The sequence below is a fragment of the Oreochromis aureus genome, linkage group 23 (assembly GCF_013358895.1).
Source record: "Oreochromis aureus strain Israel breed Guangdong linkage group 23, ZZ_aureus, whole genome shotgun sequence".
NCBI classification, from domain to species: Eukaryota; Metazoa; Chordata; class Actinopteri; order Cichliformes; family Cichlidae; genus Oreochromis; species Oreochromis aureus.
The window spans coordinates 45,781,844-45,892,710 of record NC_052963.1 but is presented as its reverse complement, the minus strand read 5'-3'; the positions used below and the strand labels follow the sequence as shown (position 1 = coordinate 45,892,710).

At 41.7% G+C, this 110,867-nt stretch overlaps 7 protein-coding genes and 1 long non-coding RNA gene across 12 annotated transcripts; 3 read left to right on the top strand and 5 right to left on the bottom strand.

Annotated features, from left to right (window-relative positions):
• Positions 1 to 40,441: 40,441 nt before the first annotated feature.
• LOC116324638 (leucine-rich repeat-containing protein 15) lies at positions 40,442 to 47,744 on the bottom strand. Its single transcript, XM_039607084.1, has 3 exons — positions 47,732 to 47,744; positions 46,602 to 46,817; positions 40,442 to 42,680 (listed from the first exon to the last, which is right to left on the bottom strand). The coding sequence occupies exons 1-3, from the start codon at positions 47,742 to 47,744 to the stop codon at positions 41,620 to 41,622; spliced, it is 1,290 nt and encodes a 429-aa protein (XP_039463018.1). The 3' UTR covers positions 40,442 to 41,619.
• A 7,233-nt stretch (positions 47,745 to 54,977) lies between these two features.
• On the bottom strand, positions 54,978 to 59,661 carry lrrc15 (leucine rich repeat containing 15). Its single transcript, XM_039607474.1, has 2 exons — positions 59,400 to 59,661; positions 54,978 to 57,353 (listed from the first exon to the last, which is right to left on the bottom strand). Exon 2 carries the CDS (start codon positions 57,344 to 57,346, stop codon positions 55,646 to 55,648), a length of 1,701 nt encoding a protein of 566 aa, XP_039463408.1. The 5' UTR covers positions 57,347 to 57,353; positions 59,400 to 59,661; the 3' UTR covers positions 54,978 to 55,645.
• Positions 59,662 to 63,334: 3,673 nt separating this feature from the next.
• LOC116324970 (platelet glycoprotein V) lies at positions 63,335 to 67,478 on the bottom strand. 2 transcript variants are annotated; one of them, XM_031745772.2, is made up of 2 exons: positions 66,913 to 67,478; positions 63,335 to 66,445 (listed from the first exon to the last, which is right to left on the bottom strand). In XM_031745772.2, exons 1-2 carry the CDS (start codon positions 66,932 to 66,934, stop codon positions 64,497 to 64,499), a joined length of 1,971 nt encoding a protein of 656 aa, XP_031601632.2. In that variant the 5' UTR covers positions 66,935 to 67,478; the 3' UTR covers positions 63,335 to 64,496. The 2 variants fall into 2 exon arrangements, with proteins under 2 accessions (XP_031601632.2, XP_039462597.1); XM_039606663.1 differs by having other exon boundaries at positions 63,335 to 66,406.
• Positions 67,479 to 69,129: 1,651 nt separating this feature from the next.
• On the bottom strand, positions 69,130 to 71,791 carry uts2d (urotensin 2 domain containing). 2 transcript variants are annotated; one of them, XM_039606665.1, is made up of 6 exons: positions 70,650 to 71,791; positions 70,185 to 70,549; positions 69,922 to 70,026; positions 69,805 to 69,842; positions 69,535 to 69,625; positions 69,130 to 69,440 (listed from the first exon to the last, which is right to left on the bottom strand). In XM_039606665.1, exons 2-6 carry the CDS (start codon positions 70,282 to 70,284, stop codon positions 69,415 to 69,417), a joined length of 360 nt encoding a protein of 119 aa, XP_039462599.1. In that variant the 5' UTR covers positions 70,285 to 70,549; positions 70,650 to 71,791; the 3' UTR covers positions 69,130 to 69,414. The 2 variants fall into 2 exon arrangements, with proteins under 2 accessions (XP_039462599.1, XP_039462598.1); XM_039606664.1 differs by having other exon boundaries at positions 70,185 to 71,791.
• A 1,805-nt stretch (positions 71,792 to 73,596) lies between these two features.
• On the top strand, positions 73,597 to 92,798 carry ccdc50a (coiled-coil domain containing 50a). Of its 3 annotated transcripts, none has more exons than XM_039606660.1 (12): positions 73,597 to 73,924; positions 76,691 to 76,753; positions 79,260 to 79,389; positions 81,223 to 81,313; positions 81,799 to 81,901; positions 85,025 to 85,951; positions 86,668 to 86,819; positions 87,257 to 87,301; positions 87,570 to 87,713; positions 87,859 to 87,938; positions 88,020 to 88,129; positions 92,640 to 92,798. In XM_039606660.1, exons 1-12 carry the CDS (start codon positions 73,870 to 73,872, stop codon positions 92,780 to 92,782), a joined length of 2,043 nt encoding a protein of 680 aa, XP_039462594.1. In that variant the 5' UTR covers positions 73,597 to 73,869; the 3' UTR covers positions 92,783 to 92,798. The 3 variants fall into 3 exon arrangements, with proteins under 3 accessions (XP_039462594.1, XP_039462595.1, XP_039462596.1); XM_039606661.1 differs by lacking the exon at positions 92,640 to 92,798 and adding an exon at positions 88,793 to 89,026; XM_039606662.1 differs by lacking the exon at positions 85,025 to 85,951 and having other exon boundaries at positions 73,601 to 73,924; positions 92,640 to 92,797.
• On the bottom strand, positions 89,033 to 92,630 carry LOC120436189. The gene is made up of 3 exons (XR_005610224.1): positions 92,528 to 92,630; positions 92,295 to 92,405; positions 89,033 to 91,897 (listed from the first exon to the last, which is right to left on the bottom strand). It is a non-coding gene; the product is annotated as an uncharacterized LOC120436189 (long non-coding RNA).
• A 7,890-nt stretch (positions 92,799 to 100,688) lies between the features above and the next one.
• LOC116324500 (claudin-19-like) lies at positions 100,689 to 102,357 on the top strand. The gene is made up of 4 exons (XM_031745109.2): positions 100,689 to 101,030; positions 101,245 to 101,409; positions 101,559 to 101,631; positions 101,742 to 102,357. Exons 1-4 carry the CDS (start codon positions 100,829 to 100,831, stop codon positions 101,905 to 101,907), a joined length of 606 nt encoding a protein of 201 aa, XP_031600969.2. The 5' UTR covers positions 100,689 to 100,828; the 3' UTR covers positions 101,908 to 102,357.
• A 5,309-nt stretch (positions 102,358 to 107,666) lies between these two features.
• LOC116324510 (claudin-7-like) lies at positions 107,667 to 110,003 on the top strand. Its single transcript, XM_031745121.2, has 4 exons — positions 107,667 to 108,017; positions 108,223 to 108,387; positions 108,524 to 108,602; positions 108,689 to 110,003. Exons 1-4 carry the CDS (start codon positions 107,816 to 107,818, stop codon positions 108,849 to 108,851), a joined length of 609 nt encoding a protein of 202 aa, XP_031600981.1. The 5' UTR covers positions 107,667 to 107,815; the 3' UTR covers positions 108,852 to 110,003.
• Positions 110,004 to 110,867: the final 864 nt, after the last annotated feature.

The following is a 110,867-nucleotide window of genomic DNA, read 5'->3' as shown; positions in this document are numbered from 1 at the left end:
CACTTGATTGAAAACAGTAAATAGTAAAAACAGTAAAAAAAACAGTAAAAAACAGTAAAAAAAAAAAAAACAAAAAAAAACAGTAAATAGCTTCAGAGTTAAAAACCTGCAAAAATGGCAAAGATGTCGAGACAGTCTTCCCTCAACGTCTTTTAGTAATCAAGCACATCCAGTCGTGTCACATAAGCTTGGTCAGCTTTGAAATTGACCTTGACTGAATACCTGCACAGAAGATTCCTGTTCCAGCTGGAAGTCTGAGCACGTCGCTGCTGCTCCCATTAGAGCTTCTCAGAAAGATGCAAAGAGCCTTCATTCACATGGAGGGATAACAACTCTGAAATGAACTAAAGAGGATGCTGAGAAATAGTATAGTGAGATTTTGACAGGATGGTAGTATCACAGATACTGCACAGGTAAGATGTCAGGTGACATCATTTGTAAATATTAGACTGAACATGTTTTTAGAGGATTGAGCACTGAGATGTTATTGGTGCTTCCTTTGTATAAAGTCTCCTCTCATGACTCATGAATATTGATTAATAACACATTAAAAAGTATATTGCTTTAAAACAGTGCACGACATCTGTAGAATTTTCAACTGTAATATGAGCCCTGAGTGCAAAACACCAGCCACTCAAGCCACACAGGTAGATTTGGTTGGAAGTAGAGATAATTTACTTTGCTTAATCTGGAGCCAATCAGTGACCTCGTTCAGGAAGAGGAAGCTGCAGCTGAAAGCGATTGGACAGCTGGGTGAACATTACTGGTGACAACACTGGAAGCAGATGTTGAAGCAGCTGTAGTGGGTTTTTTTTGGATGGTTAACAAAATACTGCGTATTTCAGAAGTGATCCAATAGCTGGCACACTAACCAAAAACAGCAGAGCTCCTGTTGTTAAATCTGAGTTACGTATGTATCTATTCTCATCTCAGCACTCCATCCATCCACAGCGGACACCGACTGTCTACTGGGAATTTCACATTTTCTCAAGGGCATCTTAACACTGCCGTGACTGATGGAGAGCATAACCCGACAGTATTATTATGTGTTTCACTCTCTGGCAGCTGTGTGGTATCAGACTCAGCACAATCCAGTGCTGACCCATCACACCACAACAGCTGGCTCATTTCTGTGCTACAAATGGCTCTGGGGATTTGGACATGTGCACATCTGGCACGGTGGTAAATTCAGCTTTTTTCTAGACCCATTCATGTAGTCTTACAGGCGGTTTAAATTAGTGTGTTGGTTTGCTTGCCTGTCCAGCCATTTATTCTATTTACCAAGATTTCCTGATTAAATTAAATTCCCCAATGATTCCTTCTAATTCTCTGACTTTTTTCTGTAGCTCTACCGTGAGACTGATAGACTAATATAAGACTAATATGAAGTCTGGTACGCACACTTAGTTCTAATGAATCATAAATACTAGATCTTTTCATTTGTCACTGGCAGGTCGCCAGATTACCTACACAGATACTGGCTGGACCCTGGACCAGTCCTGGGGCAGGATCAGGTGCATCTCTCGGGTCCTGTGTCAGGTTTTGATTTCTTAAGGACATGACTCTCAGAGACTGTTCCTCTGCTGCAGGATGGGTTGTTTTTTCAGGTCTGCCTCTTCTTTTGTCTTTCACTTGTTCTTTTTTTTTTTTTTGAAGTATAGACTGCACACTAAGTCTGCAGCTTTTAGGGAATCACCTTGTTGGTGCAAAACTTATATTTGATGCCTGTCAAACTGTGTTATCATTGGCATTTTCCATAGATAAATAAATAACTGGGACCAGAGTATGTGCTTTTGTGACAGGTTGCTTGTAACAAAGTTCCCAGTGATAAATGTCATTTTAATTGATATTCTTTACTAAGATGTTAAGTGCAGACAAACACTGGTTCATCCCTTGTGTTGGAAACAAACAACTCTGACTGCTTTGAAGCAAAATACTAAGAAATAAGTGTTGGCTAAAGACTTTTGGAAAGTATTTATAATTAAATACTTTCCCCCCCTAGTATTTAAACCTGTAATACTTCTCATCACGCCATCAGGATAATGCTGTTTCATAATCATCTATATTTTTGTCACTGGTGCAGATCTTCTGTAAAACGTGTGGCTTTGAGTCATGAGAATTAAAAACTGAGCTAGACATGTTGCCAAACCCAACGTGATAAAGCAGATAATGGTGCAGATCTGAAACAACACCGAATGCCTCATTTTAGCAGCAAATGAACCCTCACCATACAAACAAAAAAAAGTTTTATTGCTCTTAGTGTTGCTGAAAATGTCATGTGATCCCAGAGACAGGGACTGACTGACAAGGTGAGCATAATCACTGCCAAGGTTGGGTGATTCCACCAGGCTGCATCTGATAAATTAAATGAGATGGAGAAATGATGGAGTGCAAAACCCAGCAATGCAGCAAAAACACCCCCTCCCCTTCCCCACCAAGCCTATTACTCTCACTCTCTCTGCAGGTTTGTCTTTTTCACTGAGCTCAATCTTGTCACTAATGTGACAGATGAGCAGAAGGAAAAGCAGAAGGTGCACAAGTTTACATAGTTGTTGATTTTACTTCTTTTGGGAACCATGAGAGAGCAGTCAGGAGGAAGAGCGACACATTTTGTTTACTTCCATTCTCAAACCCTCTGCTGCAGATACAAACTGGCTGGATTCATTTTCATGTTTAGAATTAAAAAAACCCCAAAAGCTGTTGAAAGATATTGAAAAACACTCAGAAACAAATCAAATGAATCTTAGCTGTATTATCTGCTTACCTGATGATGACTCAGCAGTGCAGGTGCTGTTTCTGTGCCTCTCAAGTCAGGAGCATCATCCACTGCACTGCTCTCTGTGTCTCTAACACACACACACACACACACACACACACACACACACACACACACACACACACACACACACAGAGATCAGCTGCCACTATCTGTAGTTGCTAATTCATCAGTGATTGGTGAACTTAAGCATCTCTGAACTAAACAGAGAAAGTCATGTGCAGGTTGTCCTTTGACTCATGCGATGAACCAAAGTTAGTCGTTATAACTGGCGATTTTCACATTAGCTTCACATTTGTTGAACCAACTACTTAATTTAATAGCTTAAAGCAGTCATTCTTGCACTGCGTCGGGGTGAAGAACATGATCTTTTTTTTTTGCTATGCTAATTTTCCATCTTTTTAGCAAATTGTAATTGGCTTAATTTCTCCTTTGATTTAAACTGACCATGCTCCATGAACAAAGCTGCAGAGCAAAGTAATGCAGACAGCTGCAATAGTAAAGGTCATTGCTCGTGTGTTTTGTTTCTTAGCGAGTCGGAAACCTTCAGCGATGAAACATAATTCCAAGTTCAAAGGATCAAAAACTGAAGTTCATCATCGTTGCCAGCAGAGGTTCCAAAAAAAAAGCCAGTTCCCATGTTTCACGTTAAAACTTCTGATGTTAAGGACGTTAAAACACCAAGCTTTGCAAACAGATTTCTACAAGTGGATCTCAGTAGAAAACTCATATATTCTATATTCATCCCATGTAATGCAAAAGTACTTCAAGCCTTTTTCTGGTTTACTTTTGATGATTGAAACCTGAATTTGGGTCCAATCTCCCTACTCTTGACACAGTCAAACATTTATTTGTCCATATGATGCTCACTGACACCTTCCACATGGATGGTGTGCACAGAAAGCTGGCTGCTACATTCAAGCAAAATAATTGAAAATTAGAAGGAAAAGGTGCACAAACATGCATTCCTAATATCGAACCACTCCAGAACCAGACACAGCATCAGAAGCAACTTTCCTGGGCTAACGAGAAAATGAACTGGACTGCTGCCCAGTCCTCTTTTGAGATCAAAATAGAGTCGTCATCTGAATCACAGGTGTCTGAAGTCCACTGTGGAGTTCCCACAGTCTCTGATGATTTCAGGTGCTGTTTCACCTGCTGGTGTGGTGCTGGTGGACCAACTATGATGGAGTATTTTATCAAGTCGACACGGTTTCTGCCAGGAGACTTTGGAGCCACTTCATGCTTCCATCTGCAGACAACCTTTGTGAACATGCTGATTTCCTTTTCCAGCAGTACATAGCAGTTGCTCACGGGGCCAAAACTACTACCGGATGGTTTTCTGATCATAATATTACTAACTCTAACTGTAACTTCATCTCCGGGATGTTTTCCGAGAAAAATGAGAAACACCTGAGCCAAAAATAAAGATAAAGGAAAAGCTACTATGAAAGTAGCCTGGGCTTCAGCAGCACCTCAGCAGACCTGCGAGCTGATGTTTAAGGAACTGCAGCCAAATACTAAATGAACAAGTTGGACATCTCTGTTTTTGTCGATCTCAAGAAATAATCAGGAACTAATCTGTTGGCCTTTTTTAAAAAAATATAATTTGAACTTAATTAGTAGTTGTATTCTTGGGTGAAGGACAGCTGTGTGATGATTTTTCTTTGCAAAGTTCATAACCTTGTCAAATTTGTGTCTGTAGAGATTATAATCCATGTCACGGGGGGGTTAAGCTTCTTACAGATTAAGGCAAATGTCCTTTTTTCCTACAAAGACTGAGGGGAAACACAGTGATACATTTCAACCACTCATGTTATAGTTTCATAGTAGTTCGAATGAGAGCCACACTACCAACATTTCAGCATTTGTTAGTATTCAAAAAGTGAGCGTGGAATTGAGAAAAGCACAGAGGTGCCAGTGTCTGTGAAAGGAGCAATCACTGCCTTATGTAACACTGCCAAGCATGCTCTATTGCCTCCAAGGGAGTTCACAGTTCCTTTCTCTTTATTTTCAACAACTCTCTTGTGTGTAAGCAACAGCAAGCATTTCACAAACACACACACACAAACAATGCAGATATGTGCTTTACATGAGTGCAGTCACTGAGATTTATATATCAGCTGTTTATAGAAGCTAGACTTTATGTTTGGTTTTTATGAAATGGACCGTACCCAGTGTTTAAGTGGAAATGCTCTAATTGTTTTTGCATAATGCAGACAAAATCTGTCATAGTCAGACACACACAGAGACTCAAAGATAAAAACCAGACCTGACTTCTTGTTGCGAATGGCAAACATAGCCAGCATCATCATAGCACATTGCTTGTTTCAGTGTCTAATAGGAGGCCGATGCAAACCTATAAAGGATAAAACATTGTGCTTTGTGCTCTCAACTGGATTCCCTGGCTGGTTTTGCAGCATACGACTCCAAAAAGAGCCGGATAGCACGCTGTTGTGTTGGCTTCATGAAATTCCACCGGGCCACTTGAAGCTTTGACCTTGCCTGACAAGGCTTGAAGATGTTGCTGATGATCTGAATAAAAAGAACACTTATGACGATTGCTAGTTGCTCTCGTGCAGGCGCCTCAATCAAAGACAGTAAAAACACGTCACAACTAAATGACTTGAAGTGTGAAACTCGCTGTTCTGTATGAGTTTGAAGCAGGGTTCTCATGCCTAATGTGGGGATGGATCACAGTGCTCGAGCTGCAGGCTGATGGTGGACACTGAGTTTAACTGTCGAGGAGGCCAAACTGAATTTTAATGCAATCAGACTGTTTGTGCTGTAGTGTTCAGCATCAGCACAGATCAACTTTGAGTTGCGCCCCATCTCCCCCAAAAAAGTAAGAGTGCTCTGTCACATTACTCACTCGCCTGCCAAATCTGAGCAACTCATCATCACTGAGCTGACAGCAGCCCATAGTTTCTACTAATCATGCAGGGTAATTAGTCTCGCTGGGGGATTTTTAATGCAAAAAAAAGTACAAGCAGGATGAAGTGTGAAGTACTGGCACGTGTCTGCAACCTAAAATCCTCTCCATACATGATTCTTTTTGCTTTACATTAAAGAGGAGAGGGTGCAGGACCTCGTAGGCTACTGAGTAAATATGTCATTGTTGAAGATGACGTGATGTGACGGGTGTCTTGGAAAAAAAGCACATCTTGAATTAAAAGTGACTTTCTCCCCCTTAATCCTTGTATATTTATGAGTTTCTGCATCAGGGATCGTGAGCAGATGTCATTTCACCGACATCATTTTCTCCACACCTACAGAAATCAGCCCACAGCCAGGCCACCTGCAGAAGGCTTCAAATGACTCGAGTATTGTCATCACTGAAAGTGGCAGGAGGGAAAAACGGGAGTGTTGCAGAGAGGTTTATTCACTGATGTGGATCCTAATTGAGCACGGCAGCACAGAAATATGTCACTGTAATGGAGATGAATTAGACTTACAAGTCTATCAACAACTAACAAAAAGGCACAGCACAGTGACGAGCCCAGACTCTGCACTGGGCAGACGCGACTGTAGCTAATGTGCCACCTCCTCAATCATTATCACATTCAGTGGGGTTTAGTGCTGGACAGTATGCAGATCTGTATCCCTTCAAAATCATGTTTTTTAAACTTTTTTCTTCTTCTTCTGGTGTCAACATTTGTTGGGGATGTCTTTTCCGTCCCAGTCTTCTTTATTTCTATCTAAATCTCTCTGTGTGTCAGCCCCTTTGTTTTATTTATGCGCATCTGTTTTCCCTTTCTTTGCTTTCAGGTCTCGCAGTGATAATATTTGCACAATTCTTCGAGCAGCATTTGCATGAATCATTTTGCTCAACTGCAAACCCACTGCTTAAAGTATTTTGTCACAAAATATACAAGTTAGTATTTTGATTGAAGAGAAGGAGCCGTCTGACCCCAGCGTGATAAATAGACATCAGATGAAATGTGGCAGGTCTGGGAGCGCTGCGAGGTGAGATTGTTCTGTGATGTTTGAGAGCGCTGAGGAAAAAAGGTCGCTCTAACCTGGCGGTCCTGGCCTCAGTGGTTGACCGCTGCGTCATGCTCCCTCTTGGCACAAACAACAGCAAACATCCATCCATCCATTTTCTGTTCCTGCTTATCTGCTGGAATATCTGTGAGAGCTCAGCAGCCTGGAGGAACGAATATTTACACCCACAGGAAATGTAAAGACTTTTTATCAGAAATAATAAGTATTTGTTTCCAAGTGCACGGATAAGTTTGTATTTATTTTAAAATGTACACTCACCAGCCACTTTATTAGGTACACTTCAGGTTCAGTTACTCATTACCAAGGAATATAATATAATTATATATAGAATATCTATAATAAGCCAATCACATCGAAGCAATTCAGTGCATTTAGGCATGTATGTCTAATTCAGGATTGATGCTCCAGAAAAAGTGAGCAGAAACGTTAGTTCTCATGGTGCATTCCTGAGTTCCCAGTGGGAAATTATTTGTAGAACAGCCACTCAGCTTGGACTTCCCACTAAAAAAGTCAAAGAAGCCCCACATGCCTAACACCAGCCACTGTTGTGTATTTGTGACTCGCTGTTTGAGCCAAACGCACAGTACTGACCACGAATGTGCTGCAGCTGTGTTTTTAAGCACAACACAATCTGATAAAGTGGCTGCTGGGTGTATAAAACTATAGCAAAGCTAGTTCCTGTAGTTCATTGCTCCACACATTATTTCAATATTTCTGGTTAAGCCAACTTAAATCTGTGTTGGGACACAGATGTCTGGAATGTCTTCGATCCTTAAAAACCACACAGAAACAACATATGACAAACTAACACAGCAGCTACAATGGATAACAATAAAGAAATACTGATACTGATGCATATTTTAAAGATCCTGCGACAGACTGCCAACCTGTCCGGGTTGTGTGCCGTGCCTTTCGCCCTGTGACAGCTGGGAAAAATTCCAGCCTTCATCCCCGTGAGTCTGAATCGGATTAAATGGTTATTAAATGGTTAGTTAGCTGCTGTAAAATGACAGAATTGAATATTTGTGTGTAATGTTTGCCTGTGTGAAATCACCGTTGTTTATGATGGAAACACGATAGCGCTCATGTGATGAGGCTAGCAGCAGCAGGAGTGAGGGTGGCTTTGGCTCTTGTTTGCTACTTCTGTCAGAGCAGATGATGGCTACACGTTTTTCAGCTTGCTGCTGTGACCCGGTGTGATCGCTATCTCGAAGCCCTGAAGGCACGGCTTAAAAAAGCCCCACGCAGACAAGAATCCTCAGTCACCCACCCACCCAGACATCAGGGCCCGTATCCCTAAAGAATCTTTGTGCAAAAAGTGGCTCCTAGCGGCCAAATTCTAAGAAAATTCTCAGAGTCATGACGTTTTCTTAGAATTTCCCCTAAAAGTGACACGATAATCCCAGTTAATATAAAAGCTATTCCTCAAGATTCCTAGCGCTTAAAAGGGCTCCTAAGGCGAGATCTGCTAAGAGCAGGGAAGAGAACTTTTAGTGGCTTAAGAGTTCCCCTAAGCCAGGGGTGCCCAATCCCAGTCCTCGAGAGCTACTGCCCTGCAGCTTTTAGATGCGTCCTTGTTCCAGCACACCTGAATCAAATGAATGGCTCGTTATCAGGCCTTTGCCAGACTTGATGGCATGCCGAATTGGTAATCCAACTATTTGATTCAGCTGTGTTGGAGTAGGGATGCATCTAAAAGCTGCAGGACAGTAGCTCTCGAGGACTGGGATTGGGCACCCCTGCCCTAAGCAGCTGCACAAAATGGCCAACAGAAGAGGCAGGAGAGATACCTTTATGTTCGTTTCACCAACTGGGCCAGCAACAAACCTTGCTCCTCAGTCCAGTTCGGCTTATGAGTCCTTTTTTCTCCATTTTCTGTGTTTGTAGGATATTTGTTAACAAGCCTTTACAAATAGACCAGCCAGCAATCACAGACATTGATAAAAGCTGAGCCGTGTTACCCTCGTTAAGACCACACTGGACTTGTAACGTTGTGATTTCTACTTCATTAGGGACAGCCCCTTGAGATAGGCCATGTTGTTTTCAATGGGGTCCATATGGGAGTGAAAGTACAAAACATGCCAGCTAGGATATTGATATGAGCAAATAAGACACGAATCATTATTTGAACAGGGTGTAATGAGTTTAAGTTTTCACATATTTTAGATTCTAATGTTAGGCTATAACCCCTACAGCTTACTATTCATTTTCCAGATATTTTCTTGAATGTGAAATATTTACAATTACAGTCAGCATAAGATTAGAGTGTATAATTATGTTTATTGATTTGAGGGTACATCCTTTGCTCATTCTCACCAAAAGCTCATTTCCATCAAACTTGTAGGATCAACCAATCACGGCTTTTGAAATGATGACTCATACCTAGCAACGGGGTCAACCACACCTCCTCACTAAGATAGGATTTTCCATCCATTCCTTGCTCAGAGTTCACTGAAAATGTTCTGGAATCACTTCTAAGCTAAAACTCCTGGCAAGGAATTTTTAGGTTAAGTTAGGAGCTCTCTGAGAGGATTCTCAGAATCTTTAGGGATACGGGCCCAGGGCTTTATTAATATAACTGAGAAGGTGAAAGCTCATTCCGTAAGTTTTCCTGAACATGTCTCTGAAACATTTGGATCCTGACAGATTCCTGCCAGCTGGAACATGAGCGTCAAACATCCACAGTGAAAGTCACTGAGCTCGTGTTTGGTTTCTGCCGTTTGAACAAACCATTTTTTCAGGCACGATTAAAGAAGCAGTGATGTGGGAAGGGGTTTAATGTGGTATATTTAGCTAGTGTTGTTTAAACTTGGCCTTGAAATTGTTTTAGAAGCCAATGTGTAGTACCAGGAGTTCACAAAGTAAGACTCCCCCTGTGTTCAAGTTTTTAGCATCTCCACTAAAATAGTTATCATGGTGCTCAGTATTGGTGGAGCAAAAAAAAGTATATATATTGTTACTTATCTGGGAACATATATTGTTTCCTTGCACTTCATTTTCTCTTCATTGGAAGGTCTAATTTCCATTTATATTGCTACTTAATGCTCACAGCGGCCCGCGGTGAGGTTAACTCGGAGAGCATCCTGACACAGCAGACGGGGCCCTCTGTGAGACATCACTGCTGACATGACTGACTGAATGTCAGCAGGCAGAGTAGAAGGTGAGTGTCTTTAAACACGAGTGTGCGTTCGAAGAGAAGGCAGATGCCAGTGTTTGCTATTCCACGTTTGCATTTGTAGTTAAGTGACGCGTGTTTGGATCAAAGGACCGAGAAGACATAAAGTTTTAATTTGAATTTGCTCATCGCTGCGCTGAGGTGAGAATTCGTCACAATACCCCCACTCAGTTGGAGGAGGACCAAAATATTGGTATGACAGGATAATACAAGTTTGTTTCCTTTGTTTTTGTTGATTCACTGTAAATAAAAACAATACAAATCATTTGTGAATGCTCTGAATTGGATAAATGGAAGAAACTTGGTGGATGGAAACACAAACTGTGTGTGAAACAAACTGATCTGGCCGCCATAATACGGGTACTGTACTAATATTTTCATATGATACTGAATGAATGTAAGCGGTCCAAGCAAGTGCGAGTGCATGTGAACATACAGTGGCTTGGAAAACTATTCAGCCCCCCTTGAACTTTTCCACATTTTGTCACATTACAGCCACAAACATGAATCAATGTTATTGGAATTCCAGGTGAAAGACCAATACAAAGTGGTGTACATGTGAGAAGTGGAACGAAAATCATACATGATTCCAAACATTTTTTACAAATAAATAACTGCAAAGTGGGGTGTGCGTAATTATTCAGCCCCCTGAGTCAATACTTTGTAGAACCACCTTTTGCTGCAGTTACAGCTGCCAGTCTTTTAGGGTCTGTCTCTACCAGCTTTGCACATCTACAGACTGAAATCTTTGCCCATTCTTCTTTGCAAAACAGCTCCAGCTCAGTCAGATTAGATGGACAGCGTTTGTGAACAGCAGTTTTCAGATCTTGCCACAGATTCTGGATTGGATTTAGATCTGGACTTTGACTGGGCCATTCTAACACATGGATATGTTTTGTTTTAAACCGTTCCATTGTTGCCCTGGCTTTATGTTTAGGGTGGTTGTCCTGCTGGAAGGTGAACCTCCGCCCCAGTCTCAAGTCTTTTGCAGACTCCAAGAGGTTTCCTTCCAAGATTGCCCTGTATTTGGCTCCATCCATCTTCCCATCAACTCTGACCAGCTTCCTTGTCCCTGCTGAAGAGAGGCACCCCCAGAGCATGATGCTGCCACCACCATATGTGACAGTGGGGATGGTGTGTTCAGAGTGATGTGCAGTGTTAGTTTTCCACCACACATAGCGTTTTGCATTTTGGTCTCATCTGACCAAAGCACCTTCTTCCACATGTTTGCTGTGTCCCCCACATGGCTTGTGGCAAACTGCAAACGGGACTTCTTATGGTTTCCTGTTAACAATGGCTTTCTTCTTGCCACTCTTCCATAAAGGCCAACTTTGTGCAGTGCACGACTAATAGTTGTCCTATGGACAGATTCCCCCACCTGAGCTGTAGATCTCTGCAGCTCGTCCAGAGTCACCATGGGCCTCTTGGCTGCATTTCTGATCAGCGCTCTCCTTGTTCGGCCTGTGAGTTTAGGTGGACGGCCTTGTCTCGGTAGGTTTACAGTTGTGCCATATTCCTTCCATTTCTGAATGATGGCTTGAACAGTGCTCCGTGGGATGTTCAAGGCTTGGGAAATCTTTTTGTAGCCTAAGCCTGCTTTAAATTTCTCAATAACTTTATCCCTGACCTGTCTGGTGTGTTCTTTGGACTTCATGGTGTTGTTGCTCCCAATATTCTCTTAGACAACCTCTGAGGCCGTCACAGAGCAGCTGTATTTGTACTGACATTAGATTACACACAGGTGCACTCTATTTAGTCATTAGCACTCATCAGGCAATGTCTATGGGCAACTGACTGCACTCAGACCAAAGGGGGCTGAATAATTACGCACACCCCACTTTGCAGTTATTTATTTGTAAAAAATGTTTGGAATCATGTATGATTTTCGTTCCACTTCTCACGTGTACACCACTTTGTATTGGTCTTTCACCTGGAATTCCAATAACATTGATTCATGTTTGTGGCTGTAATGTGACAAAATGTGGGAAAGTTCAAGGGGGCCGAATACTTTTGCAAGCCACTGTAAGTAACCCTGAACAGCAGACTCTTTGTGTTCATGTTCTGAAGTTCAGGGAAACAAGTAATCAGAGTAACTGTGTAGAGGATGTTACATCAGCGCTGACACTTATTATCAGACATCTTCACAGTTTCCTCAGGAGCTGACATTTGGCAGTAGAAGTCACTGAGGCACAAAACGTTTGTCAGTTTGTTGGGAGGTTAGGCAAATGTTGGTGTGAACTAAACCCAAGACAGAAAGTTTAGCATTGCTCCTGTGGCGTGACTGCAGTTAAACAGGTACAACACACTGAATTACCAAAGGGTATCCTGCACAGAGCTCTTAATGACCTTCACCAGGACTAATGCAATATCCTGCTACTACACCCGGGTAAACATCAATCTCTATATAACTCAGGAGCATATCCAAAAATATCACACCATCAAAGCTTTAACTTTACACACACATACAGCATTTGTTGCATCCGGTTACATCAGTGCTAATGTTGAGCATTTAAACAAAGGCACAGATCTTCTTCTGAAATGTTTCTCAGCCAACATCAGTGACAGTTTGTTGTAATTGTTGAGCTGAAAGAGTTTGGAACTGGAACATTCCTCATGTGGATGTTTTAAGTCTTCAGAAAAAGCTCCGGCAGTTTGACAGTTACGTTTGATTTATTGGGACCTTGACAGAGAATTTTGTGTCAAAATAAATGGTGTACAGACTGTTATTGTGTAAATCTGCTTGCTGACACATGTTGGGGCACCAAATCACCTGCTGTGTCGTCTCACCCTGCGATAACACCTGCCTGTGACCGAGATACAGACTGGCACTCAGAGGTCTACATGCTGCTGTGTGAGACATACAATACTCAGCCCGTCATCTGTTTATCATTTACTCAGCCAACTCTTGTTATTCTTATCATTACTGTCTGACAGTGAGCTTCTAAAGATTCAGTTTTCCATCAGCTTCCAGAGGGAAGTTTAGGAAGTGTCAGGTATCATCCTCAGTACTGCCCAAGCAGAGCGGGATGCTGGCTGGAAGAACATCCAGTTCCTGGGAGACAAAGGGGAGATTGCAATTGATTTCAGGCTTAGGTGACATTTTACCTCAGACTGAAACTGGTCCATTCTCAATCAGGGCTGCTGTGTCATCAGAGTCTATGCTGCTGCTCACTTTATGACCAAGATTGTGCTTGCTCTTAGCCGTCCATGTAGGAGTGAAGAGTTATCCTGAAAAATCAGCTATGTATAAATATAATGACTATATGAGCACATTGCTGAAACTACAGTACTGCACACTAGAACATTTAACCCGTAAATTAAAAAAAATCAATGGATGAAAATATAGTTTCAAAACTGAGATGAATTCACTCACAAACAGTAGAAGCTTTCAAATACGAGTCTTTACTGTTTATCATTCACAAGAAGATAAATTGAGTGATACACATAACTTGTTAATGGCCTGCATTTGTATGGCGCTTTTACTTAGTCCCTAAGGACCCCAAAGCACTTTACACTACATTCAGACATTCACACACTGGCGATGGCAAGCTACATTGTAACCACAGCTGCCCTGGGGCACACTGACAGAGGCGAGGCCGCTGGACACTGGCGCCACCGGGCCCTCTGACCACCACCAGGTGGTAAACATGGGGTGAGTATCTTGCCCAAGAATATTTGGCATGCAGCCAGGAGGCAGCCTGGGATCGAACCAGCGACCTTCTGATTAGTGGCTGACCTGCTCTGCCACCTGAGCTACAGCCACCCTCAACCCTTGTGAATGTTGCAGTGAATGTTGTCGTCGGTCAGTCAGGTTAGGATTAATCTAATCTTTTTACCGAGGCGTGTGACTGCTCTCTATCCTCCCATTGGTTTGTGGAGCCAAAAAGCTCTCCATACAGCTGAGATTTTTTTCCTTTAATTTGTCATTTGTCAGAACAACCTCACATCTGGCAAAACAAACAAAAAAGTAGTAGTTTGTGTTGAACTGCCTTATGGTTGGATATTTGTCGGTCAAGATGCAAACTGCAGTATGAGAAACTTTCTTCGTCTTTCTTCTCAGTGTTTTTCACCCTGACTGTAGCTCTGCCGGCTTCATGAACAAAGGAGAGAGTCTGGCTAATTGCACAGGCCAATTATGAGCAAAGTGCTTTGCCTGGAAATGTTAAAGTTGAACAGCAAAAGTGTACTCTGGTGTCCTGTACACTTAGCTAATGCCTCATCATCTACTGGGGGTATAGTGAAGGTGAAACAGCTCATTAAGTCAATGACACCAACATCTGCAGTGACTTTTAGAATGATGTCAGAGTCAAAAAGCTCCCAAAATACCCAAAGCTTTTCTCTAATCGGATGACTCCCACTGACCTCTCCATGAATAAACCTTGACTCTGAGAACTATGAATATTTGTGTGCTTGTGTGAATCAAGGTGTTTAAAGTTAAAAGAAATGTGCACTCCTTCCTGTAATATCTTCTGCACCCTTGTGCAGATGATGAGACCCCTGCTCAGGCAGCCAGCGAGACTAATTCTAGACTAAAATTAGACAAAAGGCGAAGAGGACAGAGTAAAAATAGAGTCACTTTCTTCTTCCTTTTTTTTTAATTCAAGCAGAGCTATTTCTGTCTCATTTCTTCATACAAAGGCTGACAAGTCATTACTTGAAGCCATTATTTCTTCCTGTTTTGGCAGCTGGGCCGCTGGCATCGTGTTCAACGTATCGTCCAAGATTCATCTTCTCGTCAGCTCAGGCCCTTCAACATTTTTCACTTTCTTTTTATGAAGTTTCACCGTTAACATCTAGGGTTCCTATTACAACTGGCATCACTGTAGGGTGGAATTAAAATATCCTCATTTTCTTAATAGTTTCTAAACTATGAATTTACATCCCACACTATTATTCATTAACATTCCTGCTTAAATTCTTAAGGCTCCTTCTATTATGTAACTGCTTGTTTTTCTGAGGCAGGCTGAGATGCTACACTTTACCGTCTCTCTTTATTGAGAATTCTACTCAAAATCTTTAAAATATTGATTTTGCTTTGTTAACTGCAATGTCAATCCCTTTTACAAGACAGACCTGGCACCATCATTGATTTACAACAAACAGGAGCTGAGGGAGCATATTGAAAGCCCATTCATGACTGCATAACTCTAATTTGTCCTGAGATGCTTGACTGAACAAAATCGTGGCATAATGCTCAATGGTCACATTTGCACAGTTACAGACTTGTTTCAGGGTTGTTGTTTAAGGTTTTATTTCAGTAACTGATCATTATATACTACCACATAATATCGCTGTATGGATGTACGTCCCGGATAGAGGCCTGGGCAGGCTTAAGCATTCATATATCAGTCACAGGATACTTAGTGGGATGACACTGAATATTAGTAATACTTAACAGTACATGGAGTAATAGCTAATCTGTGCACTCTATGGGCAGCTTCTCTATAGGCTCCCTGGCTGATTCCATTTTAAGGAGCAGATGAGAAGGTGTCATGGTGACCTAAGCTCCTAAGCTGGAGGTGCAGCTGGCATGCAGAGATTGGGCTCAGCTGGCACTGCTGGATGCTCCTCGGGTGGGAGGCGCAAGACACCAGCGCCAAGGTGGCTGTGCTTTCAAGTGCCCGAGGCCAGGCTGCCCTCACTGCATACGTGACTACTCATGGACATGTGACGGCTACTGCGTAGAACAAACTAAGCAACAGCGTGTTGGTCCGCACTCATTTAAAGGTACAGTCATTTATGTTTAGTTTATTTAATAGAACAACAGAATGCTTTACTCGTAAAAATACATTCAATTGTGTCTTCTAACAAATTGATGCATTCTCATAAATTTAGAGTTAATTGATTAAAAAAAAAAGAAAAGTGGCAGCTGCCATGTTTCCCCACCAGCTTGAGCTCAGGAGCTGAGATGGGCACCGGACACATTAAAGGTACGTTTAAAGGCAGAGGAAAGGACAGAACTTGTAGGTATTTGTGTGCCACGGGGACAAATTTTAATTTGTGTTTGCACCTTCAGACTCAACATATAAAGGCTCACACCTCTGTTTTATCCTCTGAGAGGGGGTGGAAGAAGGAAAAACTCAACATGCAAGACACATAAATGTTCACATACATGCTTAGTTATTCCCAAAATTGTTGCAATTACTTGTTATCAGCAGACAATAGACATACATTCAAAGACAGTTGCACTAATGCTGGCTAACAGAAAAACAGCAGCGCTTACTGACATAAAAGAAATCCTCAAAGCTTCCTCAGTGTCGCTGTCAATGGACAGAAGTGAGCTTCGCTGACTCGTCGGCTCATATTGGACAAAGTTTACAGCCTCATCTGCAGTAACTAGACACTTGACATATTGACAGCCGAGGCAAACACTGGACTCACCGCCTACACTCACTACAGTCCTTTTTCCTACTGTAGATTATGCACTTGAATTGGGAGGGGTAAGGAAACAGTCCTCAGTTAACTGCAATCTACAGTCTACTGACATCTAGTGATGAGATTTTACACTTACCGCCTCTAAAGACTTCAGGTAAGTGTTCAATTCAGGATTAGCAGATTTTTTTTTTTTTTACCTTGTTTAAGGTATAAAGTATGAGGTACAACCATAACTATGGTTAAGAAAACACACCACATGTAGGCTGCAAATTACTTTTGAAATACTACAAATTACAGTTTCCAGGTTTTGTCTTTTTTAGGTTGTGACATATGTTAATTTTTTAAATTGAAAAGAAAAATCACCCAAATTGATTTTTTTAAGTGTCAGATATTTCATGTTGTGGGATTAAGAGAAATGTGCATTTGCGCAGAAATATAATCCTTAGAGAAACCTTAATGCTGTCAGTATCAGGAAGGTAGTATTGTCATGATGCGACAGTTTGTGCTCTTAATTCCTGCTGTGTACAGAAACATTCATCTGTGTTTGTAGGCATTCATGTAATACACTAACCTTAAAAAAATAAAATGAGTATATAGCATCTGTGTGTCTGTTGAACTTGCTCCTGACAGCAGGTTTCAGCACTGCTGGAGTCTGTGAGCCTGTCTAAAGGCAGCTGTGAAACTGACCCCGCTGAGCCAAGAGAAGATGTCTGTTGTTCTGGGAAGATTTAAATAATTCATCTGCAGAAATATCCAGTAACAGTAAATAGAATAAGTTTTGAACTGGTAATCGACATGCCCACGTGCGTAGCAGTTAAGGAATCCTGATGTTTGTCCTGCAGTTACACAAAAACATTTGCACTTGGTTGTATTTTATCAAACAAAAAGAAATCTGCTACATTTGTTTTCCCCCCAAATATCTGTCAAAAAATAAAAAATGTTGCCATGCTCGATTTTTTTTTTCATCAACAAACAAAGGTTTTGAGCGTGACAGGCATTTTGTGCACTTCTGCACCTCTGTAGCGCTCCCTCGTTTGAATTTGGTGCATTCAGTGTATGTGGAGAAAATCTGTAAATTTTCTGTTTAGTTTTGAGTCTTTGCAGTTTTTGCATCAAATAATACTGAAACTGCTGTCACTGAAGTTTTTTCTGTTTTCTGTAACAACTTTTGATCAAGAACTTTCCCTCAGCTTCTCTCATGGCACCATAAAACAAGTAGATTCACTGAAGAATGAAAGTTAGTTTGCCCCAAAACCAGCCATCCACATCTCTATCATATGTTCTCTATAATAGGAGCCTGCTGGTCATTAACCCCAGGTAATCAGCTGTACCATTCCAGCTGAAACTCCGCCTGCTTGCTTTAAACTGTTTTCCAGTTGAAATCTCTTATTTTGGCTGTAATGGGTTCCTCCTTATTTTATAGCCTCTTATGTTCTTCAGCACATTGCCCTTTTCACACACAATTACCTCCTCAGCTCCATTTCAGGCTCGTTAGAAGAACTTCCCTAAAAGCAGAGTCTTCAAGGGATATGACAACTTTGTCTGCTTCTGGATGATAATCGTTTAGCTCAGCTAAAACTGTTGAAATGTAAAGCCATTGAAAGTCAAAATATGATCTTAAAGCCAGCTGATTACAGTTCATTTATTTTCATGGTAAGCCTGTGCGGTAATAGAAAGGGTCACTAAACAAAGAATAATGTGAGCTCTGTTTGGTTTAATCTGTTTGGCTACTTTAAGGACTTTAAGAAAATTTTTCCATTTTCATTCAAAATCACTTGGGACGATATTGAATGGTAAGTGTTGTGTCAGGAAGAGTCTGCGTCACAAAACCTTTGCCAAATCAAACTTCAGGTCATCAATAAGATTTCCACATCTGTGTTGTTGGCCAGAAAGGTGTCAGTGGAAACTGTCCAACCACTGTCCAAAGACAGTGGAAGAGGAAAGAGAAGGCATGTATATGCAGCATGTATGAGAATAGGGATTTTAAATCTAGAGACAATGGTAGGAGGAAAAGAGGGATGGGACATGCAGAGTGTTGGTGTGACAGGAGAGGATGTAGCGATGGGGTAAGATGACCTGCTGTGGTGACAGCTAAAAGCAGAACACTTAGCATCGATGATATTTTGTTTCCCCTGGACACCAATCAACTTTCACACTTTGAAAAGAATCAAATCCTCTTCCCTTTGCCTCGCTGTCTGTTAATTATCACATTGCAGATTAGCAGAGGTTAAAGTTCACTGTTTTATAAACAGTTTAAACTAAGAAAATATTGCGATATTTTTGTAGATCTAAGTAATTTTTGTATGTGAGCTCTCTTTTGTGATGTACTGGTAAAGTGCATTGTTTTCATGTCTGTGTGTATGAAAAGGACCACTGTGCAAATGAAAGTAAATGAAAGTCCCATATCTTTGTTTTTAGTTAAAGTGAAAAATTCTGTTTTTCTAAAGATTGATTGAAAAGTCAGAGTTTTTATTGAACAACGGTGACACTAAAGCCATCTTAATGAGGAGCGGTTTATTAGAGGAACTGAATGATATTTACTGACTGAGAAAAATGTCAGCATTTTAACTAGATCGGTGTGACACGATGTCATCTTGACTCAGAGACATCAAGTTTGGTCCCATGTGATGATAGGCAGTGTAACATAAATGCAGGTGTTTCTTATTCATCAATCCTCAACATCTTAAAAGTTACTTTACACAAAGGTTTCTTTGTTTCTCTTAAACAGCAGGAAGCTGCTAATCATACGACCCCGAGTTCGAGGTAACCAAAGAACAGAGGTGGTGGCGTGTTTGAATCCACTGGTTGTGGTCTTTCCTGTGCCTGCGTGAGTGCTCTTCTCTATGCCAGCTTCCTCCCACAGTCCAAAGACATGCATGTTAGGCTAACTGGTCATTCCAAGCTGCTGTAGCTTTCAAACCCTGGCTCTGACAAGCAGTTCTAAAGAAAGATGGATGGATCTATTAAGCAAGAGGAAAAAGTCCAGAGGATGAGGCTGGAAAGATGGACCACAAGCTCCTGTGCTCAGACGAGAGGTGCTAAAAGAAAGGCTTTCACTTTCCTCTGTATCCTTTTTGTGACTCTGGCCACATTAGCAATCTAACTGGTATTTACACATTCAAAGAAAGAAATAACAATGTGGCTGATAATATTTTTCTTTATTTGTTTCCACTTTTAAGATAACAGACAAATAAATAAATACATTTTCAGCATTCCCTTGTAAACTGTGTCCCCAGCAGTGTGATGGAAACGACAATTTCAACTCTGTGTTTGTTGGCTCTTTCAGCCAACTAGAAAGTCTGAAAACTGTGGCTACTTATCTGTAAATTACAGAGAGATAGGGAAGCAAGAGCAGATTGGACTAAAACGCACCAGTTATCCAAGCCTGGGTAAATAATGACGCTTTCCTTTCTACAAGTGGAAATGAGACTGGGTTTGAGATTGAAGATCTCAGGAGGTGACTTAACAAAAGAAAACTGTGCATTACTCTTAGCAGGGGTTAGGGTTAGGTATAAAGAGAGTGGTTTTTCTGTAGCCATAGATTATGGGACCAGTGCACTGGCATACAGGAGTCTGAGTGCTGTTGCCTACTTTCCATCCTATACTTGGTTCAGTGGCCCTCATCTCAGGTCCTGCTATTTCTCCTTCAGGTAAGTTCTTTAATCTTGTCCCATATTTATGATCATGAATCCCTTTTGGTTTTCATTTATCTAAGAAAAGGGAAAAGAGATCTGATGTCCTGTAATCAGATACCTCCCAATAAAGTCCCCTTCATACTGTGATTAGTTTTCATATACAATAATGTTGATAATATTAATAAGATTCCTGCAAAACCCAAAAGAAGGGGAGTATTTGTGAATTAGAAAGCTGTACCAACATCGCTATCATAAACAAATATTTTTTTCTAAAATTCATTTCATTTATTTATTTATTTCACACTTGGCTCAACAGTTTCAACAGTTTTATCCTTTAATACACAAAAACCATGCTTTCCCTCAATATACCTGTTACTGGTGATCCAGGTCTCTGAAACTAGAAAAAGGGGCCACAAAACATGATATTTAGACCTTAGGACCCACAAAGAAAGTCACCCACTCAAAAATGTTCAGTAACCAAAAGTTCAAAATATTTTCATAACTCATGTAACATAGATCACTTTTATTCATATGTGTGAGGCAAGGCATAAATAGCAACTCTTTATATCTTTTACATTTAACCCAAGGGGAGTTCTGGTGTTCAACTTTCCGATCCACAAACTCTCGTGTCTCCTCCTTTGGCCCTCCGTCCGTGCCCACATGACTGGACCCTGTGGTGGAGAAATAACTTGGTGAGTGTATTTGGAGATGTTGGACCAAAGGGGTGCTCAGTCTGCCTTCCCCAATGCTATACAGTTGTTGCCTCAGTCTGACAGAGTTTGTCCTGTTTCCCCCACATATATGAGAGAACATTTCTCACAGACAATGCAAAACACCGACTTTCTACTATTAAGTGTAATTCTTTCCAGAATTGGAGCTCCGGCTCCCCCATGTGGATTGAACATGTATCGCCTTTGTCTCAGGACCCATTGGTTCGTCCCTCGGTTTCTGTACTCACTCATGATCCCAGAGCTTCATTTTAACTAACACATCCTTTAGATTTTCTGTGAGCTGCTATCACCCTACAATCTTGGAAGTGGCTCACACTGATTAGAAGCTTCTCAAAGTTGCATCTGAAAGCCCGCTGTAGAGGCAAATGATACAAAGTGGTAATCAGAGGTAAAATACCCCCAGGGCCTCCCGCTCTCCCCTGTCCCTGGGCTAGTGGTCCCGGGTGAGCCCAGTTCTAAAAGAGTTTTTTCTTATTGGCCCTGAGGAACCTCTTTGAATATCCCCTCCGTCTAAGACTGAGGAAGAGGACAGCGATGGACTCCTGGAGGTCTTCTTCACGGGATGCTATTTTATGAAATCTGATGATCTGCGACTTAACAATGCCTTTAAATGTATGTTTGGGATGGTAGCTGGTCTTATGGAGGAGGGCGTGAGTGTCTGTCGATTTGAAGTATACTTGGGTGAGTATTCTTTTGTGCTGCTCATCTACAGGCTCAAAAAAACCTGTTGTATCCAAAAAATTCACCTGTTGTGGATCTAACATATTCTTAACTTTAATTGAAGCATGATGATCATTCAACACCTTTATAAACTCAAATTCCTCCGTGTGCATAACCAGGCCCCTATAACGTCATCGAAGCGGAGGTAGAAGAAAGGTTTGCGGGGACATTTCGCTAAAGCACCCTTTTCCCATTCACTTATGTAGAGGTTGGCATAAGATGGGGCATATCTGTCTCCCACTGCAGTTCCCGCCACTTGGAGGTACTGTTTGGCATTAAATTCAAAATCATTGCATCTCAAGCAGAGCTCCAGGAGCTGCAGCACCTCCTCATCTGGTCTATTTGTGTCCGGATATCTTCTAGAAATGTTTCGTATTGTTTTTAAGCCTAAATCTGTGTTAATATTTGTATACAGACTCTCAATGTCAATTGTAGACAAGCATCAACTGGTCTATTATAAGTATGAGGGTACAAAATATGGGTCTATTATGGGCAATGTTCCCTCTAATTTTTCATGTGTCTGAGCAAGCACACAAACTCCCTGAGCGTCCCTTGGACCACTGTGAGCGACATCAGACGTGTGCACTGTGGTCACGCCAGCATCTAATCCATCCAAGTTACATGGTTTATTAAAATAATCAAATTACAGCATTTACATTTATGTTCGACTACTTTTAATTAAGTGCTTTAGCCCACTTATATTGAAAATTTAAAAAAAATCTAGTCATTGACCTGTGTAGTATGTTAACACTATTGGAAGTAAAAATAACTTGAACTCCAATTTCGAAAACACAACTTTCTTTTTTAAATTTTTTTTTATAAAGCTCTGACTTGTATTATGAGTCTGTGGTCTGCAAAATATAGTATATAATGACCAATGCTGGGCAATTAATTATATAGTTACTTCTTCAAAAAAGTACAATCAGCTGTTCTGCATCAAATCTGATGCCACACAAATTATTTGTGCCACTCCAAAAAATCATTTCTGTCCACTATGAGATAAAGGAGAACAACAGCCTGATACCTGCAGGCCTGACAACAGGAGATGTATCACTGCTGTAACACCTGCAACATTCAGCAGCCGCCTCATTGTTCTGACACACACAACAAAACTATTGAATACACTACACACTAACTACACACTAACTACACACTAACTACACAAGATTTGCGCTAAACGTCGCAAATCTCTCACATCTCAGAACACCGCCGTCACTCAATTCAATTCAATTCAATTTTATTTACACAGCGCCAAATCACAACAAAAGTCGCCTCAAGGCGCTTTATATTGTACAGTAGATCGCACAATAATAAATACAGAGAAAAACCCAACAATCATATGACCCCCTATGAGCAAGCACTTTGGCGACAGTGGGAAGGAAAAACTCCCTTTTAACAGGAAGAAACCTCTGGCAGAACCAGGCTCAGGGAGGGGCGGGGCCATCTGCTGCGACCGGTTGGGGTGAAAGAAGGAAAACAGGATAAAGACATGCTGTGGAAGAGAAACAGAGATTAATAACAGATATGATTCGATGCAGAGAGGTCTATTAACACATAGTGAGTGAGAAAGGTGACTGGAAAGGAAAAACTCAATGCATCATGGGAATCCCGGCAGCCTACGTCTATTGCAGCATAACTAAGGGAGGATTCAGGGTCACCTGGTCCAGCCCTAACTATATGCTTTAGCAAAAAGGACAGTTTGAAGCCTAATCTTGAAAGTAGAGATAGTGTCTGTCTCCTGAATCCAAACTGGAAGCTGGTTCCACAGAAGAGGGGCCTGAAAACTGAAGGCTCTGCCTCCCATTCTACTTTTAAATACTCTAGGAACAACAAGTAGGCCTGCAGAGCGAGAGCGAAGTGCTCTAATAGGGTGATATGGTACTACAAGGTCATTAAGATAAGATGGGGCCTGATTATTTAAGACCTTGTATGTGAGGAGCAGGATTTGAATTCTGGATTTAACAGGGAGCCAATGAAGGAAGCCAAAACAGGAGAAATCTGCTCTCTTTCTAGTCCCTGTCAGGACTCTTGCTGCAGCATTTTGGATTAACTGAAGGCTTTTCAGCGAGTTTTTAGGACATCCTGATAATAAAGAATTACAGTAGTCCAGCCTGGAAGTAATAAATGCATGAACTAGTTTTTCAGCGTCACTCTGAGACAGGATATTTCTAACTTTAGAGATGTTGCACAAATGGAAGAAAGCAGTCTTACATATTTGTTTAATATGTGCATTGAAGGACATGTCCTGGTCAAATATGACTCCAAGGTTCCTCACAGTGTTACTGGAGGCCAAGGTAATGCCATCCAGAGTAAGAATCTGGTTAGATACCATATTTCTAAGATTTTCAGGGCCGAGTACAATAACCTCAGTTTGATCTGAATTAAGAAGCAGAAAGTTAGCGGCCATCCAGGTCTTCATGTCTTTAAGACATTCCTGCAGTTTAACTAATTGGTGTGTGATACCTGGCTTCATGGATAGATAGAGCTGCGTGTCATCTGCATAGCAGTGAAAATGTATGCTATGTCTTCTAATGATGCTGCCTAAGGAAGCATGTATAATGTAAACAGAATTGGTCCTAGCACTGAACCCTGTGGAACTCCATAATTGACCTTAGTGTGTGAAGAGGACTCTCCATTTACATGTACAAATTGGAGTCTATTAGATAGATATGATACAAACCACTGCAGTGCAGTACCTGTAATACCTACAGCATGTTCTAATCGCTCTAATAGGATATTATGGTCGACAGTATCGAATGCAGCACTGAGGTCTAGCAGGACAAGCACAGAGATGAGTCCACTGTCAGAGGCCATAAGAAGATCATTTGTAACCTTCACTAAAGCTGTTTCTGTGCTGTGATGAGCTCTGAAACCTGACTGAAACTCTTCAAATAAGCCATTCCTCTGCAGATGATCAGTTAGCTGTTTGACAACTACTCTTTTAAGGATGTTTGATATGAAAGGAAGGTTGGAGATTGGCCTATAATTAGCTAAGACTGCTGGGTCTAGAGATGCTTTTTAAGTAAAGGTTTAACTACAGCCAGCTCGAAGGCCTGTGGTACATAGCTGATTATTAGAGATAGGTTGATCATATTTAAGATCGAAGAATTAATTAATGGCAGGACTTCTTTGAGCAGTTTTGTAGGAATGGGGTCTAAAAGACACGTTGATGGTTTGGAGGAATTAATTATTGAAGTTAACTCAGAAAGATCAATTGTAGAAAAAGAGTCTAACTTAACATCGATGGTACTAAAAGTAGCTGTAGATAATATTACATCTGTGGGATGATTATTGGTAATTTTTTCTCTAATGATAAAAATTCTAAAACTTCCCCCCGTTTCTTAACAACTAGATGCCACGTTGCCATATTATTTTTTGATTGGTCGACATGGTACTTTTTTTGGACGAATGGGAAAGGCAGAGGGGGGTGGGGGGGTTTTTTTGCTCACAGGCGAAGAGTGCTTTCGAGCCTTTTTTCTTATAAAACGCCGTTTTTACCGTTTCTTCCCGCAGTAAATATAAACAACGACAGTATTGAGAAAGAAAAACAAACATTAAATATTTTTATCATAACTCTGGTTTTACGTGGCCGATCAACACAATTTAAAAACTGGTATAAAGTCCACACTTTTTCCGTCAATTGTTCCATCTGTCCTGCTCACATCTCCAATGGTTGGACACGTTGTCATTAACGTGGCTTCACTCCACATCAGCCACGCCGCTTTGCTCGCTAAAACACCGGTGTCGGCACATAAGGACGCTGTCATAGCCTGTCAGCGACGTTGATTGGCTGCATATATATGCATTATTGGCTGAACTATGGGATAAGGTGGCCTCGTTCTAATCTCATATGGGAGCAGCCAGTCACTCACTGACTAACACTGCAAAACAGAATTGTTAAAGTATTAATTTTAATTTCAATTCAGGTTAGATTTTTTTTTGTGCGCAACACAGATTTTCTGTGCGCAGAGACCGTGCCAGCAGTGCGCAATTACGCACGTGCGCAGCTTAGAGGGAACATTGATTATGGGTATGTTACAATTTACACGGTATGAAGGTATGTTATGAATATGCTATAACTATAAGTATGTACAGGCTATGAACAGGATAGAAATATGAAAACTATACAGAAATATGAAACATGAATTATACAAGTTATAAACAGTGGTAGAACTATAATTATTGTATTGTACAGAATGATTGTCTATACAGCATTTACAGTAGTGCAGTTTAGATCAGTGAGATATGTGGATAATTTCTACAGTGGTTATATAAAGTGCTAGTGGTTGTGAATGGTGGTTTAGTCCATGTTATTTAATGTGGATGGGTGGATGTGGGTCAGCATTCCTCCTGTAGTCCACGATGAGCTCCTTGGTCTTCTCGGTGTTAAGCAGCAGGTTGTTGGTGTCGCACCACTCAGCCAGACGATCCACCTCCTCCCTGTAGGCGGCCTCATCATTGTCATTGATGAAGCCAATCACCGTGGTGTCATCTGCAAACTTAATGATGGTGTTGGAACCATCAGCAGGTCTGCTGTCATGGGTGAAGAGGGAGTAGAGGAAAGGGCTCATCACACAGCCTTGTGGTACATCGGTGTTCATTATAATGGTAGATGAGCAGCGGTTATGCAGCCAGACATGTTGGGGCTGGTTGGTCAGGAAGTCCAGTAACCATTTGCCCAGGAACTGATGCCCAGGTCTGTCAGTTTCCTAATGAGTTGTGAGGGGAGCATTGAATTGAACACTGAACTGAAGTCTATAAACAGCATTCTGGCGTCGGTGTTTTTATTGTCCAGGTGTGAGAGGACAGAGTGCAGTGCGATGGAGACTGCATCCTCTGTGCTCCTGTTCTGACGGTATGCGAATTGGTGAGGGTCCAGGGTGGGGGCGAGACAGGATTCGAAGTGTGCTAAGTAGGGCTGCCACAAACGATTATTTTGATAGTCGACTAGTCACCGATTATTTTTGCGATTAGTCGACTAATCAGATCATGCATCGATTGGACGTAAAACTTACAGCTTGAAAATATGTTAAACGTTTATTTTGTGACCCAGAAAGAATAATAATAGTAATATTAAAACTAACTAGCTGCCGCCATTGTTGACAACTGCGCTGGGCATGCACTATGAATTCTGGGACACAGCTTCTTCTTCTTGAGGGTTTAACGGCAGCTGGCATCCTTTACATGCACTGCTGCCATCTTCTGTTTCAGTCCGTTATTACACTTTTAAATCCTACTACTTATTCCTGCGTCTTTTGTGATCTTACAAAGCTTCAAACGACGCGTCGACTATTAAATCAGTCGTCGACGATTTTGATAGTCGACGTAATCGTGACTAGTCGACTAATCGTGGCAGCTCTAGTGCTAAGACCAGCTGCTTTAAGCACTTTGTAATGATGGGGTGAGGGCTACTGGGCGGTAGTCGTTGAGGCTTGATGGTTTGGAGTTTTTGGGTATCGGGATGATGGAGGTGGATTTGAAGCAGGGCAGTGCCACAGCGTTGAATATGTCTGTCAGCACTCCTGCAAGCTCCCCAGAACACGTTCTGAGAACACGCGGGGGATAACATCAGGACCTGCAGCCTTGTGGACATTAATCCTGCACAGCACCGCTCCTACATCGGTGGGGGAGAGAGTCAGTGGTTGGTGGTCCGGAGTCACCTCTGCTTTAGTCACAGTAGTTGGGTTCCCTCGCTCAAAACGAGCATATAAGTTGTTGAGCTTGTTGAGGAAGGAGACATCAGAGGATGCAGGGGAGGGTTTGGTGGTCCTGTAGTCTGTAATGGTCTGGAGTCCTTGTCACATACGTCGGAGGTTGGAGTTGGAGAAGTGTTCTACTATCTTTGTTTTGTAGTGGTGTTTGGCATTTTTGATCAGAATCAGAATCAGAAAGACTTTATATATAGCCGTTGGTGGCACGTCCTGAGAATCTCCTCTGTGTTGGCAGAGAATTTCAGGAGGTTGTTAAAAATGGTTGCCAGGTATTTGTACTCCTCAACTACCTCCACTGGCTTCCCATGGATGGTGGTGGTGACTGAAGCAGCCAGGTCCTTCTGCCTACTGGAGAAGGTCACCTCCATCTCTTGGTTTTGCTCACGTTCAGTTCAAGTTTGGAGCTGTCACACCACTCTACAAACTCCTGCAGAGCGGGCCCGTGGTGTTGTGAGGGGCCTGACAGCAGTGACAGGAGAACTGTGTCGTCAGCATATTTAACCAGGTGACAGTTGGGCTGTGTGGATCTGCAGTCATTGGTGTAGAGGATGAAGAGCAGGGGGGAGAGCACACAGCCCTGGGGGGAGCCAGTGGAGGTGGAACGGAGACCGGAAAGAGAGTTGTTGACCCGAACTTTCTGAGTCCTGTTGGTCAAAAAATCCAATATCCACAGGATTATTCAATTCAATTCAATTCAATTCAATTTTATATAGCACCAAATCACAACAACAGTCGCCTCAAGGCGCTTTATATTGTATTATGTGAAAGGTTTTTGCAGTTTTTTTATCAGTAAGGATAAAACAGCTTTGATCTATGATCGCCCTGCCTTCACATGACCTTTCCAAGATATTCACCTGCTCTGCTGTTTTTTGATCAGTTTGAGCTTGTGTGTTCTGATCAGGTGGAGAAACTATAGGGCTTTGGAATTGATGTAACGCCGCAATGCATTGTGGGAGCTCTGCGCCATACTTCTGGGCTACGAATCAAAACAAACACACTGTGTTGGAAGGACGGTTGCAAGAAACATGCTTAAAAGCAGCTCAAAAGACAAAGGGCGGTATAGAGACCGATTCAGATCAAACTGAGGTTATTGTACTCGGCCCTGAAAATCTTAGAAATATGGTATCTAACCAGATTCTTACTCTGGATGGCATTACCTTGGCCTCCAGTAACACTGTGAGGAACCTTGGAGTCATATTTGACCAGGACATGTCCTTTAACGCACATATTAAACAAATATGTAAGACTGCTTTCTTCCATTTGTGCAACATCTCTAAAATTAGAAATATCCTGTCTCAGAGTGATGCTGAAAAACTAGTTCATGCATTTATTACTTCCAGGCTGGACTACTGTAATTCATTATTATCAGGATGTCCTAAAAACTCACTGAAAAGCCTTCAGCTGATCCAAAATGCTGCAGCAAGAGTCCTGACAGGGACTAGAAAGAGAGAGCAGATTTCTCCTGTTTTGGCTTCCCTTCATTGGCTTCCTGTTAAATCCAGAATTGAATTCAAAATCCTGCTCCTCACATACAAGGTCTTAAATAATCAGGCCCCATCTTATCTTAATGACCTTGTAGTACCATATCACCCTATTAGAGCACTTAAGCTCTCACACACTGCAGGCCTACTTGTTGTTCCTAGAGTATTTAAAAGTAGAATGGGAGGCAGAGCCTTCAGTTTTCAGGCCCCTCTTCTGTGGAACCAGCTTCCAGTTTGGATTCAGGAGACAGACACTATCTCTACTTTCAAGATTAGGCTTCAAACTTTCCTTTTTGCTAAAGCATATAGTTAGGGCTGGACCAGGTGACCCTGAATCCTCCCTTAGTTATGCTGCAATAGACGTAGGCTGCCGGGGATTCCCATGATGCATTGAGTTTTTCCCTTCCAGTCACCTTTCTCACTCACTATGTGTTAATCTGTCACGGTCTGGCAGACAGACCGTGGGGAATGGTGGAGATAGGACCCAAACGCTGGACTTAGTGGAATGAGCAGTGCATTTATTTACAGTGAGTTAAATGTACACCACACAATAAATCTCCAGAGTGCTCCCTTGACTCCCGTGACGTGTCTTCCCCTAAGTGCTGATATCCCGTGCTCTCTGCCCCTGTGCCTACGCACACCCCGTGCGTCCTGCAGTCCTGTGTTCCGCTCTCCTCCTGAGGAAAAACAACAGATGCAGCCGTTATGGCACCAACTCCAGCAGGCATACACTAAACAGCTCTTTAAACACTGACATGGAGTCTAACTCAACGATCCTGCGCCGGAGGAAGCCCCATCGCTCTGTTATGTAGCTCCCCCGACGAGCCTGATCAGAAGCAGGTGTGTGAGAACCTGGGCGTGACCGGCAGCTGGCAGGGCCACACCCATCAGGCCTGCAGGTGGCTGTCCTTCATCCTCCAGCCACACCCGCAGACACACCCACACACATATACACCCACCAGCATGGAACACAAGAGCACAGTGCAGAAAACATACAACCAATACAATAATAATAATAATAATAATAATAATAATAATAATGATAATAAAGATCCACACTGTTCACGGACCCCGAGTCCCCGGAACCGGGTCCGTGACATAATCAGTGTTGGGCAAGTTACTTTGAAAAAGTAATTCAATTATAGTTACTAGTTACTTCTTCAAAAAAGTAACTGAGTTAGTAACTGTGTTACAATATTCTAAAAGTAATTAATTACTTGAAAAGTAACTATTGGGTTACTTTAAAAAAAAAAAAAAAACGTTTAACCCTCTGGGGTCCAGGGTATAATTGGCCATTTTTTTACTACTTTTGATTTTCCCTCCACATTTTACCTTTAAAAACTATTTACTTTGCCTTGTTTGGCATCATTGTTTTCAGCACAACCTCACGTGTCTGAATTTACAGTTATGTTTTCATTTTGACATACTGTATTATAACAATTGATCTAAAATCAGACAAAAAACATAAAATCAGAGTAGAAAAAGTTATATTTTTACTGTAACAACCACAAACATGTTTAATGAATCATATTTCATAACTTTAAATGCAAATATAAATTGTCAATTTTAAAATCCTATGCACAAGTTTTGCAAACAACAAAGTTACTCCTTGTTTATTACTCATCACCACACAACTGAATACTTTTCCCTCCAAAACACAGCAACAACACTTCCTGAGAACTGGGTGTGAGTGGAGCCCTCCAGTGGTCCACCACAACGTCGTCATTCAAACAAAGGTAAGTCAGCTTGAGTGCGTTGAGTGCAATGCGATTGCTCCCCTCCCCCCAAAACATTAATATTATACATTTATCAGTGAACTGCAGAATCTTGTTATCATATTGCGTGTCCATAATTGTAACTTAAAGTCAAACTTTTAAATTGATAAATGGATTAGATTGTAGATAAAACCCATTTGTGTCCTCCTTGGCTCATTTCAGTTATTGTCTTCAATCAACTTTGTCTTTGTATGTTTCAGGTACTGCACTCTCAAAGATTGAATGAACCTGCATTGCAGCCATAGGTCATTGTGAGCATCACGGGGAAGGTCGAAGCCGCCCACTGCACCTGTATGGCCGGAGTCGTGGAGACTTGCACCCATGTCGCTGTGCTTCTGTTTAAAGTGGAGGCAACATTGTGGATCCGTGGCACAAGGACTGTCACAGATGAACCATCCTACTGGGTTTTGCCGGGGAATACGACCAAGCTACAGCCAGAGGTTGGCCATAACATTGATTTTTCTTCTTCAGCAGTAGTGAAAGGCAAAAGAAGCCATCCTCCAAAAAGAGATTCCAACTGCTACTCTGGAGGAGTGTCACCGCTATTAGATACACTACAGGAACACAGTAAAGCTGTGGGTTTGTCAGGAATGGAGAAATATTACACTGAATACACTGTACAGTCACCTACCCCAGTCACTGGCGTGTTTGCACAACAAAAGTGCACAGTCCCTTGGCCCTACCAGTCTACAGCTGCACTGTGTAAAGTATATAAAAGCTGCAACAGTTACTGAAGTGCAGGCAGAAGCTATTGAAGGACACACAAGACTTCAGCACAAGAGCCCTGATTGGTTTAGATGGCGTGTAGGGAGAATCACAGCTTCGGTGATGCACGCTGTATTTGCCACAAGTTTAGAAACACCCGCCCAAAGTGTTGTTAATCGTGTGTGCTACCCTGAAAACTCTGTGTCTATTGAGCAAACAGAATGGGGACTGGAGCATGAGGAGGACGCACGAAAGGCCTACACCTAAAAAATTGCAGCACTTCACCACAAACTGCAGGTTCGTTTGTGCAGTTTTGTTGTGAACACAATTTATCTTGAACTTGGAGCATCTCCGACAGACTCATTGTGTGTGAATGTTGTGGGAAGGGAAGCCTGGAGATGAAGTGTCCTTTTAAATACAAAATGGACCGCATTAAGCAGGCATTGGATGCGCAGGATAAAGACTTCTGCCTGGAGTTAGCTGCAAATGGACTTCACTTAAAGAGGACGCACCCCTACTATTCACAAGTGCAAACACAAATCTTTGTGACCAGCGCCAAGCACTGTGACCTTGTGGTATGGACCCAAAGAGACATGGCTGTGGTATGCATCTTCCCTGATGTGGACTTCTGGGAACGCTCTCTGAGGACAGAGGAATCGAGATTATTCTTTTTTTTCCCTTTTCTTTTCTTTTTTTTTAAGTTAGGCTGGTCAACAGCATGTTTCAAACAGGCTGGCACAACGCCTGAACTAAGACTGCTGTTAAAAATCCTTAAGATGTCGGAACTGACAACCTGAAAAATCCTTTTTTTCCTTTTTTAAGAAAATGTGTTGGAACAACATCATTTGGACAAGATAATTCCTCTGTCCTCTCAGATTTCAGGCCTACTTTAAAGCTTCCTATCAAAAATCTTGGAAAAGATTGTGTTTGTGCAGGTGCGATCTTTTGTAAATGTTCTTGAGAGGTTTCAGTCTGGTTTTAAAGCTCTTCACAGCACTGAAACTGCACTTTTAAAAGTTCTTAATGATCTTTTATTAACCACTGATTCGGGAGACTCAGCTGTGCTTTTGGTTCTGACTGCTGCCTTTGATACTGTTGACCGCAGACACTTGATCTCACGATTGGAGCATTGCGGCATCAAGGGTTATCCATTAGAGTGGTTCAGGTTATATCTGTACGACAGGACCTTTTCTGTGAGCTTTGGAGATTTAATGTCTTCCTCAGCTCCCCTTACTTGGGGCATTCCTCAGGGATCTATACTGGGGCCAATTTTATTCTCCATTTATATGCTGTCTCTAGGTCTAATTATTAGAAAATATAACATTTGCTTCCAATTATGCGCTAATGACACTCAGATATACCTTCAACTGAAGAGAAGCTGTCCTCCCCTACTAAAACCCTTACTTCAGTGTCTCGGTGAAGTTAAAGCCTCTGGATGGCCTCTAATCTTATTAACTTTAATGAGAACAAAACCGAAGTGATAATTTTTGAACCAAGTGGCAATCCCAGCACCTCTCATTTTAACCTGCACAGTCTTGAAACTTTTATTAAATCGTATGCCAAAAATTTGGGGATTATATTTGATAGCAATTTCCCCAGATTAGCTAAATTGTACAGCTGCCTTTTTTTTTTTTTTACAAACTGAGTCTTTTATCTAAGGTGGGATAATTTTTATCTTTTAGAAACTTTGATCGGGCGATCCAATATGTTGGAGTTAACCAGACCTGCTTTGCAAACCTGCAGTTGGTCCAAAATGCTGCAGCTCGTCTTTTGACACAAACTAAAACACGTGAACATATTTCCCCGGTGTTTGCTTCTCTTCACGGGCTCCCTGTTTGCTTCAGAATTGATTTTATTTGATTGACTGGTGGGGCAGGGTGATGTGGTGCAGCTGATAGCTCAGTAGGTAAAGCGGTTGCCCCATGATCAGAAGGTCGGGGGTTCAAATCCCCTCAACGGCTACCCTGAGCTATCCCTGAGCAAGGTACCGTCCCCACACACTGCTCCCCGGGCGCCGCACTGGTGGCTGCCCACTGTTTCACTGAGTGAATGGGTTAAATGCAGAGAAGAATTTCCCCACGGGGATCAATAAATTGTACATTATTTTAAAATTTTATTGCTGAGTTAGAAAGCCCTGAATGGACAGGCTCCTGAGTATTTGTCTGACCTCTTGCAGCCTTATGCGTACTCTAGATCTCTTAGATGAAATGGAAAGCTGAAGAATTGTCTGAAAGGCTCGTCCATTGATGAGAGGGCCCTTGTGAAGGTGAGGGGCGGGGTTAATGATTACAGAGTTATTGGTTTATCTGTCTGCTGGAAGCAGGCAAATTCCAACCACCACCTCCTCGTGGTGCCGGCTGGAAACAAGGATCTTTGGTCTTTGACGACAGATGGAGCGACGGTTAAAGTATTTCTTCGTCACATATGGACATGGCGAAAGTCTACAAGTCGATCCGGCACCCAGTGGCACTCTACGGGTCAGAGTGCCACTGGGTGGCAACAGGCCACGAGGACCACAGGCCACAAAAAAGAGCTGGACGGACCGAAACAAAGATGATATGAAGGCTGCGAACGTCACACCGGAAGACGCTCTGGATAGGAAGAAGTGGAGGAAGGCATGCAAAACAGCGGACCCTGCATCAAGCGGGACATGAACCACTAGGAACGAGAGGGGTCTGCCGGAAACAGCTGAACTATTCCTTGCTCTCCGGCTGCGTACCATCAGCCTTTAAACATGCTATAATTCAACCTGTTCTTAAAAAAAGGAACCTCGATTATAATGATTATGCGAACTATAGGCCGATCTCCAAGCTTCCGTTCCTGGCCAAAATTCTTGAGAAGATAGTTTTGCTTCAACTCCAGGCGTACCTGGATGAGAACAACATTAATGATAAATTCCAATCAGCCTTCAAACCACATCATAGCACCGAGACAGCGCTGCTCCGAGTCCTTAATGACCTTCTACTAATGGCTGATAATGGACGCTCCGCGGTCCTAGTGCTATTGGATTTATCCTCGGCATTCGACATGGTTGATCATAACATCCTATTGGCGAGACTTGAGCATACTGTAGGCATCAAGGGTGTTGCCCTGGATTGGTTTAAATCATACCTCTCCAATCGGCTCTCCTCGGTTCACCTGGGCACTTGCTCTTCCTCTGCTGTACCTGTCTGCTGTGGTGTCCCACAGGGATCTGTGTTAGGCCCTACTCTGTTCTCATTGTACATGCTTCCTTTAAGCGCTATCTTTGAGAAATATCACATCGCTTTTCATTGTTATGCTGATGACATTCAGATCTACTTTGAGTTAAATGATGACCTAGCTTTGTCCTTGAATTGTTTTCGAGAGTGCATGTGTGAGGTCAAGCAATGGCTCCTGGCAAATACTCTTATCCTTAATGATAAGAAAACTGAAATTGTGGTCTTTGGCAGTAACGTTCTTCGTGCCCAACTTCGTGATGCTTTTGGTTTTCTCACTAGTTCCTTTTCTGACACTGCTAGGAATCTGGGCGTGTTACTTGACAGCTCGTTTAAATTTGATAAACAAGTGTCTGCTGTTGTTAGATCCAGTTTTTACCAACTCCGCCTTATTTCTAAGGCCAGGCAGTATATCCCGCATAAAGACCTGGAAAAGCTCATCCATGCCTTTGTGACTTCGAGGCTGGATTACTGCAATTCACTCTATTTTGGTCTCCACTTTGCCCTCCTTCATAGATTGCAGACAGTCCAAAATGCTGCAGCACGCATTCTAACCAAAACTAGGAAGTCTGCCCACATCACTCCCATCCTAGCTGATTTGCACTGGCTGCCTGTGAAATACCGTATCCAATTTAAAATTCTGCTGATTACTTTTAAAATCACTAATAACACAGCACCAAGCTATCTTAAGGAACTCCTTAACTCATATGTTCCTGCTAGGGCTCTAAGATCATCTTCACAGTTACTGTTGGTGCAGCCTAGATCTCGGCTGAAGTCTAGAGGTGACCGAGCGTTTGCCCTGGCTGCACCAGAGTTGTGGAACAACCTTCTGATTGGCATCCGGGCGTCTGATTCTATCCAATCTTTTAAATCACGGCTTAAAACGTATTTGTTTCATCTTGCCTTTTCTACCGGTTAATGCTGGCCTTGTTTGTATAGATTTATTCTATTAATTTTCCTATTATGCTTTTATTTGTGCTGTGTATGTCATATCGCCATTGCGTATTGGTGGCATTTTCCTGTGAACATAATTTTACATTTTTACATTTTTATGACCCTGATTATACTTGTGTTATTTCCTGTTTTATGTTAAGCACTTTGGCATACCGTTGGTTTTTAAATGTGCTCTATAAATAAAGATTGTTGTTGTTGTTGAAATGAACCAGTCTCAATCTGAGCCGCTGGTTCAGATGGATCCGTTGGGCTCGTTCTTTGCCAACAGCTGCTCTGATAAACACATCATCTTCAACTGTAAGTGAGGAGACTGCGTTGCCACCCTGTTCGGACATTCAGGTGAGTGAATCCATCCATCCCTGGGCTTCACACTTTTGTCTTTGAGGAGTTTTAAACTGTCAGAGTTCAGGCAGCTAAACGTGTCTCTGCTGCGTTGTCTCCCCAGAGCTCGTCACTTGTATGAGGTTCAGTCAGCACTGCTGACATCTGATCACGGTGTCAGGAGACAGGGGAGCTCAGCTGGATTTCCTTGAACTTTAGTATTTCGAAGGTAAAGCTCAAAGGCTGAACAAAGGCAGTCAGTAATGTTTACAGTTGAAAACTTTCTTTAGGCCTCTCTAAAAGCAAGAGAGGCCTAAAGAAACATCAGAACAAACTGTAGCTCCACAAGAAGATCCCCATCCAGCAGTTTAAAGAAGTCGCCCGCCCAGACAAGAGCACACAAGTCTCAGGAGAAAATGCTGTCAGGTGGCAAATACAGGACTGAAGACATCAGGCCAAGCTGCTAACAGGAGTGGAAAGTCTCCTGGAGTGACAGTCAGCGCTTGCAAGGTAAACGTACACAGACTACTTGTGGCGTGGGTGTGGTCTCTGGCTGGCTGCAGAGGAGGGGTGGTGCAGTGAGCTCCCGGGGCGGTGCAGAGGCGGGGTGAACAGGTGTGATGGGGAAGAGTGATTGATGGTGACTCTTTTTACGTTCACAGTGACAGTCGGGGCGGAAGTGTCTGTGTCCCATGCGGTGTGCTGAAACCACAGTGTGATTAAATAAAAGTGCTGTCACCACATCAGTGGACTTGTTGTGTACGTGTGTTGGGTCCGACTTCACACTACTATATTAGAGTTTTACTGGGCACAGTTTAATAAGTAGTCTGTTAAGTTCTCGCATCTTATATTTTTTATTTATCCATGCCAGGTTAGTTGGTTTCACCACTCTGATGAGTTCTGACTTTAGTATTTTATAGTTCTTCTTCTCATTTAATGACACAAACTAGTGGACTCTTAATGCCCGCCCCACGCCTGGTTAAACATGGAGGGTTGTTTCAGGAAACGCACCTGACATTATAAGCTTTGCCAAATCAAATAATCATCAAGAATTAGATTTTTGAGATTAATTGAGGCATGTCCACCGCTGGTGCTGTTGCCTACAGCATGTTGGTGGACACTGTTAGTTGAAGACTGATGAAAGGGATGGGGAGAGATGGACAAGCCTTAAAGGGAGTATCTCAAGACTTTTATCTGTAGGTCACAGAACTCTAATATACAGTATGGTGCAACTAAACATGGCACAAACAACTAGAGTCTGGACTAAACCAACAGCTCTCTTGTAAAAATACAATATGTATGAGTATTTATTTTGTTACAATATTTTATTAAAATGTAAAATTACAGACTTGCCAGTTAATCACGTACACTTGTAACTTTGGATAATGGTCTAATCTGGTAGAGATGGATATGATTGGTTTACATTGTTCAGTGTTTACATTTTAGTAATTGCTGCTTTGAAACTGTTTTCAGAACCACGTGTCCATAAAAGAAAACCTCACTTGAAGTGTGAAAAGGTCCATTTACAGTAACCTTAATTTATTTTGTGGTGCTTTATTTCTCCACTAGCTGGTTGTGGCTCTCACAGTGTGACAGAACAACTCATGGTGTGTTTCTTACATAAATAACCATACTTCTCACACACTAATAACACTTTTAATAAAATTTTAATTCTTAATTTTGTGTTGTTTTAAAGAAATGCTTTTTTGTAATCAGATCTTTTACTGTCATCTTTAAAAATTGTTTGTTTTATTTATAAATGTTTGTTAATAAAAACTTTTAAATAATCTTGTTTTTTGCTATGAGATGGAACTACATATGAATTTGTTTATCACCTAACAGCTTCAATTTAATATATTTAATATATTTATGATGGCTCTTATGACCCTGCCCTCTTCTTTCTACAGTCCTCCTGGGAAATCACAGAGGCAGCCCTTAGTACATTCACAGGTTGTGGCAGACTTGCACTGACTACAGACAGTTTTTGCTGGGAGGTCACATAATGATCCAGCATCAACAGAAGCTCAGGCACTCTCCTATGAAGCTCTCCAGACGAGGCTGATCAGCTGCAAGTGTGTGTGATTACCTCCAGGTGTGGCAGGTCCCCACAGTGGGAATAACCCTCCTGGCCTGGTGTCCCAGGAAAACCAGGACACCAACACACACACACACACACACACACACACACACACACACACACACACACACCAGTAAAAGGGAAAACAAGGGACAGCAGCACAATTTATACAACTTGCCTCATTCCCACAAACACCATTTTCTATGTATGTTCTTTCTATCTAACATGCACACACATTCATGGTCCGATGGACGCATCGAAGAGAAACTTTGGTCAGTATCTTGACCAAGAATATTTGGCATGCTCCTGAGCTAGAGTTACTCCCACATTCTGCCATGTCAGCCATTCCCAAAGTCGAGAGTGCTGCGATTCATTTGAAAACCAGAAAATACCATCAGACCCACCCATCATTAAACCTTCACTCTAATCAAAATACAAGAGAAAATGATGCATTTCCTTGTGAATCATACAAAGAACATAAAGCTCTCAGGCTGTTGTCTATAAATTGCTAATGCTACCCAACGCAAACTTTAATAAATCTAGATCAATTGTGAGTAATATCACAAACTAACCACCTCGAATATTCACTTTTTATATCAATTAATACATTTATATTAATATGTGATTGAAATTACTCACAAAAGTGTACAAACTGAATTCCTGTTATTACTGCAGCCCACCTGCAGTATTTTTGTGATCCACCAGGGGGCCCTGGTAAGACACCATGATTTTATATACTGTATATCTTGTATTAAAACATTCACATAGCAATTTCTTTTATTGTTTAAAGTGCATATTTGTAAAACATTGTTTTGCAAATTGTTGAATGGATTAGCATTTCAGATTTTTAGTCTTCATTGACTTGTTTAAACAGATTTAATTACATTTTTACCAATGGCAGGGGCTTGATCACAGTAGGTTTTCTTCTACTAAAGTTATTTCAACCTTGGCAATCCATGTTACTCAGAAACACCAGACTAAAACTGGATTTGTGATACAAATGTTCATAGTGGTGTTATTTTAAGGCTCTGTTCATCATGTAATATTTATGCATCTTAATGTATTGTCATTTTAAGCAAAAGTCTTGTTTAAAATAAACACTTCTATTGGGTTACTTTCTGGTAGGTGTGGATATCCATATGTCCCATCAACACAAAATCATGGGCACAGACTGTCGAGGTCACTGTGAGCAGAAAATACAACATAGTTCATGTGTGTTACTCAGTTTTCTTGGTTAAAGAAAAGTCATTAAAAGGTATTTATCAATGCACCGATCTACTGAAACAATACAACATAAACAGCCTCACAAACATGTTTGTCATTGTTTTTCCCAATTGACTCTTTGAATCATTTAAGTACATTTTCCAGGTATGCAATGTTATTTGTATTAGCATTTTGGCACAGATTAATGTAACAGAATTTCCTCTGGTTAAGAAATTATCAGTAAATCCTTGGAATATGATTTGGGGTTTTTGTTTTTTAGAAGGGTTTTAGAGAACTGCCCATATTTACTGCAAATTTATGGAATTGTCTGTATTGTGGGTTGAAAGAAATGACCATAAAGTCCGTAGAAAAACAGAAAATGTACTGGCAGAACATTACCAGGACATTTCCTGTTTTTTTAATGGAGGTGTTTTTTAACAGTGTGTACGTCTCCTGGTGGTCTACAGGATATTATGGCTGCACTTAAACAGCTGGATCAGCAAGCAGTGCATCCTGTATACATCATAGTTTGGGACAATGTGAACGTTCACTGTACTGTCCCGATACGTGAGTGGTTCACAAACAACCAGGGCTTCATAAACATTTTCCCTCCACCTTACAGTCCCTTCCTGAATCCAATAGAGGGGTTTTTCTCTGCATGGAGGTGGAAGGTCTATGACCGGCAGCCCTACACCAGGGAAGTTTTATTGGAGGCAATGGAACACGCCAGCAATGACATAACTGTGGATTCTTGTCAAGGTGGGGTTTGGCACACAAGTTGGTTTTTCCCACATTGCTTGACAAGGGAGATTATTGCCTGTAATGTGGATGAAGTCCACATGCACAGAACCTGCACAAAGACATGAAGATTTCGAGTAAATCTGTGAATTCCAGTAATGTGCTTTTGGTGGGGCGTGGTCTGCGGTGCCGCTGCAGGGGAGGTGGACGCACCTGAGCGGCATCCGCAATAACGCCTCCCCGCATAAAATGGGAGATGGGTCCTCATTGTAATCTCTGGTTAAATATACAATAAAATTTCCTGTTAACTACACGCCCTAAATGCTGTGTCTTCAGCTAGTTGATGTAATGTGTCATGAATGTTCTGGGGTGAATATATTTTTACTTGCTGCATTTATTTATTTTTATTTTTTAATAATATTTTATTAGTTTTGTCATTTTCACGAACAATCCACAATGACTTGCTGTATTTATGATGTGAACACATTGTTTGGTTTTGAACACAGGATAACTGATTTTGAGGGGATAGTTTGATTTTGACAGAAAAGTCCTCTTTTCAAGAGGATGCAAAGAAGCGAGATGGTGAACTTAGACAGTCCCAGTGTGCAGGAAATCTTCACCACCAGAACTCCAATGTAAATCTTCATGTGAGTTTCTTACTCTTAAACTTTGCTTTTGCTCTCTTGATGCACAAAGGAAGGTTGCTGCTTCATCTGGGCTGTCGCAGTTTGACAGTCAGGTCACCTGAGTTGTTGCTCAAGTTTGTGTAGACCTGGGTACAGTTGTCGTTGGAGTTTGTTGGGTTCAAAATATTGGGAAGAAAATACAGGAGGAATGCAAGTAACTACACTGGTCCAGAAGATGAATTCAAGCGATGATTTTAATGAAAAGCACACGTGTGGGAGTCACACCCTGCAGAACATCAAAGGTGTATCTTTCTGACAATGAACAAACCAAAGGTTTTTATAGGGTCGGGTCAATACATCACCCCTCCATGCATTAAGCAGATACAATACTTGCATACGTCAAATCAAAACGACAGACCCCCGGTTAACTTTTTGACCCATTTTAAAAGAACATTAGCTTCCATCTTCCTCCAGGTGCAGTGCCCGCAACCACCGCCCCAACATACCTGTTAGACATCCTGTACTTTCATCAAACCATCACATACACCCACAGAAAAACTGCAACCCTAGCAAAACATGCTTAAACTTTCACCTACAAAAATAAACTCACTACTATCTCTGTGTGCATGTGGGTGCGTGTATGTCTGTGCATGTGTTCCTCTCGCCTTGCACCTTATTTGACCTCTCTGCTTATGCAACCAGGCTGAGGCCCTCCTGTGTATGATGATCTTAACTTGTATGTAAAATGTATAAAAATGTATTAAACCAATGTTTCAATCTAATACCACTACTTAGAACTTAATAAAAGGTATACATAGATAAAAATAATAAAAGAACAGAATACAAATGTATTGTAAGCGTGTGCAATCCTTCAATAACTCATGTCATCCTCACAGTAGAGTGGCTAATCATAGCGCTAACCAAAAGCTTGTAACCCTCAAGAGACGACTTCTTGAGTCACAACTCCTTTAAAGACACAAAAATGCAATATGTGTAGACTAATCATAGGTGCACTTACAATGACAAATCCTCATTTAATTATACCGGCACCTGTAAATAAAGTAAATAAAGTAAATAAAAGTTAACCTGAAATTAATGCAAACTTTAAGGTAATACCAATAAATGCATCAATGCACATGCTTGTTACTTGATTATGGTGCAATAGCAATAACAAAATAATGAAACTGGAAATAGTAAAATGAACTGATAAAAAATGAATATAAATGAAAAATAACACCCCAATTCCTCACAAGTTGTTGTGGGTTAGTGTATTTCCATCTCTTTTAGATTTTTTCTATACTGGGTTGTTGTAGGTGCAGTAATGGTTGGAATACTTATAGGTAGAAGTGTTGGGCAAATAAGTTGATCCTCTGTTAATGAGTGTATTTCCGTCCCTTTCAAATCTTCTGGATACTCACAGAGTGGAGGAGGCGTGAGCTTTGCAGCATGTCGTGGGTGTAGTAGTTGGTGTAGTTGTGGGTGTAGTTGTTGGTGTAGTTGTGGTTGGGGTGGTCGTGGGTGTAGTTGTGGTTGGGGTGGTCGTGGGTGTAGTTGTTGGGCAAATAAGTTGATCCTCTGTTAATGAGTGTATTTCCATCCCTTTCAAATCTTCTGGATACTCACAGAGTGGAGGAGGCGTGAGCTTTGCAGCATTTCCAGTTATCCAGCTGTGAAAGTTTTTCAGATTACAGTCGCAGAGCCAAGGGTTGTTACTGAGGTCAAGCTTCCTAAGTTTTCCTAATGGCTCAAAAATATCTCCAGGAAGTGTCTGGAGGTTGTTGTGAGCAAGCTTGAGAGTGGCTAGTGATTGTAGCTTTTCAAACAGATCTTCATTCAGCGACTCTATCATGTTGTTCTGTAGATTCAGTTCTGTGAGCTTTTCTGGGCCTTCAAAGTATTCAGGGAACAAGGTGATGAATTTATTCTTCGACAGGTCCAGCTTCCTGATTTTCTTCAGAGGCCTAAAAATTTCTTTAGGGAGACTGGAGAGATTGTTTTGCTGGAGGCTTAATTCAGTCAATTTGGGCATTTCTCCAAACAGCACTGGTGGCAAACTTTTCAGCCTGTTATTCTTCAATGTCAGTGTTTTAAGCTGAGGGAAGCCAACAAAATACCCCTCAGGAAACGTAGTTAGGAGATTATTGTCCAAAAACAGTTTAGTCAGTTTGTTTTTATGAGGAAACAGACTGGGAGGTAATTCTTCTATCTGGTTTCCATGCAAGCCAATTTCCTTAAGGTTTGGTAAATTCTGAAATAAGTCTTCAGGAATGGTGGTCAGCTGATTCTCATAAAGTCGGAATGTCTCCAGTTTGTTTAGGTTGGAGAACCAGTGAGTTGACACAGCAGAGAGATTGTTTTTACCCAAATGGAGCATTAAAAGGTTGTCAAGACCGTCAAATGTCTCCTCTTCAATCAACTTAATCTCATTCAAATGTAACAGGAGATGTCTTAATTTTTTAAGGCCTTCAAACAAACCTTTATCAAGTCTTTGAAGCTTGTTAGACTTGAGTACGAGTTCCTCCATGTTGCTGAGGTCGTTAAAGACACCTACTGGGAGTGAAGTTAATTCGCTGCCGGAGACCTCAATATTTTTCAGGTTTTTCAGTCCCTCGAACGCTCCCAGCTCGATGGATGATATGTTACTGTTTATGAACTCCACCTTTTCAAGCTGTGGGTTTTCAGCAAAGGCTCCTTTTGGTATTGTTGTAATGTCGCTATCCAAAAAAAAGACTTCTGTCACTCTAGGTCTGAGAGAGCGTGGGATTTCTGTAGCTGAGCTAAATACTGCCTGGTTCTCTTTGGGACAGTCAGTCGCCATTTCACATGGTTGGGTTTCAGCCAGTGAAAAGTCAGGCATGAAAAATAGAAAGAAAACGATGATCTCGCCTCTGGACATTTTTATTCACTAGAAAAAGAAAAAAATATTTTTACCCTCATGCAAAATTTTCAAAAATTAGATTTTGGTTTGTGATTTAGCATGATTTGTTTTTAATGCATCAAATTCAGACCTGCAGTTTCTCTGGAAAATCTTTTTATATCTAGTCAAATATCAAAGAAAAAGGTACCTACCAGGTTATTTCTTTTCCCAGGATGAAGCTCCAGCAACGAGACACATGCGAGTTAGAGCCTCAGTAATAATTACCTATGTCAACATCAGCCAGCAGGCTGTAAGTCTGTTGCATCACATCTGAGGCGTGGCGCAGCACACTTCTGCAGCCCGAGATAAGAGCAAGGCATCAGTCTTTTAGCTACTGCACACGTCTACAGAGTGCATCCAAGATTGTGGAGTTTTTCTTTAACGTCATACATAGCTGTGTGATTAATGTTTAACACATGCTTAACACAATATAACATATATTATATATATATATAACATATTTTCCGCACTATAAGGTGCACTTAAAATCCTTTTATTTTCTCAAAAATCAACAGTGCGCCTTATGTATGAATTCTGGTTGTGCTTACTGACCTCGAACCGATTTCATGTGGTACACGGCGCTCAAAAATCTGTAAAAACTGTTTTAGTACGACTTTGGTAAGCTACGAAGCCGCACTGCTTGATGGATTGTTGTAGCATTACGGCTACCGTAGTCAGGAGCCTCGCGGAGTGATCTGGGTCCTAAACTCTGTCTTCTTCAGGTCCCAAAGTTAGGGTCCTAAACTCTGTCTTCTTCAGGTCCCAAAGTTAAACGAACACTGCAGCATCACTGAGAGTTAAAAACTGTCTAAATTCTTTCATCTTTAATAAAATGATCAGCGATGCTGCTTTACCAGGTGTAGCAATTAAGTTTAACATTCAGGCATCCATGAGAACCGAATTTATTACATTTAACAGAGTTAGAAGTTAGCAGGAAGTTAGCTCGCTAGTTTCGCTAGTTACCTAAGCATGATATAGCATGTTCTGACTGAGAGATTCCTGAAAGAATTCAAATATACAGCTCTGCTATCACTTCCAACATAAATGAAGACAGAAAACTAAACAGCAGTGACGTTTGTAGGGTTACTGAAGTTGGGCTAGCTGGTATATAATGATGTGCTACGTGATCGCTAGCAACACAGCTATGTTAGCATAACATAAACACAGTGAAGCTGGAGGATGAACGCTAACTTTTTTCCACTCGATAAAAGTTAACGTGAGGGTTCCCGATGGTTAGAGACAAATGCAATCTCATGGCAGGATGCTGTAAACGGACCAAACTTCAGTCAGGAGAACAACTGAGATAATCCATCCACAACACGAGGTTAGTCATTAATATACTGCAACAACATGGGAATAGAGCAGCTGCCAGAGAATTCAACATTAATGAATCAATGGTACGGAAGTGGAGGAAGCAAGAAGAAAGAGCTGAATAAAGTTTGACGTATCTGACTGGTTTTTTTTCACTTAATGGGCCTTATAATCCGGTGCGCCTTATGGTCCGAAAAATACGGTATGTTTATTTGCTAAGTCATTTATTTTTTTACTTCCTCACTGGAACAGCAGATAAAAATATGACATGCACGTTTGTAATCATAGGCAAACTTCCAGTGGAACATTTGGATTCCAGCTAAAGTATTTCAGACTTTGTCGTGACTGTTTTCCATTAGATGGCAGTGTAATGGAAGGTACTGTAGATGTAGAATTGATTTTACCTAGAGGATAGTAGCTGTAACTGGGTCTTTGAGTTTTGGACTTCTTAGTTTAGTTTAAGTTATCTTAACCTGATCTTTTCCATCTCCCAAATTACCTGGTGTGTTTTTATTTCCTTTACACAACTCCAGCCGTATTTGGATACGAATGCCATCTATGATAAATTTCAGTCTGCTTACAAACCCTGTTATAGTACTGAAACGGCCTTGCTCAGAGTCCTCAATGATCTCCTTCTGATTGCTGACTCCGGACGCTCTTCAGTCGGTCTTTGATATGGTAGATCACAACATCCTATTAGCGAGGCTTGAACACACAGTTGGCATTGGAGGTGCCGCCCTAGACTGGTTTAAGTCATACCTTTCTAATAGGTCCTTCTCGATCAATTTTGGCCCTTATTTCTCCTCTGCTGCACCCGTCTCCTGCGGCATGCCTCAAGGATCTGTCCTTGGCCCCCTGCTCTTCTCACTGTATATGCTCCCCTTAGGCGCAATCATCGCACATCATTGTTATGCCGACGACATACAGATGTATTTCGAGCTAACTGATGATCCCTCTATGTCTTTGTACGGCTTTCGCGAGTGCATGTGTGAGGTCAAAAATTGACTCGCAGGTAACTTTCTTATTCTAAACGACAGGAAAACGGAAATTATCATGTTTGACAGTAGAGTCCCTCGTGGCCAACTCCGTGACGCCCTCGGTTCCTTTAATAGTTTCCTCACCGACACTGTTAGTGACCTGGGTGTATTTTTGGATAGCTCTTTTAAGTTCGATAAACAAGTGTCTTCTGTTGTTAAATCTTGTTTCCATCAATTGCGTCTTATTAGCAAGGCCAGACATTATGTTCCACATAGGGACCTTGGAAAGCTTATCCACGCCTTTGTGACATCTAGGTTGGATTATTGCAACTCACTTTACTTCGGTCTTAAGTCTACTCTCCTCCATAGACTCCAAATTGTTCAGAATGCAGCTGCTCGTCTCCTTACTGGTAGTGGGCGGCGTGTCTCTCTCTACCCCCTGTCCTTGCTGATCTGCATTGGCTTCCCGTTAAGTACCGCATTCAATTCAAAATCTTGCTGCTTACCTTCCGAATTATTAACAATATAGCGCCAAGCTACCTCATTGAGCTACTTAGATCATACACCCCTACTAGAGCATTAAGATCATCTTCCCAGTCACTCTTGGTGCTGCCGAGATCTCGGCTGAAGACTAGAGGTGACCGCGCGTTTGCCTTGGCTGCACCCGATTTATGGAATAACCTCCCCATCGCTATACGCGAGTCTGATTCCATCCATTCCTTCAAATCGCGGTTAAAAACCCACTTATTTAGCCTCGCCTTTTCTACCAGTTAACGCTTGCTTGATACTTAGCTTAACGCTTATTCTTATCTTTGGCTTATTCTTAATTACTTTTAATTCATTTTTAATTTTTTGACTGTTTTATCCTCTACACTTAGCTTTCTTTTATGCTTTTATATGCAATTCTTTTGCCTTCGTGTGTTTTAATGCCATTCAACCTGCTAGCACGTTTTGGTACCTTGCCATAGCCCTGATCCTTCCCTGTTACGTCATCTTACCCTCTTGCATGTTAAGCACTTTGGTACACCACTGGTTTTTAAATGTGCTATATAAATAAAGTTTGTTGTTGTTGTTAAGTTTGGTAAATTCTGAAATAAGTCTTCGGGAATGGTGGTCAGCTGATTCTCATAAAGTCGGAATGTCTCCAGTTTGTTTAGGTTGGAGACCCTAAACAAAGGCCTTCAAACAAACCTTTATCAAGTCTTTGAAGCTTGTTAGACTTGAGTACGAGTTCCTCCATGTTGCTGAGGTCGTTAAAGACACCTACTGGGAGTGAAGTTAATTCGCTGCCGGAGACCTCAATATTTTTCAGGTTTTTCAGTCCCTCGAACGCTCCCAGCTCGATGGATGATATGTTACTGTTTATGAACTCCACCTTTTCAAGCTGTGGGTTTTCAGCAAAGGCTCCTTTGATATTGTTGTAATGTGTCCAAAAAAGTGTGTTGCATCAAATTTGAGGCGTGGCGTCGCACACATCTGCAGCTCAAGATAACAGCGTGTTTTTTAGTTGCTGCACTACAGTATGTATCCAAGACTATAGCCTTGTGTTGTATTTGTACATTGCAAATGTATTTTTCTTTAAAATACATAAATTCCTTTCAGATCCACTTTTAATTTAGTTTTTTAACCAGAATTTAAAATATGATGATGGTAGATATTTTTGTTTTTTCTCTCTGTTGTGTAAAGAACAGAAAACTTGATTATCCATCATGCACATATCCCACATGTTTTCATACTCTGTGGTGTGCAGATATGTGCTCATTTAAAAAAGTTTGCACTTGTCTCAGGTCAGGTTAAGGAAAAATACAGACTGACATTAAAAAGCTGTTTCCACTCAGTCGTATTCACAAATGTTTTCTTTGGGGGTTTTATTTAGTCTTACTTCCTTACTGGAACAACAGGAAACAATGTGACATACATTACAAAATGTTTTCGAACATGTGATGGCAGTCAAATGGAAAGGAGCTCAAATTGTGGTTGTTGTTTACAGCTGTTCTAATTTAATAAATACTTGTAGGTTCACTGGATTCATTCACATTTACTTAATTAATTATTAATTACTTCAGATGCAGAGAGCGGATCGGCCATGACGTAGCCGACCGCTGAATCACAATACCACTGAGTAAAAGAGATGCAGTTAAATCATTCATCACACAGGTTTAGGACACCTGAGTCACGTACAGCTGACAGATGTATCTCATTATACAACTGTATAGTGACAATAAAGGCATTCTATTCTTCTATTCTATTCTATGTTGCAAATACATTTATCTTTTACTCTTAGTAAGTGTGGTCCATTTACACTAATGTGACCCGCTGACCTCTGTTGGGCATCACAGCTAACTCGGGCTCTGGTGGAGGCCTTCCTGCATGTTTCTAGTTCCACATGCTGGTGTCCACTGCTGCTTGGTCCTCGCTGAAGGTTGCAGCCACTTGGGATTTCTGGCTTCGTACGGACTTCTGTGACCACTGTGTGTGGATGTTCGGCTCTGGTGATTCGGGTGGCTTTGATGGGAGTGAAAGTGTCCTCACTGTTTCTGCTTCTACATTTCCTTGTGGTGCATTTTGCCCTCTCTGATAGTAAATCGTCGCGGGGAGTGTTGGGATTGGGATGTTGGTCAGGAACTCGTGCAAATGTTCACAAGGTAAGAAAAAGGGGTGGGGGTGCTAACATCTGTCAAAATCTTCCTTAACCCCCCCTCAAAGAAAACTTCTTCTTTCTGCCACTCTTCCTTTCCTTTTCTTCCTGGCTTAAAAAATTCATACATACTAATGTCTGTGCTGTATTTGTAAATGCACCTGTTTTCACTATGTCGAGTCTACAGAACTTTATACATAATTAGTGTTGGGAAGGTTACTTTTAAAATGTATTCTACTACAGATTACAGATTACATGCCCCAAATTGTATTTTGTAACGTATTCTGTTACGTTACTCAATGAGAGTAACGTATTTTGAATACTTTGGATTACTTAATATATTATCGTGCTTTGTACAACTACATGAATGTACTATTGCTGTGCAATTTATTACTATTACTGAAGGATACTCGCCAAACCAATACCAACTAGATGTTTAAATCTTAATATAAATGAGTAACAGTAGGTGGACATTAGGTAAGGCTGCACTTTTTGCAGTGATTTTGTATAGAAAACTGTTCTGCGCGTATATAAAACAGGTCCGCGGCTCCGAACCGTAGTAAAGGGACCTCTGTCATGTCGGGCTCGTAGCTGAAAACTAGCTTTACTTTGTTGTCTGGGTCAACTTTGTTAGTGAGAGACAGAGAGAGGCATTGAAAGGCTGCTCCAACAGAACTTATTGTTTTGGAGGAAAACACGAACACAGTGTACAGTCGAGCTTACTTACAACTGGGCTCGTCAGGCACTCTGTTTGGCTGCAGTGGTTATTATTCTATTTACATGCTTCCAGCTCCCGTTTCTGCTCGGTGACAACTCGTACTTTTCCTTTTCTCCCTCCCTCGCTCACAGACACATCACGGGTATGGCAGTCCATTCTCCCTGCAGCACGGACTACACTGCCCATCAGGCTGCATTCTTTAGGCCCATGCCTGTAACACTCTGCCTATTGCCTTCATATTAAATCAGTTTTTGAACAGTAATTTTTAAAAATACTTCGTCACGTCATTATGCGGGCCTCCAGATTGAGACCCAGGCATTAGAGCCTCTTAATGCATGTTTTGTTTGGGTTTCCACTGGCGTGGAATTACCAAAAATAGAGAGGGCATAACCTAACATAACAACAGGAAACAGGAAAAGACCCCCGTGTAATCCATATATTTCAACAAAGTAACTGTATTCTGAATTGTATTTTAAATGGTAACTGTAGCAGAATACAGTTACTCATATTTTGTATTTTAAATACGAAACGCTTGTACATGTATTCTGTTACTCCCCAACACTGAACATAATACACTTCAATATTAAAGCTTCTTCTCATTACACAAAAAAATGGTACAGAGGTTAGATAAATTCACTTTCTCACTCACTCACACACTCACTCACACACACACACACACACACACACACACACACACACCCTTGCAGGCCGGGTTTATGAATCTGCCCTACTGCTCTGTCCTCCTGTTACTGTCTGATTCAAAACCAATTGATGTCTTTATCTTTTGCTAAGAAGCAGACAAGCTCACTAAACACAAATCTAGTTCCATGCTCCTGCTCAGTTCGCAACACGTTTCCTATGTTTATGAAATTATTTAAACTTTCATACAGCAAACTTGCTTTGCTGTAAAAGTCGTTTTGGACATTGTTGGAAATATGCACTATCTGTTTTAGCAGAACCAAAAGACCCAAGAGAATAGCACAGCTTTTGTGCATGCAGACGATACAAGCCATAACATTTAGAATAGAATAGAATAGAATAGAATAGAATAGAATTCAACTTTATTGTCATTGCACATGTCACAGGTACAGGGCAACGAAATGCAGTTTGCATCCATCCAGAAGTGCTTTAGCCATGATATAGATATATTACAATATATATTAGCAATAATATAGATATGTAAGTATATTACAGAAATGGGTCTATTATGGTATGTTATAATGTACACGGTATGAAGTATGTTATGAATATTCTATAACTATAAGTATGTACAGGCTGTAGTGAGTACAAGCTATGTACAGGCTATGAACAGGATATAAATATGAAATAAAAAAAACTATACAGAAATATGAGATATACAGTTATACAGAAATGTGAACTATGCAAGTTATAAACAGTTGTAGGATTAAAAATTATTGTATGTACAGAATGATTATTTACACAGAACTATACAGTAGTGCAGTTAAGATAAGTGAGATATGTGGATAATTTCTACAGAGGCTATATAAAGTGCTAGTGGTTGTGAGTGGTGGTTCAGTCCATGTTGTTATTGTGTGTTTGAGGGTACGGTTGTCCATTGTGTGTGTAAGTGGTTGTGGGCGTGTGTATGTTCAGTCCATGAGTTTAACGTGGGTCAGATGTCAGGAGGCAGAGTTCAGGAGTCTGACAGCTGTGGGGAAGAAGCTGTTCCGGTACCTGGTGGTCTTAGTCCGGAGGCTCCTGTAGCGCCTCCCAGAGGGCAGGAGGGTGAAGAGTCCATGTGATGGGTGACTGGGGTCTTTGATGATTTTCCCAGCCCTTTTCAGACACCACTTCCTGTAGATGTCCTTTATGGCAGGAAGTGGTGCTCCAGCGATGCGCTGGGCAGTTTTCACGACCCTCTGCAACGCCTTCCGGTCCGAGGCGGAGCAGTTCCCATACCAGACTGTTATACAGTTGGTCAGGATGCTCTCGATGGTGCAGCGATAGAAGTTCACCAGGATGTCTGAGGACAGGTGGTTCTTCCTCAGAGTCCTCAAGAAGAAGAGGCGCTGGTGAGCCTTCTTGACCAGCTTGGAGCAGTTGGTCGTCCAGATGAGATCCTCGGAGATGTGGACACCCAGGAACTTGAAGCTGCTCACACACTCCACTTACCATCTACCTGCTCCAGTGTCTCTAATTTGCAGAACTGTTCCTAAGCTTAGCACCTCTTGTCTTTTGTTTTCAGTGAATGTGAGTGAGGAGGTCTTATGGATCTCTGCCACCCCCTTGCTGTAAGAATGTGTTAAATGAAATATCAGTAAGACTAGTCTGAGTTCCAGAAACACCTTTTTTTAAACATTTACATTTTATTATGTTTGTCATACAAAAACAAAAAACTAATATCTTTTATGTATATTTTTAAGCAAAACAGAGAAAACATCCAGAAACATGACATTTGAGCGAGGGATCTAAAACCTTATGCAGGTGTGTGCATCATTTTTATTTCTTATTCTTTCTTCATCTTATCGGTCCACTGCCCCCAAATCATTTAAGATGAATTATTACAGCTTTAAGGATGTTGTGATAAGTTGTATGATTGCTACTGGCCTATTTGTCATCCTGGTGATCTTTCCGATGATTAAACTCTGATCTCTAGCAGCAGCTCAGAAAATTCAAAGTCCTCGGGTCTCTGCCTCTCGCAGAGGCCGTAGGATGACTTCCCTCTTGTAGGAGAAGCGGGTGAGTTTCACTTTGTGGTACAGCCTCTCGCTGCGCTGGAGTAGGTGATAAAGTGATATAGTGAACTTAGCCAGTGCCAATGTGCAGATAATCTCTACCACCAGAATCACAATGTAAACCTTCAGATGAGTTTTGCACTGCTCAACTTTTTTGCTGTCTTGAGGAACAAAGTAAGCTTGCTGCTGCTCTGAGGTTGTCACATTGAGACAGGAGAAGATCACTGGAGTGGCTGGAGGAGATGCAGTTGTTGTAGTAGTTGTGGTTGTAGATGTGGTTGGGGTGGTTGTGGGTGTAGATGTTGTTGTGGGTGCAGTCGTGGTCAGAGTAGTGGTGGTTGCAATTGTAGTCGGGGTGGTTGTGGGTGTAGTTGTGGTTGGGATGGTTGTAGTTGTTGTGGTAGACGTGGGTGCAGTTGTGGGTTCAGTTGTGGCTAGGGTGGTTGTGGGTGTAGTTGTTGTGGTAGTCAGGGATGTAGTGGAGGTTGTGGGTGTAGTGGTCGTTGGGGTGGTCGTAGGTGTAGTTGTGGTTGTAGTTGTGGTTGGGGTGGTTGTGGGTGTAGTTGTGGTCGTGGGTGTAGTTGTGGTTTGGGTGGTTGTGGGTGTAGTAGTTGTTGGGGTGGTTGTGGTTGTAGTTGTGGTTGGGGTGGTTGTGGGTGTAGTTGTGGTCGTGGGTGTAGTTGTGGTTTGGGTGGTTGTGGGTGTAGTAGTCGTTGGGGTGGTCGTGGGTGTAGTTGTGGTTGGGGTGGTCGTGGGTGTAGCAGTTGTTGGGGTGGTCGTGGGTGTAGTAGTCGTTGGGGTAGTTGTGGGTGTAGTTGTGGTTGGGGTGGTCGTGGGTGTAGTAGTTGGTGTAGTTGTTGGTGTAGTTGTGGTTGGGGTGGTCGTGGGTGTAGTTGTGGTTGGGGTGGTCGTGGGTGTAGTAGTTGGTGTAGTTGTTGGTGTAGTTGTGGTTGGGGTGGTCGTGGGTGTAGTTGTGGTTGGGGTGGTCGTGGGTGTAGTTGTTGGGCAAATAAGTTGATCCTCTGTTAATGACTGTATTTTCGTCCCTTTCAAATCTTCTGGATACTCACAGAGTGGAGGAGGCGTGAGCTTTGCAGCATTTCCAGTTATCCAGCTGTGAAAGTTTTTCAGATTACAGTCGCAGAGCCAAGGGTTGTTACTGAGGTCAAGCTTCCTAAGTTTTCCTAATGGCTCAAAAATATCTCCAGGAAGTGTCTGGAGGTTGTTGTGAGCAAGCTTGAGAGTGGCTAGTGATTGTAGCTTTTCAAACAGATCTTCATTCAGCGACTCTATCATGTTGTTCTGTAGATTCAGTTCTGTGAGCTTTTCTGGGCCTTCAAAGTATTCAGGGAACAAGGTGATGAATTTATTCTTCGACAGGTCCAGCTTCCTGATTTTCTTCAGAGGCCTAAAAATTTCTTTAGGGAGACTGGAGAGATTGTTTTGCTGGAGGCTTAATTCAGTCAATTTGGGCATTTCTCCAAACAGCACTGGTGGCAAACTTTTCAGCCTGTTATTCTTCAATGTCAGTGTTTTAAGCTGAGGGAAGCCAACAAAATACCCTCAGGAAACGTAGTTAGGAGATTATTGTCCAAAAACAGTTTAGTCAGTTTGTTTTATGAGGAAACAGACTGGGAGGTAATTCTTCTATCTGGTTTCCATGCAAGCCAATTTCCTTAAGGTTTGGTAAATTCTGAAATAAGTCTTCAGGAATGGTGGTCAGCTGATTCTCATAAAGTCGGAATGTCTCCAGTTTGTTTAGGTTGGAGAACCAGTGAGTTGACACAGCAGAGAGATTGTTTTACCCAAATGGAGCATTAAAGGTTGTCAAGACCGTCAAATGTCTCCTCTTCAATCAACTTAATCTCATTCAAATGTAACAGGAGATGTCTTAATTTTTAAGGCCTTCAAACAAACCTTTATCAAGTCTTTGAAGCTTGTTAGACTTGAGTACGAGTTCCTCCATGTTGCTGAGGTCGTTAAAGACACCTACTGGGAGTGAAGTTAATTCGCTGCCGGAGACCTCAATATTTTTCAGGTTTTTCAGTCCCTCGAACGCTCCCAGCTCGATGGATGATATGTTACTGTTTATGAACTCCACCTTTTCAAGCTGTGGGTTTTCAGCAAAGGCTCCTTTTGGTATTGTTGTAATGTCGCTATCCAAAAAAAAAGACTTCTGTCACTCTAGGTCTGAGAGAGCGTGGGATTTCTGTAGCTGAGCTAAATACTGCCTGGTTCTCTTTGGGACAGTCAGTCGCCTTTTCACATGGTTGGGTTTCAGCCAGTGAAAAGTCAGGCATGAAAAAATAGAAAGAAAACGATGATCTCGCCTCTGGACATTTTTATTCACTAGAAAAAAAAAAAATATTTTTACCCTCATGCAAAATTTTCAAAAAATTAGATTTTGGTTTGTGATTTAGCATGATTTGTTTTAATGCATCAAATTCAGACCTGCAGTTTCTCTGGAAAATCTTTTTATATCTAGTCAAATATCAAAGAAAAAGGTACCTACCAGGTTATTTCTTTTCCCAGGATGAAGCTCCAGCAACGAGACACATGCGAGTTAGAGCCTCAGTAATAATTACCTATGTCAACATCAGCCAGCAGGCTGTAAGTCTGTTGCATCACATCTGAGGCGTGGCGCAGCACACTTCTGCAGCCCGAGATAAGAGCAAGGCATCAGTCTTTTAGCTACTGCACACGTCTACAGAGTGCATCCAAGATTGTGGAGTTTTTCTTTAACGTCATACATAGCTGTGTGATTAATGTTTAACACATGCTTAACACAATATTTCCAGCAAGTTAAAATGCACATGTGTTTATTTGCTAATTAGTTTTTTCACTTCCTCACTGGAACAGCAGGAAAAAATATGACATGCACGACATCATTTCTGATTAATTTGTTGTTTCCAGTTTGTAATCATAGGCAAGCTTCCGGTGGAACTTTTGTATTCCAGCTAAAGTATTTCAGACTTTATCGTGACTGTTTTCCATTAGATGGCAGTGTAATGGAAGGTACTGTAGATGTAGAATTGATTTTACCAAGAGGATAGTAGCTGTAACTGGGTCTTTGACCCGGGGTTTTGTGTTTTGGACTTCTTGGTTTAATTTAAGATGTTTTCCATCTCTTACATTACTTATTAGGTGTGTTTTTATTGTCTTCCCTCTGTTCTTGGCTGTGTCCTCCCTCGTAGCAGCGTGTCTCCCCTGACCCATGTTGTCCTTATATACCTGTACTGTGATTTTCATTTCCTGCCCTGCAGAAGTTTTTGGTCTTTTGTTGTTTCTGTGGATAGTCAGCATTACAGTTGGATTTTAAGTTTACTTATTGTCTTCTAAGTCCTGCATTTGGGTCCACATCCTGCCTCCCACACAGCCGGACCTTGCTACTCATGCTGACACTCTGTACTTGGCTATTATGGATGGATTTATGTGAATGAAGCATCAGGCTTGCCTTGTTTCTTTTAATGTTCCTATATTAAAATAAATGCATTTAAAAAAATGAGTACTCCTGGTTCTTTTTTTTAAAATATTTTATTAAATGTACAACCCACTATGTCAGTGTCATGCTGAAAACTTTCATATGTGTTTAAAGTCATTATAACAAGAATTCAAACATGAAACAATGTAATGCCATATACTTATATAAATAATGTCAGACCTGTCAAACATAGGATGACTAGTGAAGCTCAGTAAATAAGAGACACAGTGTGCACATGCTCTCACTAGAAGTGTTGCATTTATTCCGGCTGTTGAAGCGTGATGTGTAGTATAGTAAACTCCATATTACATCTTTTGTATGTCTATTGTAGCCCTTTTGCAAAGAAGTTCAACTGTTTGCTAAATGTTGGGTTGTTAGCACAAAATCAGCTGTCAAGCTGCAACAATTGTTAATGAAAAAAAAGTCGGTGGGGAGGTTAACACAACAAACGAAGCATGTTTCAGTTTATGTTCACAAATATGTCCAGGTTGGCCAAAAGTCGTTAAGGCGTTTGTTGTTACAGTTAGTATTTAAGATGGCATCTCTTTTTTCAAAGAAGCACAGTCAGGAAGACACACTGAGGGGTAAATCTGAAGAATAAAACTGAAAGCTAATGAACTTTCTGGTGTCTTTGAGGCTCGATTACCAACTTTTCAAAGTCGCCCTTTAAAAGTTCTTAGTGTGCTTTGTCTGAATTGCAGTCTACAGCACAGAGTTTTTACTCCTGCGGCCTATATTCCCTTTGCCACTCTTATTTCTCCTCCAGCAAATACAGCTGATAATTACAGTGCTGATGATGACAGTGCACACTACTGCGATGACAATTAGGGTGATTGAAATATCACGAGAAATGGTTCCATTATTCCCTTGTCCACTGCTGGTTACCTCTTCATACTCTGAGGTGGGGGTCGTCTTGACAGCAGGTGAGGGAGTGCTTCTTTTGGCTGGAGGTGTGTGTGGCCTCCTCCTTTTCTCTGTTGAGGTCAGCACGGGCTCCTGAGTAGAGCTGAGAGATACCAGGTTCTCATCTGCCAGCAAAGCAATCATCTCGCCATTCAGACTGGAAGGAGTGTCACAGAGCACAAGGCTTTGGTTGGTCTTTGATGGGTGCTGCTTCAACCAGTCCCTAAGTGGCAGAATATCCTTGTCACACCTCCAGGGATTTTGCTGAAGGAGTACTTCCTTTGATGCAGTGAGGGCGTCTAAACTCTCCTGTGGTAGGTTAGGGAGGGAATTGTTTCGCAGGTCTATCTGTCCCAGGTGGGTCAGACCCTGAAGGAAACCATGTGGGAGGAACTTGATGAAGTTATGTTCCAGAGAAATGTTGACCAGTTTAGGTAGCACCTGGAAAGTCCCAGCTTGCAGGGTCGTGATCAGATTGGTGTGCAGGGATACCTCTCCCAGCTGTTCCAATCCTCTAAATGCACTGGTGGATACATAACTAATCCGGTTACGACTGAGGACCAGGAGGCGTAACTGAGTCAGGTTCCTGAACGTGTCATCTTCCACACGACTCAGCTTGTTGTCATACAGCCACAACTCTTGAAGGGCCATGGGCCCAAACACCCTTGGACCCAGAGTCTCCAGCTGGTTTTCATACAGGGAGATCTGGGAAAGATTTGGCAAGTTTAGGAAGATCCCTTCTGGGAGAGATGTGAGCTTGTTGTTGGAGAGAAACAGCTTCTGGAGTTTTGGAGTCTTGGAGAACAGGTCACGGTGGAGGTGAGTGATTTGATTGTCTTGTAGTGACAGCTCTCCCAGGTTTACAAGGTCATCCAAAGTACCAACTTGAAGCTCATGTAGCATGTTTTTATTAAGGCGTAAAGTTATAATCTGAGAAAGACCCTTAAAGGTTTCTCTAGATAGCTGACTAATTTTGTTACCAGAAAGGGAAAGGTAGCTCAACTGTTTCAGTGGATGAAAAGTTTCCACAGGTACTGCAGTGAAAATATTCTTACTAAGGTCAAGTCTTCTAAGCTCGGTCAACAGGGAAAACCACTGAGGGCGAAGTACTAAGAGCTTGTTGATACTTAGTGTCAGAGTCTCAAGTTTCTGCAGATTTTTCAACAAGGCTTCTGGCAGATCCTGCAGTTGGGTACCAGTTAACACTAAGGACCCGATATGTGGTGTTGAATCAAATGTGCCAGGGCGCACTTCCCTCAAAAGAGAATTTTTAATCAGCAACACATCCAACGAATTCGTCATGTGTTCTGGCTCCAGAGAGTTAAAACGGCATGTTGTGAAATAGAGTTTGGTGGCAGATGACGGCAGCGGCATGGGGAAGTCTGACAGGCCAAAACATTGGACCGTGCTTTCTTTACATTGGCATCCATCCGGACATGCCCAGACAACACTGAGGGACATGAGAAGTAGGAATACAGGAAGTGTCATTGGCAGCTCCATTATTGCCCTAAAATAGAAGAAACATATATGTTGATTGGTTACATGCCAAAGTCACTAAACATATCAATGTGAGCCTTATTATTTTGACATATTTAAGAAAAAGAAGTCTGGATACATTAAGAAAGCGTACAAAATGTGGGGATTTTGCTTTAAGTGGAAGGCCAGCAAACACTCATTAAAAGGAGTTGTTACACAAACGTTGTTATTTTTGCTTACCAAAGTAAATGAACTGCTCCACTTTGGATATTCATGAGGGAAAATGGATCATTGTTGCATTTCTTGTGTGTTAACGCCACTGGACTTACTCTGAAATTTGATTTATTTGTGCAGACCTTTCTCGCTTACAGGGCAGTAACGAAAGAAACGGATTTATTTATCTCCTCTCCATGTCAGATTGGAATTCTCTGCTCCCAGAATCATCACAGTAATAGGAAAGTTCTACTGAATGTGGCTCTAATTAGTAACAATGTCTACATGTTGTAGCCTCTGAGTTTGTGTTTCATCCAAGAAGGCGACATTTGCATAAATTAATCCAATGTTGCTCGTAGCTAGGAGCACTGCCCACCAACAGGACTGACTGCTAAATGCTTGGCAGGCCTCTGGCAGCAAAACCGTGTATGCAGCATTTGTGTTAAGCAGTAGTTTTGAACCACTCATGCCTGAATAATTTGTTTCCCAATTATTTTCAGAAGTGAACACTGAATATTTTGTTAGCAAATGAAATTCAGTGTTTTGTCTGCTTCTCAACATGCCAGACTGCCTGCACATGTTTGGAAGCTGAGCTGTTCTCACTGTTTGTAGAGGCACAGACAGCTCCAGGAACAAAACCTTGCCAGCATCATGACCTGCTTCTCCACACAAATTCACCAGATTCACAGTCTTGCAACTGAGGGCTGGCAAGCCTGAGTTTTTTTCTCAGTAGATGAGATGTATTAGTTTGCAACAAGAGTTTCTCTCAGGAAGGAACTTTGTAAAGACAAAATAAAAATATCCTTCAAATGAACTCAAAGGCATCAGATTTCTTAACTTCCTTTTTTTTTTTTTTTTGACATCAAAAGCAGAAGGTCATAAAATCCATGTCTGCTTTCATTAAAAGGGTGCAGAGGTTGTACTAGATTCCTGCTATGAAGGTGAAGTCATTGTTTCCACTGCTATTACAATTTTATAACGTTTACATGATTTCTAGCCATACTAACATAATACCTCATTTAATTCATCATAATTATTATTTCTTCTAACTTTCCTATAATAGACACTGAACTTATTATTTCCTTTTTCTTTCCTGCTGTGAATGTGCCAGGTCAGAGTTCAGACTGTAGTCATGGATGGGTTTCAGTTACCAAACAACCAGAAAATAAAAAGTTAGGTATCCATGGAATACCCTGGGATCATTTTCGCCGTATTAAAACGCAGAGGAGCCAGCAGGAAGGAGAAGAAAAAGCAAATTAACACCTAAACTATGTCTCATCTCTGGCAGACTTTATCCTCTCCAACCCAAAACCACTGTCATTTTGTCCCTGGGACAGCCTGAAATGATCTGCATTGTAATATAATGGTTAAACCATTTCCAGTTCACCAGTAATTCCTTAGATGTTTTCTCCCTTCGATAATTAAAGGCTCAGAACATTATGTTCTGTGAAAAGAGCGTAGGAGCAGAGCTGCGGAAGGTCATTCATCTTTATTTAACATGCTTTGATGAACACCGTAGCTGACATGGTATAAAAAATAAAACCATAAAAAATAAACTTTGTCATGTAATTCAAAATGTAACTCATTGATGAAATTAAAAAAGCTATTTGTTTCACACATGAAAACACATGACTGATTATATGCAATGTATTATAAATTTTAAAAAATAACAAGAAGAAAAAGTAACAGACTTTATATCTTATTCCACATTATTGTCACAGACTTCTTTATCTTGTTTGTTTCCTGTTAAATTTACCTCAGAAATATATTGGACACATCTTGAGTAATAAGTAAATAAAAGTTTTCAAAAAAGAAAAGAAAAAGTCAAATAAAGGAACAAAGTAGGCCAACGTGCTGAACTTACCTCTCGTGCTGCGATCCCTGAACAGAGACAGTGAGTCGGTGTGGTCGTCCTTTATGTGCGTCCTCCCTTCCTCTTCAGTTTTACTAATCCTCTGAAAGTTTCCAGCACTGCCTGAACTTTCACACCATCACATTTTCCTGCTCTTCGTCATTTGTCAAATCTTTTTATAAGTCAGCTTTTTTTTCTCTCTGTGTTACACAAAAAAATTGTAGATCCTCTTGCTGAGCTTCCTGGCTGTCCCCCTGCCCCCTCGGTGTCTTGCACACACTCACATTTTTTTCTAAATGTGGTGGAGGGGGATCAGACCAGCACAAGCCCCACCCTCTGGTACCAGTCTGGGACTGAACTGATTTTGTGTTTTTGTGGGTATTTGGGAAGAATGGTCTCTGTTTCATCTTAGCAAAGACACATTTTCTTTTTTTATGTCTCGAGCTTCTTTTTTTAATGGACAAGGAAAAATGTATATGTGTGCTAGAGGTTACAGGAAGGGTGACAAGTGGCTTTGGACAAAACAATGGAGATTGTTTTGTGTCTTTGGTTTGTGGCATTTGTGTGTCTGCTTGGGTGCGCAAAGTATGGTCTGCACATATCTTTGGAGTGACATTCATGGTATGCTTGTAAATGGATGGGTTTGGTTTCCCAAATCCACTTTTAGGGACAGACTGTAACACAATCCACCCACAAACAAGCTGAATGAGTGGCATGCTTGTGTTCACTCTCGCTGCTGTAACAAAAATGATACATTTATGATTCATTTTCTTTCATATCATAATGAAAGCCTTGTGCAGGTAAGTTCAGGAACAGCTTTCAGCATTTAGTACATCTGGACAGAATTAAGCAACGAGGCTTTCCTTGCCTACACAGCTTTTGCTCATGTTGTGTGCATATTCCTCATGTGACGCCATTAGACTGAGTCAAACAAATATCCCTGATGAATCCCACGCTATTACAAAACACAGTGGAACGGTTTCTTTTATATCAAAAGTGTAAAGGGAATTATTATGTGATTTAGCTTTAGTGCTAAATTTGGCTTGTTTTCAGCTTTTTGGGTGAAAAAGATGGCGTTGATCTGCCAGTGATATGCAGCTTATAGCTTTTAAACTCTATCACACAGGAAACCACTGGAAACAGATAATGAGGGTGGAGCTAATCTAAAGGCAGATGTTGCTGCAGTGCACAAAACTGTCCTAGAAACTTGGTATTTGCAGAATATTGCAATATTGAAACATATAAAAATCAATAATTGTGTTTTATGACTGATTTGACTTACATACCTCCAACACGAGAGCTATTGTATGTTTTTAGTTTTGCATATTTTACTATAAAGCAAATCTGTCACACATTCTGTGTACAACAGCTTATAAATTAGTGTCTCAAAAGACTGCATGACAAGATAGCAATTTCTGTTCTTCTGTTCAATTTTATACAGCACCAAATCACCACAACAGTCACCTCAAGGAGTCTTGCAATTGTTGCAAGACCCCGAGTTTAATAATCAATCAATAACTAATGATTAAATGCAAAATGGTCTGAGTTTATTATCCTGTTAATTCATAAGGATAAAGAGAATTATCTGCTGGAAACCCATGGCACATGTTTATTATTGACATTTAATTAGTGCTAGTATTAGCATTAGCTGCTCTGCACAGGTATGGGCGTGGCTGCCCTAGTAGCCAGTGGCATGTCTGATTCAACTTACACTCACCTGCACTACAGCCTTGTTTCTCCTCTATATTCCTCACTGGATTGTTGAACTCAAATTGTCGCGTTGCAGTGAGACTGAACTCTCCTGATAGGTGAAGCATGTTTTCTTGTTCCTGAGTAAGATTACCCACTCGCCGTGTTTTTGCACCTCCCTGTCTTACCTGTGGAGAAAGCTGCGTGATCCACTCGCATCCACAAAGAAACACTCATCTGGATTCAAGCCTGTGAAAGCTGGGGACACCCAGTTCATGGAGAAACAGTAAATCCCTCCATGCATTGTTACCCAGGAGAGGCTGTGAGAACTTCTCAAACAGGAAAACCAGCGCACCCAACTTCATTCCAGATAAACCAGCTTAATGGTGCTGAACCATAGAAATGTCAACTTATGAGTGAGGACATGTATAAAGTATTTAATATTACAGAGCAGTTAGAAAAGCTTCAGCACTTCCCTTTCCTCAGCATTCAGTTCAATTCAATTTATGTATACAGTCTCAAATCACAACAACAGTATCCTCAGGGCGCTTTATATTGTAAGGTAGACCCTACAATAATATATAGAGAGAAAAAACCAACAATCATATGACCCCCTATGAGTGATTGCTTTGGCTACATTGAGAAGGAAAAACTCCCTTTTAACAGGAAGAAACCTCCGGCAGAACCAGGCTCAGGGAGGGGCGGGGCCATCTGCTGCGACCGGTTGAGGTGAGAGCATTTAAAAAATCCTTTAAATACACTATAAAAACTTGTAACTGTGAGTGCTGAAGTTCTCAGTCATAAGACTGTAAGCACTTACCTGAGACTGCATCAATTAAAATCAGTGTCAGCTGACCAGAGCATGCAATCTGTGAAAACTGAAAACACTTAGCTGTGAGTTACAGAGCCATTTATAGACTGATCTAATGTTCACCTGTTATTTAAGTGAACTTGTTCAGTGAAATCTTTGAAAGTTTCTAGAAAATCTAGAAATGCAATTGAGTCCTGAAAAAACACAGTATATAAAAAAAAGAAGCCGAATTCAGCAGAGTTACAGTTTGCTGCTCTTCTTTGTGAGGTAATGAGTGCATGTTTTCTAGGGAGGATTTAGAAAGGAATATTAGGACATGTACATTCAGCATGACTCAACTTACAACCTGTTTTTTGTGTTTTTGAGAAGACATCGCAAATGAATTTGGAACCAAGCAGAAACTAAGGACCAATGTATTTGAGCATTTGTGTTGTTATTCTAGTTGTCTTTAACAAAGTTTGGCTGAAAAATAAAATAAACAGCTTATTATTGGGCTTAATTAAGAGCATTATAATTCCACCCCGCAGCCAAGACTCTGGGAATTCCACATTTGCTCGTGTTTTGGGAACTCCCCCTCAGCAGGCATTATGGTCAAAGTTAGAAAGTTATCATAGACAAACGAAACATTCCTCCAGAGGTTTATTTCTCTTCCTAAAGTCTTGTTTTCCACATTGGTCCAATATTTCTTGTGCCCCTGCAGTTTTCCTCTCCCCATGCTGACCCTGTGTATGTGCCCACTGTTGTGTGAGCTCAGCCTGCTGGAAAGTCCTAATCACCTGTTGTCATAGCAATGAACTTGGGCGCTGCTCACCAATTCATCCTCTTTTGTTTGCTGCTTGGTTTAGCATCCAATCACCTCTCGTGGAATTTGTGGCATCTGCCGTCATTCTTAGGGTTTAAAAGACTTGAAAAATTATTGTCAGGCAGGCAAATATGGCCTGTTGTTTAGTCTCTACAGAACAGTGTGTAATGTCCAACTGTGAGTAATAGCTGGTCACAAACGAAACTTTACATGTACGAACTTCACAATTTGGACAGTTATAAAAAGGGAACTGGGCTGGATGTACGTTCACATATTTGAGGTTATAACGGAGACTTGTGAAATTACAGGGCGTCGTTTCATAAATGGATTTGTCATCTCAAAAGCTACTTACACATGCTGACCTTGTGACATCATGGATAGATGTGTTTCCTGTTTTGAACATTGTTACAAAGATGATTGCACAATCTTCCCATTAAAGATATGTGATTCCTTCTGGGAAAGCACGTTTCTGTAACATTCCTGAAAAGGAAGTGAAATCCAGATAAGGAATAATGGTTGTTTACAGTAGCTGTTCGAATAACAGGTGCTGTGGGATTAAACAAGATACTCCAAAATCTAGACCACAATCTGCTTAATCGGCCAAATATTTAGCAGTTTGATCACAGAAGTGGACAGGGTTAAGATAGAAAAAACTTTAATCATAATTTTCATGGCATAAAATTAAAAAAAATGACAGCATCACAGCTTACATGCAGTTTTAAAAAAGTCCATTAGATTGCCATACAAGGAGAAATACACAGCAGGCACTTGGTGTATAAAGTGTAGCTGCAGTCATTTGGAAACAAATTCACAATAACAGAGGTGATGGTCAAACAGATGACACACACATCTTTAACATTTTGAAATAAAGATTTGTACGTCGCACAAATATAAAAGTAGACACTGTCCAGTCGTGCGCTTCTCTTTCTTCTTGCAGTTTCAAGTATCCACCACCGGAGGGAAACAAATCACCTGAGACGCAGCTTGAATACTGACGTGTGTTATCTATAAGCTGCTGAAGCACTGTAGTCTTGGCATAGTAAATAAAACGTACATTTATAAATACAGCACAGGCATCAGTGTGTATGACTGAAGACATGGTGAAAGCAAAAGACGAGTGGCAGAAACCAGGTTTTCACTTTATATGCTTGAAAAACTAACAGTGGAAAACAGGTGGACTTGAAACTGTGGTTCTTTACCTGTATGTGGCTTTAACAGAAACTGTACCACTATAGAATAAACAATGATATATGTATACAGACATTATACAATGCTCTTATTTTATCATTATTATCATTATTACACATACATATTTTTTTAAAGAGTTTGAATATGTGTATCATAGCATGCATCTGCTATTGCTGCTGGCTTTTACACTGATATGTGGCTGCAACGTCAAGTACGAGTTATTAGGCTGGTGTGTGTTATATTTGTTACCAGTGTTGGGTACTTTTAATTTGAATAATTTGGACATGAACAGATGCTAGGACTTTAGCAGTCTGCATAGCTACCCGGTTTCAAAATAGGCCTAAAATCTTCCCATTTGAATGATGAGCATTCAAATATTTGCTTCGTATCCTATTGACAGACATTAGTTTAGCTTTCATATAAAATTAAATGTAACACCATTTAAATGTACTTTTTTCTGAAAAAAATCCCACAGGGTTCAATCATATTATTTTGAAAGTCACTTTCAAAGTCTGATGTTCCTAAGGAAGGGTGCTCAGAGAAAACAAACACAGTAATTGTCATCTGTTGCTAGAAGAGGATCGTTTATCTAGTTGTGCACCAGCCTGATAAGCCAGCGCTACGCCTCATTACGAGCACACTCAGACTTTAGCTTATACATGGCCTTGTGGAGGCGATACATGCCATACATGGTAGCAAGGATGAGCGACAACCCTGCAGCTACTAGAAGGATGTGAAAGAACATAAGGAACCCAGCCAAAGCCGTGTTTGAGGGCAGAAACCACACATACACCCAGCCTTTCTGATGGTTATGGTGGACAAACTCAGGCCCCGGTTCAATCACCAATATGCCATGAAAAGGAGGTGACATGTTCTGAGCAAATTTACCAATAAGTTCAGTGGAAAGTGATGCTGAGAGTGTTATATCATCTGATGTGGTTGCTTTTACAGTCTGGGTGGTTATTTTGTCGGTGACTTTTTGGGTAGCTCCTTGTGTGGTTTGGAAAGCCGCTTGCTTGGATTGAGTAGCCGTTGTGGGGGGTGTGGTTATGGAAGTTAAACCTGATGTTTGTCCAGAGGTTGACAAACTGTGGAGTGGTTGTGTTGGTGACCAGCTCAAATCTTGTAGAGGAAAACTCTTGGCTCTTGTAGCACTGCAAAAGCTGAACTCTTCATCACGCAGTGAGCCAACGGTACGCAGCAGCTGGTAGACTGGATTATGACACATCACGTCATCTCTGTCCCAAAGCACATGCTCATTGTGTCTTATCCATCTTGCAATGCCTCTGATAGCACAATTACAACCCCAGGGGTTTCCACTCAGAGTCAGATTCATCAAAGCTGGAAGGGACACGAAAATATCTCCTGGAAGACTGCTAAGGTTGTTATTCGTTAATAAAATTTCAAGAATCTCTCCAAGACCCTTAAAGATATTTTCTGGTAGGCCATACAACTTATTGTCATTGAGGTGAAGTTTCTTCAGGTTGGTTAGTTTGGAGAATAGCTGGGGATGAAGATAATGGAGGTTGTTGGATTTCAGCGAGAGCTTCTGAAGGTTTGGAAGACAGCAGAAAACATCTGGTGGAAGGTCCCTCAGATTGTCATTTAAATGGAAGTTCAGCATCAGCAGCCCAGACATGTTAGCAAACAAATTTCCAGGAACCGTGATGAGGTTGGTGGCATATAGATAAAACTCTGTCATGTCAGGCATGTGACCCATCAGCTCATCTGGTAGAGATAATAGTGGATTCTTGTAAATGGTGAGTTTGATCAACTTTGGCATGTTGTAGAAGCTTTTTTCTGGGACGGTCTGAAGTTGGTTGGAGGATAAGGTCAGGGTTTTCAGGTTCCCCAGAGGCCAGAAGACTTTAGGTGGAAGGCTGGCAATCTGGTTATGATGGAGTTTTAGCTCCACGAGGTTGATGAGTTTGTCAAAGATGTCAGCTTCTAGAAATTCTAGTTCGTTGTAATAGAGTATAAGCTGCTGAAGTTTAGTCAAGGAGTGAAAGATGGTAGGAGGAAGCTTCTTTATGAAGTTCCTTCCAAGATTCAGAAAGGTGAGGTTGGACAGGCCTTCAAATATGTCTGAATCAAGACTCCTGAGTTTGTTGCGGCTTAGGTCCAGGTCCTGCAACCCGCCGAGTCCTTCAAACATATCTGGATGAATGTTCTCAAACTGGTTCCCATCTAGATGCAGCTGCTCAAGAGTAGCAAGTGGACTGAACACTCGAGAAGGAAGGGTCGAGAGATCGTTAGATGACAGCTTGACAGACTTGAGCTGGGGAGCTACGAGGAAAGCCCGAGGATGGACGGTGTGTAGATGACTCTTTATGAGACCGAAACGCAGCAGGAGGTCCAGATTTGCTAAACTTTGCTCATTTATGACATTCATGTTTGTACCACTAAGCTGCAGCAGGTACGTGTGGACAGGCAGAGGCGGTATATCCGTGATGGTGGAGCCAATACAGATGGCAGCGCCTTGAGGGCTGCATCGGCAGCTGCTGGGGCAAGAACTGCTGTGGGTAAGGTCTGGAATCATAAAGAGCATGAGTATTATCCACGTGGTGCCTGGGAAGTAAAAATAAAGACATATGAGAGTCCATATTTTTCTTTTATTTCGATTTTAATAGCTCATTTTGCTCATTTTATCTGTATAAAAGAAAACTTGACCCCCTAAAGCCTGAGCCATCATAATGTTTGTAACATGGAGCATTTATTGAACCTTCTGATATTTAAATTAAATATTTATTTTCGTATATGTTTTATATTTTTGCAATTTATTGCTTAAAATAAATTGTGCACTTGGGTTTTTCAGTGAGAAAAAACTGATGACTGAAGTCTCAAAAGCTTTCATGTATCAAATATGAGACGCTTAAACTGAATGAATGATGTAGCCAAATAATTATAAATACAGTAGCAATAATGATGAAAAAGCAACAAAAAATATTTTAAAAAATTAAAGATGTTATTTCTTACGTTTCAGAAGGACTGAACGTGGAGTGGAAAACCAAAAACAACACAAACATTCGACTAACCTCTGACATAAAGATCCATCATGGTTTGTTTGCTCCCGTGCTGCGTGCTGCTCCTCTCTCTAGTGCTGTGTTTAAAAGATGCGCACTCTCTATCTGTCACGCTATCCAACCCTTTGCTTCACCAAGACGTCGGCTCCAAAGACATTATCTCATCCTTCATGCTGCTCAGGCCTTGAGATTAATTCTAGAGTTCAGCTTTAAAAGGCTAGCAAGAAAACGTCAGCTTTATGACTTTTAATTTATTTACGATGTGCTGGACTTACTTTTCTGGATACTTTGATGCTGGAAATTAATGTAAAACTGATGTGATCTTATTCTTCAGAGCACTTTGTTCAATTTGACTTTCCCAATGTGCAACATTTGGTTGGCTATTTGTTGACACATTCAGGCCTGTTTTCTATGATATTTTCCATTTAAAACCTGCCATCACAAATGTTGATTGACACAGAGGGTGCTGTTTCATTTCCTGTGGGCTGTAGAAACAGATAACGGCCATATCTGCTGCAGGAAAGTTTGGCCGTTTTGTGCATGTACTAAGTTTATTGTTACTAAACTAATAAAAGCGAGTAAAGCATACTTGTGGTTGCATTGGTAGATTAGTGAGTGAACTCTAATTGTGTTTTAATGTGCACTTTACGTTACTTTACTTTATTGATCCCCGTGGAGAAATTCCTCTCTGCATTTAACCCACTCACTCGGTGAAGCAGTGGGCAGCCATTGGGCGCCCGGGGAACAGTGTGTAGGGACGGTCCCTCAGGGAAGCCGTTCAAGTACAAGCATTTTCAGATTAGAGCTCATACTCTAAGACTCTGTCCTTCTGCACAACATCTCTGTAAAGTGTAAGGTTAACAGTCAGAATCACAATCCTCTTAAGCAGAGAGTAAATCTTCTAGTACCAGTTAAAAGGCGTGCCGCTGCATTTTGGACAAGTTGCAGTCTATGAAGAAGGGCCCAGGTAAAGGGAGTTGCAGTAGTCTAATCTTAAAGTAACAAAGGCATGGATAAGTTTTTCAAGATCCATTCGCGGTATGTAATGCTTAACCTTAAAGATTTGTCGTAGTTGGTAAAAGCTAGACTGTACTAGAGAGGACACTTGTTTATCAAGTTTAAAGGAACTGTCCAGAAGAACACCCAGGATACGTACTGTATCAGAGAGGGAGGTAGCAAGGGGCCCAAACATATCGGCTAATTGTCCCCGAGGGATGTGGCTATCAAAGACAATAATTTGGCAGTCTCCAAAATGTGATGAGAGCCAGTTATGACTGGGACAGAGCTGCAACCATGCCATTATGTCAGATGAATTTAAGCAAAACTATTTACATTTTAGATCATTTTTCACTGATATATTGCTGATGGATTTATTGCAAGCTTTTTTGTAATCGTTGATTATGATATGGGCCACATATTGGTACATCCCCTACAGCAAGACACAAATACTAAGCAAAAAATAAAAACTCAATATTGTATCTACGGTTGTATGAACTGAGCCACCACAAAGAGCTTGTTGTAGTGTAAAGGTACATTTTAATCACTCGGTGCGATATCACAGCTGTGTCACCTCTTACAGCAACACACAGGGTCAGCCTGCACGAGTAGAAATTTGTAGGCGTGAACAGTTTGGCCTGAGATGGCGTCAAAGCTCTGACCTGTTGTTTCAGTCCACCCCCGATGCTGTGTCTGTGCAATATTGTGCAAAGCACGCCTGATTTTATAGCAGTCATCACTGCATTTGCTGTTTTAGCGAATCCAGCTCAGCGTCAGTCTGGTTTCCCTGAAACTCAGTTCATCGTGTGCCGTATGATTAACCTTTTCACTGCACCGCTGTTTGGACTGTGCTTGTGACTCGCCTCCGAACAATCCAGTCAAATGTGCTTCAATGTGGAACAAAAAGCCTGTCACTGCCCACCACCCACTTCCTGTTTCCACAGTTTAAACTAGCTGACAAATGTGCATCACATTAGTAGAATAAATATATAATTAGAAATGATTTAGTCTTCAGTAGTGTTTACAACGCCTTTTTCTATTTCCTCTTTTGATGCTAAATTAATCCTAAATTCATCTCTAAACATTTAAACTTTTAAAGGAAAAAAGAAAACAAGAAGTATTCACATTATGATTTTATTTACACAGTAAAATTAACAGCAGTGCACTTCTATAAGCAGTGAAGAGAACTTGTAGGTAATGGTGTAAAAAACCAAAAAAAATGTAATTCCCAATTCTACCACAGGAGGGCGACAAAAACACAAGTGTCATGCAAAGAAAACTCAAGTAAAGTAATGTGTAATGTTTCGTCATATGTAATCCTCAAGTATTATTATTATTTACAGATTCTAGATGTAAAGCCACGGTGAAATGAAACCTTTATTAATGAAACAACTATGTTACAACTCTATATTGCTGGGATAAATACAGTATGATTATATTACTGCTAGTCTGAGTTTTAAGGCTATGTTGGGCTTTGCAGCAAGATTTCACAGTGGTCGTCCTCCTCTTGCATCCGTCTCAGACGCAGTACTTCCAGAAGCAGGCTACAGGCAAAAACACAGGATTTTGTACTTTGAGCTCATATTAAGTATATTTATAGTGTAATGATTGTAAATGTTTGATTCGTATTTAGCTTACGTTCTCCGCGTTTCCTTGTTATGGATTTGCCTTCTACCATATTAGCTGCAATCTTCCTCTCCAGCTCCAGGTCCTCCTTCAGCGCTCTCAGCTACAAATACAGATCAAAGTGATTATAACACACCGAGAAAGGTTTTGCAATGTTTTTGTGAATTACTGTAACAACTTTTGAGAATTTGAAACAAGAAACGAGTCTTCCATTTATACACAAGCAGTTTGTTCACATTATAATAACATCTAAATCACAGTGCCAGTTAAAATAAGCCTTACCTCCTCGATCTCAGCTAATTTATTAGCCAGCTCAACACCTGCAGAAAGGAGACCCAGTTAACCAAAGCAGAAATGTATCTGTGCATGTTATAACAGGCATGTGTTTCTAGGTCTCACCCAGAGGATCATCCTTTTCCACTGGGACTAAGCTTTTGTGCAGTAATAGTGCCAGAATTTTGCTCTGGGAATCTGTGTCTTCTTTCTGACTAAAAGCAGGGTTCCCTGGATGTACCAAATCAAACACACAGTGGGTTATATGCTTATTATCTATCAATATGTTGAAATTTGATAAAACTGTACCAATAGACAAAATCATTTAATCAGCAGTTGCATGCATTTGGCATTTTAATTAAATTAAATGTGCTGTTTTGCACACTCACCTGGATTAAATATGCTCCTCCCGTCCACATTGAGCACGCCTTGCAGTAGAAACAAACTCAGGAGTCCTAAACAGTAGCTCACAGCTGTAACCCTGTCCATGGCATTCAATGTAATGTCAAGCGAATTTCGCACTGTGAGCACTCCTTCGAGCAAGGCTAGATGTCCACTCCCTTAAAACCAACCCATCAATATATTTATACTTCTACGAGCTGGGAGGAGGGGCCCGTCGGCCCCTTGATTACTAAATTCACCTCTCGTCACTGTGGACTTCGTCACTGGGCCACCTTCTCACAGGGCCTGTGAATCGTCTGAATGAAATACAGCGGTCTGACACGGACGTGCGGCCAAGAAACCCTACATCACTCTGACACGGGTAAATCAAAAAGAGAGGATGCTATCAATCAACCTGTTGGTTATGAACCAGAATCAGATGTTCTTGGCACTTGCAAGTCTTTTTCTTTTACTTTAATTGCTTCCTAAAATAGGTACGCAGGAGTGGGTTGGCCTAGGGAAAGAGTGGCAAGTAAATGGATTCGGTCCTTAAGTGCACCATAACCAGAGACGGGCTCTTCAATCTTGGCTTCAGGACTGATCTGGAGACGAAGGAGCATCCATCACTGAGGCAACGCCAAACATCCAACACCTCCCATTTTACCGTATCCTATTCTATGAATCAAGGAAATCACATTTCATACGTCAGCCAGCGGAGCGCACATAGTGTTTGTGCGGGCTAAGGGAAATGAGCTGCCTTGAACCTGCTAAATTTGGCTGTTATTATAAGAGTCCTTTGGGATGAGACTTGCACACAAGGGGTTTTCATAAGCTCACTACTTTAGCCACTCATCTTTTGAATAGACAAATAAAGAGACTACAAACACGAAAGCTAAAGAATCAGGAAAGACTGTGCTGAGGGGATCTTCAGGGTCTGTCGTGTAAATGAAAACCAAATGTACTGATAAAGAACTGAAACTAGGCTACTGAGTCTGCAGGAGGCAGTCACTGTTCACACCAACTAAATATCATAGGGATGCACCTAAAGATTAATCCTGAAATGATGCATTCGTAACTCTGTAACAGCAGTTTAAGCACCTCGGAGCCCCACAGCCTTCAGCCCAGCTTCTGTTCTATTTCATCTTTAACGGCAGAGGTCAGGCCTTCGTTGACCTCATTGTATTTCACTAAAAAAATAAACAGTAAAACTGCTTTACTTAAGCATCACTGTCGCGGTCTGTGATGCTTAAGTACTACTAACAATCCCATTGATTTATCTGCAAATGGACCGCTCGACTTGTTTTAGGGATGTTATGTCAATTGGAAGCGGCTGAAAGGCTACCCGACAGCTGAACACCAGAGGGAGCAATTAGATTACCATAATCAAAAGACCAGCTGCAGTGAGCGTGTATTTTATAGAAAGTATGACACGTGTAAATGCGGATCCATTCGCTTAGTCTGCCTTGACGGTTCCCACACATGCATCGTTACTCGCGTGGACCGTACTGTTGACCCACGGTTGCTTCGTGGTGAAGACTTTCCACAGCTGCACATGCAGCACACGTCTACAGCCACTGCACCTCGAGACTCTTCTCGAGGCTGCGTCAATTCAAAGCCTCTAGTAAGTCAGCCGCAAGTAGTTAGAAACTAACCGGAAGTGTGCTCACTCACTTTTCAGCTTAAAGCAAACGTTAATACCAGCACTGCATTCTTGTGTCCCTGAATTTATAAATAAAGCAGTTGTGTCATATGCTGCTGGCTTGTAATGATCACAACGAAAATATACACTTAAAACTGCAGCACTTTCGTGTACTAAGCATGCCAAGTTTAGAAAAATTCACCGTTATTACTAGCCTATGTTGGTGATGCATTTCAGCAATTTACATTGTAAGGTTTTAAATTCAAATAGGCTCAGTTTCCGAAACACAAGTGTATTCTTAGACTTTTTCCCCCAATGGAGAGCTTCGCTAAACTTTTCTTTTAGTTCAATAATATATTTAACAAATGTTTGGGAAGCTGGCTGATAAAGGTACACTTAAAAAAAAACCCGAAGTATAAAGCTAAATGTAAATGTTGGCTTTTGCACAGTCAAAGGTTAAAGTTATACTTGCTGGGCTAAGTTCGTAAGCATGAAGGTCTGGTGTAGTCAGTACTACTGTTCAGTTGTATTTGTTATATATATATATATATATATATATATATATATATATATATATATATATATATATATATATATATATATATATATAGAGAGAGAGAGACATATAGACATATAGACATATAGACATCCTGTATAAGAAGGGCCAGAGTCGACTCCACCTGCTGAGGAGACTGAGGTCCTTCGGAGTCTGCAGGACTCTGTTAAGGACATTCTATGACACTGTGGTAGCATCTGCCCTTTTCTGTGCAGTGGCCTGCTGGGGAGTGGATGCACGGACAGGGACAGGAGCAGGATTGACAAACTGGTGCGGAGGTCTAGCTCCGTGCTGGGATGTCCCCTGGAGTCTGTGGGGTGGTTGGCGAGAGGAGGATGTTAGTAAAGCTGACATCCATCATGAACAACCCACATCACCCACTGCATGAGTATGTGAGTGGGCTGAGCAGCTCCTTTAGTCAGAGACTGAAACACCTTCGGTGCAGGAAGGAGCGCTTTTCAGCAGATCATTCATCCCAACAGCAGTTAGACTCTATAACTCCTCAATCACAATGTCATAAGTCACTGGACACTGTGAACATCCACGGTCACCACTTCATGCATAATGGACCTTCCATGTGTATGGACATGTGCAGGTATATATGTATGTATATGTATACATATGTATATTTAGTGTTTACATGTGTGTGTGTACATGTCTATAAATAGGAATAGTAGTGGTACAATAGCTATATCAAGCGATATAGTTTATGTCTTCCATATTTCCAACCATATCCATAATCACATACTGTGTATGCTACCATTGTATATAGTGTATTATACTGTGTGTGCTACCATTGTATATAGTGTTTATACTGTGTGTGCTACCATTGTATATAGTGTATTATCTTACTTTTTTCATTGATTGTACTTATTTGTATTTTTTTTGTATTTCCTTCTGATATCTGTACCTGAGCTGAGGTGACGCAAAAATTTCCCCGTCGTGGGATCAATAAAGTCTTATCTTATCTTATCTTATATATATATATATTATAAATAAATAAATAAGGGAACTCTTGAACAATCTTCACTTTGATTTTCTTTTCTTTTTATTTCCGTGTGTGTGTGTGTGTGTGTGTGTGTGTGTGTGTGTGTGTGTGTGTGTGTGTGTGTGTGTGTGTGTGTGTGTGATTTATCTATTTATTTTTCCTGCGCAATTCTTGCGAAAGCCGGTCCTTTATTCTGAAAAACCTCGACAGGAAGTATCCTCTTACTCTGTTGGCCGGGTAAGGAGGGAGGGAAGCTAGCAATCTGACAGGCTAGCTACAGCAGAGTAACAGCCTGGCAATTACAGCGGCGACGTATCAGGAGAGGGTGGTTACCGAAACTAATCAAAGGGTCGTCCAGCACCTGAACCATCAATCGGGTTTATGAGTAAAGGCGATCAATCAGGCTGCCGTTAACCTTCGGAAGAAACGCTGAAGTGTAATTCACCGTCAACGGGTTTTTTCTTTTCTTTTTTTTTCTTTTCTTTTTTTTTACTTATTATCCGTGACAACATGGCTGAATGTAACGTTAGCATCGACCAGAATAAACTACCTGGAGTGAAAGAGGGTAATGTCCACATAACATGTTTCCTGGAAAAATATAAAGCAAGCTAGCTCTTAAACAGCCAGCCTATTACGTTAGGATAACTGTAGCGAGGCTAATGTTAACCGAGTAAACGCAGGTGTTTATTTTTTGTCTCATGCACTACGGCTAATGTGGCTTTTAGCTCACGCTGCTAGTGGATGCTAGCACACTTACTAGTCTTTTCAGGCTGGAGTTAGATGGTCAGTCTGGGTGCAGGTGTCATCCAGACAAGTTTACAGTGGGAAACACCGTTTTGTGTATTGTGTACATGTTGACACAGTGAGATCCTCCTCATATTAAACACAGTGCTGGGCTGGTGAAATGTGCTGTGTGGCAAGCTGCTGTGTTTACATGACTTGTAACTTTGTCACCTGAGTTGTTTTCCTGTTTTAAGGTATGTGGTCCAGCCAGAGTTTTGAAAACAAGCTCTGTTTGATTTTTGTTTGTTTCCCCCCCGTTCTCATATTCTCTGGTGCCATTTCCTCCTGCTTGTTATGACTGTTCAGAATATGAATCCCACCAGCTCTCTGCCACATAGACACCCAGAACTAGGTCTGCTATTGTTTGTGGGTTTGAAAAGCAGAATGGAAACGGGGGTGTTTATATGGAAAAGCATTATGGATGGGATGCTTTGCTGGTGGGAAGGACCTGTTAGTGTGAAGCAGCTGCTGGGCAGGATGTTTGTTATTCTGGTCAGAGAGAGAAGAAACCTGCACTGCTTGTCTAGTCTGCGTTGGGAAGGGATGGACTCTACAAAACTGCTGGAAAAGTTAGAAAACAGTAAAAACAACAAGGTGCAAAAATGAACTTGAAATATTTATTTATATTTAGATGTTCTTGTGGTTTATTAAACGCAGAACTGTCCATCTATTTGCATAGTGCACACATGTTAGACCTATTTTCTATTTCAGGTCCTGAAATGAATGATGGTGTGAAAACCTAAACCGCGAGTGCAGCTGTAACCCGTCTTTCACTTGTTGCTTGGTATAGTGCTGAATTCTTCTGAAGTGTGTTTAAAAGCAACTGTTAAAGTACTGTTGACACATAAAGCTGCAGCAGCCACGATACAATCTCTTTGCTAAGAAGATTAAGCATATGGTTGAGAAAATGCTTGGCGGAGGTGGAGGTGTCATCCTCCTTCAAAGCATCTGTCATTAGCCATCGTGCACAACAACGCAGTCTGGATGATTTGTCAATTGCGTTTGCCTAACAGTGAACGATTCCCTCACAGCGATCTCTACAGTCACACAGTCACAGGCAGTTACTGGTTATTAATATTTCATGTGGATGAAGTAATCTTTGGGCTGAAAGCTTGGCAGGGGTGAGGTTGCCGTGTGTGGGTAAGGAAGAGAGCTCCACAAACGCCACTGATCGACACTGGTGAATATGTATGATGCCAGATTGCTTTTGCTTTGTTGAAGCGATCCGGTGCCAGCTCCACAGTGCTGAAGGCTTCCTGCTAGATGAAGCCATGACAGAATATTCTGTTTATATGATGCTACGGTACTGTTGCTAAATAAGGGTAGTTAAGCTACGCTGACAGAACGTTTAAGTCCACATTCATGTTTAGTTGACGTTGTGAGAAAGGCCTAAAACTGCCCCCTTAGCTCCCCTTAACAGGAAACCATTTGCTGTTGAAGATCTGGAGCAGTGTACGTGAAGAGAGACGAGCTGTGTGCGTCTTTGAGAAGGATCAGGTGGATGTGTCGGGATGGTGTTTGGTGCTGGGGGTGTTTTCTGAGGAAAAATCCCCACCTACTCCATCAGCCTAAACTGTTGTTTTCAGGATGAATCTTTTGGCAGCACCAGTGATACCGAAACCAAGCCTGGAAAGTTTGCTCTAGATTTGTTGTGTAGATATGGAAAATGAGCAGTTCATATCTTTTTTTCTTTAAGAAAAACATTCTTATTCTCTTTCTACAGAGCTGAGGTTGTGGCTGGTGGACTTTTAGTCTTTGGCCAGGCCTGAAAATGACAGGAAAAGAAAGAGTCCTGCGTCATAAAAACTCAGCTTAGATAGAAAATTCAGTGTAATCTTACTTTACTTACTGTAGCTTATTTGGCTATACACAAACACGTTTCATTAAACTGACTTCGGGATGTGTTTTCTACTAGATGAGCTTTACAAATGTTGCCTTTTGAATGGCACTTCAGTGCAGCAACAAAACGTTTTCTCACTTCTTCTCACCTTAAAATAACTTGTCAAGATAAAAAACCCTGAGTGCTTTTTTAGTCTGAGTACAGAGAGTGGTTCCTCATTCACTTTCAGTTCATCTCAGATCCAAAAACAAGTTCCAGAAGGTCAGACATGGACTAAAATCACTTTGCTTAACATGTGCTTCCTAAGAATGATGTGCTGCACTGTGCTGTTCACTCTGCTCAGCTTATCAGATTTACAAAAAAAAGGATTAAAAAAATGGTTGTAGAAGTAGTTTCTCAGTAAAAGTAGTTTCTCAGTTTCGTGACACATTTGATTCCCTGTTGGTGGAATTCTGAAACGTTGCCTTCCGTCTAGACTTTAAATACATTTTTATTGCTTAAGCACATGTGGGAAGACGCGCCAGATGTTAAACGCATGAAACCGTGAAAAGTCTGATTCAAATCGACGTCTCTTCTTCCTCAAGCTTGTGTTTAACTGGTAGCATAGCTCTGCGTTTGAATACATGGGGCTGTTTGAGTGATTGTAACATTTGCTACACTTTCCAGCACTCGTTTTTAAACGAAGTCTCTTTTTCTTCCTTTCTTTAGTGTGCCGAGACTTTGCCGTGCTGGAGGACCACTCCCTGGCCTATAACCTCCAGGAACAAGAAAGTAAGCATCTACACATTAGTCATGTTTGGGGGTTTTTCTTCGTCCTAGTCCCAGTATTTTTACCTTAAGGCGGTGGTTCTCATTCATTCTCACATTCAGCTTGACTCTTGATAAAATGAGTTTGTACTCCTGAGGAGTGTCGCGGGTAAAACAAGCATTTGACAAACAGTGCCACCTTCCCTCCTTCAGACATTTGTTTTCCCTGACTGTGTTCAGGCAGAAGAAAGCTTGGCTGTTTTATTCACATGACAGAAATCAAAGTTTACACAGAGAGGTCTGTATGTGGAGAGTCTGTTTAAACACTTGGTGTCATTTATTATTGCACTGTTTTCTGCATCGGGCTTGTTATGTAACTGCAGATTGTTCCTGTCATGCAGCTCTGTTCCTTTCCTAAATCATTTGGTATCCCTTTGCTAAAAATCAAGCTTTGAATTATGTTTTGTTTGTATTTTTTACGAGTGTAGCAGTAAAAGCATGTGTGCAGCCCACAAGGCTCCACTTTGCTTTTTTGCAGGGCAGAGCATGGTGTCAGTGGCTGCAGTCTGATTAAGCCTGTATAAACCCTGGTACACAATTAATCGAGCCCTGTTGTGGGACGCCACAAAGCTCTGTATCAGAGCAGGGATGTGGCTTTTTTGTGTGCAGCAGCTGTAGCACAGAAAGCTCTGATTGTAGAGCTGAACACATTGCATCTGTGTCTCCTTTTACGCTAGCTGGTGCTTTAATGTGAGCACATATGCAAGTAATTAGAGTCATTATTGAGGGCTACGTTCCCTTGTCTGCTGTTTTTTTTTTTTTATAAATATTTTTTTTGTAATTGCATCAAGATAAATTGTTGAAATCTCACATCAACGTCTTTTTCAGATTCCCTCCGTGCATTTAGTTTAAAAACAACAAAACCCAAGAAGCATCAGAGATGGGCCACTGCTGTATTATTGAGTCTGGTGACCCTTTGCTTTGCACTAAGTTTAGAGTGTGAACCGAGAGAAGGCGCTGCTGTAGTGGACACTAGTTTGTCTTTCCGTTTCCTCAATTGTATAACTATATAAGGGTAAATTGTGCCACGAGCTCTGCTAAATAAGAGAAAGGCAGATGTCATCCAGCCACACCCTCAGTGCAGATTAGCTGTAATGAATGTGATTGTGCTTGGGTCTGTCCCTGTGTCGTTAACCCTTTTAAAGCTGTAGGGATCTACAACCAAGGCTCATTTCCATTTGCTCCTTTGTTGCCACAATAACTGATCAGGTTTGTGTTGGCAGAATGTTCTTTCACCTTTGACCCTGGAAGTGAAACGGGAGGATGCCGTTTAATATATTTCAGTAGTCCTCTAAATATGCAGCCCCCCCCCCGTTTTGTTTTTTTTTTGTCTTGGATCACATGAGCAGATGGCGTCCCAAACGGAGATTTTAAGCACATTGAGTTTGAGTTGATGTGCAGATACAGCTGGCTTTTATTTCCATTCAAAATGTTGAGCATGCAGAAGAGCAAAGTGTCCAAATGTCACATGGAAACATGTCTTCAAGGCCGTGTCAGCACTTGGCATCTTCTGTTTCTGTGTTTGCTTCTTTTCACTGTGCAGATTTCCACTCGTGTGTCTGATGTTCACACAGCTCAGCGTTGTTTCTTTTCCTGAATGACCCGAGGCTTCTTCCGAGGTTGTGTTTTATGAAGTGAACAAATTTCACAACGTCTGTTTTGTTTCCTTGAGAGATGAATCCAGATTGCTGTTGACATGGCAAACATGGCAGTGGATAAATGTCCTTCATTTTACGGTGTGACTTCAGACTTATTTTTTTCATGGGCTGTCAGCACATGAAAAATTAATCACAGCATCATCCAAGAGAACCCAAAAACAAATCGATGTCGGTCCCTTGACTTGTTATCACGTTGGCACAGCTGTGACATGGTTTCCTCTTTTCATCCCACCAATCACAAACAGAAACCTCATGGAGCTCCTCGCGTACAAATTGCCAAATGTAATTTTGTCCCGGATCAATAACAAAATGAAACAGAGCTGAGCGAGTGAGTGATGCTCTGCTTACAAAGTGCTAGAAGTGCGTCAGCAAACAGGATTTCTCATCTGTTATGGTCGACGACATGCCGTCACACAACCTTGGAACGACGCCTCAGCTGCCAGCGTTCATTTCTCAGTGACTAAGAGCGCACTCGGTTCAATAGCAGAGGCTGAAACGGCCGCGTCCTCGGCGTTTATCTTGTGCTCGGCCGATCATCTAAACACTAGTCCTCCTCAGACGCTGAAGTGTAGATGTGTAAATAAACTCTGCTGTTCAACATTTATCTCACTGATAGTAAAGCCTGACCTGCTCTCTGTGTGTGTGTGTGTGTGTGTGTGTGTGTGTGTGTGTGTGTGTGTGTGTGTGTGTGTGTGTGTGTGTGTGTGTGTGTGTGTGTGTGTGTGTGTGTGTGTGTGTGTGTGTGTGTGTGTGTGTGTGTGTGTGTGTGTGTGTGTGTGTGTGTGTGTGTGTGTGTGTGTGTGTCTCAACAGTTGAGAGCCACTTGGCCTCCAACGTCTATAAGAGCCGTCTGGTGCAGAACGACCTGCAGGTGGCCAAGAAGCTGCAAGAGGAGGAGGATGAGAGGGCCAAGATCAAGACCCAGAAAGAGAACGTGGACATGTAGGTGTCCCTCACACGTCAGCCTCATACACACCTGTTAGATATAAGAAGAGCAGGAATTACTGGAGACGTGGCTGATGGATCAGCTGCTGAAAAAGTCCAAATCAATAATGCTATTGAGCACATTTAATCATTGAGCTTTGTGCTAATGAAAAGTCATGCTAGAGTCAGCAGTTGCATAAAAGCACGCGCCTGTTTATAGTTGTATATATGAGCAACATTTGTCCAAGTAGGAAAATAAGAATCTGCTGGTTGGATGTGTTTGGTTTTTGAAATGAAACACTTGATGCACCTCGAGGGTTTTTGAAGTCATCAGATTACTCAGCAGTACTTACTGTGAGCGTTATTAGTTACTTTGATAGCATCTGTTTCCAATTAGTCTAATCTCATGTAATTACTCGCAAACCCCGTCCTCGGACAGATTTATGCTCCAGCAGCAAGGTCAGCCAGCACAGCGCTATAGGTGACTCCTGCTGAGTGATCATTCACAGTAGGTTTAACACTGTTATTGTTATAAATGAGAAGATCCTGTCATTCAGTATGCTTTCAATCTTGTTTTTGCCAAAGAGCAGTCATGAGGCTTGGAGCTGGTTGTGCTGACCAGCTGGTTTTCAGATTATTTAAGAGGAGATGTTGCTGAGCCATGCGTCGGTTAGGCGTAGGATGTAGTAGACTTCTTAACCGGTCTGTGCTAAAGGCATGTTATATCTGTGTTAGGAGACTCATGCTAGCCTACAAAATGCTTTCAGTCTTTATCCTGCTTTATAAACATGCAGAAGAAGAAACAAATGGTAAACAGATCTTCTTCAGTTGTTATGGAGTCTATGTGGTATCTTTGTCACCGCTGATATATAATTATATTCCCGAGGGGTTTGGGTTGCTTCCAGCTGCATGTCCAAAGCAATGCAGCGTGTACACTTACTAACCACAGCGGCCTGATGCAGAAACATAAATCAGGCTCCGCTGACCTGAACATAGCAGAGAGCTCTGTTGTCTCTGTTTCAGTCCAAAGCGGGAGTTAATCCCAAGTGTGCAAAAACGCACTTGGAGTCTTTCTCTCTGTGCTCTGCAGTTTTAATCAACATAAAAGCGCTGACTCACAGAGCCCACTTATTTTAAACACACACAAACATGGAGGGCTCGAGTGGAGGGATTGCACTCCCTGGGTGCGAGGCCAGACGCCTCAGCGATGCATGCTGGCCGGTGCTGCCGGTCTTGTTCCAAGCTCACACCGCCGTCCATCCCACACTTGTCACTTAGACGCTGGACTAAACAGCATCACTTCTTTCTCAGCACATAATGTTTAAAGATGCTCAGGTGCAGCAGTTTGTTTACATGTGCCACTTTAATTCATCCTGAGCCGTTAACCGCCCAGGTCAAATCCAGGTACGGCGTGGGTTGGATAAGCTCCTCCTCCTGTTAAGATTTCACACTCAGGTGCGTCTGTACACACTGTAATGATTTTCACACACCAGCCCTGCAGGCAGATGGTGTTTTTGACTAAAAACCTCACTGACTTCAGTGTTGAAGTCAGTGAGGTTTTTAAACCTTTATATACACAACAATCTAACGTGTGTAGTCCCAGAGCCAGTTTCAGCACCAGTGTGTGAGTTTGTCATCAGAATAATTGAGACAAAGTTAAAAAGTGTAATAATGCTTATTTAACAAATGTGTCAGTATAAATATGTATCTTTAAGCAAAGCTGTGAATTAAAAATGTTTCCATTACATCAGAAGGATCTCACCTCCCTACCTGATGTATATAGTTTCCTAATGCTGTAACATTTTCCTGCTTCTTCTCTTCGTACACGCGTACAACACATGTGAACCTCAGTGAGCGGCAAGATAACGAGATCGCCCAGGAGATTCAGGAGGAACTGGTCCGACAGGCAGAGCGACAGCGACAGCAAGAAGAGAAAGATGCGGTAAGAAGCAGACGTGGACTTGAAGCCAGTCCTGCTTGTTTTTACCCCTCAGTTGTTTCTAGTCTTCCTGTTTAGGGTGGGTCATTCTTTTCCAATCATTGCGCCTTTGTTTCCACCAGTGTTTATTCCTTAAAAAATAAAAAAGGTGGAAAGGCCAAAGTAATTAGGACCTTTTTTTTTTTTTTTTTTTTTTACATGACGATGATATTGTTGATAAAGGGGAAAGCTGAGAAATCCTAGATTCTGTTTCCCAATCAGAGGGGACACAGAGCTGCTTTCAGCAACACTGTTTTAGATTAGTCAGAGTGAGCTAACTCGGATCAGATCGCCTCCTACGTGCTCCAGAAGGTGTACAAAGCATGTGCTAATTGGCCTGAGGAGGGAGCTACTGTACGTGCACCCAAAGAAATATGACCTTTGTCCAAGTGGGACATTTCTACATTGGTGCGGGACGACATGTTTACTGTTGCGTTGTTTGTTTGTAGGCCATCGCTCGTAAGCTGCAGGAGAAGGAGATGAAAGAGGAGAGGAGGAGACATAAGCAGCTGGAAACGCGCTTTGATGAAGATTATTTTGATGAACATGGAGGTGAGGAGAGCAGCGCTGACTTATGTAAATGCCTCATTTGTTGTTGACTGATGGCTGTCGGAGCAAAGCTACTCCTCTATCTGTAAAACAGCTGACTGCTGTATGAGCGTCCTGCAGGAGCATTTAACAGTTAGAGTTAAAGAAAAGCACAATAGAGTAAGACGGACATAACGATAAGAAAGAGATCTCAGGTATAACACACACTAGTCCTGCTTCAGTTTGCTTCAAGGTCACTTCTAAGTCCGTGTTTGTTCAGATTGTGTGTGCGTGCGCGCGGGTGTGTGTGGGTGTTCCAAAAATCAATAATCATATGTTTTTATAGGCAAACTTGTATTACTGTAGTTCTAATGATGTTTAATTAAAGACAGTAATTGTCACAGCTTTTCACAGAAGAATATAAACTGGTGAGTAAGGTCACGGGAGATGATCGGTCTCTGTTTCTGTGCTGGGTTTGGTTGTCTCCAGCTTTGAGTGCGGTGGGCGTGTCTCTAACGCTCATGGGGCTGGAGGTTGTTGCTGACTTGAAGATTTTGGAATGCATTTATAAGCACATAATTAACCCTGAAGGAAGGCTTACATGTTCCTGCAGGGAAATAACTCGTCCTTTTACTCCCAGTGAGGAGCGCTGCTTCAGTCTGAAGATGCTGTGCTTTGGTACCAGAGTTGGCATTTAATGAATTAAGAGAGCAGTTTTAGATTAACTCCTGATGATGTATTTAAAAACATTTTTTGGGCTTCTAAAACATTGTGTTAGCACCTCAGTGTCACATTTTTATGTTTCACGTTGAAAAATTGAGGCTTTGCTGCAAGTCCTAATGCAAAATGTCGGGCCTGTCAGATTGCCATCACGATTGCTTCTGTGCCTGAAGCGCTGCGGCCGTTCTTATTGCGTCTTGTTGAGGCATTAGTGCGGTCGCAGGTCTTGAACCACAGTTGTGACTCTGAGTGTAGGAGGAAGTACATTTCCTGTTCCCTCCTGGCTAATAAAAGCTCAGCTTTTCTCTCTGCAGCTGCTAAATCTAATCTGACACGCTGACGACCAGCTTTCCTGTTTCTACCCTTTGGATTTTTTTTCTTCTGAGATTGACTCATAACACTAAACCACTACAGTGGTGTCACTCCTACATAGGAAGCAGAAAAGAAAATCTTTTTTTTCCTTTTAGTCAACAGACAAAAACATCAGTGTGTCGTCTGCGTTTCTAACAATTTGGTGCTCTGCAAAAATTCAACACACACATCACAGTTTCTACTTAAAGTGCTCGTGAGTGATTTTTATCTTGTGCTCGTTTGTTCATTTAAACTGTCACAGAAGCTGATTTGAATAGTTTCAGTGTTGGTGTTTATTCCAACAGCGGCCCTTTGTTAGCACAGACAGGGACGGGCGAGCCTCTCTCGCTGTCAGTCCACCTGCTTGTTCTCTGTATCGACCGCAGACTGTGATAAGTTATGTAACTGCTCACCTGTAACGTCACCACTGGGTGTTTGTACCTGTGACTGTGATGATGTCAGAACAAAGATTCTCTCTCTGACATGTAAAAACATTTTGCTTCTCATCACAAACCAGCACAGAACAGCTGTCCCTGCAGTGTAGAATCAAAGGTTAAAAAATAGGAGAATATTTTATTTTTTAAAATGAGACGAGGTGAGCAAACGGCGAATGTCCGTGGGAGTCTGAGCAGGTATCAGGCTCTGCTCGTACCTCCCTGCTGCTGGTTGAATAACTGGAATGCCATTGCACTGACTGGTAGTGCAGCGAGGACTGGCCTGAGCTTTGTGTTTCTCTCTGTGCGTTTCCACTCATTTGTTTTCATTGAAACATTTCTCAGCCACATGTCGACTCCCAACAAACTGGTTTTCTTAAAGGTGAACGTGCTCAGATCATCAGTTTGCTTTGTTGGTGTGTCTGCAGTTTGGTTTTCATGCACATGTTGGTTGTTCTCATGGTGGTGGGGGGCGGGTGTTTGTATTCACACACAGGGACACTTTCTTAAGTCAATATACTGTTAGTAATAATCAGTATATAACATGTACTCTAATGACCAAGCAGTTTATTACTAGTCAGGTTTTTGTCTGCTGTAAGCCTCTCGTCCTGCAGATGGACTCTAACTACTCGTTCTGTCCTGTCGCCTTGAAACGATCAACACAGTAATGCGTTCAACAGTTCTCCACCTGCATGCATCGACCCGTCAGCTTGTAGCCGATCTCTGGAGCAGAACAAAACTATTTAACCTCCATTCAGACACCAGAGATAAAGTCGGTCCAATCACAGCACCAGTGAAGCAGGTGGATGATGGAGAGCACTGCTGCTTTGTGTAGTCGGCAGCAGCTGGACTCTGAGAATAAGAGAAAGAAGATTGTCCATCAGTAATAAAAGTGCCAAATATACTAGGGTAGCTCAAGTAAAGTCAAAGTAAACTTTATTGTCATCTCTGCTTTATACAGTACAGTATACAGAGAGACGAGACGCTCCAGTTCCATTCAGTGCAAAAACAACAATAAATGTAAGAAGAGTAAGAAATAAATATACACTTATGACTAAGGTAAAGGTAAAAGGAATAAATATACACTTTAAGGTAAAAAGGATCAATAACAGTCTAAATTTACAGATTTAAAGTGACCTTGAAGTGGTTTAAGATGACAGCTTTACAGTTTACAGTATGAGTGACATAAAGTGACCAACATGAGCAGGATTCTTGAGAGTAGGATTGTCCATCGAGCAGCATCTGTATTTACAAAGGCAGCGGTATGTGGAGTGCAATAGAGAAGTAGACTGTGTGTGGGGACACACTGGTTTTCATTTGTTACCATTTAAAAACACCATATACTGGTTGATGTCCCATCATGAGTCCTGAGTGCCTTTATATCCAGTCAGCCTGTCTGATAGCTGCTAACACTCGCTGTTGCTGTCTTAGCAACAGTAACCACTGCTGGGACGTTTTGGTTCATTTAATATCATCTTCTGCATTTCATGCTTCTTTTAACCACCGCTCTCCTCACAGGTGCTGTCTAACCCGGTGCTCACTAACTGTCTTGGCTTATATTACACCTGTCTGTTGTTGTTAACTTTCCCTGTTTTCATCACCCATCATCATCATCGTCATCATGCCTTCTCACTCTGCTCAGCTGCAAGAAGACCTCTAGACTTGGACAAACCCAGTCATCACACACCAACATCCCCCGGGCGATACGATGCTCCGGTCAGCTCACGTCGAGATTACTCTCCAGATTATAGTTCAACAGAACCTAAAAGGAGCAGACACCCAAAACTGGATGCTGCAACACCCCGTGGTCGCTCCAGAGACCCCGAGCACTATCTGCCGGGAGAAGGAGGCCGTAGCAGGCACGCAGATCCTTTTCCTGAGCACCTGATGCCCAACAGAGGCAAGCATGGGGACAGGTATCCAGAGTACGAGCCCTCACAGACTGGCAGAGCCAGGGATTTAGGGTACGAGGACACAGAGAGAGTGGTGAGGAGGAAAGAGAGACCAGCTAGACCACCTCCAGTCCAAATTCCTAAAGAGAGGGACAAAACGTGGGACAGGGAGCGGAACAGGCAGTACGACAGAGACGGAGGCAGAGAACTGGAATACGAGATGTATACTGCAAGAGACCAGACGAGGGACAGAGACCGGAGGAGGGACAGAGACCAGGACCTCAGGTGGGGAAGAGCAGAGGGGAGGGACGGAGAAAGATCCAGAAACAGAGGACGAAGTTTGGACAGACAGCTAGAGGGACACGGACATCGAGATAAAAAGAGACAAAGAGCAAGAACCCGGAGCAGGGAGAGAGGACTTGAAGAGGACTTTGTGGAGCCAGCACACAGCCGGGACCGGCTGAGGGAAGGGAGGGCTTCCTGGGAGGGGGAAGAGGAGGATTTTGAGAGAGGGAGAAGGACCAGGGGACGCCACCGTGTCCAGTCCAGCCCCAATGAGGTGTTTGGAGACCACAGGGGCGATGAAGGCAGAGGAGACAGCAGGGAGTTCTGGGACCTCCAACAGGGGGAGGGTCGTGGCAGGGAACGCAGTCATAGTCAACCCAGTGGAGAGACAGGTATCACCCCGAACTCCCTCTGGGCTCTGTGGGGGTGTTTGTGTGGTGTGCTAAACCTTTCTCTGTGCCAATCTGAGGTGGTGGGTCAGTCTAACAGCAATCGCTAATAAACATGTTCGTTTCACTGTTTCTATGAGGAGGACAGCGATTTTGTGATTTCTAACAGGTTTGAGTCCAATGATTTCTTTGGCCTTGTGTGGAGTTTTCTTATCGTTTCTCTGTGCTTGGAGGGAGGCGCGTGCTGTGTGCTTTCTTATAGCTTGATGAGCTTTGACAAGCTCAAATGTTTCCTTGATAAAGGGCTTCAGAGCTGGTTGTGTGTTCTTGTCAATTGAACAAGCTAAACTTTACAATTTTCATTGTTTTAACTGATCTGAGAGCTGCTGCAGGTTTTAAAAACCCCAAACGCAGCGAACAACACCAGTGGAGATGCACTGCAGCCCTTTTTTTGTTTGTTTTTTAAAGGTGTATTGGCTTTATTCCAACTGCTGCTCAATGTATTTTCGTGTGAATGTGGCATCAAATTATTGATCCTTCAACAGAAAATGATTTTAATCCATAAATAATTTAATTTATCAAGAAAAATGATTAAAAACTTTACATTTTCTGTAATTGTGTAAATTGCACCTTTAAGGTGATATTACCTTTTGCGGAAATGAATCCTAATAAATAATCGTCGCAGCCCTACTCTGTTAGTCATGATTTGCCTTTTGCAGGTCGTATTGCGCACCGTGGCGGTGGGTCAGTAATGCCAGAGACTGAGTACGGACTGAGTGAGGCCACCAAGGGTTTGACCAAGCTCGATCTGCGCGAGCAAGAGCTGAAGGACCTGGAGGTGGCCAGGAAACTGCAAGAGGAGGAAATTAAGGTGAGGAAGGAAACCAGAAGAGAAGTACATGTTGTTCATGTGTGCACACGCGGTGATGTACAGGGAACAATCACATCAGCTTATAGTTAGTAAACAGTGTGAGCAAAGAGCAAAATTAAAGGTCCGTGTTGGTCTGTGTGGGGTTGAGTTTCTTCTTCTTTGTTTAGAAATCAGTTTTTGTTTGTAATGAAATGAAAAGGTTTGAATAATAAATTTGCCCATAAATGTATTTTTGTTGTAGATGATTTGATTTGACATGATGAAACATGATTGGCTGCTCTGGAGCCAATGACAGTAAAGCATTTTACTCTGTCAGTCATGTAAAGAACTTTAAGCCTTGATGTCAAAAACCAAACTGAAAGTGTTTTTCTTGTGTATTTCCAACGTTACGTAACACCTCGGTCTGTGTGAGAATGTAACCTTTTCACTGGTTTCAGGCGAGCCAGATGCATGTGCGTGCAGCCCAAGTGGCACAAGATGAGGTGAGTGTGGAAACTCCTCTAACACAGGATAAATATATCCTTCATTTCCAAGTTCAGAGCCGGCTTTATTCAGCCTGAGTCTGTGAAGCCATTAAGCAGATGTTATGTGTAAAGATGCTCTGCAGCGTTGGAGGTGTCGCTTTGGCTGATTCATGTGAACCAGGTGTTCTCTGATGACATTTGGGACGCTTGTGTAGAGTTATGTCATGTAACATGTAGGGCGAGGAAATATTCTGGGGTAAATGACCTAGTCGCCTCGCTCTGCCAGGAAATCGCCCGACTGCTGATGGAGCAGGAGAAAAAGGAGTACAGGAAGAATCGCGAACGGGAGAAAGAGAAGGAGAGGGAGAGGGAGAGGCTGGCTATGGAAAGGATGGCAGTGGAGAGGAGGCGGCAAGAGGGAGACTACAGGGTAATTTTCCATGACCGTGCATATTTTTAAAATGCGTGCTTTGGGTGAATTAGTTCTGCTATGATTTTTTTTTTTTTTTTTTTTTTTCCATATAAAACTGTATTTCCTCTGTGGGACAAGAACCATAATTTCTGTTGGTTTCCAGCCAAATTCCGAGGATGTTGTCCGGCCCAGAACACAAGAGGAGTACGAGTACCAAAGGCAAAAGAACTACAAGCCTCCGAGGTACACAGCTCTCACCAGAAGAAATGTCCATTCAGTAAAGAAGCAGAAATTGTTAATAAATATTTTCTGTGTGTGTTTCAGGCCTCCACAGCCACGCACACATGACTATGAGAATGTGGGCCCTGGCTACGTCTACCCAGATCACCCTGCTGCCCCTCGTGCTCCGGCCAGACCTGATCCATCTTACAGAGGTAATTGAAATCCTAAACAAGGCAGCTGCTGTCCCTTTTCAACACTGGTGTTTTTGCAGTTTAGTCTCTTCAGAAATCCCAGCGGTCCTGGCTGCGTATATTCTGGGAAGGAAGGGTTAACTTTGAACCTGCAGATAGAAATGCATCGGTCTAGATCAGGGCTGTCAAACTCAACACTGGCTCGGACTCCAGGAGTTTAATTAACTAAATATACTAGTAATACTACAGTATTTAACTAAGAAGTTTACTTGATTTCTTTGGTGTCGTGTAAATCGGTAGGAAAAAAGTTACAAGTCTAAAGTTTACATTTTTCCTCACTGTCCAGTTGGCTCGTTCAGTCTTTTCTGGGCCAATTCTGGTCCCCGGGCCTTATCTTTGACATCATCAATGTTAACATGAAAAGCTTCATTTCTTTCAAATGAAAAATGTCTAAATAGGAACATCTACCTTTACTTTCCTTAGCACTGCCTACCTGAACAGGTGAGAGTGCAGACACACAGAAGGTGTTTAGTTCTACCAAAGCTGGTTTCTCGTGACGAGATGAATCACTCATATTAATAAACTCCTGAACTCTACCTTGGAAAACTTGAGTCCATAAACACTGCAGCATAAGTGGCACTGCAGTATATGGAGCTCATTTTCTGTCTCTTCCATGTTTTCCAGGTGCCTATCACAAGCGGTGACTCAGGCTCTCCACCGTGTCCACACATGCTGTCGGTCCTCCTGTTTGTGTCTGTATTTATCTTTTATTTTCACCCATCCACACTGTTGGTCTGAGTCCTGTGGACAATCTCATGAGTTGGCAGTGGGATTTTTTTTTATTTTTTTTTAAATATATTCCTAAGTTGGCCCAAAGTTGAGGAAGTGGATATGTGAGTGCTGGAATTACACTCATCTCCCCCCTTTTTTTTTTTTTTTTTTTTTTTTTTTTTTTAAATTATTTGTAAAATGTGATTGCATATTTCTTTGAACTGGCGTGACATTAAGCCGGGCCAAAAGAAATCTCCCACGATTCTTTGCTGTGTAAATGAAGGAACTGCCCCCCCTGCTGTGGTCATCGTGTGCCATCAAAGGGCTGAAAGCCTCTGCTGGATGTAACCGTCACAGTTCCTCGAGACTCTTCATGGGACATGCTCGTCTGGTCCACCGTGGCTACTACAGTGTCTTAGATACCAACGTGGCAGCTTCTTTGTTACAGCGTGCTGCACCTCTGCTGTCTCGCCGTGCTGTGCAGCGAGGCCCTGTGAGGCCTGCCCATGTGCCACACAGCCTTTGACTCTGAAGGGACGCATTGTATTTTGTTTTTTGCTGTAATTATGAAACAAAGAAATAAGCCTTGATTTCGGTGCTGGTAGCTCTGGCTTTCATACGTTTACCACCTTGTTCCAGCGCAGAAGAGGTGGAGCTTTGCGGCGATCCGTGGACATCGATCAGCTCGACGTGTTTTCGTCTTTTTGCTTGTGAGGGGCGCTTTTTTTTTTTTTTTTTTTAAACCCCGTCACTCTTAAACTGTAGTGGTATGACTGTATATGACTCACTGTTTCTATGTGCATGCTTACTGAGTGTACAGATGTGTACATGCATTTCAGCTCTGTATCAATATTAACTGGCTCCCTCTTTATTATCAGAAAGGGCTAAAGCTGCAAACAGCCAATAATAATCGCTCTCTGTAGAAACTAAATATCTGCTCGCTCATCCTGCTGTACAGTATTTCATTCTTCTGCCAGTATTTCATATGAGCTTGTCGTTTCCAGCTGGCACATAAAAGAACCAGTACCAAATGAAATGCATGTATGTTGCCTGTGTGTCAAACCTGAGTTCAAGCTCAGATGCTGTGTTTAAATCTGCGTTCATGTGTTTTACATTTGTCAGACCAAATCATGTGGAAACTGTTGGGTTCTCCCACCATGAAACCTTGTATCCTACTCACTGTCTTTATTGAGAAAGGGAGCTTTATATTTTTGTACATTTCTTTTTTCTTCACATGGTTTCCTCAGTTTTCATTGACCAAGCTTCCCCGCTGTCACTTCCAGGACTTCCCTGTCTTATACTTCCTACTTGCAGACAGGAGACGGCTCGTATTGACATATTCTAGTGTTTTGTTTTCTACTTCTTCAGGGCCTGATATTTTTGGTTATATGAAAAAAAAAAAAAAAAAAAAAAAAAAACGGATAATGAAGAGCACATTGCTGAAATGTTTGATTGCCTCAAAATGATTCACTCATTGAGCATCTGGTGCTGCTTAGAGCTTTTGCTTTGTAATAAATGTTGCTGAAATTATAAATCTGCGTGGAGAACAAGCCCCCGTGCTGTTAGCAGAAACCATTTTCTCTCGTCTGCAGTGCGTTGAACAAACGTGCAACCATCATTGAATTATAGTACGTGCGACTTGCTGAATGGGATCTGTGCCATATACGTGTTGTTTTTCAGGGACTTTACAAATTGGGGGGGGGGGCGGTTAAAGTTGTGGTTGTAGCAGAGCTGGCGCACCCACTGAGGTGGGTCTAATTTATTCTTTGATGAGAGCACCACCTAGTGGACATGCTTCCAGTTGGCGAGGGTACAGATCACAGTGACGTGTATTTGTGTATGTTGTGCTTCAGATGTGACTTTGGTTTCATGTGTTGTCTGTTTTCTTTGATCGAGGGCTTTATGCAATCTACCAATCATGAATCAACATGTTGGACTTTTTTTTTTTAAGTAAAATGAATTTAATAAGTTGCTTTTACTTGTAGCATCTCAAAATGTAATAAATTGCATCAGCATTTACACCATGAATTTGTGAAGCTGTAGGCCAGTCAGATCTCACCTGCCATGCCCACTACATCCCACAGCTTCAGTCATTAATAAGAATACAGGGGGGATTTTAGTGTTAAAGGTCACAGTTTATTGGTCATGATATTCAATCAACTTAGTTTCACTCTGACAGCACCTCCCGCAGTAGCCCCCTCTGGGGCCCGCCTGAAGTGGCAGATCCCGTAATGCAGAATGTTTGAAACCTCAAGTGACCTCTGACCTTCGCACATGTAACCACAGATTTACCTGTAGTACAGGTTTTGAGTTTCCAAAGGCAGAAACTGCTCAAAACCTCTGGATTTTTATGAGTCATCTTGAAAACCTTCGACTTCAAGAAACTACACCTAGAAAGACAATTTAAAAAAATCAGTTTGAACTGTGATTGACGTCCAGGTTTGTTTAATATCACTCTTCTGCTTCATGTTTTAAGTGTCATTTAGGTGATTTCAGCCATGCTAAATAAAAGCAACACCAATACAGCAGAAAGTGCTGTTTCATTTTTATTGCTGCATAGGAAAACAAGCAATCATTTTTCCTTTCATTGTGTTAAAGTAAGTCATGTGCTCAGTGTGCGATAACTTCCTTGTGTGAAGTGGTTGGTGCCAGCAGCAGGTAGCTTTTTATCGTCAGAGATTTAATTAAATTGTGCCACTCTCAAGAAAAGTACAGTCACACCCTTCCTCTGAGAGTAGAGCAGAGCTGGTTCACCAACATACCTGAAATACTGAAGGTTTGTCTGCAAGTGGTAACACCACTGCCATGCCCTCCATGGGATATGTCACAACTGAACTACTGGAAGCTACACCTGAATAGCCAGAAAAGTGGCTGCTTCTGTGGACAGGTGATCGGCTTCAGTTTGGGCAATGTTCTTAAAGGAACCGCTGAAATCCTCTGGAGATCAGACCCTGCTCGGACAGCAGATGCATGAAGAGGTCAGGCCCACCAGCATGCGGCTGTTAGGTTGTAGTCCTGCTTTAATACAAATCAAATTATACAATGGTCACACTGATGTTGACTCTGCTGTGTAAAATAGTTCAATTATGCAGCCCAGATTTAAAACAGATGATTTAAAGAAATCCCTCCAAACCATGTGGCAGGCAGCCCTGCGCTAAAGGCCGGGATGGGAAGTTACACACACGACCAGAAACAATGACTGAAATTTTTGAGCACAGAAATTCCCAGGCAAAGTTTCCAGCTGTGCGGATAACACAAGTTCTGCAGGCGGGAATCTCTCTGCGGTCAGAGGCGGGCGTTTGGTGTCCAGGGGGAAGCGCGCGTGCTCTTCCTGTACCTGCTGGCTCACAAACACAAATAACGCGGAGCTCACAAGTGCAAGCAGGTCTGTGTGCGGGTACCGAGCTGTTGGTACCTGGTTAATGATACTGAGCACTGCGGGTTGCGCTGATAATCACAGGTCAGCCGGACGCAACAGGTGTTTTTGATTGGGTCTTTTTTTCTTTTCTTTTTTTTTACCTGGAAACTGGGGAGGGGAAAAAACACGATGACATACATCCTGATCATCAAGGCAGTTGGTTTAATGGGTTGCATAACTGTGCAAACAAAACAGCAACACAGTGTGTATTTACGGGTAAATGAGCTCACCTGTCCGGCGTGCAGGTCAGCGGATCACTCAGACGTTCAGCTCCTCTCAGAATGATGAAGAAGCTGGTTAACTGCGAGGACTTGACTGTCTTTTCCGTGTCTCACCTGGCAGGTAGAAAGGTGAATGCAGCTGTCTATCTACTGGAGCACGCCGTGTTCAGACACGAAGACACACCCACTCATGAGAGCGAGAGAGAGAGTCACCGCCTTCTTACATTTCTGTCAATCCAGATTAGAGACGTTATTAAAGACTAGATCATCTCGGCAGAGAGAGAATAAACATTGTTTCCTCTCATGACTCGTTGATGTGAGTCTGTAAAAGAAAAAAAAGTGTCCGTCATCTTTAATCTAATTCACTGCATGTTTTAGTTTGTGTGCTTCTCCTCGTGAAGCCTGGGGCGCATCTTCAGGAAAAACCGGTAGAGGTTGTCAGAGAACTATTCTGTTAAACCTTTCCGAGCCAACCCTCAGAGAGACAAAGAAAATCCCAGCTCTGTTTTTAATGAGAGTTCAGGCGGCCAGAAGTTACAAAATGTGGAGGGAAAAAAGAAAGAAAGGATTATTATCATCGCTATTATTACGCCCTTTGTCTTGGTGTATGTAAGCATGTTGGAGATTGTAGGCCGGCTGAATAAGGGCTACATTTAATGTGAGCACTTTATACACTAATAATCTCTTTTTATGCCAACAATCACTCCTACTATGGCAGCATTGCATCAGCTGAGTTGCTTCGAGTGCCCCACCCTGAGCTAGAAACGGCATTTTTCCAAAATCATTAACTATTTACAGTCAGGATCATCAAATCTGACACTTAAAGAACAAAGCTCATCATCTATCACTACTTTTCCCAGAAACGCAATTCTTAATCTGTAATGGGAGCGACATGTTTAGATTTGGACTCATATGGATGAAGTTTATCTTTTTCAAACAACCCTGACTCAGGATTGTCACAGTCCCACAGGAGGTTGTGTCAGTGCTTGAAATGGAGCTGTAGAAAGTGCTCAGCGCCTAAATGCTGACAAAAGTAAACCTTCTCATCTCATCTAAAAAAACTTAAAAAAAAAAAATTAGCAGGCCGTTTGGCCCGAGGCGCTCTGTGCTGTGCCTGATGCAGGAATGACATCCGACTGGTTTGAAGCAGCAGCTAGGCCCACCTACGGAGGGAGTCTCTGCTGAATCCATGCCAAGGTGTTTAAGTGTTGTTTAAGCATGCACTAAAGGACAGAAACGTACTGAATTTGTTTTCCCATACTGACCAGCTAATGCAGCTGCAGTTACAGGACGCTGAATAATTGGATATGCACAGAATAACAAACAAAAGTGTGTCATATTTATGAAAGTCAAGCTAAAAACCCAGTGAACCAATATAGCAACTGCACAAGAAATCACCTAAGAATCTGCAGCCTGAGCGGATATCGGCACAGCAACATGTTGTGTGTGTGTGTGTGTGTGTGTGTGTGTGTGTGTGTGTGTGTGTGTGTGTGTGTGTGTGTGTGTGTGTGTGTGTGTGTGTGTGTGTGGTGAATTTTTGGCAGGTTGTTCCACGTTGTCCGTGTGTGAAAGAGCCACTGCGTAAAACAGGCCTTCTCTTCGTTTCTAAACATTTCCTACTAGCTGGGCGATCTGCTCTGTTCAAATAAAAGGTATTGTCTGCATGTTATGAGAGGACCCCGAGGAGTTAAACTAACAATGGAAATGAAGGCACATTTATAAGGGGGGAAGCTGGAACATCTTTAAGGGAAAACATGTCTCCCTCTGAATTACGTCAGTGCTTCCCAGCTGGTGGACATAAGAAGATTCACTTGTGCTGTCGCCATTCGTTTGTTGAACTGTTTTATGAAGCCCAGCTTCCTAAATTCATCAATAAGCAAATAGAGCATGTACGCATATAACGGTAATGTCTCAAGCCAGAGACAAGTTATGAGCAATGAATTATTTGTGGGCTAAATAAAGTTTTGAGAAAGAAAGGAGAAATTAATTTCTGTCGTTTCGCTTTATTGCGTAAATATTCTTTTGACTGAACAGAGAAAAACTTGGTGATTGATGGACTGGAGCCAGCATGTGCCACACCAAACTTTTAGCGCTGAATCAGAAAATGGAATGTGCGCATAATTAACGTGATTAGCTCCGGTGTGTGGGGATAATAAATATATATCAATACATATATACGGGCATGTCCGGGGATTTTGCCTGCTCACCCTGCAAACCGGTAAACCTCAAAGTCGCACTGTGTTCTCGGTGCCTCCCGCACCTTGTCTTGCTCAGTGATGCCACTAGATGGCGTCTCCCTCACATACTGTGGCCTGAGTTTGAGCGTGGGACTGATCTTCATGTGCCTGACTGTGGCTGTGGAAAAAAGGCAGGTTTTGCTTAGTCATCAAGCTTCTTGGAACAGGTGTTGGCTTCTTTAAGAATTCCCCTGTAGTGCTCTACAACATCACATTCTTAATGAATCAGGGACCGAGTTCACCTCTCTCCCGCAGTTTCTGCTCCACTCTCCCAGCAGCTCACTTTAAAACATTTGGCTGTCGTGTTGTTGGTGGCTCGCTGCTTTTCTCAGAAATGAGTTTACAGCGTAGCTCCTCCCAGATGCCTGCTTCCTCCCTTTGTGTGATAAAGGCTAGCTTTAGGTCGTATTTGCAAGGAAATCCTTGAATCTTTCCAGTGAATCAAAAGTTAAAACCCATGTTTACTGATATTTGGCAGGTGCTTTGCATTTTCACGAGAAGCGAAGCCTGCAGTATTTCTGATCAGCTCTGCTAATTACCGACTGAACTCTTTAATCTGGCAGTTTAGTCTGTCCACTCAGGGTTCAGGGTTCCTTTGAATCTTCTGTTCACTGCACCAGTTTACTTAAAGCATGCACCTGTAAGCGTTTTAAACTTATGCGATGTCATCAGAGAGCTTTTTACATGAATTTGTGCGTGCGTGCGTGTGTGTGTGTGTGTGTGCGTGTGTGTGTGTGTGTGAGGGCTCACACATCTCACCGTGTGCTTGGTACAGAATAGAAAACTCAAGAGTGAAAACTGGTTTGGCCAGCTCGGGCACAAACAGCAAATCAGATTATAAAGAATCGCATTAAAGACACAATGGTGGTTTAAAAAAAGTATAAATACATATATATATATATATATGTATTTTAAAAGATATAGCAGCTTTAAAACCTTACTATCATGTTACACAGAGCACTAATGACCCAACACTGCTCAACAACAAGGTGCTGGAAATAAGGTCATTAACAGAAAACTATTTACTGATCTCAGAGGATTTTGGTTATCCCAAGAAAAACAGCCTAAAGTGTGTCAATTAAACAGCATTTTTGCTTCTGAGACCTTTCCCATCCAAACAAACACTTTTACTTGTTAGAGGAAATAATCACGGCCTGCTGAAATTCGATAGCAATCAAAATAAGTCCTGCTTTCTTTGTTTGGGAAGTCATTCCAGGGAATGTCGCCGTGTGATAAAATTTAGCTATTTTCCCTCAGTGACAGTGAATTTTTTATTTGCCTTTTATGTAAGCTCGAGCTTTTGCAAAGGTTACTGTTTACCCTCTGTTCAAGTTGGAAAGCTCGTCTGTAAGAGTGAGAAAAGACAATGTTTAAATACTATTTCATTCCAGAAGCTTTATCCAAAAACTAGTGTTATGATCATGTAGGTCATATGTGTGTGTGTGTGTGTGTGTGTGTGTGTGTGTGTGTGTGTGTGTGTGTGTGTGTTATGTGTGACTCCTCCCACCAGAGGATGGCTGTGGGTTTTTTCTCTTCTCTATCTCAGGCGTGGACACCTGGGTGTGTCTTACTGGAGTCCAGTGCCTGCTGAGTCGTTGGGTGGAATTCATTCCTGCTCTGGGATTGGATAATTGGTCGATCACCCAGTATATAACCACCAGATGGCAGCCCCTCTCCCAGCCTCCACCACCCAGTAAACAGCTTGTGTGTCTGAATGTTGTTACTTAGATTGTCTTTGCCTAAAAACTTGGTATCAGTAAGTATAAGGTGATGTGTGTGTCTGGGTTAGGGCTTTGCTGTTGTAAATAGATTTGTAAAGTAGCATTTGTGTACCTCTGTCACTGTGCATATATTGTTCAGCAGCCTGGTACGGGTCAGTTTTCTCCTGTTTTTCACTTAGAAGTTTGGGTAAAATTGTCTTTTGGTTGTTTTTTTTTCATAAGGAAGCTTCGGGCCCTTCAGGGATCTTCTGTTTGTTATTCTGGCATTGCTCACTGCCAACATAAATAAATGGCTGCATAGCACTTTGAATGAAAGGTACTCTGTTTTTGCTCTTGGGTGGTGTGTGTGAGTGGGAGGTCACTTTTCTTGTTGTGTTCAATTCACTCCTAGACCAAGAATGGTTTCGATGTGTGTTTGGGACCGTTGTGCTATTGGAACACCCAGTTGTCCCCAAGTTTCTGCCGTCTAGCTGTTGATTAGAGGTGAAGTTGAATTTGGAGCTGGTCCTCCTCCTCCATCATCCACTTTGCGCAACGTACCAGTGCGATGCTGCGTGCTCCACGGTTTGTACAGTGTTCTTAGTTTTGAAAGCCTCACTTTTACTCCTCCAAACATATTTTTTAAGCCTGGAGCCAAATAACTCAATCTTTGTCTCATCTGAGCATAAAACATTTCTCCACGTGGCCGCCTCTCAGTTATTAGCGTCCCACTCATCGTTTCCTGAGGTCAGTTTCGTGATCATTAATAAGCAGTCAGTCATTTTAGTCATTATGCAAATGTACTGCTTAAAGGGTTGGGAAAGCTGCAGTCAGCTGAGACTGAAGAGGTTAATTTTTGAATTTGTTTTTTTTGTAGTTTTGATAGTCGTGTTTTCCTGCTTTCTACAAACCCGTACTGTCCTCACAGAGCTCGTTTTGAATCCGATAAACCAGGCTTGTTAACCACAGTTTGATGCAGCAGTCACTAAAAAATGTAATTCTCCAAATAGTTGCGGCCCCACCTGTGTGGCTGTCGCAGACATTTACACAACCAACAGAGGCTGAAGGCAGCATGTTGGTGTTGAAAGTCTTTAATGGTGGGAAACTGGGAAAACTGAGTGGAGTAAAGATGAGCGATTGCAGGGTCGAGATATTTGAATCCAGCGCTGGATCTGGTGGGCAGAAAAAACAAGCAAACACAAAAATAAATGATGATGTGCAGCGTTCTGCAGAGAAACATTAGTTACTGACAGTCACGTGGAAAACGGTCATGATACCCAAACAAAGTCACAGACCACTGCTCCCATGGTAACAGTCAGGGGCCTCAGGAGGACAGTGAGTCACATCCCAGCACAAACACTTCTCAGGAAGGGTCCAAGCAACATTACAAAAGCCCAAAGCTCATTGGGATTCAAATGTTCCCGTAGTTGTCCGTTTTTAGTGCTACTTACCTCTCCAGCCTTCGATGCCCCCGTCCTAACGTTTTCAAGACGTGTCGCTGCTGTCAGATTCAAGATGCTGTTTTTTTTATGAAATAAAAAGCAAAATGTCTCCGTTTAATCCAGTTTAATCCATGTTCAGTCGTAAATGAGTATGGGTTTATGAGATGTGCAAATCTTAACATTGTTTCTTATTTACATTTTGCACCACCTTAGTTAGAATTGGGCTAGTATTTAAACTGTACAAATAATGAAGGAGGAGGATCCAAACATAGGAAACCAGAGGATGGGGGCATGGCTCTGACATAGCCAAGCTTTCTTTGTGTTCGCTGGATCAATAAAACCTCAATCCAAAACCTTTTTTTATCTTGTGACTTTACAAGTTCATAAATCTTTTTTTTTTTTTGTTCAGTACACTCTCAGTGCTGGCCTTTAATTTCCAGTGTGACAGATGCATATTAGATCTCTGAAACATAGAAGCTGCTGCATTTGAGCAAAGTGATGTGGCCACAAACACTTATTTTCAGACCCAGTGAATCTATGCAAAGTCCTGTGACCATGCGGGGGATTGATCTCAGAATGTTTTAAACTTTAATCAGCTGGACTCAAAGGGTCTGCTGCCAACTGCACAGGCACCACAGGACACTCCTTCAGGTCTTCTGTCAGTGCCCCAAACAGTCAGAGCTTTTCTGACAAGCATGGACCTACAAATTGGTTTAACAGATAAATAATAACTCTTTATTAAAACAAAACAAGAGATTTTTAAATATTTTTATCCTCTTGCTGTAAATTGTGTGAAACTTTTCTTACTTTTAGGGACACTTGTTACACACACAGCTCACACTGGAACCTGCTACCATTGCTGATAGGCACATATTTAAATGCACAGCTACAGATCATCAGCTTTAGACTCTGCATTTCCATTAAATCCTGCTCGTATGTGAATGAGTCACCACATATATGGAGTAAGGCTGATAACTGACAAACACAGTATTGTTATAGTGGGAATAACGTGTGCTTAGATGAAAGGTGACATATTATTCTTCAAGCTGGCATACGCTTTCATCTTGCTGTGAGAATAGAAGGAAGCCTGCTTCTCATCAGACAGGTTCACTTCACTTCAGGCTTTTGTGTTGTGCTGAAGCCAATTCAGATACTTGACGGGTACAAAAAAGCGGGTTTCCTGATATTGTCATCAACCATCTGCTCCCTGCAGGCTCATAACACGACCCCCAGTGACCTTTATTTCCTTGTAAATAAACAATGACCTAAGCAGACTTTTAATAAGTTAATTAATAAATAACCCAAGTGCTAAAGGAAGGATAGACGTGATGTAATTAAGGCAAAGTCAGATGAAATCTGGGACTTGAATTGCAGCAAAATGTTCTGATGAAGCCATATTTCAGGAAAGGGCGGAGCCTGAGCCAATCTAACAGGCGATGCAGGCGACGTGTTTACAAACACGTATCCTGTGAACCAAGTATGCTCAAATAATTTAGTAACTGTCACAGGAAAAATAAAGAGTTTGTTCACGTAAGCACGAGCCTGCTGCTGTGCATCGCAAAGGAAAAGAGTCACAATGAGGATGCTGACATTCAGCGTTTGATTCAAAGACCTTCTTTAACGGATGTTTGGGAATCAAGAACACAGCGCTGTGCAAAGACCTTGAGCCATCCTTCATTCCTCTATATTTGGCTGCCAAAGAGGCATTCTTGCAATTTTTTTAAAGTGGTCTGGAGCAAAGTTTCTCCTGACTTAGCAAACAAGCAATTTTCATTTGTGCCTCTATGTTAGTATCGTCTCTTTGCTGAAAACAAATAATTGGTCTCCATGTTTTAGTTGAATCTATAAAAAATGTCAAAGGGAACACAGTTTGACATTCCCAAAGAGCTATTAGGGGAACACCAGGCCAAAATGTCAGCTCGGTGAGGTCTGCCCTTAAAAAACAAACGAGTGGAGGACAAATGACAAGCCTAAACACGGATCAGCAGCATCTGAAAGTCACAGCCTTACAAAACATGAAAAAGTCCAGCACCGGGGATCCAGTGATTACAGGCTAGCAGGCTTTCAGTGCAAATTCATCTTAAAAACCCATAAAAGAGAAACAACACTATTGTGACTCTCTGAGTGGCTGTAATGAGAATTAGCCAAAGCTTTTACTTTTCCTGTCAACATGACTAATCAGCCAATTCATCTGTGACGGGCTGACAGCTCAGAAACTATGTCCAGCAACTTGACCTGCAGTCTGTTCGACTCAGGGCTGATTAAGCACCGCTAATTGTGGTCTACGTAGATTAAACTGAATCTTGTACTTAAACTACCCTGATGTGATATGGCACATGCAGGGTACACATTCCCCTAATTTGTCGTCATCATAACGACAAATTAGGGGAATCATGTAGGCTAATATTACATTTCTGCAGATTTATAGGCTTAAAAGTTAAGACAGACATCAGACCACAAGAGGAAAATACAGGAATCTTTTTTATTATTTGTTTAAAAAAGAAAAAGAAAAAACTGAACTATTAAAAAAGGACTTTCTGAATTAATTGAAAGAAAATAATAAAGAAATTGTGAATTGATTTCCCATTGGGCTTATTTTGATAGGAGCCTAAGCAAAGAACTGCAAAGCCCATGTGATGTTAAAGCGACTCTTCTTTAGAATAGTCGATGTGTTCCAGTCATCACTTAATGAGCCCAATACCACTTCCTGAAAAAAGTTTTTCCCATCAGCGGCTGCAGGAGGAAAAAGGGGGCCTCACCCTTACGCTTTAAAAACAGGAGGCAGCAGCGCTCTCGCACAAAGGTCTGAGCAACTACGAGGGAGGGACTCCTTTAAATCAGCAACTACTGACTTCAGCGGCCGCTCATCACTGTTCTCCATCTCAAAACAAGTTTCAGGACTTATTAATCAAGTTAACTCTGCTGGATAAGATGGCCACGTCCGGACTGCAGCTCCTCGGCTTTTTTCTCTCACTGGCCGGAGTCGCTGCCACTGTTGCCGCCACTGTTATGGTGGACTGGAAGAAGCTGGTCCAGGGCAAGCACCGCTCCTATGAGGGCTTATGGATGTCCTGCGCTGGTGTCCAAGACAGAATGACCTGTGAAATTTATCAGTCCATCCTGAAACTGCCGAGTAAGTTTGCATCGCACCTACAATCATCTCAAAGCAAGACGCTGCTTTTTGAGGAACCTTCCAGTGAAGTCTTATAATTAGCCCAAAATGTATTTACAGTTACTTCTTTGGATTTTAGCCACCGAGCCATCAGAGAACTAACCGAATCTCTCTCTCTCACCAGTGTAATACAGCTAATATTTCTTACCGATATTTGTGCTTCTGTTTGCTGCAGCTGAGATTCAGGTTACCAGGGCAGTGCTGCCCGTCAGCCTCCTTCTCTCTGCTCTGGCTGTACTCATCTCCACAGTGGGGATGAAGTGCACCCACTTCATGGATAGTGTGCCCAAGAGCAAATCCATGACAGCGATGATCGGAGGAATCACGTTCATACTTTCAGGTGTGTCCCAAAGCCTGCGCTCAGACTGAAGTACTCTACAGAAGTCATAATTAAGATAGCACCTGAGAGTGATTGTTATTGGTCAGTAGTGAACAGGTGGGTCAGGATCCATGAGTGCTGGAATGATGAAATATGCTTTCTTTGATTAGGAGTATTGACCATCATCATCACCTCCTGGTTTGTCAACATGGTTCTCTCTTACAGTGGACACAAGCTGTTTAGGTACTGCCATCAAGACACCCACACACACACACACACACACACACACACGTATGCATACACATTGTAAATAAACACGCAGTGTGCTAATGTTGATCTGCTCTTTTTGGCAGACCTGAGTTTGGTAATGCCGTGTTTGTGAGCTGGGTTGGTGGACTCCTCACTGCGGCTGGTGGTGCTTTCCTGAGCTGTCGGAGATGCTGGAGGACAAACCCTCCAGTGTCCATGAGCTCCAGCCACCTTCTTTCTACCAATCACTCCAAGTCCAACTACGTCTAGTGAAAAAGGCCACAAGAACCTCAAGAAGGAGCAAGTTTCCCTTTGTGGATTATTTAAAGAATACGTTCATTCACTGAGAGCCCTTTGAGATCGGAGTGAGGATCGCTCTGTGGGAAACGCCTTTGAATCTCCTTTGTCCTGGGTTTAAATGCCACCACAGCACTGGTTTCTCCTGCTGTAAAGATGTCAAGGTTCAAAGTTTAAGTCTAAAAAGTCCACAATTCTATAAATATACAAATGACCCTGTCAGGTAGAGTTTCTTCATAATAGCACCGAAGACGAACAGTTTTTAATAGTTTCAAGTGTGGCCACGTGTAAAGTGGAGACGGTGTACTCTCCGATACTTTTCCTATATACGGATTTGTTTGTGTGTGTTTTATGTGTTTATTTGTATCTGTGAAGCTTCCCCTAGTCAGATAACATTTTGTATCAACATTTTGTATATTTTGAGAAGAAAAATAAAATAATTTTGTTTTTTATAATCTGTGTTTTCCTGTTTTTAATTAGCCACACAGGCTAACTTTCTGCTGTACCTGACAGGTCGACGCTACATGAAATCAACAAATCAGAAGCAAGTGAGCAGAACTGAAAGACAGAAACACGTGCAATAAAGCACATACCCATATGAAATATTAATGCAGTTAAAGCATCTATAGAAACTCACCAAGACAAAAATACATCATCATTTTGATAGATAATAACCACCAACCAAGATTCTTCTTATTATTATTAACTGATAAAGTTCAGATCATTAAGAGATGTTTTTAAACAGCATCCTAATGTGAACCTAATGTTACTCTGGCGAGGTGACGTGGATGGAGAAGCGTATCTCAGACCTGACCAGCGGTCCCGTTCCCACAGCACCAAAGGATCGTTCACCGGGGATATCAGCTGCTGTCAAACAGATGCGCCGCCATACGTTTAATGTGAGCACAAAACTGCATTTGTTTGAGTATAAAAGGCATAAACGTCCATAAGACTTGTTTACTGTAACCAGGCAGCACTTATCTTAAGCGCCGCCGTGTACAAGTAATGATGTCATACTTTCCTTCCTTTCATAGATACTGTCATTAAGCCCATTACTCCAGACCATTAGGACCATGTAAGAGTTGCCAAGGTCGCTCGCAGAGAAACCTACTTATTGCATTACATTCAGTCAGCATTTCAGAGACATTAGTGGGTAAGACCAACCGTTTAAGATAAGCACTGCCATTGTTTAGAAAGTAAGTGATAATTGATGAGATTTGACTATAAACTCCATTTTCAGGAGGCAAATGCACAAAAACAGAAGCTGTTTACTGACCTGACTTTGGTTCATGTTTTGTCATGAGACTGGGCTGCGTTCCGAGTGTGATGGATACGCGAATGCCTCGTTCGATTAAATAATTAGGAAGAGTGAGAATATTAACACAGGTGAGTGTTCGTTTGCTTCAACAATGGGTTTGTGAGTCACGGTGGGAAGAAATTAGCTCACGCTTCACTCGAAACATAACAAAAAGCGGATGTGGACGTGAGTGGGTGCAGGCCGTGTCTGGGAGCGACTGTGCTGCTCCGATGCTGATTGTGACACAGCCTTCCTGAACTGTCACAAAGTAAAATGGGATCAAACAAACCAGTTAATGGATATTTGATGTTACTGTGCTCATTTGTTAGTGTCTAACTCGACTGCTGAGAACAACAATTTTAATCACATCAGTAGTTTTATTCTATAGAGAGCACAGGACTGGACAGCTTGCTGTTACTTGTCGTTACTCCAATAAATAAATAAATGTCCTCCACCCAAATTTCACTACAGGAACACCGATAAGTAATCCAATGAAACTGCCCCTTGTTCAATACTAGCAGAGCTAACTGATCACATGACTAATTCTGTGGCCATTTGGTGCCACCTTGTTGCATTTGTATTGTGAAGCATTCCTGTTTTACAACTGCTCTGTGGCGAGGTGTGGTTTGTGGCTCAGCTGCAGGGGAGGGTGGACCAGCGGGTGTAGGTGTGGCCCCCACAGATGACCCTCCATCATTCCTTTCCTATTTGAGTAGCTGCCGGGCCCAGAGGGAGGTGGAGAGCAGGGCGGAGCTGTGTGCTGGGCACCGTAAATAATCACTCACGTATCCTGCAGAGCTGCGTGTCACACGAAGCTTTACTGTTTGTGATTAACGAGGCTACAAACCTCTTTCAGTGAGTCATAATTACATCTGATCTAACTGATTAATCATTACTTAAAAGTGTCTCTTCTAAATTTTAAAGAGCTTTCCACATCTATAATGGAGGAACACTTTAAAACATAGAGATTTTTAAATAAGGGACATATATGTGTGTGTGTGTGTGTGTAGGTTAGACACACAGCAGATGCTTCTTAAGGCCGTGGGAAGCTGCTGTGGTGAAGGACCTTCATGTACATCTGCTATATACAGTTTAACTTAGCTTCAGTTGTTTTATTGTAATTATTTATTTTCAAACAAGTATTTAATAGTGGGTAAAGTGGATCTTTGGGTCAGTTGTGTCCCTGCCCAGAGTGGGCCCCCACACTTGTAAACCCATGAAAAAGTGAATTTTCAGTTTCTTAATGAGTCTTTGAAAACCAGCGAGCCCTTTCAGATATTCAGAAACCACAAGCTGCTCCTGCAGGCTCACTGCCCAGGTGTGCTGTGTCTGTTTCTGTGCAGGCACGAGTGCAGACGGCTTATCGGGGTAACATGTGGATGTTAAGAGGTTTTGTCTTTATCGCAGATGGTTACATGTCCTCAGACATCAACGTTATTTTTTTTCCAACTGTGTCATGTACATATCACATACATGCACAACCAGTGTATGACAGCTTCTATGACTGGTGCTCCTCAACGCTTACTGGCATGTCTACAGCTGGTTGTTTAAATTCAATGGACTGGATGTCAGAAAGACAAACATCTGTCTATGTAAAGGCTCACAACAAACAACAACAAACAAACAAATAATGAAATGATATTTTATAATGATTGCGAAGACACATGTTTGAAATGTTTGAAATAAAAATGAACTGAACTGAACTGAACTGAACGTCAAAGTGAAAACTAAACTGTGGAACTGAGAAAATCATCTGATCAGACAGGTGAGATGGAGCTCCTCAATATTTCCTCCTGAGGATCCAGGAACAAGAATTTAACTTTGGTGTGATTTCCTTCCTGTTTACCACCCAAACACTCCAGATGTCAGTGGTAAGCCCAGGATCTGTTTAGTGCATCAGGACTTAGACCAACCAAAACCAGGACTTAGATATAGACCAAAAACAAATTTCCATTACAGAGGACAAAAATGAATGGGCTGGTTCTCAGGTACAGCTTCACCTACAGGTGAGTGAGCTCCGTGGTTTTAGCGCCATCTACTGACACAATCCATACATAAATTCATCCACACATGAGGATGAACTTTCCTTCAGGCTGTTTAAAGACAATTTGAAACATATTCCAATAATGTATAAATATCAACCAAACAGACACATAGAAAGTGTCCACACACACACACACACACACACACACACACACACACACACACACATAAAGCTCATTGGCACTGGCCACCTGTGAAATACAAAACTGTTCCCTTTAAAAATGTATTATTTGTTTTCAAAAGCTTTTGACGCCACATCCCGCCAAAAGGTCACTGAGGTCAGCCTCCCAACAACATCCTGCCCAGCTTCACACTGTGAACATTTTGTTGAAGCTCTTTTATTTCTACTTTTGCTGATTTTATTAGACTCATTTGTCAATCCTGGTTTTTGCTGTTTTATTCATTCATAAAAACTATTTCATTATTGAAATGTTTTGCTTTTCATTTCCATCATGTTTACGTTTCTTTGTTTCTCTTCTTTTTTGAGACCTACATGACTTTTATTCATAATAAGCAGGCTCATTATAAACAGTCAGAATGTCCACACAGTGAATTCTTTGCCTGAGAGTTGAATCATAGTCGGGGCAGACGTGGTCCAGACGTCCCAGCCCCCCATGGAGGGAGGGACTGAATCAAGCCTGGAATCAAATGTTTGTTTCAGTTTATCAATTTGCATTTTATAAACGTCATAACCCACTCAACCAAGGTGATGTAATTTTAGTGTTACAGTTTGATAAACACAAATAAGTTCATACACTCTGTTACCAGGATTATTACATTATTCACAGTGATGATGGAGCGCCCTGATGATCTAGTTTGACCTCTGCCAATACCAGTCCTGTGTACTTTATTATAGTGGAGGGTCTGTCTGCGTAGAGGATCGCTAGCATGAAGACAGATTTTAAAAAATGGTAAAACCAATGAAAGCTTCAGTTTGATTCTCCAAGCAAAACTCGCTTAACCATGAAGTAATAACAGACTACAGTGTGGCGTTAAATGAAGGTTAAAAAGTGTCAAACTGTGCAGACCTTTGTGTCGAGTTCTTGCTGCAGTTATTTGTTATATGTAAAAATAAGTAATGATAAAAGACATGGCTCCCAAACAGAAGAGCCTGTTGGGCACAAAAACAGCTTTCCTGATACTGTCACCAACATCTTCTGCCTGCAGGCAACAACAAAAGAAACTTCCTTGGAAATAAGATTTGACTCAAGCAGACCTTGCAAGTAAAACTTAACAATGCTGGAAAGAAAAAAAGAATAATAAATAAGTTAAGTGGCACATTCAGATGGAATCTGTAACTTTAATTGCAGCAAAATGTTTGTGCTTATTTCAGGAAAGGCTGGACCCTGATCCAATCTAACAGGCACGGCAAATGTTAACAAACAGGCATCCTGTGAACCAAATATGGTCAGATAATTTGGTAACTGCTGAAGTAAATGAAGAGTTTGTTCACGTAAGCGCGGGCTTGCTGCGTTAAACGGAGGAAAGGAATGACAATGAGGACGCTGACGTTCAACTGTTTGGTTGAAAGATCCTCTTTAATGGATCTCATGGGATTAAGAACGTACAGTAGTGTGCACTGTAAATTGTGCTTGTGCAACACATTATCAGTTGAAGCATACAAGACAGAAGTTACAGAATAAATTCCCCAAATGTTTGCATGTGTAAGATGTGCTGCCTTATTCTAACTCTGCTTATTTTCTTCATTCACTGTGAAATTATACTTAAAAATGTAGATCTCAGCGCTGTTTAAATCATGCAAAGCTTAAAGTTTAAAGTATGTCTTGTACTGTACATAAACCCAAACATGCATCCAATAATTACATATTAAAACCCATTAGATAACACTACTGTGACTGTGCAACTGTAATGACAGTCAGCCTTTATTTTTCCTGTTTACATGACTAATCAGGTCATTGTTGTGTGATGGGCTCACAGTTTAGTTCCCTGCACGTAACCTGTTGCCGGCTCATATAGGTGCAGGTTAAATGCACGAGGCGTGCGCCACACCGGAAGCAAATTTTTGATGCAAAGTGAAACCGTGCAGAAAAATCAGATTTCATTTGCATCGATCTTGAAATCCAAACTCGTGTCTGTGCTCTTTGAGACCCAGTTTCATCATCAGGCCAGATTTACAGAAAGATATTAAATGCTAAATATTAAACTTCTACTCATGGTGGTCATCAGGAGGGCTCATCCAAAGACCACAAGAGGAATCTTTTTCATTTTTGTTCAAAAATGTTATGGCGGTCTTTCCCTAGAATAGTCAGTGTGACCTATGTTATCATCATTAGTTAATTAGCAAGATAAGACTTCCTGGAACATTTTCTTCCCATCAACGGCTGCAGGAGGAAAAAGGGATCTAGAGCGTGACGCATCTTGGACTTTAAAAACAGGAGGCAGCAGCGCTCACGCATAACGGTCTGAGCAACTACGAGTGACTACTGACTTCAGCGGCACTCATCACTGTTTCAGATCATTTGCACATTCCCGAAGAATTTTCGGGACTCGTCGATTAAGTGAACTCCTCTGCTGGATAAGATGGCCGCATCTGGATTACAGCTCCTCGGCTTTTTTCTCTCACTGGTCGGAGTCGCTGCCACTGCTGCCGCCACTGTTATGGTGGACTGGAAGAAACTGGTCCAGGGCAAGCACCGCTCCTATGAGGGCTTATGGATGTCCTGTGGTGGAGTCCAAGACAGAGCCACCTGTGAAATTTACCATTCCTTTATCAAACTGCCAGGTAAGTTTGGATTGCACCCCAGCTTACAACACGGGACTTTAATTAGTCAGAAATGTCTTTCTTTTTGACAAAGTAAAAATGTTCGTTACTTCCAGCTTTTTGTTGAGCTTTTGCAAGGAAAAATGTTCTAAAACTGATATTTAATGTATAATCTACATTTACAGTTTACCAAACGTTCCCATATTTGTGCTTCTGTTTACTTTAGATGAGATTCAAGCAACCAGGATAGCGTTGCCACTCAGCCTCTTCCTCTCTGCTCTGGCAATGCTCGTCTCCACAGTGGGGATGAAGTGCACCCACTTCATGGACGGTGCCTCGCAGAGCAAATCTGTGACAGCAATGATTGGAGGAATCATGTTCATGCTCTCAGGTGTGTTCAGATCTAAACTAACACGTGAAACCAAAATTAAATGAGTGGCGAGACGACTGATGGATTCATAACAACGGGCTTTTAAAATGATTGTCAGCTGCAGTGATGGACGATATCATGTGCTTTCTTTGATTAGGTTTATTGACCATCATCATCACCTCCTGGTTTGTCAAAGTTGTTCTTCAGAACTTTTATGATTCCCCTCCTCTAATCAGGTACAGCTGACACATATCATCACCCATGAACCCTGTAAGCAAACATGCAGCGCGCTAAGTTAGTGTTTATTTGCTCTCTCTGGCAGATCTGAGTTTGGTAATGCCGTGTTTGTGAGCTGGGCCGGTGGACTCCTCACTCTGACTGGCGGTGCTTTCCTGAGCTGTCGCAGATGCGCGACCACGTCCTCAATGTCCATAAGCTCCAGCCGCCTGCTTCCCACCAGTGATCCAAAGTCCAACTACGTCTAGTTGAAGAAAAAACTTTCTACAGTCACTGAATAACGAGGTCTTATCAGGATCGGTCGTCGTGTGTTTTTTCCCCGGTGTAAAGATGTGAAGGTTCAACATTTAAATTTCTTCTGTAATTACAGATTTATGTTTGTGAAGGACCCTGCCATCCTGCTGTACACTTATAAAGTCATCAAGTTTATAATAAGCTTTAAAGAAGATTTGCTTTCATAGTTTGAAGTGTGGCCATAAAGTGCAGACGGTGTACTTTCTGTTGTACTTTGTAGATCTGTTTGTGTGTGTAAAGTATGTTCATTTTGGAACTTGTCATTTTTTTTTATTGTTTGCATAATTAAATAAAAAAATTTTTTTGTTTTTTTTCCTGTGTTTGATAATTGATATTGAAAGCTTGAACATTTTAAAAAGGCGCCTTTGTGAAGACAGAAGCTTCAAACTTTATATGAAGTTACTTAAGTTTGTTATTTATTATTAGATGCTAACAAAAAGAACAAAAATCCACTAACATGAAGCCACTGCAAGACTGTATTTTTAATACAAGGAGAATTTGGAGGTTGTGCTATACATGCAACAATACAAAAGCATCATTTATCAGCTGTGTACGTTTCAGTAGTCTGTAGTCTGACCAGCATCATCCTCTACACTGTTGCATGCTGGGGCGGCAGGTTAAGTGTCGCAGGTGCCAACAAACTCAATAAACTGATTTGCACGGCCAGGAATGCTGAGGGGATGGAGCTAAGGTGGTGTCAGAGAGGCGGATGTTGTCCAAGATAAGGACAATGCTAGACAATACATCCCACCCACTCCATGACGTGCTGGCCAGTCACAGGAGCACGCTCAGCGAGACACTGAGATTACCCAAATGCACCACTGAGCAACACAGGAAATGATTCCTGTACAGCTCCTCCATCTAATGAGCAGTCACACTGCAGTAGTCGTACACCCGTCATCGTGCACATCCTCTGCAGAGAAAATAACAAAGCTTTACAGTTTGGTACGAGGGCGCCTCGATTTCAACCATATAAATTGAACTTGTGTTATATACAGGGATATTTATAATTGTTTTGTTACATTTTGTAACTTTCATTATTTATTCAGTTTCGTTCTGACTGTCTTGGTATGTGGTCGCATAATTTATATTATTCTGATTCCAGTTTTCAGTAATACTCAGTCTGCATGCTAACCACCACAGCTGTAAATTAAACACAGTGCCATAAGTTTAACATGTGTTCAGAGTTTGCTTTAACATACATAAACTGCATTTGGTTGAATATAAAAGGCATAAAAGTCCATAAGAGTTTGTTGTTTGCTGTATCCAGGCAGCAGTTATCTTAAACGCCACAGTGTACAAGTAATGAGTGCCTTTTCTCCAGTGTATTAGTTTCCTTCCTTTCATACACTGTCATTAAATCCATTACTGTACACCAGGAGCGTTGACAGGGTTGCTCTCAGACTAGACAAATTATTGGAATGACAGTAAGAAACCTACTTCCATTCAGTCTGCATTTCATAGTCATTCGTGTGTAAAACCAACCATTTAAGATAAGCACCACGTGAAAACTTGCAGTGATCATAACTCTGTGTGGGCAAATATGCAAGAGGAAGATCGAAGGATAAATACATGCTTTGATTTGATCATTTGCACTCGGAGAGAAGAGTGAAATTGATTATTGGCAAATACACATTTGCTCCATTAGTGAGTTTCTGATTTGTGGAAACAAATGATCTCGCTCCTCACTTGAAACATAACAAAACGCGGATGTGGATTTAAGTGGATGCAGACTCTGGTGGGAGTGGCCGTGTGCCACTCAGATTCTGATTATGTCCAACCCTTCCTGAACTGTCAGCAAAAGAATAACAGAAAGAAAGCAGTCGTCATATCTAATCACTGCCCTAACTCTCTGTGGCTAAAATTTAACAAGGTGCTGAAAACATTTTGGCCATTATTGGCACGATACCATCGCACAGCTGCTGTAGATCCATGATGCAAATGACTGCATCCTAAAGGTGCTCTGCTGG

Coding starts and splice junctions, on each gene's coding strand:
- LOC116324638 (XM_039607084.1), bottom strand. Junction 42,681..46,601: donor GCTTCAAAGACTTGATAAAG/GTTTGTTTGAAG, acceptor GACTTGATAAAG/GTTTGTTTGAAGGCCTTAAA.
- lrrc15 (XM_039607474.1), bottom strand. CDS start 57,346: ATGGAGCTGCCAATGACACTTCCTGTATTCCTACTTCTCATGTCCCTC.
- LOC116324970 (XM_031745772.2), bottom strand. CDS start 66,934: ATGATGGATCTTTATGTCAGAG. Junction 66,446..66,912: donor GATGGATCTTTATGTCAGAG/GTTAGTCGAATG, acceptor TTTACTTCCCAG/GCACCACGTGGATAATACTC.
- uts2d (XM_039606664.1), bottom strand. CDS start 70,284: ATGGACAGGGTTACAGCTGTGAGCTACTGTTTAGGACTCCTGAGTTTG. Junction 69,626..69,804: donor AATTAGCTGAGATCGAGGAG/GTAAGGCTTATT, acceptor CTGTATTTGTAG/CTGAGAGCGCTGAAGGAGGA. Junction 69,441..69,534: donor AACAAGGAAACGCGGAGAAC/GTAAGCTAAATA, acceptor TTTTGCCTGTAG/CCTGCTTCTGGAAGTACTGC.
- ccdc50a (XM_039606660.1), top strand. CDS start 73,870: ATGGCTGAATGTAACGTTAGCATCGACCAGAATAAACTACCTGGAGTG. Junction 79,390..81,222: donor CAGAAAGAGAACGTGGACAT/GTAGGTGTCCCT, acceptor TGTGAACCTCAG/TGAGCGGCAAGATAACGAGA. Junction 87,714..87,858: donor GGCAAGAGGGAGACTACAGG/GTAATTTTCCAT, acceptor GTTGGTTTCCAG/CCAAATTCCGAGGATGTTGT.
- LOC116324500 (XM_031745109.2), top strand. CDS start 100,829: ATGGCCACGTCCGGACTGCAGCTCCTCGGCTTTTTTCTCTCACTGGCC. Junction 101,031..101,244: donor GTCCATCCTGAAACTGCCGA/GTAAGTTTGCAT, acceptor TGTTTGCTGCAG/CTGAGATTCAGGTTACCAGG. Junction 101,632..101,741: donor AGTGGACACAAGCTGTTTAG/GTACTGCCATCA, acceptor TCTTTTTGGCAG/ACCTGAGTTTGGTAATGCCG.
- LOC116324510 (XM_031745121.2), top strand. CDS start 107,816: ATGGCCGCATCTGGATTACAGCTCCTCGGCTTTTTTCTCTCACTGGTC. Junction 108,018..108,222: donor TTCCTTTATCAAACTGCCAG/GTAAGTTTGGAT, acceptor TGTTTACTTTAG/ATGAGATTCAAGCAACCAGG. Junction 108,388..108,523: donor AATCATGTTCATGCTCTCAG/GTGTGTTCAGAT, acceptor TTCTTTGATTAG/GTTTATTGACCATCATCATC.